We start from the raw sequence: 144179 nt of genomic DNA, 5'->3' as shown, positions 1-144179 counted from the left end.
AATCCATGTGTTTTAACTCCTCCCACTCCTATGCACCTCCATTTTATGAACAACTGCTCATCATTTTTTTAAAGTCTAGTTCAAGTGCTCTTCTTGATGAGATCTTTTCTGAGTCCTCAGATTAAATGATGCCAGTCCTGATGCCAACAACAGCTACTTTCTATAAGTCTTGAGATAAAGCGCTGTGGTAGTAACATAATCTGTTGTCCACTTGAGACTTCAGAGTGTAGGGGTGGAGTTTATCCTGTCAATCAGGTCGCAGCTTGATGACCTCATTTGGAGCCCCTAAAGGGATAAATAGCTCACTGGAGGCGGGACACTCTCTTTCTCCCTGCGAGACATTCTTGTTGACAAGCCACATGGAGACAGGCTGATGGCAACCAGAACTTTGGAGCTGGAGGAGCCACATGGAGACCCATGCCAGCACTGAGAAGCTTCTACCACCACTGGATCCACAGAACTTTCCGCCCACTGGGCTGTGATCTTCCTGCATTTGGTGTCGTTGCATGTGCTGCATGAATCCAAAGAGAAACTTATGGACTAGTATCAACATACGGGGTAATATCAAACTTATGGACTTGATCTGAACTGGGCTGGGATGTTTTTTCAATATAAAATTGTTCCTTTATATAAAACTCACTCTTAAACACATATGAGTGTCTAGGACGTTGTTTCTCTAGTCAACCCTGACTAGCACAAGTACCTTCTATGAGATAAGTCTTCCATATTCGGTCCTTTTGTGATACGATGTGCTGGCTTGCATATGGCTGTGATTTTAGAAGATAGGCCATTGGTATTTCAAATATCAGCAAGGTCACTCCTGTGGGCAGATTCCAGCAGAGCTTCCAGATGGGACCATAACCCAAGCATCGCAGCTAGAATTCACAACATATCACAACACGGAGGATACTTATATTAGATTTCAAATTGGAGGGCAATTAGATCATTATATAATTGCTAAAATGAGTAGAAATCAGAGGCCAGATAGGTTGACACATAACTTTAACAATTACAGATTCTGTCACTTATGTGCTTTATAGCAAGCTGTTCATTTCCCTCGGTAGGCCATGAGTCCCTTATTTATTCAGTCTCTACCCAATCACTGTGTCAGAAAGACTATCGCTGGAGGTGGAATGCAATTCTGCACTGCAGCAGCCAACAACAACGGAATAAGCACTAGCTGTTTTACCTAATTTTATCCAATCATTATAGTTGGATAAATTAGTTTTTAAAACAATAATTACTAAATGAATGTTGGTTAATGATGTGTGTTTATCCCCATATCATAATTATAAAAGGGTAAGTAACCTGCCCAGCTTATAGAGATATAAAATTCAAACAAGATCTGCCTCTAGCTTTTCCTCTCCATGCTGTCTCCTGAATGATGCTTGCTCTCTCCCTGTCTATAACCTTAATATGATTCTATTTAGGTCTCTGGTGCTTCATACTTACTATAAACTGGCTTGAATAATTATTTCTTTGATATTTAAAGTTCCTTTTGAGGAGCAGCCTGCTAATTTTTTAAGCCCTTACGGAACTTATTATCGCACACTAAAGGCATTTGATATGAATTGAACCATTAGCAGAGTCTCAAAAGTCCTTCTAATATCACCTTCCATTTGGTGAATCTTGAGACAGGTATGTGGTAGCTCTACCCTCAAAAGAAAATGGCATAGAATTTTGTTTTTTATGCGGTAAACAACATTAAAAATAGATCAGAGCAGAAATATTGAAAAGCACAATGGCTCTCAGTCAACATGGTTTCACAGTGATCTGAAAGATGATATTAATATGTGTAAAAAGTAAAGAACATAGGTCTTCCTCTAAAGAACATTTCTTTGAGCCATTGAGTGCTATAAATTTATTCTGAATACCTATTGCTACTTTTAAAAAAAACTACCCAAATTTGGAGTATAAAATTTGAAAAAGTGAACCAAACTCACTGCCACAGAATTGATTCCAAATCATCGTAACCCTAGAGGACAGATTGGAATTCCCCCTGTGGCTTCTGCAACTTTAATCTTTTTGAGAATAGAAACTCTCATCTTTCTTTCATGGTGCACCTTATAGCTTTGAATTACTGACCTTGTAGCAGCCCATGTGTAGCCCAACAACCCACCAGCTCATGTCTAATGATTCTCTGTGTACTAGACTCAACCTGGTGACAGACCAATATGGCATGAGCTGTAGTTAACTGAACACTGAACTGAGTAGGATGTCTTGCTCACATTTGATACTGACTACTCATTGAGAATTCTCTCAGACTGATGTCAGCAACGCCCCCATGTGGTCTTTCCACGTATCTGGGCTTCTTGCAGCAACGTGGGTAGTTATACTGAGGGATCGCCACAAAAATAAGCATCCCCAGAGACTCACGTGAGAGCCACATGGATTCTTATGATCCACGTTAAGAAGTCCTGAAGGACTACTTCTAGAAAATATACTGGTGAAGCAAGTCCCTACAGCCAGTGCAAATTCAAGAAATTGCAAAAAAACCCCAAAACACCCAAAACTCACTGGCATAGAATTGATTCCACCCTTAAGGATAGAGTAGAATTGCCCCTTTGTGTCTCCTAGACTGTAAGCCATTGCTGCAGCAGAAAGCTATTTTTATTCCATGGGGCAGCTGAGAGGTTTGAATTTCTGACCTTGTGGCTAGCGGCCCAACACAGAATAATCCATTAAATCCATCGCTTGATAGGAAAAGCAGCGTTCATGTGCAGAAATCAGAGAGCCTCCAAAAAAGGAGGCCATCTTTGAAGATGAGCTACCAGAAAGATGGCCAGGCAAAGAGAGCGCTTCATCAGAGTTCATCCAACCATCTTTTAGGAGAGGCCTTTTAATGGCTCAAGCTTATAGCTGGACATTCCATGGTAGAAAGAGGAAAAATTAAACCTATAGATTCCAAGTCAATTCAGCAGCAAAGAGAAATGTAATAAAACCCCCAAATCTACTAGACAATGATATAGATAAGAAAAACAAACAGGTTTCATTGGATACATTACACAATATCAAGTCTGACAATCGCTTCGGGCAAGTAGAATAATTTCAAAGGGCCAGCTACAAAAGTGAACTTCTTTCCTTCTGGTCACTCTGTCTTGATAGAGTTTTATGCTCTCCTGCTGTTCTGACCATTTCCCTTGATTCTCGGGGGGGTTAATTTTTTTACCCTTGTTCTGTGACTCCACCCAGACTTTGAGTTTGAACTCTAAGCTGATTTTCCTTGTAAAAAATCCATCTGATTGTTACTGTTCACCCTTTCAGCATCTCACATTATAGCAATTATTATTTTGATATCACTTCATTGAAGCAAAAAAATACCCATTTTTAATATTGGATTTCAGCACATTTTGAGAGCAATTGATGAGGGGGAAAAAGCACATTTCTGTATATAAATCTATAGGGGATGCTTCATCTCTGAGTTGATAAAGGAATGATGTTTACTAACCAGAATCTGGTGGAATTGGACAACAAAGATATGATTTGTCTAACGTAATAGAGAAAAAGATGGCAAAAAAGCATATTCTGTGTAATATCAGCTAATCACTGAAGGAGCCCTGGTGGTGTAGTGATTACGAGTTTGACTGAAATCTGAAAGGTCAGGAGTTCGAAACCATCAGTCACTTTGTGGGAGAAAGACAGCGCTTTCTACTCCCATAACAAGGCAACCCACAACGGCAGCACTAACTTGTCCAATAGGATCACTATGAGTCGGCATCGACTTCATGGCAGTGAGGGTGGTTTGATCCAAAGTTCAACAGCAGTAAATAATTAAATCGAAGAACTAATCTCCAAAGAAATTGGAAAGGAAGGAGGCATCAAATAGTAAAGCAATACTCAAGAAAAAGGAAAAAGTAGACTTCACACTTACTCTTTCTAAACCTAAAGAAACCATCAGGCTACAGTACTCAACACACCCTGGTACTATGTCAATAAGAGTCACATGTTGTTTCTGGATGTCCTCGAGTCAGTTCAGGTGCATACGGATCATCTGCACAACAGAACGAAATTCTGCCTGGCTCTGTACCACTGTCACAATTGCTCTTGCACCTGAGCCCTTTGTTGCAGCTACGCTATCAGTCCATCTTGTCGCAGGCCTACCTCTTTTTTGTTGTCCTTCTACTTCACCAAGCATGATATCTTTCTCCAGGGACTAGTCTCTCCTGACAACATGTCCAAAATAAGTCGGAGAAAGTCTGCCATCTTTGCCTCTAAGGAGCAGGCTGGCTGTATTTCTTCCAAGACGGGTCTGTTTGTTCTGTTGGCAGCCCATGGTACTTTCAATAGTCTATCCCCAAACCCAAATCCAAATGCACCGATTCTTCTGTAGTCTTTCTTGTCACTGTTCAACTTATAAGGGGATTGAAAATACCCTGACTTGGGTCAGACACACCTTGTCCTCAAAGTTATACCTTCTTTTCAAGACTTTAAAGAGACCTTGTGTATTTGCCCAATGTAATGCATCTTTGAGCACTTGACTGCTGTGTCCATGAGAATTGACTGTGGATCCAAGCAAGACAAAATCCTTGACAACTTCAATATTTTCTCCATGTATCGCAATGTTACCTACTGGCCCAATTGTGAGGATTTTTGTCCTCTTTCCATTCATTGTAATCCATAGTGAAGGCTACAATCCTTGATTTTCATTAAGTAACTGCGTCAAGTCCTCCTCACCTGACGCAATGTACCGTCTGCATATTGCAGCTTGTTAATAAGTCTTCCTCCAATCCTAATGCTACATTCTTATTCATATATCCAGCTTCTCTATTTTCTCAGCATGCATATTAAATAAATATGATGAGAGAATGCAACCCTAATGCACACCTTTCTTGATTTCAAATCATGAAGTATTTCCGTGTTCTGTTTTCACAACTGCCTCTTGATCCATGCACAAGCTCCACATGTTCTGGAATTTCCATTTTTATTAAGGCTATTCAGAATTTGTTATGATTCTCACAGTTGAATGCCTTGGCTTAGTCAATAAAGCACAAGTAAACATCTTTCTGCTTTTCTCTGCTTTGAGTCAAGATCCATCTGACATCAACAATCGTATCCTTGTTCCATGGCCTCTTCCGAATCCTCTAGCAGCTTCCTGTCAATGAACAGCTGTCGACAGATGTTGGATAATTATCACAACATTTTACTTGTATGTGATAAATAAAATGTTGTTCTATAATTTGCTCATTCTGTTGGATCGCCTTTCTTTGGAGTGGGTACAAATATGGATCTCTTCCCTTCAATTGAGCAAGTCGCTGTCTTCCAAATTTCCTGGCATAGATGAGTGGGGGCTTCCAGTAATTCATCAACTGGCTGAAACATTTCACTTGGTATTCCATCAATTCCCAGAGCTTTGTGTCTGGCTAATGCTTTCATTGCAACTTGGATATCTTCCTTCAGTACTATTGGCTCTTTCTCATATGGTGCCTCATGAAATGGTGCAATGTTGCTGACGAGCCCTTTTCTGTACCGGGACTCTGTACATTCTTGCCTCTTCTTTTGTTGCTTCCTGTATCATTTAATATTTTGCTCATAGAAACGTTCAATATTACAATTGAGGCTACCTTTTTTTTCCTTAACATCATATGCCCCAGGATCTCTACATCCTTCTCATTGTTGCTTTTAATTCCCTAGCTGTTCCCCTGTCTATGGCATTGTTTGCTCACCTCTCCCTCTCCCCAGCCCGCCTCCTCTGAAACCATCCCTCTCCCCACACAAGTCCCTCTGAAACCATCAAACAAAAAAGATACCAATTCATTCATGCAAAAATGTCAATTAAAAAGAAGAAAGAAAATGAATGTTGGTGATGTTGTGGGGAAATCAGAATTGTTATATATTGCCAATGAGGTGGTAAAATGATAAAACTCTGAAAAGTGTAAGGTACTTGCTCAAAAAGCTAGAAACAGAAATGCCTTTTGGTCCAGCTGTCCCACTCCTAGGTATATATTCCAGAGAACTAAGAATAGTACCTCGAATAGAGATATGTGCATCTATGTTCACTGCAGTATCATTTTTAAAAAAAGCACAAAATGATGGAAACAACCTAAGTCCAAAATATTATGCAACTATAAAGAATAATGGGGAGTCTGTGAGATATAATGTGGATGAATCTGGAAGAAAGTATGCTAAGTGAAATTAATCAATAACAAAATAGGCATAACTGTAAGACCCAACTATTATATAAAGTCAACAGTAGATAGATATACACACAGATAGCAAAGTTCTCACTTGATAGGGAGTAGACAGTTGTTATTTTTGATGACAGGAAAAGCCACCCCAAATATTGGTGAAGTCAGCATAACTTGACCAAGGGAAATAAAGATCTTAAATGTACATGAGAAAAAAGGACAACTTCAGTAAACATTATAAAATATACGATTCTGCGACAACAGTAGAAAGGACCACAAAACATGTGTGTAGCTACATAGAGATAGGTGGGTGCATGTGTATTATGTGTAAAAGAAGGCATGTGGAGGTGTATCTGTAAGCATAATTATGCATGTGTGCTTATGTGTGTGTATATACACACATGTGCATTTGTAAGTGTATATATGCACATTTGAGTGTTCTGTTTTATGACCACATATGGGTGTAGCCATATGTGGAGTACAGTGACAGAGGCGTGCCAAACATATCCAAACAAGCCACAGATTTGGTTTCCTGCACTAAACTGGATTAATTCTTAGGGGCTATAGTTTCACGGTACAATTTAGCCAATTAACATAGCACAGTAACATATCCAAAAACAAATGCACTGCCATTTAGTCGATTCCCATTTATAATGGCCCTATAAAACTGAGTAGAACTGCCCCTGTGGGTTCCTGAGACTGCACCTTTTTATGGGAGTAGAGAGTCTAATTTTTCTCCTTCCAAGTAGCTGGTATATTTGAACTGCTGAGCTTGAGGTTAGCAGTGCAATGCATAACCAATACACCACCAGGCTCCTCTGGCAACTAGTATCTGGAGGTCTGAAGAGCTTGTAGAAGACCATCTAACTAACATACAGCTGCTGGTCTCTACTCACATGTCACAAAAGAAAATGAAGGAAATAAAAAGCTCAAAGAAGAAAGTAGTTTACAGGACCAACAGCACACAAGAACTGCAACTTCTTCTAACCTGCACCCAGAGGACCTAGATTATGCCCAGCATCCCCTACCAACTGAGCTATGATAATAAAGTGGACCATCCTGGATAGAGTAGGAGAAAAACATAGAATAAAACCCAAATTCCCAAAACTGACAATATGTACTGGGCCTATAATAGATGGGCTTATCAATAAACAATATTAACTCCAATGTACTCCCTTAAACAATTAAATACATGAGCCCTAATGATCAACATTTACTCAAAAGCAAAGGTGAGAAGCAGGGAGGGAAAAGAAAGCTAGATCAATAGAAATAGTGCAAACAAAGTAGAAATAACTAGGATGCTGACACATTGCAAAAATTGTGACCAGTGGCATGGACAATTTGTATAAAAATTCTTAAAAGAGGACTTAATTTGCTGTGTGGATTTTCACATGGAGTAATATAATAATTTTTTTTAAAAGATAAGAGGCATGCTCAAGATATAGGCAAAGCTGTAATCACAGGAAAATGAGTAACTTTAAATAAATGAATTAAAATTTAAAAATAATATAAAGATTCAACTCAAGGTGAAAGAAAATAATTTCAAATAAGTAATTCAAATTTGAGAAGAAAAGCAATAATATATATGCCTACATTAATACATTTAAGGCAGAAAAATGTGTAAAACTGATAAATAATTGTAAGTATTGATTGCTTTGAGAACACTAAAGAGATACATATACATGTTTAGAAGTTTTAAAAAGTATAGATACATTTATAACATTAAGAATAAGAAAGCAACATTTATATGCAGAAAGGGTTAAACCATAAAAGAAATTTCTCTTTCCAATTATGCTACTAATTTCAAAAACTAGTGAAATGTGAAACTGGCAAAAGGATATAAACTTACGTGAAGAAAAACCAAAACAAAAAGACAAAGAAAATACTTGGCAAAATTGTCAAAGAAGTATTTTACCCCAAAGGGTATAGTCCTAAACAGCTTTGCCACTAAATTCTTTCCAGGACTCAATAAAAGTTCTTTGTTATTTAAATTTCTCCTGGGCAGAAAGAAAGAAGGAAATCTTCCTAATCCATTTTCAAAAGCTGGCATAATCCTAAATGCCTAACTTGATAGGGAATGCCTCTCAAAGGAAAACCACATATCAGTTTTTCTTAGAAATAAAAATTAAAATATATATGATTTCATAGTAGCAAATAAAATATAGCATCAGACTAGATAGGGTGCTATCTAGAATTGTAGAATAAGTATGCTTTAAAACATCACTTAATACATCCTAACAGAGGCTTCTCAGCGATGCAGTGCTTTAACGCTTGGCTGCTAACTGAAACGTCAGTAGCTGGCCGGTGGGAGACGGATGTATTAGTCTGCTTCTGTAAAGAGTGCAGCCTCCGAACCTGTCCAGGGAAGTTTTACTCTGAAATATAGGGCTGCTCTGATTTGGAAATGACTTGACAGCAATGGGTTTTCTGTTTTAACATATAAATAAGCCAAAAGAAAAAAGAAATAGGTAATCACTTCCATAAATTCCAAAAAGAAAGTGTTGTAGAATTCAATTCATGGAATAATCAGAACTGGATGACCCCCCACCATCCCACTGGGGTACTCCTGTTAAAGTCAGGGCCAAGAAGATCGGGATATCGTCCACTGATACAGCTTCGAAAGTGGTCTCCCCTCTGACACATGAAGTTCAGGCCAGAAATAACCCTCAGGGGTGAGGAGAAAGGGGCAACCCATCACAAGGTTGAATATATAGCCCCCCACCTCCATCAGAAAGGTGGATGAAGGGAAGCAATGGACAGTTTAAGACACCAAATAACATAATAATAGATAAATAATCAAGGATTCAGGAGGGTGGGAGGGGGATGGGGGAGGACCTGATACCAAGGGCTCAAGTAGAAATTGTTTTGGAAATTTTGATGGCAACATATGTACAAGTACGCTTGTACATATACTATGGAATGATGGATTACTTACTGTAAGATTTGTAAGAACCCCCCAATAAAGTGATTAATTGAAAAAGTAAAAAATAAATAAAAATAAAATCAGCAAAGGTGTGTGTCAGGGTTGTATTCTCTCACCCAATTTATACCATCCATATGCTGAGAAAATAATCAGGGAAGCTGGATTATATGAAGAATAATATGGCATCGTGAGTGGAGAAGCGTTAATTAACAACTAATCCTGATGACAAAACCTTGCTTGCTGAAAATGAGGCGCTCTTGAAGCACTTATTAATGAAGGTCAATGGCGGCAGCCGTTAGTATGGATTACAACTCAATATAAAAAGACCAAATTCCTCCCAACTTGACCAGTATGGAACATCATGATAAATGAAGTAAAGGTTGAAGTTGTCAAGAATGTTGTCTTGCTTGGATCCACAATCAATGCTCATGGAAGCAGCAGTCAAGAGAGCAGAAGATGTATTGTGTTACATACCCCTTCAGAGTATTGAAGAGCAAGGATGTTGCTTTGAGGACTAAAGTGCCCCTGACCCAAGCCATGGTATTTCCCATGCCTCATATATATGTGAAAGTTAGACACTGAATAAGGAAGACTGAAGAAGCAGCAATGCATCTGAATTGAGGAGCCGGAGAAGTATATTGAAAGTACCATGGACTGCTGGCTAAAAAGATAAACCAATATTTCTTGGAAGAAGTATGGCCAAAGTGTTCCTTTGAGGCAAGGATGGCAAGATGTCATCTTGCAATTTTTGAACTTATTGTCAGGAGAGACCGGTCCTGTTACTCTTCTTCATAAGATATTCTTATGATTGCATTTGTTCTTAGAATGTGAATCCTTAAGATATCTTCAATGGGCTGTAGGATATGACCCATCCCAGACTCTCCTTCCTCGCCATGTGAGTTTCTGTAAGGTAGTTGGAGCTGTGTAGGGCTCAGACACTGAGCATACTGTCATGATGCTTAGAGTGAAAAGGAAGACAGGTGCTGGAGGAAGAGGGTGACCGTGCAGTAAGAAATCAAAGAGTGGAACTAGAGGAGAAAGAAGAAGAAGACCCTATAGAGATATTGTCTTTCTTTCACTCCCTCAGTGGTGTCATGTTCCCTCTTCTCTCCTGGCACTTGCATATCTTTTTCTACTTAGGACACATCTACAGTCTTCAGCTGGGTAAGGCCCTCCAGAGCTCACCCTCCAGCTTTCTGCTCTCATTCTTCACTTCACTGATGACAGTTGTTAATTATGTATTTGGAGAATTCAAACTTCATACAGAGAAGCCCTGGTTCATACAGCCTTGTTGAGTATTTACATCTACGCCAGCTGTGTTCTGTGTTCTCCTTTGGGAAACGCTGTGGCCCTTGGGAACATCCTGCTTGCCTGTGGATGGTGGGGATCAAGAAAGGGGAAATTCGACAGGCAACTCACTACGATCAATATTTCTGAAGATGCTAAGTCATTTTAAATAAGGAAAAAAAGAAGACAGACACATAGATGCATTACTATGGGAAATTAAGATTTGAAATCTGAAAAACAAGCAAAAAGGTACTAACTTTAAAATCTGATAGAAGTATTAAGACGGTTACTTACAAAAATGAATGTGTAAACTTAGGATCTAAGATTAAAAAACAGCATGTATTTCAATCTTTCAGATCTCTTGTTCAGTCAAGAGATACTGAAAAATTAGTAGAGTCTACAAAACAGATAAACAAGAAAACAGTCCTCCCTCCTCCTTCCTTCCTTCCTTCCTTCCTTCCTTCCTTCCTTCCTTCCTTCCTTCCTTCCTTCCTCCCTTCCCTGCCTTCCATGTCCTTTTGTTCTTTCTTAGCTCAAATAATGGAGGACTTTTAAAGACAGGAAAAGAGTAGATGAGTTAAGTTCGAATAAGAAAGCTATCTCACAAAATATGTGTGACTGATCAAACGCAGAAGAGGAAAATGATTCAGCTAACATAGAAGAATAGTCTTGGGGTGTGTGAGGTCGAGTTCACTAGAGAAACTCAGTGGCACTCATGTGTAGAGAAAAGATCTTTACATTAAGAAGTAAGTATACCCCTTGGATGGGACAGAAAGCAGAGTAGCTGCCCTAGGATTGTGGAAGGGACGGGCATTGGACCTTGGGGGGAACCCCCTGCTTATTGGGTGCCCGGTAGAAGGGAACCCAGGATCACTATAGGTATTACCTCAGTGCCCATCCTGCAGTGACTTGACAGGTTGGGATCAGTTGAATGGGCATCTACACTTGGGGGAGTTGACCCAGGAAGGCCGCCACTGGCCTCAATTCCCGTATTTAGGGTGAACAGAACCCAATCCAATGAGAGATCACACTGTAGGACAAAAACTCGTGGGTACGACTCAAGGTGAAACTACTCACCTAGACTCCTCATACCAACAGGGCTTGGAGTTCTGGGTCATTGAGGGTATTGATGACGATGATAGTGCCATCAACATATGGGGTGATTGAACATGCTTTACTTATTTGTTTATATGGGGTTTTGCCTTCCTGTTTGTAGCTTGCTTGTCTGTGATTTTGATTGTTCTTTTTGTTTCTTTTTTGGTGTGTGTTTCTGGTTGTTTGGTTGCTGATTGGCTTATGGCTGTTATTGATGCAGTTGATATAGGGTTGTGATTTTGTCATATTATGGCCACTAAAGTAAACCTGAGACATGCAAACCCCATGGAAAAGTAGCCCCAATTCAAGAACACTTTGTTCTGATAACAAGGTCCTGCTCAATACTCACCTTCATGAAAGGATCCATGAGGATAAGCATGCTGCAACAAAGTGTGGTGAAGAAAATAGATGGTGCCCAGCTATCCATCAGACTAGTGTCTGGAGTCATAAAGGCTTGTATTCAAATAAGCAGCTCTCCAAGCAAGGAGTCAACTAAGTTCACATGAAGAAGCCCACCAGCTTGTGTGACTCAAAGATGACAATAACAAAACTTGAATGTGGCAAAGGGAAAAGTGTTAGAGATAAAATTATGAATGCCCAATTTGTAGAAGGTTATGGAGGACAGTGGGATCCCAAAACCTATCTATGGAGCATCTGGTCAGCCCAAAGCCCATCTATAGAGGCACTAACCTTGCTGTCAGGCAGAGACCATTGTAATCTTAAATATGCTGAATCAAACTAGGTACTTGGCCAGATGGCCTCCCTCTAGACCCGACCTGAGTTGGTTGTATGTGCAAGTAGCTCTTGTTCCAGGGCAGAAATGTCTTCCCTGGCTTTTGGAATATTGATGAGGATGTTTTCTTTCTTACTCATTATTTGTATTTTTGTCTTTATATTGTTATTATTTTATCTTTAACGCCTTATTTCAAGTTTGGTTTTTATTGTGTTTTGCTTGTTTGTTTGTTTTTTTCCCATTGTGTGACCCACAGGAGGAGTGGATGCTTAGTGATAATAAATGATACTGGCGTTGATCGGGCTTGAAGGGGTGGATAATAGGGAAGGAAGGGGGATTCTGGGAGTGGAAAATGAAGACAGGAGAGAGGAGGGAATACCAGACCTGACTGTGATTGGCCAACTTATTTTAAAGGTGATTTAAACATGGGAGGGGCTCTAAAATTGATATAGTAATGATTATATAATATAATTCTTTTTTATGTGATTGAATAATTGAACGATGGAAATGTATGCTATGTAAATTATGGGCCAATCAAACTGTTGAAAAAAGGAAATCTAGTATAAGTAAGTCTATAGAAACAATAACTAGATTAACAGTTTCTTAGATTTATGGCAGTGGAGGTTAAGGGAAAATGGGGCACTAATAATAATAAGTACAAAACTAAAGAAAATATTCTAAAATAGATTGTGGTGATGCTTGCACAACTCTTTAATGTACTAAAATCACTAAGTTATATGATATGTGAATTATGTATCAATAAAAATGTTCAAATAAAATAAAAAATAATGATCAGTGTCACAGTGAGGAAAAAAAGAAGCTTAATTGTATACCAAGAAAACATCCCAGCCCAGTCCAGATCAAGTCCATAAGTCTAATAGTACTCCATAAGTCTGATACTAGCCCATAAAGCCCTCTTCAGACTCATGCGGCCATACTCAATGGTGCAGAACACAGGAAGATCACAGGCAAGGTAGTGCACAGTCTTGTGGACCCAATGGCAGTGTAAGCATCATAGGGCTCTGGCAGGTCTCAAGTAACTCAGAGTAACTCAATAGCAGGACAGTGAAGGCAGAGAGAGAAAGAGGCTGGCTTCCAGTAAGTCATTTATCTCGGTCCCTCCTCTTTATAAAGTCAAAAAGCTGCGACCTGATTGACATGCTAAACTCCACCCCTACACTTTACTTATCAAGTTGGCATGAAATGATGTAACCATCACACGGGGTAAACTTGAAACAGACAGGTGGGATAACCCTTCAACTTCCTATACTCCATCTCAGAGAATTGTTGATCCCACCACAAGCACAACAATATCTGTCACCAGGCAGGAGTACTTAGTATGAGTAACTAAATGAGTGAGCATTCAGTTGCTGACATGGCTGAAACCACTCAGACCCCCCCCCCAGGGGTTTTAGCAGAACAGATATTGGTATCACCATTGGCTCCAGGTCTTGACACTTAAATCAGTCACACATTTAAGGAGAGTAAGATCCTGAAAGATAAGTGCCAAGTGTCACAATCTGAGAAAAGAGAATTATTGAAGATAAACTGAATAATTGTCCTCAGAGAAAATATATGATTTTCATAAAAGAAAAAGATAGTGATCTAGATATATTAAAAACACATAATAATCAAACAATCCCCAAACCAAAGATATCCACCCAATAAATGGTTGACCTATAGAAAGCAGGATTCATGAAAATAAAAGAGTCAAATGATTCTCACAGAACCAAAGCCCAAAGATATGGAACATCCAGAAAAAAAGTAAATAAGGTTAAGATAACTCCAGAAGGTCCAAAGTCAGTAAGCCTCGCAAGAGACTCAGAAGACTAAGAATAGTGAAAATATGGGCAGGCAATTCCTAAGACAAAAATAGAGAATAATTTTTTTGTAATTAACAAAAATGTCTTTGTTGTTCTTATAGGAGAGTCTTTCCTCCAGTGTCACATTCTTTACATGTGAACATGTTATGGCTGTGTCTTTGATAAGGCACACTGTGCCTTGAGATTGAACTTTCATCAAATCCACACACTCCACTCATGCATTGTTGCAATACCTGCACCACTTATGACTGTGTGTCATACTCCATATGTTTAAAATTACATTCTACTCAGTCATGCGATAACAAGGCACATAAGGACAATATTTCATTATTAATCTTTTTTCGTGAAAATTTGAGGGGTTTGTTATCTAACTTTCTTACCATATATACATGGAATGTGAGCAAACGTTAGATAATTGCTAGTGATGTAACTACCTGCTGTTTCTCCTTTACCTTCAACCTTCTGAACCTCTTTAATCGGCAACAGGCTTGAGATTGTTGACTCATCCTATCGAAATCAACAAAATGTTATCATTTACAGTGACTTATCAATGTAGTTTTGAAGTTTTTTGCATAGCCAACCAAAATGTAGAACCAAGTTGATTGTTAAGGATGTTATCTGACTGCAAGTCTGGTTTAAAATATTTCTACTCATGGAAATTGTCTCATTCTTCAGTGACTGTAACCTTCTGGGCTGCCCTCTTGGTCTTGAATTTAACTGACCTATAGTTGCTATTGTTGTTTAGGAAAGTCTACCAAGTGTTTCTATGAAGATTACTTCAAGCCAAACCATATGGGACAGTCTTACTTTGCACCATTGGGTTAATATAAGTCAAAATTAACAGCCCCAATCATAGCAACTCATTGCCTTGAATTGATTTGGAGTCATTGGGACTCTATAGGACAGAATAGAACTACCCCTTTGGGTTTTTGAGGCTTTAACTCTTTAGAGGCACAACCAACCACATCTTTCTCCCACAAAGTGAGTGATGGGTTTGAACCACTGATCTTGTGGTTAGCAGCTTAATGTGTAACCCACCACACCACCAGTGCGCCTAAAGAATAATGACAGTCTCACAATAAATGTTAATATGATTCTTTCACTTGCTCTGTCAACAAAATCATATTGTAAATCCTAAACCCTATATGTGTGTGGATATAATTACAACTGGGAATGGGGTTTCTTTATTATGCCCTGAGGCCACATCAGTGCCAAACGCACTGCATGGAGTTAATGCCAATACATGATTCAAGGGGATGCTTGATGATTTGATCTGAGACACCCCAATAAACCTTCCTTAAATGCAATATTTAGTTATATACACACCAGATGACTGTTATCTGATTATAAGATAGATTTTTTACACAAATTTTATTTCCAAAATTATAGTGACCCTTTAGGACAGAAAAATCTTTGTGCTTCCAAGACTCTACATCTTAACAGGGGCAAACTATTTCTTTTTTCTCCCTTGGTGGGTTTGAACTGCTGACCTTGTAGTTAGCATCCCAATGAGTAATCCACTGCCACCAGATGTCCTTAAATGAATCACTTTTGAAATATGGAAGAGAAGATCAGGCTTAAGAAGGAAGGCCAGAAAAGAGAAGAGAGTTGCCGTGCTACATGTCGGTCAGGGACAAGGAACTGAAGAACACAGAAAGGCGTGCCCTAAAGCTTTTGCCTGCAGATTGGAATTTGAACCTCCTAAACTGGACAAAGTAAATTTCGGATTGTTAAAACTATCCACTTATATAATTTCTCTTATTGCAGCACTACAGCGGTCCCAAACTTTAGCGCTATTCCTAACAGTTTTCTTTTTATATACGTGGTATCAAATCCATTAGCAATTTGTCAGTTCTATCTTGAGACTGTATGCTAAATGTGGCCACTTATCATCCCCATTGCTAACACATGATTCTCTCCTGAACTATTTCAACCACTTCCTAAATATTCCTTTTCTTTACAGCTTTTTCTCTCTATAGAAAGACAAGTATTAACATCTACTGTGTGGTGTCACTTCTCTGCTTGACAGACTTACCATTCTGTTTCAGTTCAATATCAACTCCCTCAGCCTTCATTAGTTTATGTGATACTGGTGCCCTTTGGGGCCACATATACTACAAATTTTTGCCTGAGTCACTCTTTTCTAGCCACACTGGTTTCATAGAATGTTCCTTGAGTTCTATAAATATTGCCCTTCCTTAAGAACATTCACTTGCTGTTTCCTTGACCTGAAATAATCCTCTAGAGGATCTGCATGGCTTGCTGAGATTGGCTGCACTGAGTCAGTCATCGTGCAGAGTAAAATGAAACACTGCCAGGTTTCAAGCCATCCCATGACCAGTTATGATCCCACTGAGATCCATGGGTTTTTTTGATTTTCACAAGTAGACCTCCAGGTGGTTCTCCCTAATCCATCGTGTCTGGAAACGACTGAAATCTGTTCAGCATCATTGAACCACTCAAGCCTCCACTGACAGATAGGTGGTGGCTGTGCATGAAATGCATTAACCAGATTTCAAATCAAGGTCTCCCATATGGGAGGCAAGAATTCCATCGTTGAACAACCACTGTGGCAGTGCACTGATCTTATTGAGTTTAGTACTATGTTTGGTGATGGTAGTAGTGGTGGAGGGGGTTGTTGGTGATACAACCAATAACAACAAATACACATTTTCAGGGAATGTTGTCTATTGTGAAGAAAAATAAAGCAAAATAATTAGGCTAGAAAATTATAAAGCTGGGCAGAGAGGTTGCTGTTTTGAAGATGACAATTAGGGAACAGCCTGTGAGAAAGTGACTTTGAATGGTGACTTTTAAGGGGGTGAGAAATAAAGTTGTTTCTATTTTGCATACCACCCAGTGGCAGATTCCGTGTATATACACATCTGTACTTGGATGGCCTAAATCAGAAGAATTGCTGGATTTTCTATCTTTTCCTTAGCCTTTTCCTTTTCATATACACTCACCAATTAATCTCAAATTACTGAAGTTTTGAGGAAATGGTACAAGATTCAAGGGGATGCTTGATGATTTGATCTGAGACACAGCAATAAACCTTCTCTTAAATGCAATATTTAGTTATATACACACCAGATGACTGTTATCTGATGATAAGATATAGATTTTTTACACAAATTTTATTTCCAAAATTATAGAACAGAGGTGAAAGAAGGCTTATCTCTTTTGCCCAGTTTATTGTCCACTGTTTTTCTGGCAAGTATAATTCTGCATAGTTTCATACATTTTAACTTAAATCAACTTTATTAGAGCTTTGTTTTGTTTCATCACACATGGATTTTTCATTTCATCAATTTCCCTTAATCATCCGTGGAGATAGAATAGCCTTTTCTTAATCTAATAATAGAATCATTTATATTATCACATCCCTCATATCCTTATATTTCTTGAGCTGGCTTAGCCAGATGTGTTAGTCTGGGTAGACTAGAGAAACAAATTTATAGACACTCATATGTGTATAAGAAAGAGCTTTATATAAAAAGTAATTATACCTTAAGAAAACATCCCAGCCCAGTCCAGATCAAGTCCATAGGTCTGATATTAGTCATATGTTTGATACCAATCTGTAAAATCCTCTTCAGACTCAAAAAACACATGCAATGATACAGAATACAGGATAACACAGGACAGTTAGTGGGAAGTCATGTGGATCCAGTGGTGGCATTGTACACACCTCAGTGCTGGCGGAAGTCTCCATGTGGCTTGTCCAGCTCAGGACACTAGCATAGATCCATGTGTATTGTCATCTGCAATGTCTCCCAGGGAGGGAGTGTGTGCCTCACCTCCAAAGAGCTATTTATCTCTTTAGTGCCTCCAAATGAGGTCATAAACTGTGACCTGATTGACAGGGAAACTCCACCCCTTCACTCTCAAGTCTCAAATTGACACCAGCTTATGTAACCACCACACCAGATTTTGATGTATATTTCCATTAGTATGTTTCTGGAATAAAATTGTTGATATTTAAATTAGAATGTCAGAGTTTATATGCACAAGTGAAATTGAGGAAAACTTTCCATTTTCTGCTTTGTCAAAATTTTGAACTAGAGCTACATTTTGCTTAAAAAATATTTAGAAACTTAAAATAATTACATATGACACAATTCAAGTAGTATATGAATGACCTGATTTTTAAAGATTTGAAAATATACTATCTAAGAAATTCTTTGAACTGGTGCAGTTCTAATGTCTTAAAACCTTTCTCATATTTACAGATATTGTTTGATTTTAAATCTCATTTTGAATTACATTTGTAGCTCATGCTTTCCTATATATTACTTAACTTCGTCCACATTTTGAAATATACTCAAAGTTGTATAAATCATGAACTATTTCATTACATTTTCTCTGTATTTGAGCCACTTCTTTCCTTAGTTTGTATACTAGTTTGTATTTTCCTTATTTATTTCTGATTGGCCAAAAATAAATGATTTATAATTTTAATTATTTTTGAAAAAATTTAATTCATTTTTCTGGTTTTCTGTCCCCCAATTTAGATCTAGGGTGTCATGATTGATATCATTGTTTGCCATACTGTGATGGCTTGCGTGTTGCTGTGATGTTGAAAGCTGGGTCATTGATATTTCAAATGCCAGCAGGGTCACTTAAACACACACACACCCACCCATCCCCTCACCCACCCATTTTGAAGTACAATGATGTCTGTGATAAGATTTTGTATGTCCATATTCAAGGAAATTCACACTTATGCACCAACCACAATAGTTAGTGGTGAATAAATTAATGAATTCTACTAACAACTTCAGTCTGCAATGGATCCAAATGCAATAAAGATGTATTGATAATTATCAGTAATTGGATTGTGACATTTGGAAACAAAGAGGAAGGAACAGTGGTTGAAACATATGGCCTTGGTGATAGAAATGGAGGTGGAGACTGTTTGTTAGCATTTTGCCAGGAAAATTAATTCTTCACCCCAAATACCTTATTTCAACAACACAAATGGTGACTATGTACGTGGACTATTACAGATGAAATAAACAGAAATCAAACTGACTGTATCTCTGAGGAGAAACAATAAAGAAATTCAATAGTAGCATCAGAAACAAACCCAGGGATCAACTGTGGAAGAGAACATCAATTGCTTATAAGTCAGTTCAGGATGAATCTAAAGAAAATTAAAACAAGTCCATGAGAGCCAAAATATGACCTTGAATCTATCCCACCAAAAGTTTGAGAACATTTCAATAACAGATTTGAAACATTGAAAACTAATGACAGAAGAACTGATGAGCTGTGGAATGACATCAGGAACATCATTCATAAAGAAAGCAAAAGGTCATATAAAAGACAGGAAATATCAAATTGAATGTTAGAAGAAACTCTGAAACGTACTCTTAATCATAGAGTAGCTAAAGCAAATGGAAGGAATGATGAAATCCAAGGGTAAATAGAAAACTTGCAAGGGGAATTCAAGAAGACAAAGTAAAACATGATAAAGAAATGTGCAAAGACCTAGAGTTAGAAACCCCAAAAGGAAGACACTCTCAGCACATCTTAAGCTGAATCAACTAAAAAAAATATTGTAGCCTAGGGTTGCAATATTAAAAGATTTTAGGGACAAAATATTGAATGATGTGGGAAGCATCAAAAGACTATGGAAAGACTATAAAGGGCCACTGTACCAAAAATAACTTGTGTAATATTCAACCATTTTAGGAGATAGATAGCCTATGAGCAAGAACCAATGGTGTTCAAGCTGTATTGAAAGCATTAGGCAAAAACAAGTCTTCAGGGATTGATAGAATATCAATTGAAATGTTTTAACAAACTGATGAAGCACTGAAAGCACTATCTCATCTATGCCAGGAAATTTGGAAGACAGCTACTTGTCCAACTGACTAGAAGAGATCCATATTTGTACCCATTCCAAAGAAAGGTGACCCAGCAGAATGCTTGAGCTATAGAACAATATCATTGATATCACATGCAAGTAAGATTTTGCTGAAGATCATTCAACAATGGTTCCCTAAATCAAGGGGAGTGCTGGAAAGTCAAGCCAAAATCAGAAGAAGATGTGGAACAAGGGATATCACTGCTGATAGCAGAAGGATATTGGCTCAGAGCAGAAAATACCAGGAACTGTCTTTTCTTAGGCAGACTAAGAAGTCGTGATGATCAAGTGTAACATAGTTTCCTGTGTTGAACTGTGGAACAGAAAAGGCATACTAGTTGCTCTATTAGCCGATACAGGTGAACTCACACGTTGTGTGGAATCCTACAGCCAATGCTATTCAGGAGCACGTTCTGTTGGGAGCCAGCCCAGAGCTATCACGGACAGAGTTTCTCTTCAGGGGAGATAGAGTTCCACCTTCCTGGCACTCAGGGAAGTCCATGTCACTTCTGTTTTGGAGGGAGCAGGAGGGGTAGCTTCTCAGCACACTGCAAATCTAGAGTGCCATGCTAAACCAGGAGAAGAATTTGGAATACAGATCCTTACAAGGTGTGATGTCCCTAAGTGGTATAAACAATTAATACACTAAGCCAACTGAAAAGTTGGAGTTTCAAGTCTACACAGAGGCCTCTTGGGAGAAAGGTCTGATAATCTACTTGAGGAAAATCAGTCAACAAGAGCCCTGTGGAATCCAGTTATACTCTGGCCCACAGGAGGTCGTCATGAGACAGAATCGGCTCAATGGCAACAACCGAATGACTGGTCTTAGAATTTAACAGCATTAAGGTACCAGATTATTAGGACATGTTTTTATTTTGGCACCGTTGACCTTTAAATACCAAACTGAAGCTGTAATTTTTTTCTGTGTCAAAAAGAAACTAACAGTTTATTGTCTCCTGTATGTAAGAAGAGAGAATTAGCATGCTGGCTAATTCAATCTTGCTAAAATGCTATTGGAAATATATTTTAAATATCTTAAAATCTTATTGTGTTTCTTGCAGGATATCTGATTCCAAAGGAACGCTAGATCCTGAGTCTTTGTCTCGTTCCCTGTGTTTTAAAATATAGCTGTGTCCTTTTTTTATTGACTGGCGACTTCTCTGCAGGCACGATGGCACCTCTTTTGTACTGGGACATAGAATGGACTCTCCAAATGTGTTTGGGTTACTTTTCAAATCTCTAAAGTCCAGAGAAAGTGAGGAACGGATAGGCGGATTGTCTACATAGTCAGGTTATAGGAGGCCAGGGCGGAAAGAGTTGTAGCTGGAAGTAGCCACGTGAGCTTAGTGACTGGGTGAAGAGAACGGAATCTCGCCCCTGTTCCTTCTTTCTTTAGCTTCCATGTCTGTGTAAACAAGATCACTGAGGCAGGATCACAGTCTCACACAGAAGTCTGATCCTCACATATTCTCAGAAGCATCCCCAGTATTCCTCTTTGGTGGTTAGCTGCCGTTGAATCAGCTGTAATGACAAATGAAATGTTGTTTGGTGTTATGCCATCTTCACAATGACTGGCATGTGTGAGCCCTTTATGGTCACGGCATATTTGGACACGTTAGCTGGAGAAACCCATGCTCGCTAAAGTAGACCGCGAGCAAAAAAGAGGAAGGTCCTCAGGGAGCTGTATTGATACAGTAGCTGCAACAATGGGCTCAAACGTAACAAAAATTGTGGGAATGTTGAAGGAGCAGACAGTGTTTGTTCTGTTGTATACAGAGCCGCTATGTGTTGACACCAACTTGATGCCACCTAACAACAAAAACAATGACTAACCAGCTAACAAGATGAGGAGACTCATCTTTCAGCACAACAATATTCTGTTGTGATTTATAGGGCTCCGATAGGCTCAGCTAAAACTTGTCCACCATGGGGGACTCTGGGGGATTTGAAATACTAGTGGCATAACAGCCGGTATAATCGCAATCAAAAAGAGTAATATGGAGCCTCCAAGGTGGAAGACTGACAGATGGGTGGTCGATTTTTTACTCTACCTTCAGCCAATTTATCTGGTCTATCTCTCTACCTATAGATTGAGCTATCTATTTATCTATCTATTTATCTATCTATCTATCTATCTATCTATCTATCTATCTATCTATCATCACCTATCTTTGTATACAAGTAGAACAATAGGCTTTTCAAAGCTGTGACGTTTATCCTGAGGTGCATGCAGGAGTCCGTCACCGTGAGCTTCCTCCGCAGGTACTGAGAGCACTCCTGCTAAGAAATGAAGAGTTTGGGAATATCACTAGATTCTGATTTAATAAGATGCCATCCCTCCATGTAGCCAAACTGTATCTCCTTCAACAAGTACCTTTTCCTTTTTGCTGGGGGATATTGAGAGTTTTTTTGAGATCTCCTTTACATAATTGCTTCAAGATAAACTAGAGGGCGAAGATAAGTAATAAATGTTAACAGTTAAAGGTTGATGGAGCATGTGGGTTCTTGAGTCTCTTCAATCCCAGAAGGAAAGAAAGAAAGAAAGAAATCTGCTAATATTTCATTTCTAGTTTTATTTTCACTCACTGGTATTTTCACAATCATGTTTTCTCTTTTCCCATGTTTAATTAATAGTCAACTCCCCTCCCTCCCGCCTTTTTTCATCTTCAATTTATTCTTTGATCCAGGAGTTATTTGGGAGCGAGCTCTTCCTTAGTTTACGGAGGCTTGACTGGTGAGAAGTGCTGCAGTGTTTGTTTCCTGTAAGTTTTTGATATTGTAGTCAAAGAATACAGTGACACACCCTAGACCAGTGTTTCCCGAAGTGGGTGGTACTGCCCCGTGGAGGCTGCTGGATCAATCCAGGAGGGCTGCACAAGCAGATACCTACACCTTATCTTGGATTATTGTACAAAAGTTTTAAATTGCCATCTTGGAAGCGGATCTTAAGAATCATCTACCTAAAACTAAAACAATCACTGCCATCAAGTCAAACGGATTCTACAGGACAGAGTAGAATTGCTTCTTTGGGTTAAACTCAAATGGTTTCACTGCCATTGACTCAATGCTGACTCATAGTGACTCTACAGGATTGGGTAGAATTGTCCCAATCTCAGAGTTTCTGAGACTGTCACTCTTCATGGGAGTAGAAAGCCACATCCTTCTCTTGCGGAGTGGCTGGTGGTTTCAGACTGACAACATTGAGGATTGCAGTCTAGCCTGTAACTACGGCTCCTTCTTCTGAGGGCTTCGGATGCGGTAAACCTTTCTCCTGGGAAGCAGCTGGTAGTTTTGAACTACTGACCTTGTGTTTGAGCATTAACCAAAATTCTAACCCAGGACATACCTAAGCCACTCCCAAATGCCTGACCTGTGAGATGATTTGTTGTTGTAAGCTGCTGAATTTGGGGGAGTGGTTTGTTACTTAGCAACAGATAACTAGCACAAAGGCCAAAACAAAACAAAACCCACCTCCACGGAGTCAAATCCGACTCAAAGCAGCCCTCTGTAGGTTTCCTGAGACTGTGAATCTTTATGCGGGCAGACAGCCTCATTGTTCTACCTTGGAGTGGCTGCCGGGTTTGAACTGTCAATCTTGTGGTTAGCAGCCTGACACCTAACCCACAGTGCCACCAGGGATGCCAACTAAGACAGAGGCACCCTTCAACGGTTTTGTACTGCTTAGTTCACGTGTTTGCTGTTACTTGTCAGGAATAGGAAATATGAAGCTGGGAGACTCTAGCTAAACGAGCAGCGCTTGTCCACTGAAGAGTGTTTGCCGGTTCAGGAGGATTAGGCATGGAGATGACCTAAACACCAAAGATCTCCTAAGTGGTAGAAAGAAGCCATGGCCTTTTTCCTGGGGTCTTTCAAAATATTCAGACTGGTTTGTGTCCTGGTTGCCAGATGTTCTATAGAGAGGGAAGGGGAAGAAGAGAGTTCACTGTGCAGATGTTTACTAAGAGGTCTCAGGAGGAAGAAGAAATACTGTTGCGTCATTTAAACCCATTGTCCCCTTGTTAACTATCACACACAGTTGTACCAGTGTTTCAGGATCTCTTACTCTGAGGGCAAGTGGGCAGCTCCTTCATCTGTGTCCCCTCCACTCTGGCTCTGCACTGCAGCTTTCTCTTCTCTGCACCATCAATCTTATTCACAAATTCACCCTTCTGCTGGGACCTGCTCATCTTTTTTCCAAGGCCCCTCTAGGTGAGCGGAAACTGCCAGCGTTTCAGTTAACAGTTGAGTATGTAACGGTTGGCCTCACCCAGGAATCTCTCTGTGGTTTCTTTTAGCATCCACTACATCCCTGTTGTCTCAATTGGATGGAATTGCTGTTTCTTTTTAGTCTATTTCTCTTAAGTATCATGACCTGACTGTGATTCGACTCTGCCTAATCTGACCTGCTTGATTTTTTTCAGATCTTCCCCAGAGCTTCTGGCAGTAACAATCATCCTTTCTCAGTGTCCAATAGTAATGAAGATTCCCTCCTAAAGCCATTGCTACATTCTTCCATCAATTTTTAAGAGGAATTTGGACCGAGGGTAGGAGCAAGTAGTTAGATTCAATGGACTTAGTTTCCCCTTTTGGGCTGCAAAATCTGCTAGGTTTTTATTTAATCCCAAGATACACCTCTTCTTCTTAGTTATTAAGCTCCTCGATGACATTTTTGTTTGGTCCATGTTGGCATTCAGTAAATATTTGCAGGACAAGTGGACTAAATTTAGTGAAAATCCAATTAATGTCACTGCAATGACCCCCCAACTTTAGACAGACTGTCTTTCAATTGTGGCTTTCACCTGGGTACACACTTTTGAAGTTATGAACTGGGTGTTAGACCACACTGACCCATGGGTTATAACGCGTCTTATCCACCTGTCTCTGAGCTGCCACGTGCTGCAGTGTGGGAATTACTGGTGGACCACGGACTTCTTCCCAGGAGGAAATCTCATAAATGAACCCCACACTTAACCCTGCAGGAAAGATACAAGAACAACATTAAGGTTGCTCAGTGGGTCCTGTACTGTGGCTAAAGAACTCTAGATGAAATGAGCAGGTTAAAGCAGTTTGGGATTAAAAAAAAAATCTTGCCTGTCTTTTGATTGCATGGAACTATATTTGAATTTTATCTGGTGGCTGTGATTCTCTTTGATCAGGTTGACTGCTTGAAGGGATTTGGAGCAGAATAGATAATCCCAACTTTGAGCATAAATCACAGGCTTCTGGCTGCCTTGCACATTTTTAAGATAATGCATGATTGGGGCCGACAGGGAAAATACCACCGTCTTATCTCAGTGCGACAGCAGCCTGGGGGCAGGATCTGGAGTCCAGAGGGAGAAGGGCTGGGGGCCATGACAGCAGTGGGTTTTTTGTTTGCTCTTTAAATTGTTGTTATTTATTAATTTGTTTCTTTTTAGAAGAAACGGTGAAACTGAACTAGAATTTTCTGGACCACCACTGCTGAAAATGTAGCACTTTGTAATTTGACAGTGGCAAAGCGTCAAAATTAACAAGCAAACGCCGATCTGACTGCCAACCCCTTTCTGATTACGTTTGCTCCCAGGAAGTAGGCTACAATTTCTGGGAACACCATCCCCTTTCTGCTGTATGGAAGGCAAAAGAAACTTTGATTCCCATGATATCACATGGGAGTTTGGTCCCGACTTGTTAAGGAAAGTCTTGTCTTTAGAGACGCATGCACCTTAGTCCAAACAAGATCATCGGTTGGTCACTGGAAGCATCCAAGGAAAATATTTACCATATTAAAATGCATTGGACTTGTAGCAGCCACTTTCTTCCTAAGCTACTTTTTCTCCTTGCTCCATGTTGCTGGAATCCTCTCCAGTCTCAGTCACAATGATGAGTGGTGAGTGCCAGGGGACGTACAGGTGGTCAGATGCTGAGGCATCCTGTCGAAGACTCAGGCTTTCAGGACTGAGAGAATATGCGGCTCTCAGAGAATGCCCGGCACGGGTCTTGGCAGTGATAGAATTCAGGCTGGTGTGTAGTCTACAGAAAGAAAGTAGGCAGCCTCTGTTTCTCAATGACTCAGTCTACCCTTCCAAAGAAGAATGGATAACATGCCAAAGGTTAAAATTAGGTCAGTGGGGTGTTTTTTTTGTTTTGTTTTTGTTTTGTAGTTTGTTATTTTTCATTTTCTTGAGATGGACATTGAACTACTAAGGGCATTATTTATTCTTGATGTAAATTAAAGTTCATAATAACTTTCAGATAAGTATTACAACTCTTCCCCAGGAGCTGAAGAAAACCAGGGATAGTCTGTGCACTAAGCATGTGCTCATGCACACTGAAATAAGTAGAGAAGTACAGACAGAATCTACAAAGTGCAGGCAGGAAAGACTCCAAATCTCCCCCCATCAGTGTCAGATCACCCTATAAGCAAAGTAATCATGGGCTTACTTTTGATTTCTTATTCATCGATAGTGAGAAATTTTATACTCTTCTTACCACATCAAAGATTCTGCTTCTAGGTCTGGCTGGTATTTGTCTCCCTCCCAATACCACAGAGCCTTCCTACAGATTCAAATCCTGTTTTCAAATGTACAGTCGCTGACAGGGATGGAGTCCCCAAGTAAGCGAAGCAAACACCAGCTTACTTGTGCTTATTTATTAACATGTAGAGCACTCTTTCACATGCCTTCCACCCTATGAAGTATTCACTGCAGATTAGTAAGTAAGCATGAGTAAGCCCATTCTTTCCGTACTTCTTAGGCAATTCACCCCTACTCACCAATTTGGGTGTCCAGTGTGCTTATGAACAAACAGCTGAAGAACAGTTTGCCTCTGTCAAGCTCTCCCTCCAGCTAAATTATTCTTTCCTGCTCTTAGTACCCAAATCCTATCATCCCTTAACTCAGAATTCCACTTCTTTCATTGAAGCCTCTTGTCTTCACAGACAGGTAATCTTCTCTCTCCTGGCTACCATGTCCTTGATTATAAACCATTTAAAAGATATTATCTAAACTCTTCCATTTCTTTAAAATCTAGAATCACTATATATGTATGTATCCGAGCTTCTTTCTAAACTATTACTTTTCATACTTTTGTGATCAAACAATACAGAAAACATTCAAAGTATTGTTGAACAGGTAAATAAATGCTTAGAACATTAATGAAGACTCCCAACATGTGACTCCCCGAAGCCTGATCCAATGGAATACTCCAATTAATAGAAATGCTACTTCATCATCTAGAAAACTTGACCATGGTGTTTGTCACCTAATTTGGTGTCAATTTAGGGATTAAGAGTGTAGGGGTAGAGTCTAGGCTGTCAATCTGGAGATAGTCAATGGGCATGGCCTTCTCCTGAGCATTCTGGGAAATCTGGGACTTCCTCCTTGGAGGTGGAAGACACCTCTCTCTGCTACTCTCTGGGGGGACATTGCAGAAGACAAGCCACATGGACACAACCAGACCTCAGAAGCTGGAGAAAGCACAGAAAGACCCCTACCAGCGCTGAGATGTTTCCAATGACATTGGATCCAAAGACTTTCTACCCCTGGGCCTGTGATCTTCTGCATTTGGCATCATTGCATTTTTTTCATGAGTCTGAAGAGGACTTTATAGATTGATATCAGAAATATGGATTTATGGACTTGGTCTGGACTGGCCTGGGATGTTTTCTCAATGTTTCCCTTGTATATAAATCTCTTTCTTATACGCATGTGTGTCCATGGATTTGTTTCTCTAGTCTACCCAGACTACTACAACCACCTATGGAAGAATGCTGACATAGGAGCAGGGGAATTCAGTGGCAGGCCTGACCTGATACTGGATGACTTCAGAAAATGATTTGACCTCTGAATTCCTTCCACGATGTTTTCAGTAAGATATAATAGACAGGCATAAAGTTCTTTAATTTAAGGTCCCTGGTTAGTGCTTGGTTGCTAACCTAAATGTTGGCAGATTGAACCAACGAAGAGGCAATGTAGGAGAGAGACATGGTGATCTTCTTCTATAAGGACTAGATCAAAGAAAACCTTTTGGACAGTTTTACTCTCTCACAAGGGGTTGCTATGACTCGAAGAAGAGTTTTCAATAGCACCCAATAACAACAAAGATCCTGTGATTCAAACTTAGCCAAGGAGGTGGCTCAGTGGAATGTCTGGTGAGTCAACACTAGGATAGACCCACCAATCAGCCCTGTCTTTACTGACCAGTAGAGAATTTGTGAGTAAGACATGCAAGAGTGAGAAACTCAAAAAACAAAGTAAATATCCTTACTCATATTGACCCTAGGGGCAGAGTAAACTTGCTCATTTGGGTTTCCTATGGTATAAATCTTGGCAGGAAAAAATATTCTGATCTTTCCCATGCTGAGTGATTGGCAGGGTCAAATTGCTGACCTCACAGTTGGCAGCCCAGTGAATAACCACCACCTCACCAGAGTTCCTTTTAGAGTGTGGAGACCATGGATATCTGACCCAAAGCAGTGGCTTCTACGAAGATGGTCGTAAAGTGTGAAAGAGTAAGCAATAATGAACTTGACACTAGTGACAATAGCTAACTTCCTTACGTTGACACTGACACACACATTACCTCACACATCCAGATTTTTCCCCCCTAAGAAGGTAATGGGACCTTCTGGGTGGTACAAATGGTTAAGCAGCTAACTATTGCCTGAGTTGGTGGTTCAAACTCATCCATAGGCTCCTTGAAAGATTGGTTTTCAAACTGCATTGAAGACCCCATGGAATAGTTCCACTTTGCCTACATGAGGTATCGTGAGTTGGAGTGGACTCCAGAGCAAATAATAATAATGAGGTGATAAATAGTAATTACAAAATATTTTGCATTTGGCATAGTTTTCACTTATTTTCTATCTAGTTAGTGTCAATACCCTCTGCGAAAGATCATAGTAACACAACTAGCTGAATAAGCTGAGCTTATTGCTTATTTCAATGAGTGGCTATACCAGGGTGTAACTCTGTTAGAAGATAGAAGGGTGGTCTTCAATGACTTGGACTTGGGTTAGGTGATTTGGACAAGTATCCAAGCAAGAGGCCTTGCTCTGGATTACATGATGTTAGGAAGCAGAAGTAATGTGAGATTGAGTACCTTAACCCATCTTAGGCAGACGGAGTGAAGGAGAGACCTAGGCTAGAACAATAATTGTGAAAACAGCAGTCACTTTTTTACCATGGAAATGGGAATATTCCTAAATTTTTATGGTTTTCAAGGTGACTTAGGCAAGATCATGAAATTATCTTGATCTTATGTTAGTCACTGAAAGCTGTTGGTGGTTGGTGTTTTGTGAAAATATTTACATTCAACAAGAGAACAGACCCTGATCACCTCCAAGGATAAGAAAATCTGGTCAGTTCCCAGATATGAGGGACTGCATGTGTTAGACAGGGTTCTCTAGAGAAACAAAACCAGGACACTTCTCATTTTATATATGTATAAATACACACACACACTCACAAGTGGTGAAGCAGGTCTCGAAGGAACCTCAAGCCTAGTGACACAGTCCACGAGTTGGGTGTCCCACAGGTAGTGTAGCTTGCAAGTAGAGGCATAAACCTAGCTAAGGCAGCCACACACTGGTCTGATCACCAGAGAGCAAGAGAGAGTTTTATATAAAGGGTAATTATATATTAAGAAAGCATCCCAACCCAGTCCAGTCCAAGCATGTAAGTCCAATATTAGCCCATATGTCTAATACCAATATATAGTCCTCTTCAGACTTAGGAAACACATGTAATGATGCTGAGTGCAGGACGATCACAGGCCAGTGGGTAGAAGGTATTTGGATCCAGTGGCATTGTAAGTATCTGAACATTGGCAGAGGTTTCCACATGGCTTCTCCTGCTTCCAGGGTTGTGTCAGGGTAGGTCCATGTGGCTTCTCTAGCTCCCCGGGTGTAGTGCCATGTGTCTTGTCAGTGGACCATCTCGAAGGGAGTCAGCCAAGAGAGAGAAGTGTCTTTTGCCTCCAAGGAGGAAATAATTCAATTCCTAGAATCCTTAGGGGAAGGTCATGCCCACACAGAAGCCTCATTGGCTATGACCTGATTGACAGAGTAGACTCCACCCCTTCACTCTTAATCCTTTTAAGTCCCAAATGGACACGTGATTATATAACTACCATACAACTTTGGTCAGTTTCACAATAAGGGCTCATTTGATACATTTATTTCCTCATCTAAGGCATGATACCAACCTTTAAATTAAGTATATGGGCTAATGGTAATAATTATGACTGGATTTTGTGGCACCACAGTCTTGGTGTACGTAATCATTTTTAGTAAATATTCCCTCCTGTATTCTCCACAGATCTCTGGGTTTTGTTAGACTCATGTTCTCTCCTGGAAGTGAAAACTGCAAGGCAGAGGGAGATGAGATGCCTATTCTGTTATTTATTTGTAGAGGCCTGAGTAATGAATTGGATTAATGAGCAATTAATCCAATAGGAAATTAAGGAGATAAATACAGAAAATAGTTGATGGCCAAGTAGGTTATTTTTGCTCTCTTAATGATTAAACCAAAGGGCAACTCTTTAATGCTTTGTTCCTTTGCCTTCATATTTAATCATAATCTCACAACGAAACAAGACACACAGGCAAAGATACTCTCTGAGTAGTGAACTCATTCTCTCCACTGTGTGCACACACCCTATTTTTATTTTTGGACTCTCTGGATGGGGCAAGCATTTAACCTACTCAGCTAACATGATTTTACATGGTTAGCAACAAAATGTTGGAAGTTAGAGTTCACTTAGAGCCCCTTCTGAAAAAACAAACAAACACAACTGTGGAAACCCCTATAGAGCAGAGTTCTACCCTCACTCTCATGTCATCTCAGAGTCCCATGCCCCCACACTAAGCTCCCGCTTTCTCTCTGAACTCCATTAAGCCCTCACTAAGCCTCAAGGTTTCTCTGACTTTTCATCACCTCCTCAAGGGCCCAGGTGATCATTATGAGTCAGAACTGAATAGATGACAACCGATGTTTGCTTGTTTTTTTCTCAGATGATAGCCTCACACTGACAGATCCACTGTGCTCGGTGCTTTGTATTTCTTAAACCTTAAAAGGAAATCCATTTCAATTTGTGACTCTAGGGTCACAATAATTTATTCATTCGAGAGAAAAATGTCATGTCTCAATCAGCTGCAAGCCCTGATAAACTGTCTGTTTGAGATGTATGTCCCCTTCCTGGCTGTCCCTAGGTCGTCCCAACGCAATGACATCCTCCCATATTACGCATTCTTTCCACCACTGTGTGATCATTTCCACAGACTCCACCTGTCCAGGGACTTCACCCCCTGGTGTTTCTAAGGAAGCTTGAAATTAACATAGCTTTTCTAATTACTTGATCCTGTCAGAGTAAACCATCCATCTTGTGTTTCCAGAAATGCACCAACATCTTCATCATCTAACTCCCCCAAGTCTTCTCTCTTCATTAATTCCATTAAATGACTTAGTTATTCTTCAGTTTAAAGAGAGACATGTCCAATTTCGGGTGCAGACAAATGAAATGTGCGATCAGCCTCCTCCCTTCACTCTCATGTATTACTGGATAGTTGCTAGCAAACAGGCTCAGTACACTTGGGAGCGAAAGACAATTCCCTTGCATCTTATGAGGCAGCGGTAAGAGTGATCTCTCCCAGCTGGTGGTCCAATGTGGGTTCTTGGGCCAAAGGCTCTGCCCTGGGTTTTCCAGAGAGACACAGTAGGATTTGCAGAAAATGCTCTGAAGCTGGAATCAGGAGACTCGAATCCATTTTTAAGTGTGTGACTTTAGTTGTGTCAATTGATGCTTCTCCTAGGTTGCCTTTGGCTGCCAGTAATGAGAGAGATTGATGCAGCAGAATATAAGATGCTATGATTTCTCATCAATACAACTACAAGCCATTTGCGAAGGGAAGCCTCTGGCGTGCCGCCTCCAGTTGCCAGACCTTCTCTGCTCTTCCCTCGATGCTGGCTGCAGTGTCCATGAATCCCATTTAGAGCCAACAACATCCAAAGGCAGTAGAGTGACCAAGTGACCGTCTCTTCACTGACAACAAAAGGGACTCACCGTTTGTTTGATTTTTCCTCCAGGGACTCTTCTGCATGATCCATTGGCCCAGTACTGGAATATCCAGCAAGCAAGGTAAACATAGGCTTGCTTGTGCTTACTTACGATCTGTAATAAATAGCTTCATATATTTTCACCAAATTCAGAGACTTTGCTTCTAGGTACGACTGGCACATGTCTCTTTCTCATCCCTGCAGCACCCTCAGACAGAACCAAAGCTTGGTTCCAAGGTTACAATCCCTGACAGGGACAGGGGGACCAGTAAGTGAGGTAAGCACAGCCTTACTTGTGCTTACTTACTAATTTCAGTTAACAGTTTCACAAATTTTTTTCACCACATCAAAGTTAAAAAAAAGTAAAGCCACGACTAAAATGGTTCACTTCCAATTAGTAAGTAAGCATAAAAATAACCATGTGCTCACCTTTCTGAGGGTGTGTCAGCCCTGCAACAGAGCCAAGGCTAACACTCCTTAACCCAGGGATTGATGAGAGGAATGGATTTGCCACGATCAGCTTAGTCCAGTGAGTAGCAACAAGGGCTGGGTATTAGAATCACCTGGGGAATATTTAACTATCACAAATCCATGACCATACAATTCTGTATCCAATCAATTTAACCTTTGGCGATGGAAACTGGCATCTGTATTATTGTTATTTTTAATTCTCACGGCAGTGCTGACAACCATTGGCTAACCACAAAAACACCTCTGAAATGGGAGCTCATCTTAGCTCTATGCACTCCCAAGGTTGATGTGACTTAGTCTAAAATTTTAATTTGATATACATCTGTTTCTGTATGTGTTTGAGCAATTGAGAATGAACAATTGTTCTGACTGTTCTTTTGCACCTAGTGGTTGTCTTAATTCCTAGAGATGCTGTAAAAAAAGGACTACAAAATCAAACAAACAAAGAAACCAAACTCTAGCTTATGTTGATTCATAATGGCCCTAGAAGACAGGTTGAACTGCCTCCATCAGTTTTGAATACCATAACAGTTTACAGGAGTAGAAAGCCCCATCATTCTCCTTTGGACTGCTGACCCTGTGGATCACAGCTCACCTTACAAGCATTATGCCACTTTAAAATAACAGAAATTTGTTCTCTCAGCATCTAAAACCAGGTGCCAAAAAGCACACTGTCTCTGAAGTGTCGTGCCTCTTCCAGAATCTGGTAGCCTCACGTTGGCAACATGACTCCAACCTCTGCCTCTATTTTCCCATGGCCCTCTCTCCTGTTTCCATTTCTTGCTTCTCTTTTGATAATGGCACCAGCCATATTGGCTTAGGGCCCACACTACTCATTATGACCTCATACTAACTTAACTAAATGCATTTACAAAGACACCATTTCCAAATATGGTCATATTCGTAGGTATCAGGGACTTGGATTTGAACATATAATGTTAGGGACACACATAAATTTAGTCAGTAAGTACTCAGTATTATCTGGGTCAGAGTTACAGTCCCTTGTCATCGAGCAAAGTAAGGCATAAAAGGAGACTACATTTGCATAGATCAAAATAAGGAGAACCAACAACATATAGAATATTTCTTCCATCCACAAGCATTTCTAATTACTATTTGGCAGCTTTAAGCGGAACACTCAGACCAGAGGTTTTCAAACATTAGCATCAGAACCACCTGAAGTGTTTGCTAAAACACAGATCTCTGGGCTCTACCTGCCCGATTTGCATTTGTTACAAGTTCACAGGTAATGAAGATGCTGCGAGTTTGGGAGCCATATTTTGTGGATGTTATAGGTGATTGATGTCATGGTCATTGATGCACTGGCCTGCTAATAGCAAAGCCAGCAGTTCAGCTACCCCACTGATCTGTGGGGGCAAAGGGAGGCTGTCTACTTCTGTAAAGATGAAAGACTTAGATGTCCAAAAGGGCATTTCTATCCCTGGTCGTGTAATGGTCATGCGTTGGGCTGCAATCTACAAGGTCAGCAGTGTCTTCCTCTTTTTTGCTGATCCGCGACTTTCCCAATCATGAAGTGCTTTTCCAGGGCCTGGGTAGGCATGCGCCCTTGTTCAGCACCACCTCAGCCCCAGTGAAGCTAAGCACTGAGGCCCAGTGTAGCAATTTGCACTTAAAAAGGTTTCCATGTGGGTTTGATACTACATGGTATCTAAACTTTGAGAACCCCACTAATCATTCCTGGCTGAACATAATAATTGTGAAGCTTTAAAAATAATAATTATTATGCCTGGGCCTCATTCCCAGAGGTACCTTAAAACACCAACAATAATAATAATATACCCTCAAACATACTGTCCAATTAGTGGCTATTTATTGGTATGCAGGGAGATGGGGAGACCTACTGGGCTAAAACTGTGCTTTTCAAACTTTAATATATATACTAATGATCAGAAATCTTATTAAAATGCGGATGCTGGTTGAAACTAGAGATTCTGCATATCCTACTAGTTCCCTGATAATGTGGCAATGATGTTAATGCTATTGGCCTTCCTAATTTTAAAAGCAAGTACATACCTAGATAACTAAAAGACAATCCCATTCTCTCCCTTTAGCACACATATAATGAAGGGCATAGCTCTACTCCAGAGATTCCTGGGAAGTAGAATGCAGTCTCTCAAGGAGTGTTGGCTTCATGTGAGCCACATTGACTGGGAATGGAACCTGGGTCTCTAGCCTGGAGGGTTTGAATTCTCCGACGGAACCAACATTGCTCCCACGAGCCACATATTGCATGTACAGTTCAGACTCCTTCCATAGAGAGAATGATACTGATGTCATGTCAGTGGGAAAGTGAAGTTCAGGATGTCGTGAGGAATTTGTGTTCTGCATATTTATGGGTCACTCCTAAGGTGGGGTTCCTGATTTACTCAACACAATGATGACACAGAAAGTGCAGAATGATTGCAGCACTTTGGGTGTGTGGCAATTTGTCGTTACCATCACATTCAACCACAATTTCTGAGCGTGTATGCAATTTGACTGAAAAGCTTCAAGGGTCATTTATACCTCAGTTGGTTGGTTGGAGTTCACATTACCAGGAAAGACTAGCTTAGGATGAATCCCAGGTGAGGGGGAATTTTGCCTTGCTCTTAGAGTGCAGTCTCAATGCTCTCTGATGACTTGCTCATTTCTAGAGACACTAGAATGAAATGTTCCAGAATTGTAAGCCTTAATCTGTGGTCACTGATCAGCCATTAGCATTACCTGGGAGCTTGTCCAGGTCTATGCTTGGAATAATATTTCTCCACCCACTGTAGTAGTAGTCACTGGTGGTATATGAGATAGGGTAGAAATATGATACACTGTAGTCAGATTTAAAAATATATCATCTCATTACCATCGACTCTAAACATATAGGGGAATACCCAACCAATCCAATGTCATCAGGAGGGTTTGGACTCAGAGGGACCCTACAAAATGCTAGCTGTGATAAGATTCTAATGACATTCAGGGAAATCCAGTCAATAGAACTATTATTCAGATTTGTACATCAACCACCAAATCTACTGATGAAGTGGAAGAATTCAAGCAATGTCTTTAGTCTGAAATTCAGTAAGCATGTATGTAATCAGGATGCCTTGATCATTATTGGCAACTGGAATGCAAAAGTTAGAAACAAAGAGGAAGGAACAGTAGTTGGGAAATACGGCCATGGTGATAGAAACTAAGCCGGACATTGCATCATAGTATTTTGCAAGACCAATAACGTTTTCATAGAAAATACCATTTTTTCAACAACAAAAGAAGGAGACTATACACGTGGACTTCTCCAGATGGAATAAATACACAGAAATCAAACTGACTATCTGGGAAGAGACAATGGATAAGTTTAATATCACCAGCTAAAAGCAGGCCATGGGTGATGGTGGAATCGACCATTAATTTCTTATATGTAAGTTCAGATTGAAGCTGAAGAAAATTAAAGCAAGTCCACCAGAGCCGAAGTATGACCTTGAGTTGATGCTACTTGAATTTCACGAACATCAGAACAGATGACTAATCCTAAATTTTACTAATACTAATACTAATGACAGAAGACCTGATGAGTTGTGGGATGACATCAAGAACATCATTCATGAAGAAAGACAAAAGGTCATAAAAAGGACAGGAAAGAAAGAAAACTCGATGCCAGGAAAATCTCAAAAACTTGCTTTTACTCAGAGTAGCCAAAGCACATGGGAGAAAAATGAAGCACAAAGGCTGAATGGAGAATTTCAAAGGGCAACTCAAGAGGACAAAAACAAACATAATAATGAACCGTGAAAAACTCTCTTGTTAGAAAACAAAAAAGGAAAAACACTCTCAGCACATTTTAAACTGAAGGGCCTTAAGAAAATATTGAAGGATTCTATGGGTAAAATGTTGAATCATGTATGTAACATCAAAAGAAGTTGGAAAGAATACCGAGTCACTGTACAAAAAGAGCTCTTTGACATTCAGCCATTTCAAGACACATCATATGATACTTATAGAAAAAGTCCAAGTTTAAACATTAGCCAAATACTAGGCTCCAGGAATTCATGGAATTCCAGTTGAAGTGTTTCAACAAGCTGATAAATCTCTGGAAGCACTCACTCCTCTATACCAGGAAATTTGGAAAATAGCTACTTGGCCAACTGACTAGAAGAAATCCATTTCAAAGAAAAGTGTACCCATTCCAAAGAAAGGTGACTCAACAGAATTCTTAAATTATAGAACACACTCATTAATATTACACACAAGTAAAATTTTGCTGAAGATCATTCAAGAACAGTTGCAGCAGTACCTTGACAGGGAACAGCCAGAGGTTCGGGCTGGATTCAGAGGAGGATCTGGAATTAGGAATAGCATTGCTGGTGTCAGATAGACCTTGGATGAAAGCAACGAATATGAGAAATGTGTTTACTTGAATATGCTAACGCATTGAAATGTGTGGACCATAACAAACTACCTTGAGAAGAATAGGAACCCCAGAACAATACATTGTGCTCCTGCAGAACCTACCTGTACACCTATCAAGAGGAAGTCGAATAATAGAACAAGGGAATACAGCAAGCCCAGTAGGGGAATTTCTGGGTCGTATGGTAACTCAATTTCCATTTGTTTGAGAAATCACCAACTCTATTTCCATAGTGGCTGTGCATACCTACGGGTCCACCAGCAGTGGATGAGAGTTCCTACCTCACCACAGCCCCTCCAACACTTGTTGCTTTCTGATTTTTTGAATTGGGCGATCTTTGAGAGTGTTAGGTGGTATCTCATGTTGCTTTGATTTGCATTTCTCTTCTGACTAATGATCGGGAACATTTTCTCATATGTTTATTGGCCATTCGGATTTCAGATTCTGTGAAACTTCTGTTCAGGTCCTTTGTCCGCCTCCTCAGTGGGCACTTAGTTTTTCTCTTATTGTAAGCTTGCAAAGTATTGTAGATTTTAGTAATAAGGCCTTTGTCTGATGTGTCATTGCTAAAGATGTTCTCCCAGTTGGTGGACACTCTTATTACTCTCTTGTGGAATTATTTAGATGTACACAGGCGTCCTATCTTCAGAATATCTCACTTGTCTATTTGTGACTCCTCTGTATTTGTATCCTTCCCTATTTCTGATAGTCTATGTATTCCCTGCGCCAAGGTTCTCAGGTCTGTCCCAATTCCCTCATTAATGGCCCTAATTGTTTGGGGTTTTATCTCAGGGTCTGTGATCTACCTTGAGTTTATTCTTGTGCATGAGGTGAGGTAAGGGTTTTGCTTCATTTTTCTTCAGGTAGAGAACCATTTTTGCAGAACCATTTATTGAAGATGGCATCTGCTTCCCATTTAATATTTTTGGGCCCTTATCAAAAATCAGTTGCCTGTATGTTGATGTTTTTATTTCTGAGTCTTCAGCTCTTACATTTTACTAATTCTGCATTTACTTCCAGTTCCTCGATATAGTATTTTCTGCTGTGAACATATTGCAGCCACAAGATAATAATATTCACTTAATAACAAAAAAAATCATCTCTCGATAACCACAGGATTTGAAATTAAAAAACAAAACAAAACTCTTGAGAGCTTTGGTAAAATGTACCACACCTCTTTTTCGTAGACACTGAAATATATCCCACATCCTTATTTCACCAATTAAAATCATCCTGCTACATTTTGTTCCTCTGATTTCATGTTGCTTGGGCTCCTCCTATTCCATTGGCAGACACTGCCAGAGCTATAAGAAGCATGCCCATATGGCTCCTATATGCTCCAACTAAACGCTATGAAATGCATCCATAGACCACATGAAACACTCCTCACAGCTTCCATATGTCCCCGCACATGGAAGTGGGCACCAGGCATGAACACCAGGCAACATTGGCCGTAGGCAGCATGTTAGCGTAGACTCTTGTCTTCAGAGGTTTCTGCCTTCATTGCTGTTCCCCATTTGTTTTTTTTTATCCTCACTTAAGTGAACCCACACTTAACCAAGCTCTTCCTCATGTTTTGAAATATTTCAGGTCTCAACTTTGAGAAAGAAGTAAGTTATTGCTGTGATGGAAAGGTAACCAAATGTTTCTGATATAATTACTGTGCTAGGCTGGGTTGTCTAGAGAAACAAATCCTGTGACACATATGTATAAGAAGAGCGTCATATCAGAAAGTAATTCTATTTCATTAAGGCAGCCCAGTTCAACTCGTGTACATAAGTCTGCTGCTAGTCCAGAAGTCCCTCTTCAGACTCACATAGCCACATGCCAAGGACACAGAAAGGTAAACCAGGAAGCAGGAAGATTAGAAAACAGATGGGTGCACAGTCACCTGGATCTAAGTGTTGCTGTTCATCTTGCTTTTATACAGAAGGCTTTTGACATCAAAGAGGTGTCGTCAGGCTGTGAATTGACAGTTTGACACCTCCCTTAGCCAGGAGTATTGAGTTGATATAATCCCTCACTACCACACCTATAGCCATGACAGTTAGAAGAAAAGCCCAGGAATAAGAGTGTGTGATTTTGTTGCTGTTGTTATGTGTCTCTGAGTTGATTCTAATTCACAGTGACTCGATGCCCAGGAGAGCAAAGCACGGAGCAGCTCTGGGCCATTTTCACAATCACTGTCATTTGTGAGCCCATGGTTGTAGCCACTGTGTTGATTCACTGTGGGAATTTCTCTCTGGTTATTTCTGGAGACATTCATTGCTCACTAACATGGGGCATCAGTTACTGTTCAGGTGTAAGTCATAAAATCCCTGGCAAAATGCTATTTAAACAACAGGGATGTGTGGGTTTCGCTTTTCATTTTGAAATAGTTTTTATTGTTTTTTCACTTTATATTTTTAAAATACATATTTAGAATATATTTTCCTTTTAAAAATTATTTTATTGGGGGCTTCTACAATTCTTATCACAATCCATGCATACATCCATTGTGTCAAGCACATTTGTACATTTGTTACCATCATCATTCTCAAAACATTTGTTTTCTGCTTGAGCCCTTAATATCAACTCCTCATTTTCCCCCTCCCTCCCCACTCCCCACTCCCTCATGAACCCTTCATGATTTATAAATTGTTATTATTTTGTCATGTCTTACACTATCCAATGTCTCCCTTCATCCACTTTTCTGTTGTCCATCCCCTAAGGAGGATGTTATATGTAGATCCTTGTAATCAGTTCACCCTTTCTACCCCACCCTCCCTCCACCCCCCAGGTATCACCACTCTCACCACTGGTCCTGAAAGGATCATCCACCCTGGATTCCCTGTGTTTCCAGTTCCTATCTGTACCAGTGTACATCCTCTGGTCTAGCCAGATTTGTAAGGTAGAATTTGGATGTGTGTTTTTATATAACTTATTTGGAGTGTTGCCTAGGGGCTCACTAATGTGCAGCCCAGGTTGACTTCCCTGTGATTCTCCCGATCCTTTTATGGTCACCAGCTAACGGGGAAGCTCCAAGGCTGGAGGCCTCATCCAGAACTTTCAAAGTGGGAAGGAAGGAGAGGCCTTCTTTTTGTGTAAGCCTCTGTGTAATCAAGGAAGAGCACGTTTCCTAGAACCTGAACACCCCAACAAACTAAATCTAAGTTCCAGCCGCACAGGAGATTGGGAGGAAGATATAATGGGAGGTAGATTATGCTGGCAACAAACCGTTATCAGACCATTTTTCTCTTCCAGATGAAAAATAAATAAATAAAAGGAAGATTTTTCATTCTCTGTAGAAGAATTTGTTTCTAGTTTTTCATAACATGGCACCCTAAATCCTAATGGTTAAAAACACTGACAATTATTTTATTATCTTTCTGATTTCTATGGGTCAATAATACAAGCCTGTTTCAGGAAGCTGGTGTGGGTGTCAAGTCCCCTGTAGAGAGACTGTCAGACGTGCCTGCAGCTGCAAGGGCCCAGGACTAAAGGAGCTTGCTCAGAGTTAATGTTCCACACATGTATAATCTTACTCAGTTTCTCACATTCCAAACCTTTGAGATCTGAAATATGCTTAAGATCATTTTACAGATGAGGACATGGACTCACAAAATAACTCACTCAACGTTAAAAACCAGTTGCCATAAAATGGATTCCAACCAATAGTGACCTCATGATGGAGCAGAGTAGAATTTTGACTCATGGAGTTTTCAGGGCCTGATTTGGGCAGAGATTTCCAGGCCTTTTCCCCAAGGAGTTTGGGGCTGTTTTCCAGCCTCCAGACTTCAGATTAGCAGCTGAGTGTATGGAAACTTTCACCCAAAGGTGAAAAGTGAATTCATAGTAGAAATGCTCAATATAGCACCCATCTCGGTCATTCAAAATTGGCACTAATGTGTATCAGTGTCTTCATAATGCCGACCAACGTGCTACGTGCTTTATCCAATGTCTGTTCGCATGGTCTAGATTTTCCATGAACTCCGTCTTTTCCTTTACTCAGGACACTTGGGTGATGAATTATTCAGTGACAGGCAATGGACAGATGGTTTAGCAGGAAATGAAGGCTCCTTACCCCCAATCTGTACTCTTAGAAAAAGCAACCATAAAAGCCTTAAAATGTACACCCAGACACACATACAAGCTAATATCACATCCCTTTTATTTCCTGATGGCCTACCCGTTGAATTTCTGCATAAGCATGGATAGGTTGGAACCAGCGGCGTGGCTCACATTAGAGGCCCTCGGGAGAGGATCCAGACATTCTGGCTCTCCCTTTGTCTAAAATGCAGAGAAATGGACCCTGGGGGTTCCTGGGGCCCTTTATGGCAACAGAGCTGAAGTCCGTGCTTGAGTTTGTCGGTGTGCGTGACACTGTCTTCTCCATAATGGCTACTTTGGACTATTACAATCAACCTCTAATCCAACCTGCACTCCCCAATGCGATGGGAAAATGTATTTCCTTTTATTTATTTTCATGATGAAATCAGGGTTCCCATTTGACTGTGTGGTATAATTCTCATGCCGCCTGTTGTCCTAGTCTGGCTTCACGTCCTAATGTAGCTTCCCCAGGGACCAGGTATTTTGTTGGAAAGGACTCGTTTCTTCTGTAGGCAGATGGAGAAGGTAATCTCCAGAGGATGTCATGGGGCATTTGTTCATCTGTCACAGAAGAGCAAGATCTTTGTGGAGGCAGTTCTTGGAGAATAAATAAATATATATATATATATATATATATATATATATATATATATATATATATATATATATATATATATATATATATATATATATATATATTTAAGGGAATCATTCAATCATTCCAGGTATCTTCATTTGCTGCGTGGATCTTCTTATTTGGTAATTACATCCCCCAGTTCAAGGAAGAATTTCACACTAAGTTTGTGAAGGAACCTGAATTCCAAAGCTTTCAGAGACATGCTAAATAGATTGTGTAAGATCCTGCAGGCAATTACATTTCATAGAATGTCTTGGGCCAGAAAAAATAGCATAAATCCGGCTGAAGCATTTCAAAATCTTTAGGCAGAACACATTCCAGACCAGGGTCATGGAACAGTAATTCTCTTCAGACAGTGTTCCTCACTAGCTAAATATACTTCCTTCATATGGGGAAAAATAGAATCCCTGGAAGATAGAGCTAGAAAGGTCTTTGAAGATCAACGGATACAGCCGCCTACTTTTCTTTATGATTTGAAGAAGCACCGTGTTTTGTATAAAATGACACGTGAATTAGTTACAAAAAACTCAAGGGCCTTGACTGTTCACTGACTGGGCCTTCAGATCTTTGAGATCACATCACATTAGGCCACAAAAGGAGAATTGGCTTTTTAGTCTTTTGGAGAACAGCTAATCTAACCTCCCAATTTGCCATTAAACAGAGACAAAGAAGTTGAACGTCACTTTTTAAAAAAACATTTTATTAGGGGCTCATACAACTCTTATCACAATCCATACATATACATATATCAATTGTATAAAGCACATCTGTACATTATTTGCCCTAATCATTTTCAAAGCATTTGCTCTCGACTTAAGCCCTTTGCATCAGGTCCTCTTTTTCCCCTCCCTCCACGCTCCCCCTTCCCTCATGATAATTTATAAATTATTATTTTGTCATATCTTGCCCTATCCGGCATCTCCCTTCACCCCCTTTTCTGTTGTCCATCCCCCAGGGAGGAGGTCACATGTAGATCCTTGTAATTTGTTCCCCCTTTCCAACCAATCACCCTCTACTCTCCCAGTATCGCCACTCACACCCCTGGTCCTGAAGGTATCATCCACCCTGGATTCCCTGTGCCTCCAGCTCCCATATGCACCAGTGTACAGCCTCTGTTTTATCCAGACTTGCAAGGTAGAATTCGGATCATGATAGCTAGGGGCCAGGGGGTGGGGGGAAGCATTTAGGAACTGGAGGAAAGCTGTATTCTTCATCGGTGCTATATCACATCCTGACTGACTCATCTCCTCCCCTAGACTCCTCTGTGAGGGGATCTCCAGTGGCCGACAAATGGGCTTTGGGTCTCTACTCTGCACTTCCCCCTTCATTCACTATGGTAAGATTTTTTTTTGATGATGTCTTATCCGTGATCCCTTTGACACCTCATGATCTCACAGGCTGGTGTGCTTCTTCCATGTGGGCTTTGTTGCTTCTGAGCTAGATGGCCACTTGTTCACCTTCAAGCCGTAAGAAGAAGATACCAGTTGTGTTGAGTGTGTCAGAGTAAATTTGTGCTTCCTAGGGCTTTCAGTCACGGACTGCTGGAAAACAGATCATCAGTTTATTTTTCTCAGTCACCTCTGGGTGGAGTCAAACCTCCCATTGAAAATTCATCAGAGTTGTATGAGTCCCTAATAAAATGTAAAAGAAGAAAAGAGAAAAAAATGATTAGGGCAAAGACTGTACAGATGTGCTTTATACAATTGATGTATGTATATGTATGAACTGTGATAAGAATTGTATGAGCCCCAATAAATTGTTAAAAAAAAGAAAATTCATCAAAGAAAACATCCTGGATAATCACAGAACTTTGCTTTGGACATGTCAGGGATCATCGCTAGAGGAGGATATCCTATTTGGTGAAACCAAAGAAGGCCAGGAACACGCTCATTAAGACGGATTAATAAAATAGTCATAGTGATGGGCTTGAACGTGCTGGCAATCATGAAGATGGTGGAGGACTGGTCGATATTTCATTCTATTATCCATAAGATTTCCATACATCAAAGCCAACTTGACAGCAACTCACAAACAATATCAAGTCAGGGCCTTCTACCTCCAGATGCATGCAAATCACAGAATTAGACTACATCCTCCTGAAGATCATCCAGCTTCTCTGATGATTTGCTCGGTGCACAGATTCAATACAAGCCTAAAGCACACCTTTCCTGAGTTTACACCAGGTAGTATCCTCTTGTTCTCTTCGCACAACTGCCTCTTGATCCATGTGCAAGTTCCACTGTAATTCCCATTTTTATGAATGCTATCTGTACTTTGTTATGATCCATACCGTTTTATACCTTTTCATAGTTAATGAAACACAGGTAACCATCTTTCTGGTATTCTATGATTTTCCTTGTTCAAAGTCCTCTTCTAAATCTGGCCTGAATTTCTGGTATCTCCCTGTCAATGTACAGTTGCAACCACTGTTGAATGATCTCCAGCAAGATTCAACTTGCTGTGACATCAGTGATATCATTCTATAATTTGAGCATTCTGTTAGCTCACCTTTTTTTGCAATTGGTACAAATATGGATCTCTTTCTGTCATTTGGTCAGGTATCTGCTTTCCGAATGTCCTGACATAAACCAGTGTGTGCTTCCAGTACATCATCTGCTTGTTGAAACTTTCCTGTTGTTATTCCATCAATTCCTGGGAACTTGCTTTTGGCTATGCCTTCAGTACAGTTTGGAGTGAAGGAGATGGTACTCCACTCTATTATTTATAAAACTGTTTGGCTCCTTCTCAGAAGAGATCATCATGGAGTTCTCTACATCATATCGTGAGAGATCCTGATCCACCCAAGTTGACATAAAACCTATTACACACTGAACACCTTCTCTTCAATCCTTCTTGCCCAAGGTTATATTTCCTTCAGAGTATGGGTCCAGCTACATCTGAAGCATGAAACCAGTCATTACGCCTATGATAAGTCACAGCAGACAATGACAGAGAAGGAGGGAGAATTTATCAGTAGACACATGACTTATTATTTGCTGTTGAGTTGACTCTGATTCATGGAGAACCCATGTACAACAGAATGAGATGTTCTCTGGTCCTTGGTCCTCTTCATGATAGTTCATAGGCTCAAGTTCACTGTTGAAGCCACTGTATATTCTCAGTGCCTTACAACTTAAGTGTGTCATCTTTCAGCATTATGTCAGATAATGTTTATTGTGATATATAGTTTTCATTGGGGAATTTTAAAAAATTGATCACCAGAACTTTCTGCCTAGTCTGTCTTAGTCTGGAAGTTTTGCTAAGATACGTGAATTACAGATGGCCTTCTTGGTATTTAAAATTTTGTAGGTATATGTTCAGCGTCATAATAATTTTTAAGTGACCACAATGTGATGAATTGACAGAACGGAAGAGACATATGCGTAGAACTTAGTTCATTTTCAAAAGCTTAATATAGTGAATGTCCAAATAGAGAAGTAGAACAAACCTTGAATTAAAGCTGGAAACAGAATCCCCACTCTCTGTCACCTGACGGGGTTCTGGAAAGGAATTCAGCCAAACATTCTTTATGCTTCGATTTTTAGAGATTGAGGATCAAGCATAGAAGTTCGCGTGCTTTTCATTCTCCAGTCTTGAATCCAGAGCATTTGGAGCTTGCAGTGATGATTCAAGATGCACAATACCGTAACATATTGCTGCAGACTACATGCTACTATTGTTAGTTGCCATGGAGTTCGACGGGGCTTGCCCACTTTCTTGATAGACAGTTCTTTCTCATGAGTGTCCTGGTTTTGTTTCTCTAGAAAACCTAGCCTGACACAATGAGTGTTGCTATATTTGCCTTCCAATCTAGGGGCTCATCTAGCACCACATCAATATTTTCATTGATTAATTTTCAGAAGTACTGGTAGGTAGTTAGGCTCTGCCCATCCCCCTTGTCTGTCTTGGTCTAGAAGCTACCCTGAAACTTTTCCACCATGAGTGACTCGGTTTGTATTTGAGTTATCAGTGGTATGTATAGCTTTCAGCATCACAGCAACACACAAACGACCATAGTAGGACAAACTGATAGATGATTGGTGGATGGATGACATAGAGACTATCAATAGAATATTGTTCTCTTCCTGTTTCCCCACCACCACCACCAAAAAAAAGATTAAAAAGGCACCTGCTGGAGATGAACTCTGAGAAACAGATGTTCTAAGGCTCTCAGGTGTATGCTACTAGCAACAGAGTTGAGTCAGATTTGATTAAGTGAACTAATTAGCAAATTTATTTTCATTACTGACACAGTAATTCAGTTCTAGCCTGCAGAAGAGGAAAAATATGTTTCAAGCTTGAGGACAATTGTGGATATTCCAGTTCGCCACAGATGAAGATTCATAGTTAATTGGGATTCTTTATGGTCCTCTGGTGGGAAATAAATCTAAACAAGAAAAAAAATGTGCGTAATAGCAGCTATTTTTAGAAGGAGTTAATTGTCCTGTGAATTGTGTATCCTACATAAAAATGATTGTGCATTCTACATGGCAATGATTATTTTATAAGAAAATAAAGCCAAAGAGAAAATAATAGTTAAGTAACCCATTTACCAAATGCTCAATGCAGAAAAAAAGCATTTTCAGATGATTTCCAGTGTTCTCATTAGTTAAGTGAGACATTGTTAAAATACTTACATTTTCTCTAACTCTAAGGCTGTTTTTTTTGGGATGCACATTGATAGACTATATTGCCTTAAGTCAAATGAGCAGCCGAATGCTAATGCAAAACTGTGATCAGAAGTTGACCATCCTAGTGTCCTGGGAAGGATCCCTGGTAGCATAATGGGTTACAAATTGGACTGCTAACCACAAGGCCAGCAGTTCGAACCCATCTGCTCCTCCCGGGGTTCCTGTGAGTTGAAATCAACTTGTTGGCAGAGATTTGGGTTTGGTTGGGTAGTGCTGTGGGATCGTCTAGCTGTGAATGGTCATGAAGATGGAGTAACACTGGACAGTATTTCACTCTGTTGTTGATAATGTTGCTATAGACTGGAGCTGACTCAGTAGCAACTGACAGCAACGAGAATCCTGGTATTATCTCTTTGCTATATCTTTTCTCCATACCCGCCTCCCCAGGGGAACTGGAAGATGTATTGTTTCCAATTCCCTTCCATGAAATGTGTAGTCTTCTTGTTGGACAATCTTGAAAATTCCAAGCTAGGAATATAGTTGTGTTAGTTAAACTGATGTACACAATAGGCAAGGACTTGAAACTTTTCATTTCTAATTTTCATTGATTGTATGCTTCTGAACTCTCTTTTAATAATAAATTATTCTCCGTGTCTTTTCTATTCCTTCTTGTGTTTTTGAATCAAGAACATTGAACTTTTGGGCTCATAGGACTTCACACAGCCGACACGTGTCACGCACAAGTGCCACCTTTTGGTCAGTGGATGCTCTCATGTCACTGAGACACTGACTATGCTTTTCAGCAAAGCTTCCAGATTATGATACACTCAAAAGAAAGGCTTGGTGATCTACTTCCAAATATCTGCCAATAAAAATTCCACAGGTCACAAAAATTGAATTTATAACAGACCTTGAGAATGGCACAAGGTCTAAATAAAGACATTTCAGACAAAGAAAAATAAAGGAATGTGTAAAAACAAGATCAATGTAACACAAACATTAATGGGAATTCTTTGGGCAGGAATCAACAATCATAACAACAGACAGCAACCTAAAAGAAGCAGACCATTATCGAGAAATCATCCCAGTTAAGGAATACACAAAGTAAAATGAAACCACAAGGTTCAAAATAGGGAACCAGAGGTAACATTTTCAAATGAAGACAACAATAAAGGGATAATAGGAAATAGAAGAAGACGAAAAAAAACAACCTCACTGGCATCGTCGCTGCAGACTCCCAGTGCTTGTCCAGGACAGGGTAGCACTCCCTCTTCGAGCTTCCAAGAATATAACTAGTTACTGGAGTAGAAAGCCTGTCTCTCTCCAGAGGAGCTACCGGTGGTTTCAAATGGCCAACCTTTCGAATGCTAGCCCAACGCACAACCACTATGCCACCCCCAGGGCACCACAGGAAATGGAGTAGATAGTAAAGAGCCAAATGGAGAGGAAGTGGTGTAGTTCACCAAAGACAATGTGGAAAGAAAATAATAAAAAGTAAACCTCAAAGGAATGACAAAATGCCAGCAGAATAAAAAGCAGCAATGCAATATGAATGTAATAAACAGTAAGATTCAACAAAGTACAGAAAAAACGAATAAGAAAATCACTCACAGCAGAAACGAGGATGGATGGTAAGACATGATCTAACCTCTGCACTTTGGGCATGTTTCAGGAGAGGGAAGTCCCTGGGAAAGGGGTGTTGGTAAAGGTGATGGGCAGCAGAAAGGGAGGAAGGCCTCCACGAGACGGCTTGGCACAGCGACCGCAGAGGTAGACTCAGATCTGAAAGGAATCATGAGGATGGCACTGGACGGTCCAGAATACCTAGGATCCCCCAGCAGCAGCAACAGAAGGGACTGGAGGTTTGAGGCCACCAAGAGCATCACCGAAGAAAGGCCCATTCCTCTGCTTCTTAAAGGCATTATGCTAAACTGTTGGGGGTCACTAACTAGAGGGAGATGAGAAATCATGGAGAGGGTGATGGGTATACTGCTGGAAGGGTTTGATTCGTAGTTCAAACGACTGAATACAGAGCTGATGGTCTGAAATGTAAACCCCCTTGACTTATACTACAAATGCATTTTACAAGTTCAAAAAAAAGCTTATGGAGCATAGATCTACTCGGACACATATGAGGTTGTCATGAGTCAGAGTTTACTCAGAATCAGCTGTTTAGTGTATAGCACTCGCTGCATAAAAAACAAACTTACCAGCGGTAATGCTCCCTTTAAAAAGTGGCCTTTTCTTTTGTTTGTTTGTTTTTTTTTTCAATTTACTTAGTCCTTTGGCTCTATGTCACCAGCATTCTCCAATTAAGTTACGGTTTTAAAATCACTTCAAGCAGTTTCCCACTGGATGGTTGTAACAACTACTGTATATATTATGAGGATCATTTAGCTCATTTTATTTATATTTAGGCATTTATTTTAAAATTTATTTGTTGTGTAATTATGTAATATATAAATATGTTCTTAAAGAAATCTCCAAAATGAGGTGTGGTAGTTACATAATCTGGTGTCAATTTGGGACTTGAGAGGATTAAGAGTGAAGGGTGGAGTCTAGTCTGTCAATCGGATCAGAGCCAACAAGGCCTCTGTGTGGGCGTGGCCTTCTCCTGAGAATTCTGGAAAATCCTGTATTTCCTGCTTGGAGGCAGGAGACAGACTCTCTGCTCACTTACTCTCTTGGAGACAACGCTCCACTGATAAGGCTGACTTCCGGCGAGACATCGCTGAGGAGAAGCCACATGGACCTACCCTGATGCAGCCCTGGGTACTGGTGAAGCCATGTAGATACCCCTGCCAGCGCTGACAGGCTTATAACACCACTGGATCCAAAGACTTTCTACCAGTGTCCTGTGATCATCCTTCATTCAGCATCATTGTGTTTCATGAGTCTGAGGACTTTATAGATTGGTATTGAACATGTGGGCTAATATCAGACTTGCGGGCTTGGACTGGACTGGTTTGGGATGCTTTATTAATATACAATTACCATGTAGATTAAACTCTGTCTTATACACATGATTTTCTATGAATCTGTTTCTCTAGTCTACCCAGACTAACACATGAGGCATATTAAAAAAAGCTTTTTCTTCTTTGTCCAGTCTCACAGATAACCATTAAAAAACAAACAAACCCCAAAACTGGTAAGGAATGTCTTTCCACTATTTTTATTTACATTAAAAATGTCCTGCTTTGAGGTTGTACACTGGTGCATATGGGAGCTGGAGGCACAGGGAATCCAGGGTGGACGATACCTTCAGGATCAGGGGTGTGAGGGGCGATACTGGGAGAGTAGAGGGTGAGTGGGTTGGAAAGGGGGAATTGATTACAAGGATCCACATGTATCCTCCTCCCTGGGAGACGGACGGCAGAGAAGGGGGTGAAGGGAGACACCGGATAGGGCAAGATATGACAAAATAACAATCTATAAATTATCAAGGGTTCATGAGAGAGGGAGGGGCCGGGAGGGAGGGGGGAAAATAGAGGACCTGATGCAAAGGGCTTAAGTGGAGAGCAAATGCTTTGAAAATGATTAGGGCAAAGAATGTACAGATGTGCTTTATACAATTGATATATATATATATATATATATATATATATATATATATATGTGATAAGAGTTGTATGAGCCCCTAATAAAATAAAAAAATGTTCTGCTTTAATGATAAACCAGAGAACACTACAAATCTTAGCTATATTTTACTCTTTTTGTTCACTTAAAAACATTTCTTTGAGATTCCATCATGGTATTACACAGAGGTAGTCTGTGCGGTCCAACCTGGACGGCTGGATCTGGAGAAGACATGGCGGGAGTCGGGGCAGGGCAGGGCTAACAGAACAAAAAGGGAAAGAGGATACAACAAATGATGACAGTCATTCTTCCAGGAAAATATTAGACGAGAACCATTCTGGCTTTCTTTTTCTTTTTTATTTCTTCTCCTTTCCATTTTCTTTCCCCTCATCCTTTGCCTTTCTTGATATCTTTTGTTGTGGTGAAGGAGATGAAGCTAGATCCTATGTCCGGGCTGACATGCAGGCACAGACAGAACGTGTGGGATCAGGAACTGGGCACCAAGGGAACTCATGGAGATGCACCTCCCCTGGAAATCAACACATTTGGAATCGTGATAGGTTTTGGTAGTCAATTACACTTGCTCCCTGAGGGATAAGGGGCTCATTTGATGTTTGAATTAGAACAATACCCCATATGAGCTCCTCTCTCCATGTCAAATCTAGCAAGTGTTCTTTGATTTCTTAATGTCTGCTTGAGGAAGAAGGCTGGAAGCCTCTTGTCACTATGCTGGTTGAAGCTTTGATATTAATGAATACATTGAGATCTGACTACCATTAACAATGAATGAACCATAACATCAAAACAGGCATAACCTTAGGACATAACCGAGTTTCAGCTAACCTCAGCCTGAACGTGCCAGGCAGTGTTCCAAGACATGATGCTTCTCTGCAATAAAGTCAGGAATGTGGGCAGTGGCAATGTCTTGGTAATCATGTTGGGCTCCCAAAGAGCAGATAGTCCAGGACAATAACTCGGTTAGCCACAAATTCTGTCGCCATCTTTTAGATGGTTAAACTAGCTCATGTGAGCTGACAACTCTATCTCTCCTCTCCTAATTTAACAGTAACATAGATTCCAAAGGATTGTCCTAGCCCTCATACTGTGCAGGCAGAAGCAGGGGTTATTTTGTTGTTCTTCACCTGGTAAACACGCATGAACTGTGTGTTAGGCTCTCATACTTAGGGGAAGACAGGATGAGGGAGAAGATACCCTGAGTGTGTTGATGCCACTTGACAGTGGTGCCACGTGTAACAGAATAAACCCGGCTGGTTCTGCACCATCTTCACAATTACTGGTATTGTCAAGTTCATTGTGTGGCCCCTATGTGCTGCGAGTGTCTTCCAAACAAGCAGTCTCATCTCCCAATACTGTTTTGGAAAATACTCTGTTATGATCCCTGAGTTTTTCAGCAGTCAATCACCAGGCATGTTTTTCTAGTCGGTCTTAGTCTGGAAGTTCCGCTGAAACTTAACCACCATGGGTGACTCTTGGAATTTTAAATACTGGTGATATATCTTCCAGCATCACAGCAACACATAAGCCACTACAGCACAACCAAATGACAGCTAGAAGGAGAGTACTAGAGTTAGTATGAAATTCTAGTCTTCACATCTTTGGCTTAGAATTTATCCAGGTGAGTAGGGTCAAGTGCTAAGCCAATTTTGCCTAGAATGTGATGTTTCCGGAAAGTTAGACTGGTAGCAGAGCAGGTGCCAGAACTGGGAGGGGCAGACTGATAGAGAGCAGAGCTGACAGCTGGACAGTTTTTCCCTTACACCACTAAAATTCCATCATCAGTGAACAAGGTCTCCGAAGTGGGGTCTAGGCATCATTAAGGAGAAATCCTCAGGGATTGGGAAGCCCCTTCACTGAAAATAAGGCCCAGAAAGGAAAGGGAAAAAAGGAGAAATAATCACTACCGTACGCTCCAGAACTAAATTTTAAGCCTGATGGTTTTGGCTTGTGTCCCTGTTAATAGCAAGTGGGTGGCTGGTTTTCCTGACAGTGGAAATTTGGCCTCATCCTCAATGATTGAACATATTGCATAATAAGCAGCCTTTCCCTTACTGCTAAGTGGTTTCAAGTACTAAAATATTAAAGAAATATTGTTGGCTTTCTTACCCACTGATGGATCTTAAACTTTCAACCATGATGCATGAAAATGCCAGGTGTTAAATCTTAACTAAATTGTGCTATTTTTAGTTTTCTGTACTTCTATATCTTCTCTTTGTATTCCATGTGTCTCTTGGCTGTTCAAGAATGATCCTTTATAAGAAACCTTTTGTGCTGAAAGAGCCCAACTCAGTGTAGATTAAACAACCTGCACACAAGATCCTGACCTTTGTGCATCTTCATTGATTCAAATAAAATATTGAAGCTCTAAAGCCACACTGGGGCTGTTAGGTCCAAACCACACCTCTTACCTAAAAATGTACGTTGACCCATGTTGACTGTATAAATGAGAGTGTGAGCATACGCATTTTTCATTGTGCATTCAAAGCTGTGCAAAGCGGAGGGTGATTTCCTCGGAGTAAACATTGTAAGCTGTAATCTTTATATGTTAATGAAATGAAAAAAAAAGAACAATTCATTCATGAAAATAGCCTGGACACTTATATTAATTCTCAACAAAGCAAATGTTCCCAGAAAAAGAATTCATCCAGATGTCTGAGTCTGCTGTTTCTAACAGTGCTTGGATTCATCAGGCTCGACAGCCAAGAAGTCCTATTGATCTTAGATTTGTGTGCTCCTGTTGCTATGCGAGTCACGAAAAGCCTCCTCTCTTATTACTGACCCATGGATTTGGAAATTGCCAGCCTGTACAACTGCGGTTTTCAACCTGTGGGTCGCGACTCCTTTGGGGGTCGAAGGACCCTTTCACAGGGGTTGCCCAATTTATAACAGTAGCAAAATGACAGTTATGAAGTAGCAATGAAAATACTTTTATTTTGAGGGGGACACCACAACATGAGGAACTGCAGTAAAGGGTCATGGCATTAGAAAGGTTGAGAACCACTGCTCTACAGGCTCATGAGCCATTTCCTTTACATCAGTCAATCGCTCTATTTCTCAACCTCTCTTTCTTCCTAGCTGGCTAGCCAATGATCTCTCTAGCTACCTAGCTATTTAACTGGTTTCGCTTCGCTAGAGAACCCAGCTTAAGACACCTACAATATATCAAATGTTAATTTTATACCAGGGATAGAGCTATGTTCTTTGTTTGAATTGATACATCATTCCTATAAGGGATCTCTTGAAGAAGTAGATAAGAAATCAAAGTTTAGGAAAGAACTCAAATGAAAAGTTAAATATGCCCCATATATATTGAAGTCATGCAAAGATGTGCTAGTAAGATTTGTGAAAGTGAATATAATGGTTAGGAGAAAGTACATATGTGGTGAGACCCAAAAAGGGCAAATTACCAAATCTGACTAAAACTTTCTTGTGTAGGCATGAGAGAGCAAGAGCTAGACACTGTCAGGGAATTCCAAGTTTCTGGGCACGAAAGAAAATATCCTTTCATAAAAATAAGAATATTTATATGAGAACAAAATAAAAATCCTGTGCAAAGGGGTGATACAGAAATGTATCAATGGATATAATAGCAGTGAGGTAAATATGAATGTGGATCAAGATGGTAGAAGCACAGTTTCTAGAGTTGCTTCATTTCTACAATGTATGTCAAGTTGTTTGGTGTTTTAAAAGATACTTAATGGTTCAGCAACATGGTAAGGAAATTTGATTATATTTTAGGCTTATACATCAGGGGAAATGACTCAACAAAATTCACTGAGAATGCAAATTCATACACACACACACACACACATACACACACATGAAGAGTGAGGTATTCAACGGTGCTCTGAGAGGAAACCGATATCATATTTTAACCAATAAGAGAAGAGTTTAAACATTGCTTCATGGAAGCTATACTCCTGAGAGTTAACGATCCAATTGTCCCTTCAGCTCACCCAACCAGAGTACCAACTCCACAGGCCGGAAGGAGATGCCATGTCCCCCAGTCTTTCTGAGATGGAAATTCTAGTCTCACCCAGAGAACATTCGAACACTGGGAAGGAGAGAAGTTTGCATAATGCATGAACAAAAAAGCAGCACATGGCTAGAGCTTTTAAAGGGCCTCACAATCCAATGACAGAGAGTCGTTTTGGGTACAGGGGAACTGGTCATTATTAGGACTGTGGACATATATGAGTATGGCTGAAAACCACCAATTCTTTGAAGAGAAAAAAAAAAAGAAAGGTCACCAATCCAAAGAAAAAGTGAGAGTTAGTTAAAAAGACCTTCATCTCCTGTGTTTGGAGGGCAGTCATATTAAGGACTAGTCTCAGGATCTATTTGTAAAACTAGCAGATCATATGAGAAGTTTGAATTCTCAGCCCACATGGAAGCCAGAGCCCTGATAATGGAAGAGTGAGACCCAGAGCGTTCGGGTGGATACACCTGGGTCACTACACTGGAGGACTTTGAACCCTGTCAAAGCAGATCATTTGCTCTTGTTACAGAATAGCATTCCCATTGTGCTTGAGAACCATAAAGGCTCCAGTGAGACAATGCTAAATGCTGAATCTCAGGTCCTGTCAACCAGATTCATAACGACGGTCAATCTCACTTTGACCCAACTGCGGAAGTGCTAATATTTATTATTATTAAGTGCCATCAAGTTGGTTCCAACTCATAGTAACTCTATGCACAACAAAGCAAACCATGGCCTGGTCCTGTCACATCCTCACCAGTGTTTCTAAACCTAAGCCTATTTTGCAGCCACTGTGTCAATCTAGCTCATATCTCATTGAGGAAGTGCCTCTTTTCATTGCCTCCTCACTTTACCAAGCGTAATGCCCTTCTCCAGGGTCTGGTCTCTCCTGATATCATGTCTAAGTATGTAAGATGAAGTAAGATGATGTTTTGCCATCCTTGCCTCTAAAGACCACTCTGGCTGTACTTCTTCCCAGACTGTTTGCCCTTTTAGCAGTCTGAGGTAGTTAGTTTATTGTGCCAACATGGCCAATGAACACATGTGGGATTAATTGAAGGGCGGAGCGATAAATGGCTTGGTGAACATTGCCTTTCTTGTCTCTCGCTCTTTCATCATCGGTCAAGTGTGAGGATGCCTTGCTTGTTCTTTGCCTCAATTTGCAAGCTACACTACCTGTGGAACACCTAACCCATGGACTGTGTCACTGTAACTTGAGGTTCCTTCAAGACCTACTTCGCCACACTATCAGAATTTACATCTCTTGAGCTGGGGACTGTCGGACCCTGTCATCTGGCTGACTGTTGGTGACCTGCCTTGCTGTTTGCTGCCTGTGCGCGGAGAGCCTGAATTGCTCTACAGAGGACTGCCCGGTGGCCCTCAAGACTTGAAGGACTGCCAGTGTCTCACAGGAGTGAGTTGCACTGAGCTATTTGTACTGCTTTATTAACTGTTTATTTCTTATGTTTATATATGTATATATCTGTATAAATATATATAACATTATTGACATTCTGGTTTTGTTTCTCTAGAGAACCCTGTCTAACACACAGTGCATGGGACTTTCAATATTCTTCACCAGCACAGCAATTCAAATACATCAATTCTTTTCTGGTTTCTTTTTTCAGTGTTCAATTTTCACATTCATATGAAGTAATTGAAAACATCATCACTTGGATCAGGCACACCTTACTCCTCAAAGCAATATCTTAGCTTTTAGACACCCTGTAAAGGTTTTTTACTACATATTTAACCAAGGCAATGCACGGGGGCATCTCTTGACTGCTGCTTCCATGAGCAAGCAAGATCCAAGCAAGACAAAATATTTGACAACTTGAATCTTTTCTCCATTTTCTTGATGCTACCTATTGGTCCCATTGTAAGGATTTTGGTCTTCTTGACATTGAGTTGAAATCATATTGGAGGCTGTAATCGTTGATCTTCAACAAGTGCTTCAAGTCCTCCACACTTTCAGCAAGCAAGGTTGCATCATCTGCATATCACAGGTGTTGACTGAGCCTGCCTCCGATCCTGATGCCACATTTTCCTTCTTGTGATTGAGCTTCTCTGATGATTTGCTTGGAATACAGATTGAATAAGTCTGATGAAAGGTTACAACCCGGCCCACACCTTTCCTGATTTTAAACCATGTGGTATTTCCTGTTCTCTTTACAGAGACTACAAGTCCGAATTCAGAACATTGCCTCCCGGGGAAGCCTATCCCTCTGTGGGCTCTGGAAAAGGACCTGTTTCTGCCCTGAGAAATCTTCATGTGGTTTAGCATTTCTCTTCCCTCTCCTTGCTTTGCTCACTTGTTTAATTTCTTTTATACCTTAAAGAAATGGACTCAAGATATCCCCTACCCTAATCCTGCTGAGGTCTTCTGTTCCTATGAAGCATTACAGTTTCAGAAACCCACAGGGGAAGTTCTACCCTGCCTTATAGGGTTTCTATGAGTCAGAAACTTAAAACATTTTGTTTTAGAATCATACTTCATTAGCATAATGATGACAACACATTCCCAAATGAGGTTATAACCACAGGCAAAGGGGTTAGGGATTGACACATATTTTGGGGCTACCCAATTCAACTCGTAACCGATATAGTTTCCTAAAGGGAAAGCATCATCTACAGGCATGTTCCGAAATTATTTACAAACTATTGCATACCTAAGGGCAAATGAGGTGATTAAAATAAGGAGATTGCTGACTATAAAGGAAGGAAAGAGTGGTCAGAAGCAGGAGGGAAAGAACAGCGGCCGTACATGTGAGACCAGAAAAGCATCACGGATAGACGAGACTAGTACCGGCCACTGGAGGAGAACGTCACAATCTCTTCCTCAGCGTGAGGAACTGAAGTCCATCTTCAGGCTGAGAAACCATCACCAAGAAGAAGTCAGATCTCGGGAGCACAGAGCATGTGATAGTAGGACACACACGCCTTGCGTGGATCCCCCCGTGTTTTCTTCTTTTCAATATGTATTTATTTTTATTAATCATCTAATTGGGGCTCTTACAGATATTATAAGAATCCACACATCAATTATATCAAGTGAATGTCTACAGATGCGACCTCATCATTGCCCAAACATTTTCTTTTTACTTGACTCCTTCGATATCAGCTCTTCTTTATTCCCTCCCTTCCCCACCTCCCACCCTCATGAACCCTTAATACATTGTATATTGTTACTATTATTTTTTATACCTTATACTTTCCAATGTATCCCTTCACCCGAACTTCTGTTATGTGTCCCCCTCGAGGGAGGTTATGCATCCAGCCTTGCTATCAGTTCCCCTTTCCCCCCTCTTCCCCCTCCCTTCCTGTACCCTCATGGAATGGTTGCTCCAATACTGTTTCTGAGGGGTTTGTCTACTCCGTGGATTCCAGGTGTTGAAAGCTCTTATCTGTACCAAGGTACATACACCAGTCTAGCAGGATTCGTGAGGTAGAACTGGGGCCATGATGGGGGGGGGGAAAGAGGGGGAGGAAGCATTAAAGAACTAGAGGAATGTTGTGTGTTTTGTCAGTACGGTACTGCACCATGGATGAATGGTCCCTACCATGTGGCCCCTTTGTGAGGAAATGACCAATTATCCACAAGTGGGCTTTGGGTCTGGACTCTGACCCCTCTCCCCCGCGCTTTTTTAAAGGGACCACTGGCTATTTCCTTTGGAACCAGCACACCTGAGAAAGGGTTTGTCTTGAGGGCTATGGTTACAAGATTCAATTGATACTGGCCCAAGGTACCCAAAGTACCATCCTGGATCCCTGTTATAATATAGGTGTAAGGGACTCAAGTCATAGATGAACTCCAACTCAGAATATTTCACACTGTCTGTTGGGTCCAGATCCACCCATTGATCCGTTAGTCAGTTCCTGAATATATATTTTAGTTGTTGACAGAGTTCCCCCGTTAGTACCTTGACCTCTGAAGTCTGATATTTTATTATAAGAAAGACCAAGCCCACAACCCCATTCAAGACATTAAATGTAAGAAATTATCACATCTTGGAAAAATGGTAATTTTTGCCTCCCCTCCGCCCCCCCAAAAAATAGCTTAAAGGATATAAGAGGCAGTGGTCACACAAAATCCTGTCTCATGCTGTTCATTTGTCAGCCCGGTTTGTCCCATGGACCAAGGTTCCTGTGCATGAGTTTGTCTTTCAATGTAAAAATGCCCTCTTTTGCTGTAGACTTGCTAGTTCAGAGTCAGGAAAGAAATGCTTTTTTTGAGTACACAATTCTCTCTCTCCTCTGCTTACATTTGTCAGTGTTTGTTAATATTAGCTGATGTTTTAAACTCCGAATTCTCTTTCATAAAATCATGAAGTTTACATGACTTTTTGGGGAACAGATTAAAAAAAAATTAGATTCCATCTTCCAAGTAGATTTACATTTATCCTGGAAAGAACTAGATACTGGTGGGCAATGCTACCTAGTTGTAGTGCAGAACCCTGTCATATTTATGATTCCTTTGTTTTGAGATTATACATTTTAGCTTTCCATAATTAGTATTGATAGTTAGCTGGAGACAGTCTTCAAATAATTATTTTTCAAGGGAAAATTTTGAGCTTTCATCCGACAAAATGGTTTTTTTAAGTGCCTTCATTCATGAAATACAACTTGCATCTCAATGTTTGCTCAAAACACAGACAATGTTAATGTCCCACGGACTTGTGGTATTCACAATACAGATGCAAAGTTTGAGGCCAGCTTTTTTTCTTGTTGGGCCAGCCACAAGGTTAGCTTGCTTTCAAAGTGCTCTGGAGTTTCACTGATCCGTGAACTTACGCATATTGTGTTGCCTAGGAAAGCACGGGGTTCAATCTGCATGTAGAAGTCATTCTCTCTCTCTCTGCAGAACTGAAGATTGGTTTGCATTTTGCTCTTTGATAATCGCTCGTGGTCCGTTTATTCCAGCTTGCTCCTTTTGCTCTCCCTTTGTGGTTTTCCATGTCTGTCCGTTTCTTTTGCCTCGTTCCCATTGCCTCTGCTTGCATGGGTTTAATTTCGGTGCTGCATCCAGTCAGCTTTTCTCTCCCTCCGTCTTTTTCTTGTAAGGACACAAGTGGCATTTCTAGCGACTCTTCATCTGGTACAGCGCCACGCTACACATCTGACATCGTTTCCTGCTGTTGCTACTCTGATCCTCAGGAGGAATAGGCCTTCCAGCCTGTGCCAGGACTCCAGTTGCTCCCATTGCCCTGTCCTCTGCTCTGCTAGTGGTTTTCTTACCAAGCCTTCCCTCCGAGGATCACTACGCCCAATGCTGGGGGAGGGTTCATCTGCAAGTGTCTTTTCCAAAGGCAGGAGGTGCGGTGGGAAATAGAAGAAGGGGTAACTGTCCTCTTGGTGCTGCAAAAGAACCTCTTGGAACCCAGCATGGCTCCTCTCCAGGTGGGTTTGCACGGATTCTGCGTGGCGTACCTTGTCCCTTACCGCAGGAAAAGGGTCCTCAGTTCATTTTTACTTGCCTTAAAAATCCCAGGTTTTCTCCAAGTTTTCAGCATGCAGTGGCCTACCAGTCAAAGGAAAGACATTTCAGGCCACCTCCCTTGGGGTCTCATGGCATTTCCTGAGGACGCAGAGAGACTCCAGCAGGCCTTTGAGACCAGACGTGCTTTTACAGGAGTGCAGTCACAATCTTTTACGGAAGAGGAAAACAAGCAATCTCAGGTGAACCGTGCACGAAATAAGTAAATAAAGGAAAGATCCTGTAGATAAATAAATAAAACGTTCATCCCAAATGAAATAAAGCTTGACAACTAAATTACTGTCAAGGCAAGGATGTCGCAGGACCTCAAGATCAGATGGAACCAGGGACTGCGGGCCAGCAAGGCCAGGACTCTGCGTTCATATCCCATCTTCCCAGCCACTCTCTCCTTCCTCTTCCTCTTCCTCTGTCTGCTTCTGCTGCTCCTCTTCTGCGCCCTTCCTTCAGACCCCCTTCCCTCCTCTTTCTCCCCTCACTCCCTCTTTCTCTCATCCCCCCTCTCTTTCAGAAATAGCACTAAGTAATTAGAGCCAGAGGGAAATATTATGTGAGAAGATCTAACCTCCCACCTGAGCCCTGTGTTTAACACAGGAATAAAATGTTCTGAGAAAACTAAGGCCAGGTTTCGAGAATAAATTTGGAGAAGAGATAGAGCGATAAATATCAACCAAACAAGCAAACGAGGGTCCCTTATGTCACCCCTATCATTTTAATTAAAAATTTTAATGAAAGAATATATGTACAATTTTTAAACATTTAAATAGCAGAAAATCAAACTGACTACCACTAAGATTATTCAGACTCACAGTGACCCTAGAACAATCCAAACCCAAACCATGGCCATCCTGTCGATGCCCACGCATCACAGCAACGCCATAGGACAGGGTCGATGTGCCTCGGGACTGCCCGAGACTGTAACTTTCTACACAGTCTCTACACAGTGGCTGCTCACAGCCCAATACGTAACCACGATGCCATCCTGACTCCCACTAGAGAGCCTACGGGACAGAATGAAGCGTGTTGTAGTGGGTGACTCACTGGGCCACCGTGGTAGATTTTCTGTCAAGTTGATGGTACCTGTGTGGAGAGGTGGAGTCCAACCTGTCAATCAGGTCACGGCCCGATGATTCCTCCTGGGGTATGTAACCCGTTTTTGGAAGGGAGAAACAGGGAACTTCTCTCTCTCTGCCACGTGGCCTTTATCCTTGTTGGGCCTTCACTGGGTCTCTGTGTCTGTCTCCAGCCCTGAGAGCGGTGGCCACCCTGTCCATGTGACTCTGCTCCCATTGGCCTGTGAGCTTGCTGAATCTCACGTCACCATTCTGCACCATTGGCCTGCAGGCATGAGATTAAACAGGGGCCAGCTAGCACTGGACTCATAAACTTGAATTGGACTGGGCTGGGGAAGCTTCTTGATGTAAAGTTGCTGCTTCATATAAAGATTCTTTCTTGTACCTCAATGAGTGTCATGGGTTTGTTTCCCTAGACAACTTAGTCCAACATGGCTGCTAACCTCACTCTCAGTGGTTCAAACCCACCAGCCACTTCGTGGGAGCATAATGAGGCTGTCTTCGGTAAAGACTTGTGGCTTCAGAAATCCGAGGGAGTAGGTTTAGGCTATCCTATGGGATCAATAGCCAAAATGGACTCAATGGCAGTTGCTATCAATTTTTGCTAGGATTTCCAAAGCTATAAATCTTTATGGGAGCAGACTGCCTCAACTTTCTCCCCGAGAGATACTGGTGGGCTCAAACCACCAATTTTTGTGTATCAGCCAAACCACTGAACCACCAAACTAAAAACCAAACTCCCTGCCAGTGAATTTATTCCGACTTGAAAGTGACTCTGGAGGATGGTGTAGAATTGCCCCTTAGGGTTTCCAAGACCGTAACTCTTTATGTATGCGGAAAGCCTCCTCTTTATCCCACACAGGACCACCAGGTGTTTTAAATGGCACCAGGGAAATCATAGTATAGTTTAGCCATGTCTGGACTTTTCCCCAAGACAACAGCTTTCATTTTTAGCTGATTTTTCTTGTCTAAAACTCTATTTCATGAAATGATCTACTGAAACCATTCTAGGTCTTGATTTCATAATTTTAGATAATACTTAACAAGTTATTATTTAAAAATACTCCACAAAGATACACTACATACTTTTCTTCCCCATATGATTATAAAATTAGTTTATTCTTTAGCGAATTATTTAGCATGTCACTGTGATATAAATAGCATACCTTTTGCATTAAGCAATATAGTATGAATAGATCTTTCTTCTTACACATTATTTTATTTGTCCTTCAGTTTAAAATTGTTCTCCTTCCATTCCTTTGAGTTTCTTTTTAAGTTACTTCTACAAACACTTCCCAGAGTCCCCCACAGAAGTATTAAATCTTCTTCTCTATTTGCTAACAATCTTATATCCTTCTTCAGGGACTGGTCTCTTCTGGGATCATGTGCAAAGTAGATGAGAAGCGGTCTCAACAACTTTTACAGAGCAGTTTCATGGTTCTTCCTCCCAAATCCCTGCTTTGTTTTGTTCTCTGCCAGTCCAGGACACTTCCAGTGTTCTTCGTCCACACCATAATTCAAATGTACCAATCCTCCTTTTATCATCCTCAGTCATTGTTCAGCTTTCACCCATATCACCGACAGCCATGGGGTCTATGCCAATGACAGCCTCCCTAGAGGACAGGGTAGAGCTGCCCGTGGGAATGGAGGAGAAAGCCAGTCTTTCTCCCAAGGAGCGGCTGGCCGTTTAGACTGGCTCCCCTGGTGGCTAGCAGCCCAGCACGCACCCACTGCGCCATCAGGCATATGAGGTGGTAAAGAACACCGCGCTCTGGACCAGGCACAGCACAGTCCTCAAAGCAACATCACTGTTCTTCAGTGCTCTCCAGAGATCTAGTGCAGCGGATTTGTCCAATGCAAAATGTAATTTGATTTCTGTACTGCTGTTTCCATGAGCCCTGATTGCGGATCCAAGCAAGATGAAGTCCTTTAGAACATGAATCTTTTCTCCGTTTATCATGCTGCTGTCCACTGGGCAGTTTGAAGGTTTTATTTGCTCTGTGCTGAGATAGAATCCACACTGAAGGCTGGAGCCTTTGATCTTTATCAGAGCACACTTCCGGTCCTCTTAGCAAGGTGGTGTCAGCGGCAGATGGAGGATTGTAAATGAGCCTTCCTGCATGCCCCATGCTCCTTCATATGGTTCTGCTTCTTGGATTATTTGTGCCGCATACAGATTGAATAAATGTGGTGAAGTAGCACAACCCTGACACAACATTGCCTGAGTTTAAAGCCTTCAGTTTTCCCTTGTTCTGTTGAAATGACTGCGTCTAGGTCTATGTACAGTTAGGTGTTCTGAAATTCCTACCCTTTGCATATTATCCACCATCCTTGTATAAGCCACACCGTCACATGGCTTTGCATCATCAATAAACCACTAAGTACAAGCAAGCATCTTTCAAGAGAAGGAGGGAGAAAAGGAGTGAGGGAGGAGGAGAGGGGGAGAGAGAGAGAGACAGAGGAGAGAGAGAGAGAGAGAGAGAGAGAGAGAGAGAGAGAGAGAGAGAGAGAGAGAGAGAGAGAGAGCCCTAATGAGAGAAAACATGCATTAAAGACAAATGAGGAACTATGTAGCTTGTCCTTTAAATTTTTTATATTTCTTCTGTTTCCTATTGGATGAATACAGTGCCTCTGAGAGAGGGCTTGATGGCTTAGTGGCTAAGCATTTGGCTGCTAACTGCAAGGTCAGTTCGAAACCACCAGTCACTCAATGGGAGAAAGATGAGGCTTTCTATTCCCATGAATAGTTAAGTCTAGGAAAATCACCTGGGTAGTTCTACCCCATCCCGTAAGGTTGCTATGAGGTGGCATCAACTAGAAAGCAGCGAGGCTTTGTTTGTTTTTTAAATTGGATGCTTCCCAGGTGGTCCGGGTGGCGTAGTGGCCATCCACTGGACTGCTAACTGGAAAGTCCGTTGTTTGAAACCACCAGCTGCCCCCTGATTGAAAATCGGGGCATTCTGCTCCAGCGAGGAGTTACGGTCTCCATCTACCATTCCCTGTATGGCTGTGAATCTGCATGCACTCAATCTCGATGAGTGTGGTTGTTTGGGATTTTGAATTGTAGCCTTGTTGGTTTTGTTTGTTTCATTGTATATTATAAGGTTGCAATCAATCAATGGGATGGCAGAGTTGAGTTTTTGCCTGTGCATTGTGCCTAACACCTAGCAGAGGACCATATGAAGGGAGGTCAGACACCAGGTCCGTGCAACTCCTTTGTCTGACGAATACACACTCTGAAATCAGAAATCCAGACCGAGGCAGGTTCCCAGCTGTCTGGGAGAAATCTGTGCAGCACAAACATAGACAGCAATCTCAATGACAACAGCTATTATTTATTGATCACTCTACATGATCTCATTTGAATCTTTAAAAAGCCTTGCCAGAGAGATCTATTTCATGGATGAGAAGGCGCATGGTGAGGGTAAGTGACAACTCTGAGAAATGGCAGAGTGGAGATCCACAGCCATGTCTGACTGTGAACCTAAGCCCTTACCGGCCTCCAGTGCCACCACCCAGCCTCCATTCCGAGTCACAAGAGAGATGGCAATCTGTGTACTACTTCTTTGTTCACTTATGACTTTTCTCATTTGCATCATGGGAATTCCAAACTTCCACCACCTGAAGTCTATGATTTGGAAAAATAAAACACTATTAAATAAGATTCCGTTTTTGAAAGAAGTTTGAATTCCATCCGAGAAGAGGGAAATTCGGACAGTTTGTAACTGCGCTGTGTGCTTACATGGGCAAGGCACTTCCATCAATAGGAAGAAAAGGAAAAGCGATTCCCTCGAGCGCTATGAGGGCTTGAGCCCATTTCTTCTGAGGTTGCATTCCATCTGGAAATAGCTGAAGAGAAACTCCTGTACTCCAGCCCACTTAAGGACCAGGCATCCCGGTGGTTTTTGGTATTTTGATGGCTCGATTTCGAGTTCACCAGCAGAGGGCGCTTAACACTTAGCAATAGTCTCAGAAAGTTTCTCCAGGTTCAGGCGGTTTGTGCCCTTTTACTTTCCTGCTGCCAATTAGCAGTAGAATGTGCACACCCATTTTCTTTTCCCTTTGCATTTGACTTGCATTGTGGAAAAGAGAATGCCCCCCTGCTGCACTTGGAGGTGGGGGGTGGAGATATAAGAGGATTGGGGGTTGGGGCGGCAGGCCGGTCCAGGAGGCGAAAACAAAGCTTTCTGAGCACACAAAGGATTGGAATGAATTACATGCAGGATGTTGTTAATGGTGGCATGATGTTTATCTGGTTCATCATGAACAGTTCCACCACTGGCACTGAAGCTGTCTCTATTTATAAGACCTTGTATGCAAGGCCATCAGATGTGTCTAGTTTTCTTTAACACATCCAGATGAGCATGGGCCAGATGTCGTCAACCCCCTATAATCTCAGACTGTGTGCAGCCACCCTGGAGATCATTTGATACACACTGCTCATTCTGCAGTCGAGAAGATGGGTGCCCACCACACGGCAAAGACCTTGGCCCAGTCCCTCCAAGTAGTTACGCCAGAGCAGGCTCTGAAACCCAGATGATGCTCACACCCTTGCCCCCATTCGAAGCCCTTTTATTTAAAAAAAAAAACAAACCAATATTTTATTGGGGGCTCATACATAAGACTTTGGAGTGTACGACCTAACCCAGATCACCCAGTAAGAGACGCCAGAGCCGGTCCTGGAGCCAGGAGATGGATGCATGGATTTGGAAAGTGAGTCAATGGGACCAGACCACTTGCTGTGGTGCCACCTTGAGGCCTGATTAAATCCAGGACTTCATTTATCCTTGGCTCTTGATCCTCTTGCACCTGTCTCTTCCTTAGGTCACCTCTCACCCACTGCCACTGGTGTCCACTCGATTTGGAAGCAGAGCAGTCCTGCAGGACCAATGCGAAGGGTGCCGTGGGGGTTCTGGGACTGCAGGCGGCCTCTCCAGTTTCCCTGGGAGAAGCTGAGGGGTTTTAGATAGCAGCCCTCAATCCATGGTATCACCAAGCCTCCTTAATGCCACCTTAGCAGAGAAATTAAAAAGAGTCTCCAAAGGCACAGTCATAGTGATGCTGACTCATCATGACCCCTAGAGGACAGGGTGCCAAGGGATAAAAAGGCAAAGAAAAGGATGGTGTAGGAAAAAGTCCGTGAGCACCTGGGACCAGACCAAATGAACCGCAGTAAGAATGGCAAGTTTGTTTTGCTTTTAATTTCTCTGCTAAGGTGGCATTATCTTTGCTTATCCCTTAAACTTCATCTTCAGATTCAGACATCCCTGACATCCAACCCCCAGCTCGTCGTGTCATTTGGGCCCATAAAGAGCATTATGATAGATAAGCTTGGGAAAGGGAGTCATGGAATCCATCTAGTCCAGGGATGAGTTGGTGCTGGGAAAGCCAGCAGATCAGACTATCCCCAGGCTGAAGGAAGAGCTGGTCCAACTCAGAACTCTCCAGGCCTTATTACTGGCACCAATTGGAACCTGAAACTTGCTCAAAGAACAGAGCACCCATTGGCTCTGAACACATGCACTGTCTTTTGTCTGAGGTGAAATGACGAGGTGACTCTGGCAGGCAAAAGAACAGGTCCCTGCAGATAATTGAGATGGACATTTGCCGAGCTGTTCCCTTCTGAGTGACTGTTAGGAGTCAGATCCTGTTCAAAGAGCTAGGAATACACTATGGAACATGGCGGGCAAGGCCCTGGCTTGCGTGGGACAGGCATTCCAGAGAGGGAGGGTGGGTAGAGAGAATAGACTGAACATAGAGAAAATTGGAAGGATGATGCCAACAGGTGATAAATGAGGAGTCACGGAGGCCAAGATTTGGATTAGAAAGCATGTCAGGCAAAGGGGCAGCCAGTGTCAACTCTCACAGAAGGGAGGGGCTTAGGCTGTTGACGGTGGCAAAGATAACTTCACCAAGGACTCTGTGATGGTTAGGGATTGTGTGAACGAGACACTCCTGGGTAATGGAAGGGGTACAGTCCATCTGATTGGTTCTCAACCTTCCTAATGCCATGTCCCTTTAATACAGTTCCTCATGTTGTGGTGACCTCCCGACCACAAAGTTATTTCTGTTGCTACTTCATAACTGTCATTTTGCTACTGTTTTGAATCGGGTGACCCCTGTGAATGGGTTGTCACGACGCACAGGTTGAGAACCACTGGCTTAGATCAAATGGGTCACAGCCTGATGGCCTCTCCCTAAGGGTGTAGCCTTTTGGATAAGAGCAAGTGACAGAGAGAGGTGAGTCCTCCTTGGCCCTTTGTCTTCTGCTGGACCTGAATCTTGCGCCTGCTTCCTCCATCTCCTGCTGAGTCTCTCGCCCATCCCAGAAGCCATCAGCTAACCACCAACCGGGGAGTCACTCAGCGACTTCCTATTCATAGTACCTCCACACTCTCCAGCTTGTGACCCTGCTGTCTCTGCTCCGTCACTCAGCTTCCTATTTGTCAGTTTACATGAGTCAGGAGAAACCTGATTTAACTGGACTGGATTTCCCTGTTTCTACAACTGTCTAAGACTTAGACGCTAAGCCACTTCTGGAAACAGCTGTCGTCTCTATTCGACATGTACAAGAGTCACTGGTTTTGCTTCTCCAGAGAACCCAACTGAACACACAGTGAAATGGGACTTTGGATTGCCTCAAGTCACATAAGGTGTGTGATGGGTGGGGGCTGCTCCTCCGGGTAAACAATTTTAATAGATCACCTTCATTCTGTTACATTAAAGCCCAAGGTTGTGTCACTTGGAAGGATGGGTTGTATCACTTGGAAGGATGGGCGATCGTCTTCTCTTGGCTTCATTCTCTAGTCCTTATGGAACTATGGATGCACCTGAACTAGAATCCTGGGGTGAATTTCTACTGCAGTTCAATATCAAAGTCATGACAACCATCTGTCCCAACTCCCTCCTGCCTTCCCCCCCCCATCATTCTACTTCAAGAAGAGAAGACTTGAACATGGAAAGGACAATAAAGATGGGGAACCTAAGTCCCCAAACAATGACAGATACAGTCGATTGACCCCTGTCTGTCCTACATGTTTCTTGTAATGTTGTGGTCAGGTGGCTATGAGTCAGCTCCTCCTCACAGCGACCCCCATGTGCAACAGAGGAAAACACTGCCTGGCCTGGCACCAGCCTCCCGCTCATTCTGAAGCTTGGACCCATCGTGGCCGCCACTGTGTCCATCCATCCTGTCAAGGGGCATTCTCTTTTTTTGCTGCTCCTCTACTTTAATAAGCATGCTGTCCTTTTCTCGGGATGGGTCTCTCTTGATAAAGCAGGTGAGAAAAAGTCTCCTGATCCTTGCCTCTCAGGACCATTCTGACGGGACTTCTAGGAGAGGTCTGTTTGTTCTCGTGGCAGTCATGGCTCTTTCAAAACCCTTTGGCAGCACCATAACCCAAATGCATCAGTTCTGCTTCCTTATTCAGTGTCTGACTGTCACGTGTATGAACTTACTATGGCTTGAGTCAGGTGCACCTTATCTTCAAAAGAATATCCTTGCTCTTCAATACTTTAAAAATACTCAATGCGTTGTTGGATTTCTCTACTGTTGCTTCCGTGAGCATTGATGGTGGACCCAAGCAAGACAAAATTAAATTTCCATCTTTTCTCCACTTATCATAATGTCCCCTATTGGTCCAGTTGGGAGAATTTTTATTTTCTTTACATTGAGCTATAATCCATACCAAAGGCTGCAATTCTTAATCTTCATCAGCAAGTGCTCCAAGTGCTCCCCACTTTCAAAAAGCACGGTGTGTGCTACATATCATAAGTTGTTGACAAGTCTCCCTGTAATGTTCATAGAACACAACTTCTCTGAAGTTCTTCCCAGCGTACAGTATGGTGAGAGGATGCAACCCTGACATATACCATTCCTGATTTTAAACCATGCAGTAGACTCCCTCGTTCGTTCACACCTGCCTCTTGATTCATGTCCCAGTTATGCCTGGGCACAATATAGTGTTCTGAAGTTCTCAAGGCTTTTCCATAATGTGTTCTGATCTACACAGTCAAATGCTTTTACATAGTCGATAAACACAAGTCAAACGTCTTTCTAGTATCTCTGCTTTCAGCCAGGATTTACCTGACATCAGCAGTGATACCTCTTTTTCCAAGTCCTCTTCCGAATTTTTCCTGAACATTTGGCAGCTCCCTGTCAATGGACTGCGGTAACTATTGTTGGTTAATCTTCAACCAAAGCTTACTTGCCTGTGATATCAAGGACATTGGTCTATAATTTGCGCATTCTGTTTGGTCACCGTTCTTTGAAGTGGGGATAAATATAGATCTTTCCAGTCAGTTGGCCAAGTAGCTGGTTTCAAATTTCCTAGCACAGATGGCTAAGTACTTCCAGTGTTTCATCAGGTCTTTCAAACATTGCGACAAGTATTCCATCAATTCCTGAAGACTTGTCCTTGGCCAATGCTTTCAGTGCAGTGTAACCGTCTCCCTTCAGTACTACTGGTTCTTGTCAGATGCTACTTCTTGAAATGGTTGAATGTAGAGGAGTTATTTTGGGTACCGTAACGATGGGTATTCATTCCATCTTCTTTGTACGCTTCCTGCACTATTCAATATTTTACCCCTAGAGTCTTTAGATATTCCAACTCAAGGCTTGGCTGTTTTCGTTAGTGCTTTTATTCTGAGGCATGCAGCGCAGCATCCTCCTTTTTGGCTTTCTCGGTCTGGTCTTTGCACATTTTATTATAGCATTTTACCTCGTTTCTCGAGCTGCTCCTTGTAAGTGGCCTCTGTAATTGGCTTCATTTACTTTTCACAAAAAATCTATCAAGGTGTTTACTATTTTGAGTTTTCTATTTTACAGAAAAGGAACGCTAAACCTGAAGACATCTAAATGATGTATCCAAGGCTACCGAGATGAGTAAGCCACGGTTTAAACTTGGACCTAGCACACTGCGGTCCTCCGTGCTCTTCCACCTTGCTTTGCGGCGGTGAACCACGGACCCTTCCTTCTGACAAGCACTGTTCCAATTTGGAACTCTTAAAAAGCCCAGGAATCTTAAGGCTCATACTGCTGCCACGCATACTTATGCAAAACGATGTGAGTCATGCAGACTAGAGGCGGAGAGCGAGGTTATATGCTGGCAATACAGCTTTTGTGGCGATAGGACACACTACACTTCGCTTTCTTTTTTCTAGCATGAAAACTCATATATGAGCTTTAAGTTTAGGACATCTTTCATTTTTTAATATATGCCATAGATCTTAATTGTTTAGACTGTGTACCAGACCCAATGCTAGATGCTGATAATAGTGTTCATAAGCACGATCAACTCTGTTCTGTTCATGTAGAAATCTTGGAGTTTAGAATGATCATTGGAGTTAAAGAGAAGGTATTTCATAACTTAAATGATCTAATCTCATTTTGACTAGCCAGAACGCTTTCTCATTCTTAGCAGAAGTCACTAATAAATTACTTCTGCTGTCAAAATGCACTGGGCCCTCAGCATGCTTGTTTGTTTTAAACTTGTTTCTGGAATCAATCACCAAAAGTGGGTTTGGTATAAATGATTTCATCCCGGACCGCCCCTGCCAGAAAAGAAGGCCCCTTGCTTCCATACTCACTAGCACTGCAAGCCACCAATTGCCGGCAATTCTATGCTAGGTGTCACCTGACGGGGGAATCACTAGCCGCTCTGCAGGAGAAAGATGCGGCTTCCCACTCTCACCAAGAGTTACAGGGTCCAGAACCCATGGGCGGTTCTCCCCTGTTCTGCGGGGTCACTAGGAGTCAGAATCGACTCGATGGGAGTGACATTTTTTGAGATCTGCTTCCTGGACTCTATTTCCTCCTCCATGCTACTCCTCCCCTTTCACCACCACCACCACCACCACCACCACCACCACCACCACCACCACCACCAGCACCACCACACAGACACACAGTCACTGCACTTGTGCAGAGTTCTGTAGTGTTTGTAAGAGAGATCATTCTACTTATTGACTTGTGTTGAGTGAGCTTATTGATAGGTGGAAAAGCCTTTTGAATGCTGTAAACTATCATTGCTCTTATGTCCGTTAAAAGGGACAACTTAACAGGCAGTGGGATAGAAAAAAATAAGTAGAAATCTACAGATTGAAGGTTGTGTTTTTCAGGGAAATCAGAAAAGTCAACATTAGACACATTTAGTTGTTGCTAATGAAATTTAGTCCCACAGTAAAATAAGTAGAGTACCTTTCGGGGAAAAAAAAATCAAGTTGCCTATGAAGGAGGGGGGTGGATTATCGTGCGTGGCACAGCTGAATTATTTGGAATGCCTTCTCCATCCGTAGAGTTTGTCATTCTCACCAAGCAGAAGCAGCACTACGGGAATGTCGAGAGCATCAGGAAAGAAGAGTCATAAGAAGAGTGTCATCCTGGAACCCACGGCACTTGCAAGGAGACCCGGTTGCAGCAGGCTTCCTTGTCCTCTGAGTGGAGCTGCATGCCTTTGGACAGTGCTAAAGGAACACTGTGACACTTCCCTAAGCGAGTCAAGAGGTCATGGGGCTACCTGGCTGAGAGACCTCGGTTAGAGTGGAGTGTGCCTAGGGGCATGGCTGAGAAGAGGTACTGTGGACCCAGGAGCTGTATCTTTAACATTTCTGTTCCTGGGTGATACCCTGAAAACTTCCCCAACAAAGCCCTATAATCATGAGTGTTGTCTGCGATTGCTGTCTGGCAATTGCGATGAATTTCCGTAGATGCTGTGGGAGAGACATTGTGCTGGCCTCAGATTTGCCACAAGCAACAGTCCACCCTGTAAGAAAATGAAGCAATGGCTATAAATCAAAATGAAGGAAGTATGATCCAAGAGTAGTATACCCAGCTAAATTGTTCAAAAATAAAGACAGCAAGTAGTCTCTCTCAAACTTAGTATGTATAAAATATGAAAAACAAAATACAAACAAAACTTACTGACATTGACTCATTTCTGACTCCTAGTGACCCTATAGGACAGAGTAGAACAACACCTGTCAGTTTCTTGGACTGTCGATCTTCAGGGGAGTAGAAAGTCTTATGTTTCTCCTTTGGAGCAGCGGGTGGATTTGAACTGCTGACCCTGTTAGCAGACCTAGGTTTAAACCACCACACTGCCATAGCTCCTTCATAAAATTTTAAAGTGTTTATATAGTAATTAACCCATGATTTCCTCTTGGTGAAAAAAAATCAATAATCAAACAAAAATCCCTACAAATCTTACTTGATGGGCTTCAGCAACCCATGATGAAGGAGGAGCTTGAAGGTTACTGATACCTCTAGTTGATTTCCAAGGTGTGGGAGTGGATAGTATTTGTGTGGACAAATGACTTGAGCCTTGTTGACCTTTATGAGAATTGTGTGGCCCAATAGAGAAAGCCTGGCTTCCAGCCCTGCTTCTCCCATCAACTCACCTGCATCAAAGCACGCATCACTTAGCCTCTGGGTCCTAGGTTCTGCCCTGGAAATATAAATGCACTGTAGCTCCCCACTTTCAGCTTGCAATCAGGTGGGGCTACTTCTCTCCATCACATTCTATTGCTGCAAGTCGGTGGGTGTATATGTTGTTTGGGTTTTTTGTTTAGTTTTGGGCTCCATGTTCACATTCTATGTCAGTGATATGGAGGTGGGGGGGCATCCACAGCTGATCAGTTTACTGCTTAGTCAAGGTTTTTGTTAAAAGCCAAGGTTTATTCAATTGAGGTCTCATCTTGCTCGCAATGACAACATTAATTATGGAGTTGGCTGGGCAGCCACTCTGGGACTTGGCTGAGCTCCAGCCACTGTATTGTTAGCAGAAGATTATCCAGCACATTACAGTGCCTTTCCCCCTGTGTTTTCAGCCAAGGCTTAGTTTGCTAGGGACATTTCAGCAACGTCGTTCGCAGCAAGGACTTGTAGATCTCTGGTCCTTTTTGCTGTCCCCTTTCTTCTGTTGGGAGTTCATGCCTGATCTACTGCTCCAAGTGCAATAGTCTCTTATTCCAGTGCTGGCAGAAAGTCATCTCCGCCATGGTGACTTTCAGTACAGTTGCAGGATGCAGAGATGAAAATTGAGAGAGGGAGATCCGGGAGAATGGTGACGAGCATTGCTAGCTAGTTCTCTCAGGCACTCCCATGGAATCTCGGATTCCTTCGATCAGAGCATTTAGCACTCTGCCTATTGTGCTCCACACGAGGAAGCCCTCATGGTATAGTGGGCTGTGCATTAGGCTGCTACCCACAAGGTCGGCAGTTGAAATCACCGGCTTCTCCTGGGAAGAAAGGAGACCCCACTTTAAAGATGTACAGTTTCTGAAACCCACATGGAGCAGTTTTACCCTGTCCTGTAGGGTTGTTGTGAGTTGGCAGCAACTTGAGATAGCAGTGACCTTGGGGGGAGGGGGAGGGGAAGGCAGAGTGGTGGAGGTTTTGGTTACAGTCCTGACTCACAGAAGTATATTAGAAGTCTGCAAAATTATTGATTACTTGATAGTTGATATCCAGAAGAGAGGATTACAGAGAGAGTTGAAAAGCAAACTGTATAAATGCTTTTGTTGTTGTTGTTAATTATCACTAAATCAGTCTGATTTTGTGGCAACTCTGTATACAACACAGTAAAATGTTGTCTGGTCCTGCCCCATCTTCTCTGTGGTTGGTATACTTGAGTCCCTTCTGTGGCTGCTTTGTATGTTAGTGACTGCTAACATAGAAAGCTTATCTTCCAGAGCCGCACTGGAAAAATAGTTTGATGTTATCCATAGGGTTTTCATTGGCTAGTTTTCAGAAGCAAATCATCAGGCCTGCTTCCTAGTCTGTCCTGGTCTGGAGGCTCCATCGAAGCCTGTTCACCGTGGATACTTGGAATACTAGTGGCACAGCTTCCAGTATCAAACACAACAGACAAGTCACCGAAGCATAGCAAATGCAGATGGGTGTAGGACATGCGATACAGTATTTACTTATTCATGCATGAAGCTAACTCATTTATTTGACTCAGCATACTAGATAGAGGTGGCAACAATGAGCACACTCAACATCAGATTTCAGCCAACCTAGATTTTAGTTGTACACCCCGATTCTCCCAACCTTGCCTCAATCTTTTTTCACCAAGAGACTGTATGCACAGATTATACCTGATTCTGGGTCCTTATTTGGCCACATGGATACCCTAACATCTTCATTTAGAAAGACTCCACAGCTTTCTCTAGCAGTGGCAGCCTGGAAGATATTGCTCCTTTTGTGCAATATCTCAATTTTATATTTCCACTTACTCATTCTAGAGTGCCTTGTGTGTGCCGTAAGGGGCCAAGTGCATCATGATTACATCTTGGGCTGCTAACCACAAGATCAGCAGTTTGAAACCACCAGCTGCTACAAGGGATAAAGACAAAGCTTTCCACTCCCATAAAAGGTTACACTGTCAGAAAAAGGTTACAGTGTCATGGTGTCATTATGAGTCAGAATTGACTCAATACTAGTGAGTTTGGCCGAGTTCTCTATGTGTGGTGTACTAAGCCAGTCTATAGAGAAATAATCATGACTCCAAATCAATTTCTGCCCTCAAAGGGCATGAAACCTATCATCCTACCTTGTCCATCTTGTATTATTTCTAATTGCCACAGCTTGGTCTTTTGGGTGGCATATCACCCACTGTGCTCTCCTGTCTAGGATTTTCTTCCATGCATAGCATCTGCTGAACCAATACGGACATATCAAAGATATGCTTATAAAAATAAATAAACCAAAATGAATTATATATATATATGTTTATTATTTACACAGATCTCAATCACTGCCAATAGAAATACAAGAGTGTGACCAAATCTCTCTCAGGAGCCCTTGAGTGGTCTGAGAAGTTCCCAGTGGGTTCAAGTCTACCCAGAGGTGCTTGGGAAATACAGTCATTGAAAATCCTACGGAGCTTTCTGGCAAGAGGGTGAAGTAGGCAGACACGCCACGCAGATCCTCAACAACAAGGACATGAAAGACCACATGACAGAGATATGCATGGTAATCCTGAGACCGAGAGCTATAGACTAAGATAAAGAAAGGGAAGAGGGGAAGAAGGTGAGCAAGAGCAGCAAGCTCAGCACCAGGTGGGTGATGGTTGATGAGGCCTGGCTCTCTGGACCTTCGGAAGGCAGCCTTCCAGTGAGAGGATGGTTTTGCAAACTTGTGAATGACAATGAGAAAGCTGGAAACATTCCTCATGCCTACACACCCACACTCACCCTCACCAGAGCACAGCCAGTCCACACCCTCCCCCTCCCCCGCTTCCTCCCACCTCCAAGACAGCTCCTGCTCTGCCTGAGGCCAGAACTTCAGTTTCAGGTGGGCCACCCGCACATCTGGAAGTACATGGACATTCCCTCATCAGCCCAGTAAAACACCGTGTCATGGTGCTGGCTACCACCAGAAGGGTGACAGCTCCTCCCATAACCACCTGCCCTGCCCTCAGCTTACCTCTAAGTCCGAACTAATTCCTTCTGGAAATATGTCTTTAACCATTATGTCCTTAGTCACCACCTGAGCTGGCACCATCTGCACAGCGATCACAGAAAACACGTCATTTGGGAAGGACTCCATCGGGGACCCGAGCATCCTACTTCCTCCCCTCAGCCCCCTACCCTTACTCTCTGAGCTCCTTGACTAGCAGAGAAAGTCGACCCACATGGGTGCCCTGCTCAATACCCTTTTCTCCTTTGTTTATTTGTTTGCTTCCTTCTCTTATCTCTTCTGGCCCCTGTTCTATAACATTTCTTCCTTTATCTTATTTCTATTTTTCTTCTATTTCTCTTTTCTTTTATCCTTCCTTGTTTCTTTTCTGTTAACTTTTCTTTACTCTTCCTTTTTTCCTATGACCTTTTTGCAATTTCTTCAGCTGTGCTTATTATATTTTTAAAATATGTCTTCCCTTGTTTTTATGCTCTTTCATTAATAAATTATTTTTCCTGATGATCTGCTTTTCTCCACTTGTTTTTTTATCATTTTAATCTTACTCTTGTTAGTTTCACCCCCCCATACACCTTTTTATTCCCCCGCCTTTTTCCTCTTGTCCCACCAGACAGGGGACAACAACCATGCCACAGGATATAGCTAAGCCCACACCTCGAGTAGACTCACTTACTAGAAGAGGATCATTTCTCCTTTCTCTACTAAGTGATCCTCAATGGGTAGCAGCCAATACCAGTCAAACTGGCCCTCAACTTGACTACATGAACAGCAAATAGAACTGTGCACACAATGACATTCTTGGCCACACCCACCAAGAGACAGGTCATGAGTGCCTATCAACACACTAATGTCCAGTCATCAATTAAATACAAGTACAATAAAACCACAGTGTCTCAGGGAGAAAAGAAAATTTCAGTCCCCATAAAGAAACAAGACAGAGTAGCTCAAACCAGTAGCCAAAGCACAGCCAGGGAGGAATAAATTACATTGAGACCATCTGCTAAAGGTTTCAAAAGAATAGTATTTAGGTATTGTCAATGGATTAGGAGATAATGCAAGAAAGCTTCAGGTGATGTCAAGGAATATATAGACCAGGACTTAGAAGATTTCAGAAAAACTACAAGAACAAGCTGACAAATAAAAATTAGAAACCATGCAAAAACAGCAAATAGCAATCCAGAAGATTAATATGAATATCTCAGAAATAAATAATACATTGAAATAGGAAAGAAGAGAATTGAATCAATAGAAAGTCAAACTAGTGAGCTTGAAGATCAGTCTTTTAATACTAGTCTTTTCTAAAACAACTAGAAAGAAATAACAGAAAATTTGAAGCTTAAGAATTATGTGGGACACCATAAAGAAGAAGAACCATGGGTGGTTGAAATTCCAGAACAAAAAGAGATAAAGAAACAAAGCAATGAGAAAATTGATGGGTTGCTGGAAGAAAAATTCTCTAGCATCAGGAATGATGAGAAGATATGCGTTTAAGAAGCTGAATGAGCCCCAAACTGAATCGATTCCAAAATAAAATCATGATGGCATATCAAAATAAAATTTTCCCAAGTCAAAGACAAGGAAAGAATCCTGGGAGCAGCTCAGGAAAACAAAAAGGTATTTACAAAGGAGACTCAATAAGACTAAACTTTGATTTCTCACCAGAAACTATGCAGGCAAGAAAACAATGAAATGGTATAGTAAGACTCTGAAAAAGATTACTTAGAGGCAAAATTGAAACAGATAAGACAATGATCTTAAGATATTTCCATATAAGCAGAAATTAAAATTTTGTCTTGCTTGGATCCACAATCAATACTCATGTTAAGACATCAAAAGACATATTGCATTAGGTAAATCCACTGCACAAAACCTCTTTAGAGTATTGAAAATAGGGATGTTACTTCAAGACAAGCGTGTGTCTGACCCAAAGCCGCTTACTTTTCCATTACTCTTGTACATGTGAAAGTTGGACATTGCAGGAGGAAGAGTGAAGAAAATTCAATGCATTTGAGTTGTGGTGCTGGAGAAGCGAGTGAAATTGAATGGGTTGCCAAAAGGACAGATCCATCTGTCTTGGAAGAAGTACAGTCAAAGTGTAGCGTGCTTGGCAAAGTGCAGGGCAGTGAGAAGGAGGAAGGCCCATAAAGAGCTGGACCGACTGAAGGACTGAAAACAGACTCAAGCACAGGCACACTTGATAGGACAGCATCGGGTCATGCAGGGTTTCGTTCCCTTGTACGTAGAGTTGCTGTTCATCTGGCCAACTTGATGGCTCCTAACACAACACAGGACTTTGTAAAAATGATCCTTTTCAGTGAATAGCCACTTAAGATGGAAAAGCTCATGAACTGCCCTCTAAGATGACACTAGAAGGGGATACCAGGAAGACCCAATGCTCGTTTGGTTTGTTTTTTTTTTAGTGTGAGGGGGATAGTGCCTTTGGAGTTCATTCCACCAGGTCAGACTGTTAATCAAGCTCTCTATTTAGCAGTTCTAAAAAGATTGCATAACAATCTGTGACCCAAAACCCCCAAACATACCCTGGTTTGTGGCAGATGTGGGACTGGTTCTGCCACTATGGCAATGCACCTGCTCATGCAGCAATGTCAGTGTGCCAGGTTTTGACAAAAAGAGAGACATGCTTCTCTTGCCCCACGCTCCTTACTCACCTAACCTTGCTCTATGCAACTTCTTTTACTTTCCATGAATGAGCAGGGACATGAGAGGACGGTGATTTGATGACATAGAAGAGGGGAAGATTAAAAAAAACAAGGTCAGTGCTGTCAGCCATCCAAACAGAATTGGTTTTTAAAATGTTTCCAAGAATGGAATAGTAGATTTGACAAATGTATTAAGTGTAATGGAGAGTACGTTAAAGTTGATAAGGTTGTTTTGTTAAAAAAATTAAATATATAGCTTTGAAAAAGTAAAGTGTGATTTTGTGGTTGTTGTTGTTAGTGTTTGGTACTCCTCGTATATTGGTCTCTCTCTATCTGAGGGAGAAAAGAGAAATAAAAATTGAAGACAGGTGGAAATAAGGAGTCCATTTGGGCTAACGTACCACATGAACATCAATCTCCTTGACCTTGAAACCAGAATTAGATGGCAACCAGCTACCACTACCAACTAATCTGAAAGGGATCACATTAGAAGGTCCTGAATAGTAGGTAAAAAATGTGGAGCAAAATTTCAAATCCTGAAAGAGACCAGGCTTGCTGGTTAGATCAAGAATGCTAGAACCCCTGAAACTGTAGTCCTTGGTTACCCTGCAGGTCTAGAACAGTGGCTCAATTTTCAGCCACAATAGACAGGTCCATAAGGCGGAAACAAATAACTTGTGTTTTTTTTATTGACTATGAAAAGGTTTTTGATTGTGTGGACCATAGCAAAATATGGATACCCCTTCCCAAAAGATTTAGCACCTGGGCTCTTAAAGGCTTGAAGATAAATAAGCAGCCATCTAGCAAGGAAGCAACAAAGTCCCTGGAAGAAGCACACCAGCATGTGTGATCATGAGATGTCGATGGGATCAGCTATCAGCTATCAAAGACACAAAACAAAACAAAATTATATCGATGTGAAAGTGGGGGAGAGCAGAGTGGAGACCCAAAGCCCATCAGTAGTCAATTGGACATGCCCTGTCAGAATGGCTATAAGGAAGAGATGAGCCAGTCCAGGTGCTGTGTAGCACTGACGAAATACACAACATTCCTCTAGTTCTTTTTTTAAAATCGTTTTAGTAGGGGCTCATACAACTCTTATCACAATCCATACATACATCAATTGTGTAAAGCACATCAGTACATTCATTGCCCTCATCAGTCTCAAAACATTTGCTCTCCACTAAAGCCCTTGGCATCAGGTCCTCATTTTTACCCCTCCCTCCCCGCTCCCCTCTCCCTCATGAGCCCTTGATAATTTATAAATTATTATTTTGTCATATCTTGCCCTGTCCAATGTCTCTCTTCACACACTTTTCTGTTGGCCGTCCCCCAGGGAGGAGGTCACATGTAGATCCTTGTAGTCAGTTTCCCTCTTTCCAACCCACTCTCCCTCTACCTTCCCAGTATGGCCACTCACACCGCTGGCCCTGAAGGTAACATCTGCCCTGGATTCCCTGTGTTTCCAGTTCCTATCTGTACCAGTGTACATCCTCTGGTCTAGCCAGACTTGCAAGGTAGAATTCGGATCATGATAGTGCGGGTGGGGGGTAGGGGTAGCATTTAGGAACTAGAGGAAAGTTGTATTTTTCATCAGTGCTACATCACGCCTTGACTGACTCGTCTCCTCCCCTAGACCCCTCTGCAAGGGGATCTCCAGTGGCCGACAAATGGGCATTGGGTCTTCACTCTGCACTCCCCACCTCATTCACTATAGTAAGATTTTTTTGTTCTGATGATGCCTGATACTTGATCCCTTTGACATCTTGTGATCACACAGGCTGGTGTGCTTCTTCCAAGTGGGCTTTGTTGCTTCTGAGCTAGATGGTCGCTTGTTTATCTTCAAGCCTTTAAGACCCCAGATGCTATTCCTTTTGATAGCTGGGCAACATCAGCTTTCTTAGCCACATTCGCTTATGCACCCATTTGTCTTCAGCGATCGTATCATGGAGGTGTGCACCCAATGATATGATTTTTTTTTCTTTGATGCCTGATAACTGATCCCTTCAGCACCTTGTGATCACACGGGCTGGTGTGTTCTCCCATGTGAGCTTTGTTTCTTCTGAGCTAGATGGCCATTTGTTTACCCTCAAGCTTTTAAGACCCCAGAGGCTACATCTTTTGATAGCAGGGCACCATCAGCTTTCTTCACCACATTTGCTTATTCACCCACTTCAGTGGTTGTGTCAGGAAGGTGAGCATCATAAAATGCCAATTTAATAGAAGAAAGTATTCTTGCATTGAGGGAGTACTTGAGTGGAGGCCCAAGGTCCTACAGGCACATAGATCTATTTCCCCATCATCATATATAAATATATTTGCATATGTACATGTCTTTATCTAGACCTCTATAAATTCCCTTTGCATCCCAGCTCTTTCCTCTGTTGACTTTTCTCCTATCCCACTATCATGCTCCATTCCCCACCTGGGTTTCAGTAATACCTCTTCATTACATTACCCTTGATCATGCCCTACCAGGCCTTCCACACGCACCTCACCACCAATTTGGATCACTTGTTCCCTTGTCCCTGGGTTTGTTAACACCACTTCCTTCCCCCCCACCTCCCCCTCTCCCATGTCCCCCTGGAACTGTTTGTCCTGTTGTTTTCTCCTCCAGATTGTTCATCTAGCCTATCATTTAGACAGACCTGTGGAGATAATAACATGCACAAAAACAAGACAGAGCAAATCCAAGCCACAATATACAACAAAACAACAACAACAATTAACCACTGACCAAGAACAAAACAAGAAAGAAAGGCTTGTAGTTAGTTCAAGGAGCTTCCTCCCCACTTCCCACTCTCATGACCCCGATTCTTTGGGATTTTTACATCATATTATTGGGGGCTCATACAACTCTAATCACAATCCATACAAACATCAAGCACATTTGTGTCAAGCACACTTTTACATTCACTGCCCTCATCATTCTCAAAACATTTGCTCCCCTCTTAAGCCCTTGCCTTTCACTCCTCATTTTTCCACTTCATGCCCACTCCCCCTCCCTCATGAACACTTGATAATTTATAAATTATTATTTTGTCATATCTTGCACTGTCTGACATCTCCCTTCACCCACTTTTCTGTTTTCCATCCCCTAGGGAGGAGCTTATATGTAGATACCTGTAATTGGTTCCCCCTTTCCACCCCAGCCTCCCTCCACCTTCCCGGTATTGACACTCTCACCAATAGTCCTGAAGGGATCATCCATCCTGGATTCCCTGTGTTTCCAGTTCCTATCTGTACCAGTTTATGTCCTCTGGTCTGGCCAAATTTGAATTTGTAGGGTAGAATTGGGATCATGATAGTGGGAGGGGGGTGGGGAAGCATTTAGGAACTAGAAGAAGGCTGTATGTTTCATCATTGCTACATTGCAACCTGACTGCCGTGTCTCCTCCCCACGACCCTTCATCAAAGGGGATGTCCAGTTGCCTACAGATAGGCTTTGGATCCCCACCCCACACTCCCCCTCATTCACAATGATATGATATTTTGTTCTGATGATGCTTGATACCGGATCCCTTTGAAACCTCATGTTCTCACAGGCTGGTGTGCTTCTTCCATGTGGGCTTTGTTGCTTCTGAGCTAGATGGCCGCTTATTTACCTTCAAGCCTTTAAGACCCAAGATGCTATATCTTTTGAGAGCCGGACACTGTTAGCTTTCTTCACCACATTTGCTTATGAACCCATTTGTCTCCAGAGATCAGATCGGGGAAGTGAGTACACAATGATATGATTTTTTGTTCTTTGATGCCTGATAACTGATCTCTTCGGCACATCATGATCATGTAGGCTGGTGTGCTTCTTCCATGTGGGCTTTGTTGCTTCTGAGCTAGATGGCCGCTTGTTTACCTTCAAGTCTTTAAGACCCTAGATGCTATATCATTTGATAGCCAGGCACCATCAGTTTCTTCACCACATTTTCTTATGCACCCACTTTGTCTTCAGCGATTGTGTTGGGAAGATGAGCATCATAGAACACCAGTTTAATAGAACAAAGTATTCTTGCATCATGACCCCAATTCTACCTTACAAATCTGGCTAGACCAGAACATGTACACTGGTATAGATAAGAGCTCACATCAGAGGGAATCCAGGACAGATAAACCCCTCAGGACCAATAACGGGAGTAGCTAAACTAGGAGGGTAAGGGAAGTGGGGAGGAGTAAGGGGGAACCGATCACAATGATTGACATATGGCCCCTTTCCCAGGGGACAGACAAGGGAAAAGTGGGTTAAGGGAGCCAGCAGTTGGTATAAGCTATGGAAAAAATTTTATAAATTATCAAGGGTTCATGGAGGAGGGAAGGTGGGGGGGTAGGTAATAAAATAAATGAAGATCTGATACCAAGGCCTTAAGTAGAAAGAACATGTTTTGAAAAGAATGATGGCAATATATGTACAGGTGTGCTTGACACAATGGATATATATAGATGGTTTGTGATAAGAGCTGTCAGAGTCCCCAATAAAATAAAATTAAAAACAACAGCAGCAAAAGAAATATGGATAGTCCAGAGAAGAATGATAATTCCAGAATATTTATTGTGCTCATGTACAACTTGTACATGGATCACGAGGCAGTTGTAGACATAGAACAATGGTGTACAGCATGGTTTAAAATCAGGAAAGGTGTACATCAGGATTGCATCCTTTCACTGGCTTATTCAATCTCTATGAGGGGAAAATAACCAGAGACACTGGAATACATGCAGAAGAATGTGGCATCAGGATTGGAGGAAGGCTGGTGGTTAGACAGGTTCTCTAGAGAAGTAAAACCAGGAAACTTAGGAGTATATATGAGCAGATAAGTTCATAGAGTGAAAAGCTAACCAGCGCACACAGCAGTACAGAGAGTTCAGTTGGACTCACTTTTGCGGGTTAATTCATATACTGCAGGTCTTTCCAAATCACATGGCCACTGGGCCCTCAAGACAAAGCAGCAAAGAGAAAGAAGGCAAGGTGGAAGAGTGTTAGAGGAGGCCAGTAGTGCAGTGTGGTGCAGCCAGTGACCGGCTGGTGTGTGTGTGTACGGGGGCGGGGGAGGATGTTGAGGCGTGCCTGGGGAGGTGAGTGCAGTTGACCCACAGGCAGGCCTGGAAGCTGAAGTGGGGAGGAGTGGTGGCAGAATGGCACTGAACCCAGAATGAGGCCAAGCAGCTGAGTCAAGCAGCACACCAGTGTGATGAACACAGAGGAGAGAGTGGACAGCCTTCACAGAGTCACGATAGAGCTAGGGCACACCTCCAAGGGAAGCCACCAGGCTGTAACCCAATTGACGCCAAACTCCACCCATATCTTCTTACAGGTGCCGTGTGGCACATCAAACCTATCTCAGCTCTTCACGGCCTGGGATATGCGATGACATCAACATGAACACTCAATGTAAAGAAAACAAAAATTCTCACAACTGGACTAATATTTAACATCATGATAAATAGAGAAAAGATTAAAGTTGTCAAGAATTTCATCTTGTTTCGATCCATAATCAATGCTCATGGAAGCAGCAGTCAAGACATCCAACCATGCAGTGCAGTGCTTAAATCTGCAGCACAAGACCTCGTCACAGTACTGAAAAACAAGGACGTTACTGTGAGGACTAAGGTGCACATGACCCAAGTCATGGTATTTTCAATTGCCTCGTATGGATGTGAAAGTTCAACACTGAATAAAAAAGACGAAAGAAGAATAAATGCATCTGAATTATGGTGCTGGTAAAGAATATTGGAACTACCATTGAGTGCCTAAAGAACAAGCAAATCTGTCTTGGACAAAGTACAGCCAGAATGCTCCTTATATAAAAGAATGGAAAGATTTTATATCACGTACTCTGGACGTGTTATCAGGAGAACCATCATTGTGAGCATGCTGCAGGACTGGGGGGTGTTTTGTTCCCTTGTACATAGACTAGTAGAACCAACTAACCACACTATCCCACAAGGGAGAATAATCACAGTCTTGGTGTATGCACAATTTAGAATAATCAACCACTTGGGACCAAGAGGGCAACATTTCCTTAAGGACAAATTTCCAAAGGATTCGGAAAGAAGGTGGGCTAAGGACAGGAAGCACAAAGAGGAGATGGGACGGCAGGTGTATGTTGAAGGGGCTCCAGTGAATGAGGTGAAGCAGAAGTGTGTGAGTCTTTGTAAGACTGCTGATCCACTCTGTAAACCTTTACACAATGTACCGTAAAAAATCACACAAAAAACACAAAGGTCATCACTGAGTTCATGGTTCCTTGGGGTATGGTGGGAAGGCTGGGGGACATGGGGAGCTAGTAATGATGAGTACAATGGTGAAGAGAATGTTTTAAAATGATTGTGGTGGTGGTTGTACAACTCTTCTCGATGCGATTGGACTCTTGAATTGTATATGCGAATTATATGCCAATAAAACTGTTGGGGGAAAACATCTAGAAATGAAAAAGAAGAAAAAGGAATAAAATTATTTAATGATAATCAAAAACACTCTCTGGATCAGAAAACAAAAAATTACCCCCAAAAGCCCTCTGGAACTCAGTTCTACTTTCAGACACAAATGGTTGTCATATGTCAAACTACCCTTGATGGCAACTGCCTTAGCAAACAGGAAGGTTTTATGACCCTTTTATGCACTAAAGTCAAATTTGTTCCTATTTGTTTGTGACTCAAAGGTCTCCCATTTACTTCAAAGCCTTCTAATATGTGGAGCAAGCTAGATTCTGATTGTTCCAATGATGACTTCATTTGCTTTTCACGCTTCTCATTATCATAATGATGGGCCATCTTCAAAGGGGAGTCCAGAAGGATTAGGGGGTTCTCCTGGTAGATTCTCAAGGCTGAGAGCTCATATTTCCAGTCTCTTCTCAGCTCATCTCACAAGATCACAAGAATGGAAACCGTTTTCAGTTTTCTCTTTTTTATTTCGTCCTTTCCTAGAGGCATCATTAGCAACTCGGATTTTTCCCCTTAAGTTTACTAATTTTATTTCCATTACCTAAACTTTATATTTCCCCTCTTCAATGTAATGGGTTCTTGTTCTGTGCAATAGCGCCCATCCAATCTTTATGACTTCTAGTTGCGTACATTAAATTAGAATTGTCCCACCTCTCAAACCAGTCATTTTTCACCAATTTCCTATTTTTCCCAGCATTGCCACCGTACTCTCATTTCCTACGACAGAAAATGTAGTGTTGTGTTCTCTCTTCTTTCTTTTCTGTGCATCACTTCTAGTCAGGCCTCTTCCTCCAACTCTATGGTAGGCTCTCAAGTCCTCAAATACATACACACAGGCATGCCCACAGAGACACACACAGACTACCACCACATCACCATAGACGGCCGTAGGTTCTTAGCTGATCTCCCGGTCGCTTTTCATTTACCAACCCGCTCTGTACCTTGCCTTCTCAAACTCAAAGTCAGCAATAGATGTCTATCATGTTCTAATTCTCTTCTTCCTCCCCACCCGGTTACAACCAATGATCTCCCTCTTGAGCTACCTTCTCTCTGGTGCTACTTCCTGGCCACTTTCATCAACACTAATTTCTCCTTTTGTTAAATCTCTACTGAAATGACGCCTTTGCTTCACGTTTACTTGTTTCGAAATGATCGTCATGTGTTTGTCTCATCCACAGATATCCTCAAATTCTCACCTTTTGTAAAGCCTACGTCAATCCTCTTTTAGTCCTTGCACTAAGACAGATCTAGACAAGTTCACATGGCTGTTAACAAATTCACAAGGGGAGATCCTGTGGGTAAATATATTCCTTAGTGTTCTCATTTCTGAGCTGCCATTTCATTCTGGCTTTGGAAATGCCCCTCTCCACAGGGTTTGGTCCTCACCAGGCATCTCAGCGACACTGGCTCCATCTCCTTGCCTTCTCTCTAATCAGATTTCTCCCTCAGCTCAGATGGCCTTGGCTCGCATTCTCCCCTCTGCCTTCTGGACTGAGTGACATCACAGTCATACCTACCAACAGCAACTAATACCGATGTAGCGCTAACGATGTGCTCAAACGGTGCTCAGTGCATTCCCTCACTGAATCCTCAGAAAAGAAGCAATTTTTCTCTCTCAGAGGTAGGCAAATGTTTTCTGGAAGGAAAACACAGAGGGCCTGTGCTACTTCCATGGAGACAAAGGACTGTTTTCAAACACTGGGAAGAAACTGTTTCTATCTTAGGATTTCAATGACCTGGATTGTCCATGTGTGGAAGGCGAAAAGTAAGAGAGGGGGGAAGAAAGAAAAAATTGCTAGGGGAGGCTCTGTGTTTTAATGCATTGGTTAATTAATCAATTAATTTTGGGTTATGCACAGGCACTTGCTTCTGTGGGGTTGGAACAAAAGCAGGTCTTTGTCTTCCTCGGGAATGTTCCGATACTGGAAGGTACAGGCCTATGCTGCTGAAGTTTCCCTTCTCTCCCCAAGACCCGCCTTAGATATTTTAGTGTTGAATAAACAGGCCTGCAAGTTGTGTGCCCAGCTCAGGACACCCTGCTGAGAGCATGTCCTTAATACCAACAATGCCACACATTTATTCTAAGCTGACCCCACTGACCCCCAAAGGTTTGTTCCCTCAACTGGGTCTCCTTGGCCCTTTCATTCGCCTCAATTCCCTACACAAAGCCCTTGTCAGATCCACAGTCCTCTTGAAACCAAACTGGAATGGGAAGAGAGGGGGAGTGGAAAAGAAGTTGAAAATAGCCCAACCTTGATCCTCCACCCGAAAGAAAGTGAAGACATTTGCATGTTAAACCATAAGCACACATTTCAGCTTCCTCTAGCCATTTCCACACATTCCTTTCTCAAATCCTGAGAACTGGGGCCCATGTCTCCATCTGAAGGAACTCATGTTTCAGTACACATAAGAAACCCTACTGTGAAGAAAGCAATTTTCTTTACATTTGTAATTCTTCAAAGTTAAAAAAGAAGAAGAAAAGAAACAAAAACATTTATAGCCCAAATGGAAAGCTTCTTCTTTCAAGAGAGGGGGAAAGGAGACTTTGGGCTCGCTGCACTGTTTTCTGAGTGTGTCCCCCTGCTCCCTCCTTGTCCTCCATGTTGGTTTGTTTTCGGTCTGCTGAGGCAGCGTTTGAAGAAATGACTTCACTCCCTGGGGGAGGGGAGCACTTATATTTGGGTTGGATGCTTCTCTCCATATTTTAGTTATCAGATTCTTAACTGACACTCAGCCAATAGGAGTGAAAATTGCCTAAGAACTTGGGCTGGGTGGATTTATTAAAAAACAAAAAAGAGCTACCAATCCTAATTAGTCTCTTCTTTTTCTTTCTGTTACTAGTTTTATCTCTTTAAATTCAATGTCCTGAGAGTTTGCCTAGAGGACAAATGAAGCATGTATAGAACGATGAGTGTATGTTTTTATTTTTGCTTGGGTCTCAGTGCAGGAAAAATTGATGTTCCTGAAAGCTTGGCTGTATTAGCACTTGTATTTGAACCACTCTCCTCTGTCCTCAAGAATGAGCGTCTTTAGTCCGATGCCACTGGAAGTCAACTTTTGAAGATATGTAACAACAATAGTGGGGACTATGGTGTTTGGGGTAATTTGTAGATCACATAGAATTCTAGGCTCAAGAAGCCCTGATTGGCTGATGTAGCTGCTAGATGCCCTCGTGTCAGTTTGGAGTCATGGCGACCCTATGTCCAGCAGAGCCACTCGGTGTTCCTGCACCATCCTCAAAACCATAGCTGGGCTTGAGTCATCATTGTAGCCACTCTGTCAGTCCATCGCATCGAGGAGCTTCCTTTCGCTGCCCCTCTACCTTATCAAGTACAATGTCCTTGTCCAGGGACTCAGCCTCCTGATAACATGTCCAAAGTACTGGAAATAAAAGCTCACCATCCTTGCCTCTAAAGAACATCCTGGCTGCACTTCTTCCAAGACACACTTGCTTGTTTGTTCGGCAGTCCACGGGACTTTCAACCGTGGTTGCCAGCACCACGCTTCAAGTGAATTGATGGGAGAGTCAGCTGGGTTATATCAGGGTGCAGTCATAGCATCCTTATATGTGGAAGAGGGGCACAGAACACAGAGAAAAAGACAGCATGTGGGAAGAACTTGCTTTGAAGTAACTATCATGGAGGTGAAGTAATGGGACCATAAACCAAGGAATCCAGGCAGCTACTGAAAGCTGGAAAAGCAAGGAAACAAATTCTCCCCTGGCGCATCTACAAGAACTGCTCCCTGGTGACATCTTGATCTTAGCCCCGTGGGACACATTTTAGACATCCGACCACCAGAAATGTAAGATAATTTGTTACAGCCGCAGTAAGAAACTAATACATCCCTTTCAAAGGCAAGCACTCTGGAACTACAACAATGAAATTAATCTCACAAACCATAGATTGAGAGAACTAAGACCAACACCAACACATATATTGCACGACATAAGCTTTACTCTTTCTAAACTCAGGCCAAATCATTTGGGGGTAGAATTATAGTTATTCTGGGTGTTGAATAATCATGATTCTTGTCATGGTCAGTGATTAGAAAGGGAACTGAGGGTGGCTTCTGAGGTGCTGGTAGTGTGCTGGTGTTATTCTGGGTATTTGTTACATGTAAACATGACAAACACATCAGTTTACATCAGCCATATACTTGAATATAGATCAAAATACACCAACTATATACTTGTATATAGATCAAAATACTTCAACTATATACATGTAGCTAGATCAAAGTACATCAACTATACACTTGGAATGGGTGCACTTATAAAAACATATTGAGCATACAATACTGCATCTATTTCAAGTATACAATTTGGCAGAACCTGACATATGTATATATGATTGAAATCATCACCCTCATCAAGATACTGAAATATGCATACCCCCCAAAGTTTTCTTATCTCCTTTAAGAATTCCTCTCCTCCCTCCTCCTCTCCCTGTCCCCAGACAACCACAGGTCTGCTTCCTTTCACTATAATGTTAGTTTACAATTCCTAGAATGTGTGTATCCAATTATGCTGGTTGTTTCATACAGTATAATTTTTTGAGATCCATGTTGTGTGTACCAATGATTCACTCTTTTATTCCTGAGCACTGTCCTATTAACTGGTCATAGCTCTCACTATTTTACTAGGTATCTATTCATGTTTTCAATTTGAACTGCTACAAATAAGTTGCTACTCATGTATAAGCCTTTGTGTGAATGATACTTTATTTCCTTTGGGAATGTGCCTCCAGGTGCAATAGCTAGGTCATATGGAAAGTAGACATTAAACTGCTCAAAAACCAACCAATTTGATTTCCAAAGCGGTTTGACCATATTACATTGTCTCCAAAAATTGTCTGGAAGTTTCCTTATAGCACATTTTCACAAAATGCTCCGTGGTGAATCTTATAATGCTGACCACTCAGATGGATGTGCAAGGGAGTCTCACGGTAGTTTTAGCTCATATTTACCTTGCATCATCTTATGTGCTTATTAGCTATCCTTATATCACCTTTGGTGAAGTATCAGATTGTTTTGTATATATATTTTTTCTCACCCTTTCGCTCTCTCCTCGCTTCCCTCACGCTGTTTTGTATATTTTTAATTGAGCTATATATTTTCTTATGATTTAATCTTAAATGTGCTTTATGTACATTGCTCATAAGTCCTTCATGAGATATATGGCTCACAAATAGTTTCTCCCAAACTATGGCTTGCCTTTTATTCTCTTAACTGTCTCATCCTAAGAGCAGACGTTCTTGATTCTGATGATGTTCAGTTTATCAGTTTTTCATGGGTTGTTCTTTTGTGCTCTATCTCTCTTTGCTGCAACGAGGTATGCTGTCATCAAGCTGACTCTGACACAAAATACAACTGAGGGAAGCACTGCCCAGTGCTGCACCATCCTCATAATCGTTGGTATATTTTACCCCATTGTTGCAGCCACTGGATCAATCCATCTCCTTGACAGTCTTTCTTTTCTTTGCTGACTCTTGACTTTATCAGGCATGAAGTCCTTCTCCAGGGACTAGTCTCTCCTGAGAACGTGCCTTTCTCACAATTGTTCTTATGTCCGAGTCCATTGACTCAGCCACGGTGCCAATCCAGCTCCTTGAGGCCTTCCTCTTTGTCACTGCCCGTCTACTTTACCAAGATGAGATATTTTTACAGGGACTGATCTCTCCTGACAGCATGTCCAAAGTACATGGGGTGATAGCGAGCAATGCATGCCTCTAACGAGCGTTCTCTCTGTACTTCAATACAGATTTGTTTGTCCTTTTGATCATGCCTGGTGCTCTTAATATTCTTCACTTGTACCTTAATTTAAAGCATCGATTCTTCTTGTCTTATGTATCTGTTTATCAATGGATGAGCATTTAGTTGGGTTCCAGCTCTTTCCTTTTGTGAATATTGCTGCACTGAAATGGGTGTGCGGGATAGCTGGGGAAAAAAAGAAAGAAAAGAATTGCTGGATCAAATGATATATTTATTGTCAACTTTTAAAGGCAGTGCCACATTGTTTTCCAGTGTGATTTTGCTGCCCTCCAGTTCCTCCATCAGGTCCAGGCGCGCCACACCCTCATCAGCACGTGCGGTTTTCTGCCTGATTGAGCTTTGCTGTGAGTACTGAGGTGAGTCGATGGATCATTGCTGCTTCGATTTGCAGCACTCTTACTGCTCAGGGTTGTGAGTGCCCCATCGTGTATGTGCTCACTGGCTGACTGAATGCCTTCTTTGGCGAAGTGTCTGTTGCTCATGCCCTCTGTCCATTTTAGAATTAGATTGTCTTTTGGTTGTTGAGGAGGTGAGGTTTTCCATACATTTCTGAGATTATGCCGCCCTTGAGATATGTCACTGTCAAGTCTCTTTTCCCAGTGTGTGGGCTTTCCTTTTACTCTTCTGAAGGATTATTTTGATGGTCATTGCATTTAATTTTCAGAAAGTCTCAATCACCTAGTTCATCTTCTGCTGCCCATGCATTTTTAATTACATCTGATAGTCTGTTATGTCACAGTATATGACCTCTAGTTTTGTCTCTTGGAGCCCTAGTCACACATTGCACTTCTAACTACAGGGTCGGCAGTTCAAACCATCAGTCACTAAAGGGAGACTGCCGCCATAAGAATCAAAAGCCTCAGGAAGCTTACCATGGTGACTATGAGTGGGAATCAACCCTGTGTCAGTAGATTTGATGTTTGGTTTCAGTTAACATTAATTCATATTGAGTTACTTTTTGCATATAGTATGAGTAGGAGTTTTATTTATTTTTTCTGCTTAGAGATATTCATTTTGCCAGCATCATTTGTTAAATAGACTGACTTGCACCCATTTAGTGGATACTAGCTCTTTCCTCAGGTGCTCATTGGGTGACGTCAATTCAGCTCCAATTCATAGGACCCTATGTACAACAGAGCAAACACTATCCAGTCCTGTCCATCGACACAATTGCCATTAGTCTTGAACCCATTGTTGCAGCCACTGTGTCAATCCATGTACCAAACATGATGTACTTTGCCAGGGGCTGATTTCACTGAAAAAGCGTTTCAAAGTATGTGAGATGCTTCTAAGGAGTGTTTTGGCTGTAGTTCCTTGAAGATGTATTTACTCGTTCTTTTGGAAGTCCATGGCACTTTCTGTGTTCTTCAGCAGCATCGTAATTCAAATGCACCAATTCTTCCCTTGGCCTCTCTATTCGTTGTCCAGCTTTCATATGAAGGGACGGATGCAATATGCCACTTGATTACTAGACTACTGCTTTCATGAATGCAGATTGTAGCTCCAAGAAAAATCAAATTCTTGACAATTTTATTCTTTTCTCACTTTACCATGTTGTTGTCTATTAGTCCAGCTTCCATAGTTGGATGGATTTACTTCTGGATTTACAATTCTGTTCCATTGGTGGATGTGTCTTTTATTATACTAGTACCAGGTTGTTCTGACTACTGGAGCTTCATAGTAGGATTTGATAGGGAAGTGTGAGACTCCCTATTGTTTTCCTCTTCTTTAGTAGTATTTTACTTATCAGGGGTCTTTTACTTTTTCATATAAAGTTAGTAGTTGAGTTTTCTGTCTTCTTAAAGATCATTAAAGCCGCATGAATCAGGATTTTATTATATCTATAGAGCTCTTTGAGTAATATTGATGGTTCAGAATATCTTCCTATCCATGAGCTGGGTATGTTCTTCCATTTATGTAGTTCTCCTTTAGTTTCTTGCAGTACTGTTTTGTAGTTTTCTTTGTATAGACCTTTTATAATAAAACATATTATAATATATTACATAAAAATATACTATGTATGATATCTATTTCGCAATTCATAGCTAATCTATGGTGTAGTTGCACAACTTAAGCATCTCAGTAAGTTTTAATTTTTATTTCGTAAGTTTTATTTCTTCCTCAAGCAAAGGTTGGTGACACGATTCTCTTTGCAGCAAAGATTTGGCTACCACAAATTGCTCCTATGCTGTGGTTCTGCTATCTGAACTTGTGACTTGCATGGTATTAGCAGAGGGTGACATGAGAATGCAGATAACTTTTCTAGCTAGTTAGTACTTGCAGACATTGCTTCTATCCACTGACCAGAACCAGCGACAGCACCAACCTGTCTGCCAGAGGAAGTCCCTGTGTGGGGCAGGCACTTAGGCAGTTAGCATGCTCAGCTGTCAATCGAAAGGAGGAAAGATTGAACTTTCCTAGAGGCACCTCAAGAGGAAGGGCTGGGGATTTGCTTACAAAAACACGAGTCATTGAAAACCCTTTAGAGCACTGGTCAATTCTGATGGGGTTTTCAGGTTGACCTTAGTCAGAATCAAGTTGCGCTAAATAAGGCAGGGGAGGGGTAATAGAGCTGGAAACAATTATTTTTTAAATTTACTTAAAAATAGCTTTATTGGCGTCTAAATCACATGTCATACAATTCAATGGGTCAATGATATGGAGAAGAGTTACAATCATCACCACCATCAGTTTTAGAACATTTTCTTCATTTTTAAAAATAAATCATTTTATTGGGGGCTCTTACAGCTCTTATAACAATCCATACATCAATTATATTGAGACGTTTACTATTTTTAAAGATACATAGGTAGAAAAAAGGCTAAAACTGGAAGGAATATTTGATGAAAATCACATCAAGTTATTCCTATATCAAAATTATTCATTTTTCTATATCAAGAGATATTTTTATTTCAGAGATGTAATTTCCTCTTGATGAATTAGAGGTAAATTAGAGATTGCTGTTGTTATTAGGTGCCATCGAGTCAGCTCCAACCCATAACCACCATATATACATCCGAATAAAACACTGCATGGTCCTGAGCCATCCTCACAATTGCTCATTTGCTGGAGCCCATTGGTGCAACCACTGAATCCACTCATCTTGCCCACAGCATAATTAGAGATTGCCTCAAGAGAACTTTGAGCAGATGTCTACATCTGTCCGACTCTCAGTTGCTTCCTATGTCTGCTGATTTTCCAAAGCTGTGCTTGGTCAGTATTGGGAGCTACAGTGGGTTCTACCACAGGTTGCATGGACCCCTGTTGAGTGTTTCAGTGTTGGCTGAAGAGAAAAGTAAAATATCTAGGTTTATTCTGATTTTCTTTGATTAGCTCAGAGACCTAGCAGCAACTTTGGGGAAATGGGAAGAGAGCCAGTCCAAGTAAGAAAGATGCCCATATCCAAACCAATTGTGATAGAGAGATTTAATTTTCTGTAGACAACTCACAGAAGAAATAGAAATGACCAGCCAACCCGTCAAAAGGCATTTTACCTCACTAACCATGGGAATCGTTACTTCCTTGCCATCAATCGTGTTGACCAGTACAACTGTTTGGACTCCCACCCGATGATGTTTATTAGCATAGTCCCACGTCCCTTTCCTAGCTCACCATTCATCACTCACTACCTGATGTCCCCACGGGTTTCGTTACAAGTCACTGCTCTGATCATGGAGAAATGCTTACAGGCATATTCAATTTCTCTCCCTTTTCTTCCTAGGAGAGCTTTTCCTTCAGATGTAGTGAGATATCAATGGCTACATTCACTTTTCTGAATAAAATGCAAGATGGTTGTTGGGAGAAGTCCAAACATTCCCAGAATATGTAACCTAGAAAATTAATGTGGAGATGGAATGTAAAGGGATACATTCATGTTTGCTTTTATGATTTACATTATTTGAGGGGTTTTTTTGGCCTGTGTGTGCTTAGAATTTTGAAAACCATCTATGCTGCTACCTATTTCTATTATTATCTGTTCACTTATGTATCTTTCTATGTAGCTATGTATATTATTATCTATGTATTTTTTGAAAATAAATATTACTGATTCATTTTGTTACATTTTCTTCACTTTTCCTCCCTCCTCCCCCTGGATTCTTTATAACCATCAAAGTCTGCTTCTTCTGGTGTGCAAGCATTTTTCTTATTTTTTCTTTTATAATAGTGGTCCCATAGAATATTTGTCTTTATAGGGTTGACTGATTTTGCTCAGCATATATTTATTTGAACTTTGTAAAAATGACACTTGGGAAGCTGAAAATCTACATATATAGGAAAAACATTTTAGCAAAGTCTCTATTACCAATACCTGTTAACCACTATTAAATTTTGTGTTTTCTATAAATATGCACATGTGTATATAAGTGGAGTTTGAGGATGGTACAAATGATAATTGGGCTTAGTTGTAACTGAAAGGTGGCTGAGTCCATCTAGAGGTACCTTTAAAGCAAGATTTGGTGATCTACTTTCAAAAACTCAGCCACTGTGAGCCCGGTGGAGCATAGTTCTACTCTGGCACACATAGGATTTCTGAGTCAGAGTCAACTAATGACAAGTGGTTATTGTTTTCAATGCGTATCATAAATGCACATACTTATTAAATGATTGCTTACCTTATATACATATACCTGTTTTAATTTGCACACACATTTACATATTTATTATACTAGCATACTTATTAGCCTTATTTTATACTGTTAGGTACCATTGAGTAGGCTCCCAGTCATCAGAACCCTTTGCACGACAGAAGCAAACACTGCACCATTCTGTGCCATCCTAACAATTGTTCCTAAGCCGGGGCCCATTGATGAAGCCACTGTGTCAGTCCATGTCATTGAAAGCCTTCCCCTATTTCTCTGCTCCTCCACTTTAGCAAGCATGATGTCCTTCTCTAAAGACTGGTCTCTCCTGACACTATGTCCAAAGTGTGTCTAAGGAGTCTTACTTCTTCCAACACTGATCAGTATGTCCTTTTAACCAACCTCGGTACTTTCAATGTTCCTCTCCAGCACCACAATTCAAATGCATTCTCTCTTCTTTGGTCTTCTTTATTCAATGTCCAACTTGCATATTGATACGAGGCCATGGAGAACACCATGGCTTGAACCAGGTGCATCAGAGTCCTCAAAGTAACATCCATACTTTTCAATATTCTAAAGAGGTCTTATGTAACAGATTGCACTGTGTCTTTGATCAGACTGCTGTTACCATGAGCATTGATTGTGGATCCAAGCAAGATAAAATCTTTCAGAATGTCAACCTATTTTACATTTAACGTGATGTTGCCTATTGACCCAGTTTGAGGATTTGGGTCTCTTTACATTGAGTTTTAATCGATACTGATGGCTGCAAACCTTGATCTTCATCGGCAAGTGCTTCCAGTCCTCCTCACTGCCAGCAATCAAGGTGTGTCATATCACAGGTTGTTAATAAGCTTTTCTCCAAGGCCGATGCCACATTCTTTTTCATACAATCCAGCTTCTCTGATTAATTTGCTCAGCATAAAGACTGAACAAGTATGGTGAGAGGATACAACCCTGTCACACACTTTTTCCTGGTTTTAAACCAGGCACTCTTCCCTCGTTATATTTGCACAACTGCTTCTTCTCAAAGCTATCCCCAGTTTATTATGGTCCACACAGTCGAATGCCTTTGCATAGTCAATGAAACACAAGTTCAACATCTTTCTAAGATTCTCTTCTTGGGGCAAGATCCATCTGACATACGCAATGATATCCCTTGTTCCATGTCCTCTTCTAAATCCAGCCTGAACTTCTGAGAGTTCCCTGATGTGGTAGTTACATATCTGGTGTCAATTTGGGACTTGAGAGGATTAAGAGTGAAGGGGTGGAGTCTAGTCTATCAATTGGGTCATAGCCAATGAGGCCTCTGTCTGAGCAGAATTCCTGAGAATTCTGGGAACTCCTGCATTTTCCTCCTTGGAGGCGGTAGACACCTCTCTCTCTCTCTCTGCTCACTCTTTTGGAGCTACTTTACTGACAAGACACATGACTCTATGCCCTGGGAGCTGGAGAAGCCATATGGACCCACCCCGATGCAACCAGACCTCTCAAGCCAGAGAAACCACGTAGAGACCCCTGCCAGTGCTGAGATGCTCACAATGCCACTGGGCCCAGGACACTTCCAACTGACTGGCCTGTGATCCTCCTGCACTTGGCATCATTGCATGTATTTCATGTGTCTGAAGAGGACTTTATAGATTGGTATCGGACATATGGGCTAATATTGTACTTATGTACTTGATCTGAATTGGGCTGGGATGTTTTCTCAATATTCAATTGCTCTTGTCTATAAACCCCTTTCTTATATACATATGAGTGTGTATGAATTTGTTTCTCTAGTCTACCCAGAGTAACACATTTATCAATGTACTGCTTCAACCATTGTTGGATGATCTTAAGCAAAATTTTACTTCTGTGCAATATCAATGATATTTTTCTATATTTTATAGAATACTGTTTTATTTAATATAAAGGAGGTTATTATGTAGCTTGTTTTACTTATTATAACCTGTATATTTTTCTGTCTTGGGTAGTGTTTTCAGATACGTATACCTGTGTTAGACAGGGTTCTATAGAGAGACAAAACCAGATTGCTAGTAATTTTATATAAATATTTATACAGCTAGATAGATATATAATACAAGAAATGAACAGTTAAATTATAAAGCAGTACAAATGGCTTATTGCAACTCAGTCCCATGAGAGAGTTGTGAGACACTGGTAGTCCTTTAAGCCTTGAGGGCTGCCAGTCTGTCCTCTGTAGAGAGAGCTAGGCTATATATACACAGGCAGAAAACAGCAATGCAGGTCACCAACTGTCAGCCAGATCACCAATGATCGGCACCCAGCTCCAGAGATGTACATTCCAATCATGCAGACTTAAAGGGACCTCAACTTACAGCAACACAATCCACTGGCTAGGCGTCCCACAGGTAGCGTAGCCTCTAAATTGCGGCACAGAACAAGCAAGGCAGCCGCACACTGGTCCGATGATCAAAGAGCAGAGACAAGAAGGACGAGACTCACCGAGCCATTTATCCCTCTGCCCTTCAATTAATCCCACTTGTGTTTATCGGTCAGGCTGGCACAATAAACCAACTATCTCAATACCCTTCTCAATATTTTTCAAGGCAGTAGACTATTCCCTGTGAGCATTTGAACCAGAATCCGAGTTAGGGAGAGGATTGAATAAATGCTCCATTGTCTTCTCTACCACCACCACCCCCAGAAACCTGCCACATAACTCTTTGATCCGTAGTAAATTTCCCATTATCTTTAACGATGGAAGTTGATGAATTGCAAATTTCACGAGGGAATGGTTTCTATTGCCTCTGTTACGATAAGCACGGAACACCTTTGTTTGGTTTAATGAGGTCTCACCTCTCCCGAAGTGGGCGTTTTCCCAGATTTGTTTGAGGAATCGAATTTGATTGAGGATTCACAGGAAATCGTATTTGGATAGGAAGGAAATAAATATCATCTTCCATGAGGTACTTTCATTGTACTGGCTATTGAAGCCATATCGAGGAACCCACGGCAGTGATCCTGAAAACTGAAGAGGAGCAGTGAAATGTCAAGGAGCAGTGGAATATCAAGGAGCAGTGAAATATCAGGGCAGCAGCATTATCCAGAGGGCGCTGTGACAGAACTCACGGGAACCGTCTTGTTCTGCCAGACCTTATCCACCATTGACCAGGTGCAGTCTTCACCATTTTTCTATCACTTCTATGTATAGAAAACATCTGAGTTTTCCTTCTCTGGCAGATATCCGCTCACAAAGATTCTTGTTTGAGCAGGTTTACTGGAACTGCCTCTTCAGGAATCCCTGCTCCCATATTTCATCCATAAAGAGCAAATAGGCTTCTGCAAAGCCTCTGAGATATAGAATTTTGTGATAGACTCCTCTCTAGTTCAGCCTGTCTTGTAATTTCTATAGTTTCTTAACAGAGGTCACCTCAGTATAGATATCTCCAGTGACTCTAAAAGCAGCGAGGAGAGTGCAGTTTACCACTTTTAGTTAATGCCAAAGGTGAAATTCAGTTCACAGCCTATTAAGGAACCCACACACAATGGACATGCTGTTGCTGGGAGGTGAAGCATACATTTGGAAATGTTTCTGGTGAGTTTCCTTTTACTTTCCTTTGGCTCTGCATTTGGCAGAGAGCTGAGTTTGTCCTCTCAAAAATGTGCCACCAATGAGAAGTATTGCCTTCATGAAACTAAATCAGACAGCTCATGTATTTGTAATCAGAATGAACCATGCTTCTTTAATGCAAGTCACAAGTGTGTTTTACATGGTGTATATGTGTGCTATGTGAGTCGCATGTGACAAATATGGTAGCTCATGACAGAGACTTCTTGGATGTTTTTCATGAGGCCATCCTCCCTTGAACTTGAGGAATTCATGTCAATCACAATTGTTCAGCCTGTGGCCAATCAAGACCTGCCTGACCTTGTTTGCCTAGCTCATTTATGTGTCTGGTTTTATTATCCAAGTCTTTAGTACATGTCACAATATCCCCGTTCCTTGCTATTGGTTTTCAAGGGAAAAGTTGCTAACCTACACAATTAATCCATGTTGATCAGCAGGATTACTGTAACTATCATTACCAAACCCAAGACATGAAATATCCTGGACATTATGTGACTTGGCATCTGATATTCTTGAAAACTTTCTCTTCCATCTCTTTGATACTTTGCTTATTTGGTGCACAAATGAAGTTATTATAAATGTAGTATCTTAGCGAGGTATTGGTGGCTGGGTAATAGAATTCTCCATGTTGAATCAGGAGACCTGTGTTCTATTACAACCAATATTTTCATATGTAGCCAACCAGCTATCTATCAATAGATACATGCATGTTGCTATGATAATGAACAGATTGGAGCAGAACTTCCACACTAAAATGAACTAGGAAGAAAGGCCTGTTATCATCTTTTGAACATTAGCCATCTAAAATCCTATCGCCCATAACAGTCCAATTGTCAACCAATCATCGGGATGTCAAAGGGACAGGGCAGTATTTTATTCCACAATAGAGTGTCATCATGAATTGGGGGCCAACATGATGGAAGGTAAAAATAAACACTAATAGCATAATGTTTCAACTCAAGTTACAACCCCTATCAAGGTAAAGAAATCAGATACCATGCCTAGTGACAGAACATATGTTTAATACAAGATTATTTTTCTAGTCAAAAGCTCTTTCATACTTTAATTGTTGGATAGTCTGGTATGATTCTGTCAGCTCTTGGTCACTGAAGGTAAAAAATATTAGAACCTTCGTGGATGAATGCCACGTAGACCGGATTTAAATTTATCACAGATTATTTCAAGTTTCAAGTCATCATATAATTTTCTCTGTCTGTTTGGTTTTCTCCTCTGGGATTTTTTTACCCTTGTTGGGTGCTTGGCCCTACCAAGTACTACCTCAAAAATCAAATGGGCTCTTGCCTTAACCTCTTCTCTCCTACAATCCCCTTCCCTTCCAGCTCAGATTTAAGCCCCTCTCTCTTTAGGGTCCTCCTTTCTCTCCTTATTTGGACCCCTCTTTTGGAGTCTTTTTTGTTCTGCCCTTGTCTATTCATTCGCCTCACACATTCGCACATCCACTTTACCCTGAACCGAATCCAGTGTATCCATTATTACTTCTGTCTAGAGGATGACCCACTCTACATCTGTATTTAGGATAACATAACTTTTCTCAATTGCCCACAGTAATATGCAGATTATGCGGATCTTGATAATGGTTGGTAAGTAAATGGTAGAAGACCCGTTGCTGGACTTTGTTTCACAGCATTGTGGGAGTGGTTCATGGAAGCAAGTCTTAGAGAAAAACAGAATCATAGACGAATAGAAGGGAAGACAGAATACATGAAGACCATTTCTGGAGCCCCTCCCATTGCATTCTGTAAGCAGCAATCTAAACATTTTGTGACAGAGGGGTTTTAAGTCAGCATGCAGAAAAGGATATTTGTTTGTTGTTGTTTTCTTTCCTATTACAGTCAACTAGGTCCTGCATCTTTGGAGGCAGCTAGACTAAACCGGTAATAAAGGAATCCACTGCCCCAACTAACCATTAAGCAAACATCAATATCACCATCTACCATATAAGAAATACTGTGCTAGAGATAAAGGTATACAGAAAGTTGCACAAGACATGCTATTTCAATTGAGGAGATAATTATGGAGAATTATGGAATGTTTAGACAGCCAATCCTATGAAGATAATTATCTAGCATTTGGGATTTATAGGACTATGTAGGTAAGGTATGTTTTCAGATATAATGGGAGCAACCAAAAGAAAATGTAAATATTTAAATCCTTTAAAAGGGGAAAAAAGATCATGCGAATGCATACTGACAGAATCAAGGCAGAAGAGGAACAGGCCGACCTTTAGAAGCAGCTCAAGAAGACCGCTGGAGAGTTCATAGAAGACATCAAGCACTTGCATTTAGCTCCTCAACAATGGGGCGCCAAGGAAAATGTGGTACTGTGTGACTTCACAGGTCATGGATTGCATACATTTGGTTCTCCACTTGCTTATTAATAGGGTGGAGTTGGTGAAGTTCATTTCTAGCTGGACTAGAATAGCGAAACTGTGGGATTAGATGAATTCATAATATCAACAATTAAATCAGAGAAAGGTTTTTAGTTATAAGCATGGTCGACATTATTAAAGGTTTCAGTGTTCTACTTACTGGGCATGTGCAGCTGCTCCTGGCAGGTACTAGATATTAAGGACCTATATCAGTCAAGAGATAGCAGTCTTGGAGCAGATAGCACGTCTGTATCTCACACTGCAGGAGCAGTGCATGATGGAATGGGGCTCTTCTAGCCACAGTCTCTCTAACTCCCACCAAATGACCTTATCTTGTATGGGTGTGGTAAGAAGGTGAGGGAATATGTTGATAGGATTCACCTGTGAGGATTTGTAAACAGGATTACTTGGATGCCATCCTCTACATAAATTCTGCCCTCTGAGAAGCTGAATGAGGGATCTTCTTACCAGCAAGAGCTGGAGTGGAGTGTATCCTCTGGACCCAAGATCCCTATGCAGTGAACCCCCTGGATTCAGGGGTTCATGCTATGATCTCAAAGCATGGCAGCAGCAGAATCAAGAACCAGAACAAACAGAGCAGTGAACTTCCCAGCCCATGAGCCAAGTAAAGCTGAGTGCTTTGGATCAGGAAGCTGGCTTGTGGAGTGAGGTGCCTCTGAGCACTTAAATGGGGGAGATGGCGTGCTGGCCCATGGAGGTGGAACTGAGTGCCATCCTGCTAATGCTGATGGAAATGGGTTGCCTCTGTGCATCAAGTGATCAAATTTTATCAAATAGAAAAGAAACTGGCATGCTATCTTAAGCAAAATACTAATAATAAATTAAAATGGAAGGAAGGAAAAAATCAATCTGCCAAACTATTGTTCCCTTTATTGTTGGCTCCTTGGTTTCTTTCTAAATCTGAGTCTCACAATTAAATAGTTCTCTAATAGTTGGTGATTATATACATCATAAGCTTATACTATATTAATTTGGTTACTATAGCTGCATTCAGGGGACCTCTTAGCACAATGGTTAAGCTAGTTTTATAAAGGCTGCTAACTGAAAGGTTTCTGGTTTGAACCCAGCCAGTAGGTCCTTGGGGAAACCCCCATTGATCTTCTCCCTTAAAGATCACAGCCCAGGAAAGTCTATGGGGCAGTTCTACTCTGCATTATGGGGTTGAAAATCTAACAACAACGAACAATAGCTGCATTCAGAGAACTTCTTTTTTTCCTTTTGAAAATCTTCTGCTTCAACATGATCCTTTACATTGAAAACCCTAAAAGCTCCACAACAGCAGTACTTACAGTGATAGAGGAATATGGAAGACTGGCAGGATACAAGATCAACAAACAGAAGTCAGTAGGTTTTCTATACACATCGGACAGGACCATGGAAGAGGAGATCAAGAAGGAAGTACCCTTCACAGTAGCTAAGAACAAACTGAAATACCTAGGAATATATTTAACTAAAAAAACTAAAAATCTATATAAGGAAAACTACAAGACTCTACTACAGTAAACCAAAAGCAACCTTCACAAATGGAAGAACATCCCATGCTCTTGGATTGGAAGGCTTAACATAGTAAAGATGACAATCTTACCCAAAGCACTTTACCAGTTCAATGCTATTCTGATTCAAATACCAACAACTTTCTTCAAAGAATTGAAAAGACTGATCATCAATTTTATATTGAGAGGGAAGAAGCCCAGAATTAGGAGAGAACTCCTCAAGAAGAAGGACAAATTTGGAAGTCTCGCCTTACCTGACTTTAGTACTTATTACACAGCTACACTGGTCAAAACAGCGTGGTACTGGCACAATGTCGGATACGCAGACCAGGGGAAAAGAATAGAAAGCCCAGGAATAAAACCATCAGCATATAGACAACTGATCTTCGACAAGGGTCCCCAAACCATCAAGTGGGAAGTAGATGCTCTTTTTAACAAGTGATGCTGGAAACAATGGATATCCACATGTAGAAAAATGAAACAAGACATTTACCTCACCCTATGCACAAGAATAAACTCAAGGTGGATCACAGACCTAGAAGTTAAACCCCAAACCATGAGGACCATCAAGGAGGGAATAAGGACAAACCTAAGAGCATTGACCCAGGGAATTAATAGGCTCACTGCAATAGGGAAGGGTATACACACAGGTGAACTGGAAATCGACAAATGGGATTTACTAAGAATAAAACACCTGTGCACCTTGAAAGACTTCACCAGGAGGATGACAAGACAACCCACAGACTGAGAGAGGATTTTTAGTAATGACACATTGGACAAAGGGTTCATTACTAAAATCTATAACACCCTCATGGTCTGCAAAAAAGAGGAAAACAGTTAACCCCCTGAGGAAGTGGGCAAAGGAACTGAAAAGAATTTCCTAGGAAGGAGACCCATATGGCCAACAAGCATATGAGAAAGAGTTCCCAGCCATTAGCCATAAGATAAATGTAAATTAAAACAACTATGAGATACCTGAGATACCACCTAACACCCCTGAGGCTTGCCCAAATCAACAAATCCGAGAGCAACAAGTGTTGGAGGGGCTGTGGTGAAGTAGGAACCCTCCTCCACTGCTGGTGGTCATGTAGATTTGTACAACCACTGTGGAAAGCAATCTGGCGATACTTAAAGAAAATTGAAATTGATCTACCGTATGACCCAGCCATCCCTCTACTGGCATATACCCAGAGGAGGCAACAAATAAAACATGACCAGTCATCTGCGCTCCAATGTTTATTGCAGCACAATTCACAATCGCAAAGACTTGGAAATAGCCTAAGTTTCCATCGATAGATGAGTGGATTAGGAAACTCTGGCACATACACACAATGGAGTACTAAGCAGCACTGAAAAGCATGGACGATCACATGAAACACGTCATTTCATGGGAAGAGTTGAAAGGAATCATGTTAAGCGAGGTAAGCCACTCTCAAAAGGACAGGTATAACATGAGTCCCCTGAGGTAAGTACGATCAGCACAGCAGTAATAGAAGAATAGACACTTAACTCACAATAAACTGGTGGAAGCATAGGTAGTCGGGGGGAGGTCAGATTGCACCCAGGGAGGTACATGAGAGTCCAACATAAAGAAGGGGAAAGGGGGAAAGAGAATTGGGGTGGGGAGAAACTGAGATGAGGATATGGGGGAACAGGGCACTAATCCACCCAAGGAGAGAGTATTGGTTGTGTCCCCACAGAACTGGAATGTGCACACAGACCCCACCAAGATGTGCCAAACTAGGAAGGCAATGTACCATGCAGAGGAATCCATAAAAAGCTGGCCGGCCCCAACCGGAATATGCCTGACCCCCACCATGGAAGGGTTTGCCACAGAGAATGACAATAGACCTTCTGGTGAGGGAAAGGAACCAATCTACCATACCCAGATGGAAGCAGAAACAAATGAAGGGGGAGGAAGGGAGTGGCGCGCACCATGGCCCACCAAGCCCTGAGGACAATAGTTCCACTCAGAGCAGCCAATGCATAGAGAGGACCATATGGCTGGCCCAACTACAAGATGCGACATCCTGCACTGACCCATTGCCCTACATGGGACAACACTGGAGACACAATGTAGGATGTGTGACCGAGCTGACCCCACCACACCAAGGTAAAACGCTAAGGTCGTGCAATAGAACATCAAGGGGAGCAGAACAAGGAAGTCCCAAGGGAGTATCAAAAATAGACTTTGTGGCCAGGGCTCAACTGGAAAACAGACTCAACTGGAAAACACTCCTAAAGGTCAACAAACAAACCTTGAACTATTTACAGGCTTTTATTTCTTTTCTTTTTTTTTTTTGCTTCTTTTAGATTTTGTATGTCATTGGCTTTTTGTGGTTGCTGTCGTCACTTTGTTTTTCTGTCACTTTGTTTGGCACTGCCAATTTTTATGTGCATATTATTATCTCTGCAGGTCTATCTCAATAAGATAGGCTGGGTAAACAAAGTGGAGAAGCAAACAACGAGACCGATGGTTCCGGAGGGATATGGGAGAAGGGGAAGTGGGGAAAGGGAAGTGGTGTTAACCAACCCAGGGACAAGGGAACAAGTGATTCATAACCAGTGGCAAGAAGGGGGTGGGAGGCCTGGTAGGGAGTGATCAAGGCCAATGTAACCAAGAGGAATTACGGAAATACAAATGAAGGCTGAGCATGATGGTGGGACAGGAGGAAAGTAAAAGGAAATAGAGGAAAGAAGTAGAAGGCAAAGGGCATACATAGGCCTAAATACAGGTAGGTACATATGTAAATATACTTATATATGATGAAGGGGGAATAGATCTATGTGAATATATTTATAGGTTTAGTAGTAAGGTAGCAGATGGACATGGACCTCCACTCAAGTACTCTGTCAATACAAGAACACTTTGCTTGACTAAACGGACATTCCATGATACCCACCTTCACGACACGATCGCTGAAGACAAACATGTGCATAAGCAAATGTGAAGAAAGCTGATGGTGCCCGGCTATCAAAAGATATAGCACCTGGAGTCTTAAAGGCTTGAAGGTAAATAAGTGGCCATCTAGATGAGAAGCAACAAAACCCACATGGAAAAAGCACACCAGCCTGTGTGATCATAAGGTGTTGAAGGAATCAGGTAGCAGACACCAATGAACAAAAATCATTGTATGCTCACCTTTCGCCTACAAATGCTGAAGACGAATGTGTGCATAAGTAAGTGTGGTGAAGAAGGCTGATGGTGCTTGCCTATTGAGAGATATAGCATCTGGACCTTTAAAGGCTTGAAGGTAAAGAAGTGGCCATCTAACCCAGAAGCAAAAAAATCTCACATGGAATAAGCACACCAGCTTGTGTGATCACTAGGGGTCGAAGGGACCAGGTATCAAGCACCAAAGAGCAAAAAAATCATATAATCATAAATGAGGGGGAGTCGGGGGGCGGGTGGAGACCCAAGGCCCATCTGCAGAGGGAGAAGGGTAGAGGGGAGAAGATGAGTTAGTCAGGGTGCAGTGTAGCATCGATGAAACACACAAATTTCCTCTAGTTCTTGAATGCTTCCCACCCTCACCCCCCCCCCCCACTATCATGATCCCAATTCTAACTTACAAACCTAGTTAGACCGGAGGATGTACATTGGTACAGATAGGAACTGGAAACACAGGGAATCCAGGACCGATCCCCTCAAGACCAGTGGTGATACCAGGAGGGTGGAAGGAAGGTGGGGTAGAAAGGGGGAACCGATTGCAAGAATCTACATATGGCCTCCTCCCTGGGGGAAGGACAACAGTAAAGGGGGGAAAGGAGACATCGGGCAGTGTAAGATATGATAAAATAATAATTTATAAATTATCAAGGGTTCATGAGGGAAGGAGGAGCGGGGAGGGAAGGGAAAAAATGAGGACCTGATTCTAGGGGCTTATGTGGAGATCAAATGTTATGAGAATGATGGGGCAACAAATGTACAAATGTGCTTGATGCAATGGATGTATATGTGGATTGAGATAAGAGTTGTACGAGCCCCAATAAAATGATTTAAAAAAGAGAATATTCCACACATTATACAACAACAACAAAAATGAAGCAGCTAACTTAGTTGTGTCAGCAACCCTGGTAATATTTTACTGATCTCCCAAACAGAAAATTGACTGTCAACATTTTCCTTTAAATGGCTTGTGTCTTAGTTTTGATATTTGTAATGAATGCTGTAGTCATTAATGAATAAACAAGTATTAGTAAAAAATAAACCAAACCAAACAAAAGAAAATATGATGAAATCTTGTTTCCTCTTCTACTTAAAACAACAAAATCTAGTTTCCCATTTTCTTTCATTGTTTAGAATTAAAGTTCTCTGGTGATTGGATCAGGCAAACTTCTTTAACCCATAATACGGCTTTTCTCTGAAGAAACAAAAACAAAGAAAAGTAACCTTTAAAATGTTACATTTAAGACGTTGGAAATTCTATTCCCCCCCCCCCCTTTCTCTTTAAAGAAGAAAAGATCTGGGGTAAGCAGAGCACAATTCCTCCATGGACCATTTGCCTCATGAAATGTAATTCATCAGCCATTACATCTGCATGGCTTTCCACCTGATGGACACTGATGGCACCAACCAGGGAACTTTGCTATTCATGGAGCGGAATGAGCAAGTCTCTGTGGCATCCTGCCAGCCACGGGTCAGACAGGGCCGGCACTTCAGAGAGCGCAGACACCTGGACAACAACACAAACAACCATGATGCCAATGCCTCTGAAAAGAGGCAAAACCCCATTCCTTGATCCCTACTTTTATTCAAATGTAGAGAAAGTTGTCTAGCCACTCAGTGTGTCTCATATAGAATATATCATAAGAGTTCAGAACTTCTTTCTGAATACTGAAAGGGGTGGAATCATAGAAACTTTAAAAAAAAAAAAAGATCGCTAAACCCTGGGAAGCTTAGAGGAATGTGCTTAAGTACTAAATCGCTTGGAAAAATTCAACCCGCAATCATTTATATAGGTTGTTTCCAAGGGTCCCAAGTTGGTGTAAATGATTAAACACATCCTTAATAGCCCCCAAATGGACAGTTCAAGTCCACACGGAGTTGTCTGGGAACTCAATCTGCTTCTGAAAGGCTACGGCTATGGAGCACAGCTCAGCTCTGCATGCACTGGACCCCCTCAGTGGGCATCCCGCCCACAGCGGCGCAACAGCAGCACCGCTTCACTGTGCAGGGAGCAGACACCGTCCTCTCTTTGCTCTCCCAATGCCTTCTTGATGTAGCGGTCTAAAAACTTAGAGCGAAGATATATATATATATGTATATTTGTGTGTGTGTATATCCACACACACATACATATATACATACATACATGCATAGAGACAGACAGACTGACTGACTGACTCTAGAATTTTGCAGTACTAAAGGCTTGAAATTTGTACACCTGTTTACCTCGTTCGAGTTTTGCTCAGTGAGGACTAAGCAAACATACACAATATTTTCTGTAGCTGTTGTCTTTTTTTTAACTTACATTAAAATTTCAACCCTTTAACCTTATTATAAAATGTTGAATTTTTAGCATAGGACTGAATATTAAGGAGCAAAGACCACCCAGACTGACTTTCTTCCCAGGAGGAGTCCAAGGGTTCCTCCCAGTTTCTGGTGAACTAGCTACCATCAGTAAAGGAGAGCATTTTTCAAAAGGCAGAGATTTATTTCCATTGGTGAAGAAATTCTCTGTATTTATTTTCTAAGGCAAAATGCTAATGTGGATGAAATGAGTATGTCCCTACATGACCTCTAAACTAAAGAAAACCTTACTTGATGTTTTAAAGGGATTTCATAAACTTTTCATGATCATGCACAACCATCTTCAGACTTGTTCTGTAATCCCGCATTCACAGACATCAGGTAGGTGACTGGCTAAATTATGTGGCCATGGCAGTTAGACCTATCTTTTCAAATTCATTGACCTTTTATTTATTTGATTGAAAAGTGTTAAATTCACTCTTTTTGGAGGAAAAAATATATGAGTATTCATGTGCTGTTGGGAGTTACAATGTCTCCGTATGGAGTTGTGGTTCCTTGATAACTTCTCTATCAACCTTTGTTTTTTCTCTGTCAAACTTCTCAGATTTTTAAGTCAGTGGGATTTTCTTTCTTTGACTCTCACTGTGTCTGATTTTTAAAAGGAAAGTTGTTTCCTTTTCATGACAAGAAGTGTGGAGGAAAAACGAAAGTTTGATGAAGGTAGTGTTTGAGAAGACGTTAAAAGACGGGCTCCCAATGCCCCTAGATTTGTTTTGGCGTTATGCAAAGTGAAGCAGAAAAGGGATGAGAGAGTGGCCGGTGCTTTGGGACACTTACGGATCTGAAAAAGCCTTGCTGGAGGATGAGAATCACAAGCCTTCCTCTGAGGGTACACACTTTGCCAGGACCAGACGCTTTTGAACATGTGAATCAATCCTGCGTTATCGCATGGATGATTGATGTTTTCGCTCTGAAAGCCGTGGCGCCCCTGTGAAATTTCCAAGGTCCAAGAGCACTTAAGACAATGGCAACCTTGGAATGAGGGGTTTTACTGCGAATTTGAGGTGCCATGTCAAAGATGCATGTTCTAATGACACCCTGTGAAGTTTGAGAAAAATCAGCAAGATTCCCAGCCTCTTACACAATAAAACCTCTGGAAAATGCTCCAATGTTCAGTGTGTGTGTGTGTGTGTGTGTGTGTGTGTGTGCGCTTCACAGCACAGCTACAGTGCTAACCTTCATTGTTGAAAGGTGATTTGACTAAGTTGATGTCTATATTACTCAGGACTCTGGGCTAGAGTGAAGTCCAAAGAAAGCTGTTATAAGCAAATGAAGGAAACACGATTCACTGGTGCTGAGTGGTTAAGTTCTCAGATGATAGCCGAAAGAGCTGCAGTTTGAACCCACGAGCCACTTCATGGCAGAAAGATGTAGCAGTCTGAGTCCATAAAGATTTCTGTCTTGAAAATCCTTTGGTAGAAGTTCTACTTTGTCCTATATATAAGAGAGTACCCCCCCAAAAAAAACCCCCAAATTTTTTCAAATCTAAATACTTAAAAAATTTATTTTGCAAAACAACCTTACCAAAGTACTCTTCAATACACTAATATATTGGTCAAATCTGTGATTCCATTCATGGAAACATTTTTCAAACTCATTTGTTTCTATAGCTGACAGCGCCTCCCCTCATCGTTTCCTTTACCTTTTCAACATCCACAAATCACTGTCCTTTCATGTCCCTGTTCATTTGTGAAACAAAAAAGAAGTCACATGGAGCAGGGTCAGGTGAGTCGGGTGTGTGGAGCAAGAGAGGCATGCTGTGTTTTGCCAAAAACTGGCGCACTGAGATGGCTGCGTGAGCAGGTGCATTGTCGGGGTAGCAAAACCAGTCCCCCATCTGCCACATATCAGGTCTTTTTTTGTTGCACATGGTTACACAATCTTTAAAGAACCTCTAAGTAGAAAGCTTGATTAACAGTGTGACTTGGTGGAACCAACTCCAAAGGCACTACAAGTGGACATTTTTATCTGTTTGAGGAGTTGACTGACGTCCAGAATGAGATTTGTCGTCACTCAACATTTCACCTTTCTTGAAATGAGAAAAACCACTCGTACACTTGAGTTTTTCCCATAGCGCTGTCCTTTTATTCAAGCTGTCTTCAACATCGCAAGTTGCTGCAGCATTTTTACTGAGCAGGAAACAAAACTTCATAACAATACGCTGTTCTCTTAAATCAGCCATCACAATAATGAGGTTTGAGCAAAACTGCTTTTATGAAGAAATTCACTGTGACTAGAGAGAACCTTCCCAGGCTATGCCACTGAGTGCACCAATTCAGAGTGAGTTCTCTAGTGGGGAAACATGTGTACTGCGAACGTTCCACCAGTGGAATTTTTTCCTTTTGGGGGAGGGGGGGGTTCGAGTGGGGAGTGGTAAAGGTTTACCCCTTGAACTTCGTCCTACTCTGTCTAGCTTCCTGTGAAGCTGAAAGCAGGGCTTGTGTTACCATCTCTCCATTCTGCACTGGTTGAAAACCTTTTCTTCGGCAAATTCCTACACGGCGGCCACAGAGAGGAGCACAGGCACTTTGCTTACATGTTACCTGCTTGGCAACTCTAGTGGGAATAGAAAGCGTATCCTGGTCCCAGACATCCACCAAGAAGAGCTCCATGAATAATGGTCTCGGGTTAGACCTCTGTTGCCTTGGGGGTGGGGGGAGAGAGGGATAAATAGAAGGAAATATGGGGGCGGGGCATGCCTAACCTCAAAGCTATGTACAAAGAGTATCTCCCCAGATGGATGCCACATAAAAAGGAAAGAAAAAAAACCCAAACAAAATGAACCACGGTAGTGAATTTTCTATGACATTCGAAAGTATTTTTTCAGTATTTTTATGAAACATTTTAAAATTTAAGTGTATATTTATTAATATACTTCATAAAGAATCAAATTTAGCTAGGCTACATTTTCTGGGAAAGTATTATTCAATAGTGAAATATTTTGCTACTCTTTAAGAGTGTGTATACATTTGTTTTTAAATTTCAAACTGCTGAGAACCCAAATCTTCCAAATTAATCATGGCTAAAAATAAGTCAAATGAGAGATGTTGAACTACATAGAAAGTAGCAGCAATGAGAACAACTTTACAAATTGTGTGGCAATATAACCAAATATTTAGTCAGGAAATCCCAACGCCTTTTATTGTGCTCCTGCAGAGTGATGAAATGGAACAACATGATGAATTTAGTCAGTGATACTCCGGTGAACATGTGCAGGTTATCAAAGTAGCCACTGCTTTGTTACATGTCTACTTATCACCAGAAAGAGAACAAAAGCAAATTTACTTATTAAAAATCGATAAATACAAAACCCAGTGTAAAGAAAGAGAAAGAAAAGAAGAAAGCATTGAATTAGAACACAATGATTGAAAATCCAAGAACTGAAATGCTGAAAAATATGTAAAAAAGATAAACCTGTGTTAAAATTAATCAAAGGAAGGAAAAATAAATGTGTGTGTGTGTGTGTGTGTGTGTGTACAAAATCATGAGTAAAATTCTTGAGAACTACGTATTCATAGAATAAAATGTACTTTTGAAATAGATGTTTGGAAGCAAATGATAAAAAATGACTCAGAAGTGGCAAGCAAAACAGATTATTGGATAGGATGGCTCAGCAGCTTACGGCAGCTGTTTTGGGAGATTTTAAAAGGGTAATCTTGAAAGATTTTTTTGAGGGGCACAAGATCAAAATGAAAACTGTATTGGTGGGGAAAAGGCCAGTCACTTTGAAAGAAGGAATTTTTATTTCCATCACAACCAGGGCTGTCCCAGGAGCATTTTGTTAGGAATTCTTACCGTATCCACATCACTGTCCCGGTCTTGCCCCTCTGATCTCTTCTATTGCCCAAACTCAAAGAATAGTTCAAAGGCACGCTCTTCCAGTCCCTTGATGTCAAAATTGCCATTTTAATGTGGAGTGAATTGAAGAGCACAGAATTCTTTGAGGAAGGGCTAAAGAGATGGAAAAACTGTCCCCAGAAGTGGGTAATCACAGATGGGGGATAAGTATATTGAGAAACAATCGCTTCACAGTTTGATGTTTTTTTATTTAATAAAAGTTTCTATGATTTTGCTGCAATATTTTTAGTAAATTTTGTATATATGATATGTATGTGTGTTAGCTATCCATGATGTTACTCTTAAAAAATGTGACTGTAATATTACCAATGGATCTGGAAAGCAGTGTGTGCAATTTTAGCAGAATAAGATGATATGAATAGAAAAAATTTAGTAGATATAGGGCACTAAGATTTTTCCTGTGAACCATCTTTTCTACCAAGAGAATATTCTACATATTCTACACCAAAAGGAATCAGTGGACTTACTTGTTTCAAAACTCAATGTAAAATTCTGCTGATATTTCACAACCAAAAAATCAACTTGTATCAATTTTGCTTTTAACAACTCATACTTGAATTTTGATGCTTGCTTCATAGGTTCACTAATTTTAAATAAGAAAATAAAAGATGTCATAAAAGAGAATTTAATGATCAGAAAAAATCCTTGCAAAACAAATTCCTATATTTAATATTTAAATAGATCTTTCATCTTTGCCATGATAATAAAAATATTTCTATTCTTTGCTCTTAGCTATTTTCCAACAATGTCATCACAATTATACCACAAACCAATATCTTCTTCTATACATAATTAGGATACTGAGTTGGGTCTTCCTTGAATCATTTTTGTACACTAAAGCATTTTAAATTTCATTAGATATGAAAATCAGAGTTCTGTTGTGCCGTTTGTAGTATTGATGTAAGGAATATGAGAAAAACAACCTCAGTTTGGGGAAACATGCATTGTATTTAGTCTTCCATTATACAATGACACATCCTAACCTGAGTAAAATTTGCCTTTTCTTGAATCTGTAAACTTAGGTCTTATGTAGAAATGACATCATTACACTTCTTCATAAGGCTCGTCTGTACATCATAAAAATATACCTGCACTAATTTATTGGTTGTGTTAGGTATTCTTAATCAAGCGTCTCCAGATTATTTAAGAAAGAACATTTATTTGAAATCATTTGGTACACCTTTGGGCTTTTCGTTTAAGTGTAATAAGGTGGTAAAGAGTGTATTTATGTAAAGTTGATCTCTGGCACGCAATGGCATTTCCAAAGTTCTAAGACAGTGAAATATTGCCAATCAATATTTGGTAGTATTTGTTTAGTTACATTTTCAAGATTTTCCTCTTGAATTATGTAAATACCCTGTTAATGATGGCTAGAGATCCATGTCTTTAAATTGAGGTCTGATTCATTTGCGGAAAATGTTGCATTATATGACTCTTATTTAAGTTTTATCGGCACTTAACCCAATTCAATAGTTCAATAATATCAAGAAGAGTTGTACAATCGGCTTCAGCTTTGGACCCTGTGTGTCCATGCTGTAGCCCAAATCCAGATTTGTCTTTTTGTCTCTCTGTAATAAAGTTTTGCTTTGTTACTTTGCAAAAAAAAACCAAACAGTTGTACAATCCTTAGCACTTCAATTTTAGAACATCCCTGCCCCAAACCTGGCCCGCATGGATAAATCACTTAAAATGAGTTGTGGAATCACCATCAGGTCTAGTGAGCGTTCCCTCCCCCTCCCACATACACTGTTTACTCCCCCAACCCCCTCACCCTCTCTATCCCCTATCCCCACACCCTAATTTCTCTATAAACCCTGCATCAGCTCTTTTTAACAATTATTATTAATTGGGATTTACTACATATATAATGGCATTCCCTATTTCAATCATGTCAAGTAGAACTGTATAATTACTACCACAATCAGTTTCGTCTTTTTTTCTACATGGCTTCATTGACATCATCTCCCTTTTACCCACCACCGCCACTGTCCTCACCTCCCGCTGACACCATTATGCTGTCCCTAAAGGTTCATCAATCCTGGGTTTCATGTTCCAAAAAATGGAACAGCTTATAACACAGGTTCTGCAAACTGGATTCTCACAATTTAGGCTCTGATACTGGTCCCTTCTTCGACTTTCGGTTATATGGATTCCAACCCTTCAGTGACAGATGAGGGTGAGCTTCTTCCATGTGGACTTAGTTGACATCTCACTTAGATGGCTGCTTGTTTGGAGACAAGCCTTTAAATCCCCAGGTGTGATTTTATCTGGTAGGGGTCCACTATCCAAATTCTTTGTCATATTTTACTTTAGTGCCCATGCCTTCTGTATACCCTTCCTCAGAGCGAGTATCAAGCAAGGACATGATGTAAGAACTAATTGTTCTTAAGTTGGAGCTTGGATTCAGTGTGAGCTCAAAATGCATTACTCAGCCTCTGCTACCCCCCTCATCCACCACCCTGCTTTGAATTGACTGTAACTTGGGCATTAATACATTTGTCATATCATTCCATAGTTCAATCACGCCAAACAGAATCTCTATGCCTCTATTTCTTCTGTGCTTAGCAAACTGGAAAACTCATCAATATATCATTCCACAGAGCAACATAAGTACTTACTCTTGTGTTTGCATCTTATTGTTGATATTTTCAGTTTCTTTTTTAGTATTTCCCTTTGGAGCCTAGTAGTCAGCAATATTTTTGGAACCATCTAATCTCTGAGTTAAGATTCCACAATTGCTCCTGTTGCTACAGTGTGTACTTCACAGTGTGTATTAGGACAAAAAAATTAATGCTTGATTATTGCCAAAATGGTTTAGGAGCTACCTATTAGTGAGTGGAGGCAACAAATAAGGTGTAGAGTAATTAAACACTAGAAAGAAAAAACTGCTTCCAGACAATAGTCTACTGTGCTGTATTCTACAGGAATGAGTGAACCAGCACATGGTATGAAAATGGCATGCTCATTATGTTCTACAATTTCCCGTTCTATGTATTTATATACATGATATATTGACAGTGTTGCCATAGGACTGGCTTCTGCACTTAGAAAATTAAATTTGCAAACTTCACATAATTAAATGCTTGGTTTTTTATTCTTTCACTGGATTGTTAACCTAGTAAATATGATGACTCATGCATGTGTATATATATAAACAATTTATATGTATGCATATATATACACAGTTGTTAGTGGAATGTACAGACGAACTAAAATATCAAGCTATACTTATTTCCTGAAAATGGTTGATTGCACTTTATCACTTAATTGATTCTTCCCACATGTAGGGGGGATTTCCCTCTTCTGTGCTACCATATTTTGAGGTGGATCAACTGAGGGACAGGTTCAGGAACCATCCTGAAAATTCCGTTTTGTGGAGACCCATGGACTTCCTCAAAAAGATCGTTATGTTCAGCTATGGTTATAGCAATGTGTTGCGAAATAGTTTTCCAAAGATAATGTTCTTCAGTGATGTGTTTCCAGTTCATGAGTCATAATTGTTATTGTATGCAAAATGTCTTGTATAAAGTCATGCAATTTCTGATCATTGAACTGCTTTTATCCATTATATTTGAGTTTATTAATCACTAAAATCGGTGGCAAAATGAGAATTAAATAATAGAGGACCAAATAGTTTGCTAACAAACACTATACAGAGTCAATTGATATAGATTATAGTAGCTACTCATCATAATTTTTTTAAAGATTTTTTTTTACAAAGTCATTTTATAGTAAACAATGTCTAAAGGAAGGAACAGGAGTCTTACTTTGAGCTTGATTTATAATAGAAGTCAAAAAACAAAAACATATAGTACAAGTTAGTGTGGGGTAGCGTGGCGTCTTGGATAAGAGCCTCAAAAGCTTCCGAGTAAGATAGTTTGAATCGCCCTCCCTGCTAGCCAGGTGCCTGGCCAAGACAGACCATCACACTGGTCTGGGGCACTCTGGGCCTGTTAACATCAGGGGACAGTCCTCCACTGAGTCAGGTTGACTCTAGGAACCATCAGCGCTGGACTGTGGCCAGCCAGTTGGCCTCCAACGGGAACATCTGACAATTCAGCCAGAGGCGAGTTTCCTGTCCACCACGCAGTCACCTCCCACACCATTGGAGCTTCACATTCTTGTTTGTACCATTTACTGAGCACGCACTGTACCACAGCAGAGGTGAGGACACCACCAGAGAGGGTCGTGTCTCCCATTTCATAAGTCTTCTGACTTGCTCCCCTCATCATACTTTTTATTAGCTTTACAGTCTATCTTCTGGCTACAGAACCTTGTTTATTTACAATCCAGGAATTATCATCGCAAAAAATGCTCAAATCTGGCTGACTGTGTGTTGACAATCACAGAGCAGGATCTGTATTTATCCAGATGGGACAACATCAAAATTGCCAGATTCTAAAAGAGTTTCAATTTCTATAATATTATTTTTTACTAAAACTCGGAATGGATACAGAATGGGAAATATGGCCTGTTATTTCCGTATAGCTGTAAGTAATAAATTTTAGCACTAGTAGTATTATGGATTTGCACTCATTAAACTCAAGCATTAAATGAAAGAAATCTCTTCCGATTCATTATATATTTTAAAATATGTTAATTTTGGAATTTTCTTGAGCAATTCATAAACCTTCTGGTTTTCATCTTTCATTTCTGAGCCCCACTCAGCTGCTGACATTTTGCGTTGTCTTTTCCTGTCATTTTTTAAACTTGCTTCACCATAACAGACAGATGTCAGTAAGAGAAAATAAATAAAATTTATAAAGTAAGGTTTTTCATTGAAGATTCATGAAATAAAATTTTCATTTGGAGAATGGGTTTTATATTTCAAGTCTGAGAGAGTAAGGAAAGAGTAGGAGCAAGGCAGAGGAGGTTGCTGGCGAATGGGGAACTTAACAAGGGCTAGAACAAAGGAGAAGAAATGGCCTGAAAGTGATAGCGGTGATGATGACACAATGCCTTTGAATATGACTGAGCTCCTGAAATGTATTACGTGAATTATATGTCAACAGAACGGTTACGAACAAGATACAACAACAAGGAATTGTACTTATAAAGCAGTTAGAAATCATTTTGCTTGTTTGTCACATGGTGTTTGCTGGCAGGCTCTTCATACATCTCCACAGTGATTTTCATCTTGAAATCCCACTTTGGCACTCCCCTTGTGTCCTTGGACACTGCGTCTTCACAGTTCACATGCCTACTGCTGATACTCAAGGGCGCAAGAGTGATGACAAAGAGCATGCTCCTCTTGCATGGGTGTGCCCAACTTGAAGACTTGGCTTTGTGCACTGTTGTGCAGGGCAAGACCTGATAACACACGTGTCCTGTGACTTTAGTGCTGCTGGTTTGCTCTTACGTGGTCAAAGAGAGCGAACTAAACGTGAATTTATAAACTAAAGGGAAAATGTAATTGTTATGGTATACAGCATTTATAAAACATTTATTTATTTATTTTTCAGTCATTTTATTGGAGGCTGTTATATCTATTGGAGGCTATTGTATCTAACATATTTTTACATATGCTGCCATCATACTTTTCTAAACATTTCCTTTCTCTTTGAGCCCTTGGTATCAGCTCCTCTTTTTTCCCTTTCTTCCCCCTGTCTTTACCCCTTGATAAATTATAAATTACTATTGTTTTCATTTCTTACACCGACCGGTCTCCCTTCACCTACATTTCTGTTGCTCATCCCTCTGGGTGGGGGAGGAGGTTAATGCATCGATCATTGTGATCAGTTTCCACTTCATCCCTCATCCCTTACCCTCCTTCTCCCTACCCTCCTGATATTGCTACTCCCATTTCTGTTCCTGAGGGCTTCTGTTCTGACCTGGAGGTTGCGTGTTGTGAGCTCTTATCTGTACCAGTGTACATGCTCCGGTCTAGCCAGAACTGAAAGGTAGGGCTGGGGTCATGATAGTGGTGGGGTGAGGAAGCCTCAAAGAACCAGAGGAATATTGTGTTCCATCGGTGTTATACTGAGCCCTGCTTGACTCATCCCTTCCTTCTGACCCTTCTGTGAGGGAATGTCCTATTGTCTACAGATGGGTTTGGGGTCTCTGCACTGATGCCCCTCTTTCTCAACAATATGCTTTTTGTTTGGTTGTTTGGGGTCCTCTGGTGCCTGTTACCTGATTCTGTCCACAGCTCATGATCGCACAGGCTGGTGTGCTTCTTCCATGTGGGTTTGTTGCTTCTCTGTTAGATGGCCGCTTGTTTAACTTCACGCATTTAATATCCCAGATGCTGTATCTGTTGATAGCTGGGCACCATCAGCTTTCTTCCCAACATTTGCTTATGCATCCACTTTGTCTTCAGCATTCATGTAGGGAGGATGAGCATCACAGAATGCTAGGTTGTTAAAACAAAGTGTTCTTGCATTGAGGGAGGGCTTGAGCAGAGTCCCAAGTCCGTCCATTTCCTCAATGTATTACCATATAGATATATGCACATAGGCCAATACCTCTATTTTTATGAATGGATACATTGACCTAAGTGCACAACTATGTTTATACCTGTATCCATAACTTTGCTTCCTAGATCTTTTCTCTGTTTCTTTTTATCTTCCTCCTGCCCCACCATCCTGCTCGCCCTTCTTCTGCCTGTTAGTATTTCCTCTCAGTTAGCTTGCTGTGACTCTAACACCACCAGAATCTATCTCTACATCCTCCTCCTTGTTGTTTTTAATTACCTCGTTGTTACCCGTCTGTGGTGTTAATATCATACACATACATCAATTGTGTAAAGCACAATTGTACATTCATTGCCCTCATCATTCTCAAAACATTTGCTCTCCACCTAAGCCCCTGGCATCAGCTCCTCATTTTCCCCTCCCTCCCTGCACCCCACACCCCCATGAACCCTTGATAATTTATTATTTTGTCATATCTTGCCCTGTCCAATGTCTCCCTTTACCCACTTTTCTGTTGTCTGTCCCCCAGGGAGGAGGTCACAGGTAGATCCTTGTAATTGGTTGCCCCTTTCCAACACACCCTCCCTCTACCCTCCCGGTATCTGCCCTGGATTCCCTGTGTTTCCAGTTTCTATCTGTACCAGTGTACATCCTCTGGTCTAGCCATATTTGTAAGGAAGAATTGGGATCATGATAGTGGGGGAGGAGGAAGCATTTAGGAACTAGAGGAAAGTTGTATGTTTCATCGTTACTACATCGCACCCTGACTGGCTCATCTCCTCCCTGAAACCCTTCTGTAAGGAGATGCCCAGTGGCCTACAATGGGCTTGGGTCTCCACTCTGCACTCCATGCCTCACTCACTATGATATGATTTTTTGTTCTGATGATGCCTGATACCTGATTTACACAATTGAAGTATGTATGGGTTGTGATAAGAGTTGTATGAGCCCCTAATAAAACGATTAAAAAATAAAACAAAACAAGATTTACAACACATATATTGGCGAGACACAATCTTAGGATTAATCCCAAACACCTTGGATTTTGAACTGCAAACATAAATCAAGAGGGAATCACATTGTTTATAAAGTTAGTGTGACTTTAGCTTCCTCAGTTACATGCAATCATTCTTATGTGAACCTGACTCCGAGGAGTTGAAAACCAGAGAGTGGGAGATGAGTGAACTTGCAGCAGAACAGAGAAGACTGACAGAGTTTAAGATGGTAGGGAGTTGAGCTAAGGAAGTTTCCTTTGTGGGAGAACTGATCACAAGGATCTACATATACCCCCACAGTAGCCCCTTACACATTGGACAGTGTAAGACATGACAAAATAATAGTAATTTATAAATTATCAAGGGTTCATGAAGGAGGGGGGAGCAGGGAGGGAAGAAAAAAAGTAAGGAACTGATACCAAGGGCTCAAGTAGAAAGAAAATGTCTTGAGAATGATGATGGCAACAAATGTACAAATGTGCTTGACACAATGGATGGATGGGTGGATTGTGATAAGAATAGTACAAGCTCCCAATATAATGATTATAAAATATGTCATTTGCAAGTGAAGTTTTGCTGAAGGCAATTCAAAATTGGAAGTCAGTAGTTTAAACCAGATTCAGAAGAGGGCAATAAATTATATATATATCATTGCTAATATAAGATAGAACTCAGGAAAAAAAAACCCCACAAGATTCTAAGAGATGCTTACCTGTGTTTCAATGACTATGTAAAGGCATTTGACTGTGTGGAACACAATAAGTCATGGAAAAGTTTGCAATGAATGGGAACTTCAAAACACTTTATTGTGCTTTTGTGGAAAGTGTAACAAGAAGCAGCAGCTGTTCAAACAGAGCACGTGGGCCCCGACTCATTCAAAATCTGGAAAAGTGACATCCTGCCCTGGGGAAAAATGCTGCAAATGATTTAACAAAAGTTAAAAGTCAAAGACACCACTTTAAAGGCGAAGATGTCCATGACCCCTGGGTATTTCAATTCTCATACACGTACATGAACACTGGCAATGAATAAGGGAGATTAAAGAAGAATTGGTGCCTTTTGAGCATCATTTGGACAAATAATATTAAATATATCATGGACTGCCAGAGAACAAACAAATCTTTCTTAGAAGGTGTACAATTAAAATGATCCTTGGAAGTGAAGATGGCTATATTTTTAAAATTTGTTATTAAATACATTTATTGGGGGTTTCTTACATCTCTCATCAAAATCCATACATCCACCCATTGTGTCAAGCACATTTGTACATATGTTGCCATCATCATTTTCAAAGCATTTTCTTTCGACTTGAGTCCTTGATATAAGTTCCTCATTTTCCCCTTCCTTCTCCTTCCCTCTTGCCCTCATGAACCCTTGATAAGTTATAGATTAATGTTTTCATATCTCACATCATCTTCTGTCACCCTTCACCCACTTTTCTGTTTCTTGTCCCCCTGAGAAGGGTTTATTTGTTGATTCTTGTGATCAATTCCCCCTTCGTCCCCCGACTTTCCCCTTATCCTTCTGGTTTCTCTATTCTCATTGTTGGTTCTGAAGGGTTTATCTATCCTGGATTCCCTGTGTTTGGGGCTCTTATCTGTAACAGTGTACATGTTCTGGTCTAGTCCAATATGTGAGGTAGAATTGCAGTCATGATAGTGGTGGGAAAGAAGCATTGAGGAACTAGAGGAAAGTTGTATGTTTCATCGGTGCTATACTGCACCCTGACTAGCTCATCTCTTCCTGTGACCCTTCTGTAAAGGGATGTCTGATTGTCTACAGATGGGCTTTGGGTCTCCACTCTGTGCCGCTCCCCCCATCCACATTGGTATGATTTGTTCTGGGTCTTAGATGCCTGATACCTGATCCCATTGACACTTCTTGATCACACAGGTTAGTGTGCTTCTTCCATGTGGGCTTTGTTGCTTCTCAGCTAGATGGCTACTTGTTTATCTTCAAGCCTTTAAGACCCAGATGCTACATTTTTTGACAGTCGGGCACAGTCAGCTTTTTTTCACCACATTTTCTTATGCACCCATTTTGTCTTCAGCGATTGTGTTGGGAAGGTGAGCATTACAGAATGCCAGATTATTAGAACAAAGTGGTCTTGTGGATGAGGGAGTGGTTGCGTTGAGGTCCAATGTCCATCTGCTACTTTAATTCTTAACATATAGATATAAGTATATTGATCTCTTTCCCTATTGTTATATAAAATATATTAACATATATACATGGAAAATGGCTAGATTTTGTTCTACACACCGGAGGTCATCTGGAGAATCATATATTATTCTTGATAAAGTAGGGGTCAGCAAAAAAGAGGAAGATTCTTAACGAGATGGAATGACACTGTGGCTGCAGCAATTGGCTCAAACATTGGAACAAGTGTGGGTATAGTGCTGGACCAGGCAGTGTTTTACTCTGTTGTACATATGACTGCTATAAGTTGGAATGGATTTGATGACACCTAACAACAACAAGCCTATTGAAGAATGTTTATACAGCTTTGAAGGAAAAATCTTCCAGTGATATTAATTTGAAATTTAAAGGAAGAACACTCTCAGTATATAAAGCTGAATGAACTGAAGAAAGAGATTCAAGCCTAGAGTTTAAATAAGGAAGGATTCAATGGATAAATTATTGAGTAATTCAGGAAGTAACAAAAATGATGATGTACAAAGTCATTGTATCAAAAATAATTGGTTGCCATTCAACCATTTCAAGGGGTAGGATGTGATCAAGAATGACTGATATTGAAAGAAGAATTTCAAGATGCTCTGAGGACATTAGTGAAAACCAAGGCCCCAGGAACTAATGGAATCCCAATGGAAAAAATTCACTGGAAGTACTCCCTCATCTATAACAAGAAATTTGGAAGATACGTAGTCGATTGACAGGAATGAAAAATATTTGTGCTCATTCTAAAGAAATGTGGTCCAACAGAATGTGGACATTATCAAACAATATTATTAATATCTTATGCAAGTAAAATTTTGCTGAATATAATTTTGAAATGTTCACAGCAGTATATTGCCAGAGAGCTGCTCAAAATTCAAGCTGGATTGAGAAGAGGTTGTGCCATTAGACATATTATTGCTGATTTTAGATGGATATCGGTTGAAAGCAGAGAATTCCAGAACAATGTTTTGTTGTGTTTTAATTTATTTTTGTCTGATGTATTGTTTTTCAGGTACTGTCATGTAGGTTCTGAGTCATAGTGACCATCTCTGCAACATAACAAAAGACCTCCCGGCCCTGTGGCATCCTCCAGGTCTTACGTTTGAGCCCATTGTTGCAGACACTGTGCCAATCCATCTTAGCGAGAATCTTCCTCTTTTCTTGCTGACTTTCCGCTTTTCCAATCATAATGCCCTTCTCCAGGGACTGATCTCTTCTGCCAACAAATCCAAAATACATGAGACTAAGTCTCACCACCTGCGCCACTAGTGTGCGGGCTGCACTTCACCCAAGGCAGATCTCTGTGTTCTTTCGGCAGTTCATGATGTTTTCAATATTCTTTGCCAACCTCATAGTTCGAATGTATCGATTTTTCTTCAGCCTTCCTTATTCAGTGTCCAAATTTAACATCCGTGTGAGGCAGTTGAAGATTCCCTGGACTAGGTCAGGCACACTTCAGTCCTCCGAGTCACATGCTTGCTTTTGAACACTGTAAAGAGGCTTTGTGAAGAGGATGACGTAATGCAGTGGCCCTGAAATCTAAGGGCGTGTACTCAAGCTTGTGTTTTGGCTCTCTTGGAATTGTTTTAATTTTCCTCCACTTCAACATCAGCTTACATATGAGCAATTGGTGGTCTGTTCCACAGTGGGCCATGGCCTGGTTTTAACTGCGGATATTGAGCTTCTCCATTTGGTTTCTTTCTACAGATGTAGTCAATTTTATGTCTGTGTATTCTACCAGAAGTCCATAGGTATAGTCATCTTTGCTTTGTTGGGGGAAAAAAAACTATTTTCAATGAAGAAATTGTTTGCCTTGTAATTTTTTCCCTTATGATCTCCAGCTTCCTTTCTATCACCAAAACCATATTTTTCAACTACCGATCCTTCCTCCTTGTTGCCAACCTTTGCCTTTCAATTGTCAATGATTATCAATGCATCTTAATTGCATGTTTGATTAATTTCAGACTGAAGACATAGATAGAAATTTTCAATTTCTGCAGTCCTAGCTGAATGGTTGGTGTATAAATTTGAGTAACATGTGCACACTAAACATTGTACTTCAAGATAGATCGTGAAATGTCCTTTTGACAATGAATGCAATACCTTTTCCCCTGAATATGTAATTCCTGACATAGTAAATCAGATGATTTCCAACTCAAAAGAGCCAATACCTGTCCATTTTATATTTAACATCCAGAATATAAATGTTATGCATTTCTTTTTTGTTTTGACAGCTTCTAATTCTCCTAGATTCATATTTGTGCATTGAGCATTCCAACTATTCATTGATGTTTTCAGTCATGTCCCATCAGCAAATGGAGGTCCCAAAAGTTTTATTCTCATGGGCTTTACTTAATCCACACCATTATGGTTGAGTCTACTTTGAGAAGGCATGTTATATTTTGAGTTCCTTCTAGTCTGAGCGTTTTCATCATCTGGCATTATCTCTGATACTACTCTTCTCCTTTTCATGAGGATTTCCGTAGTTAATGAGGTTTCTATGTTGTCCATAAGGTTCCAGTGGCTAATTCCTTAGAATCGGACAGCCTATTCCTTCTTTGTGATCTGTTCTTAGTGTGAAAGTTTCAATAAAACCTGTTTACTTTGGGTGACACAGATGGAATTTGAAATGGCAGTGACATATGTTCCAGCATCACAGCATCACACCCAAGCCACTACAGAACAACAAATTGACAAACCAGTGGGAGATGACCACATCATATATGCCAAACCATTCAGTCAAAGCCAAATTGACAGACAAATATAGCTACCACAGTCCACCCTGGATAATATGCCACTTAGAAACATATTTTCTGAAAATGTGAATAGGCTTTTTTGAGGCATACAATTCACCATGGTGGTTACATAACTTCATGTCAATCTGATAAATATGTTTAGGGTTGGAGTCTAGCCTTTAAATCAGGTCACAGGCTGATGGTGATTCCTTGTGGGCGTGGCCTTCTCATGAGGATTCTGGCAACTGCCTCTCCTTCAACCTGGAGGTGGGCTATACTCTCTCTGCTTCACCTTTCTGGTGTTGAGTCACTCAGAGAGCTAGGCGAGCCATGTGAAGACCCACATCAGCCCTGAGATGCTTCCACTGCCACTGGATCCACAACACTTTCCAGCCTGTGACCTTCCTGCATTTGGCATCATTGCATGTTCTGCATGAGTCTGAAAAAGGATTTATGGACTAATATTGGACCAATGGTCAAATATTGGTCTTACAGACTTGATCTGGACTGGACTGGGATGTTTTCTTAATATACAACAGCTGTTTGATGTAAAGGTCTCTCTTACACACGGATGAGTGTACTTGGATTTGTTTCTCTAGTCAACTGGGACTAACATGATCACATAGCATACAGTTCAATAGTTTAATCATATTAAGATGATGTATGCGATCATTTCTAAAAACAATAACAGAACTCTTTTCTCTTTCTTGGACTCTTTGTTATTAGTCCCTCATTTTGATCTAGCCTCCCCTGGCATGCCCCAAGGTAATTAATAATCCATTTTCTATCTCCACATGTTTACCTACCCAGGATTTTATATACAGTCTATCATACAAAGCAACAAGAAACAACAACAATAATCCAACGATGACAAAAATGAAACAGAAAAACCTCAAATGAAAAGAAAGGAGACAATATTGAAAGCTGAAACAATTTTAAAATGAGTCAAAAGGGAAATCAAATAATAAACTGCTAATTTTTAACCTAACTACTTCTTTCATAATTGACTTTCTCTATAATGGTGAAAAGTGTTACTTGGGTACTGAGAATACCATTACCAAGCTGCCCACACTGTCTGCTATCTATCTAGGACCCCTGGAAGCCAGCCATGTAAGAAGTTTGCCTGCTGGGTTGACTCAGGACCTGGGAAGGTTTGGCTTGTCCTGGGAAGGTTGGCGTACACAAAAGCAGGTTGTGCCTCTGGTCAATGGTAAAAGGGAGTTCATCAGCAGGCATTTTCGATCTCCCACTCTATGAACTCTTGGTATACTTACTTTTGTTTCCCCCTCAATTCCAGGGAATGCAGAATTTCCCTCCTGATGAAACCTCTCCAGGAGGTAATGAGGAGATCTTCCATGCTTGTTACCTGACAGACAGACACATCCCTGTACACACCTTTTGAACCGTACATAATCTCCAACTAAAGTCGATGATAGAGTCCTGCTTGCATGTAGCACGCAGACAACTGAACACAAAAAAACCCACATTCCCTTCTATTTCATAAGCGAGGAAAACCAAAACAGTTCATGGGAAAGGTAGAGGCTTGAAGAGAGATATTCATCAAAGGAAAGCTAAGCAGCACAATACCTAAATCAGCACTAAACCCGGCGAGGTGTGTCATAGCGGTGCCTCAAACTTTGAGGGATTTCTTATAAAACACAGTGTTGATAAGAGCAGATCTAATGAAATCACAAAAGCTAAGTCATAATTCTTTTGCATAAGGAAGCAGTGTAATACCTTGAGAAATAAGTAGGGGGAATGGTGCCAAAAGATCTTCTAATTTACAGGTACCCATCCTGGCAGCAGGGGGGAGAGTGGGAATAACTGTTGAGGGAGCCTCTCCTACTGCAGATCAACACATTTAGAGACAGCTGCCTGAGAGTACAGAGTCAAAGCCTCCTCCACCCTTGAACACTTCATGATTTCTTCAAACGGGGGCTTTGGATTTCAACAGGAAGAAGTACAAAAGAAGAATACATTCACCTAAGAACGTAAAATAACCCAAAGAAAAACTCTGCAGTCACAGCAACCCTTGGGACAGGGTAGAACTGCCTCTGGGGGTTTCCAAGACTCGTTCTTTACAGAGCAGAAAGTCTTGTCTGTCTTCCACCAAGAACCTGGTGGTTTCCAGCTACCAACTTTGCGCTTAGCCGTCCAGTGTACAATTACGAGGCCACCAGGGTTCCTTGACAGTATAAAATACAACCTGTAAATAAAATAAAAACCAAAACACATCCTGAACACATTTGTAGCATAATTACATGCAAGGCTAATATAAACGTGTGGGGAGGTTTTCCAGAGTTAGGAAAAAGTTATTCATGCAGAACAAGAATGCTGAGAAGTATCAACATAAAACATTTTCTAGTATTGTCTTCTATGAATTAGAGGCGAAGAACCTTAAGATGTTTGAGGCCTGGTGGCATAGTATCACTGGTTTTGTTTCTCTGGACAACCAAGCCTAACACAGACTGTGATTTGGAAAACACAACTTGCAAACCACTTTTATTTACAGTAAGAGAGGTGTAACCGTGCAAACTCTATAGTGCAGAACTCTGAAACTAACAGGAGAGACCTTCCTGGGGATCAGTTTAGGTCTGTCTGCTTCCCCTTCCAGACAACACCGAGGACAACTCTGCTCCAAGAAGCAGGCATCGTGTGTGGATGCGCCATCTCATCCACTGGTGCCATAGTATAAGGTAGGGACACCTGGGGCACCTCTCACTCAACCAGTAGCTGTGGTGTGCTTGACTGACACAGCTCCTCCAGCGGGATTCCTGTAGCGGAGTCCGGAGGCGGAGCACTGAAGTGGAAATTGCTCCTCAACACCACAGTTCCTACCACGGAAGATAGGAAAGCCACAAGATCTCTCTTGGAGTTTCTTCTGGGGACTACAGTGCCCCTGCTCCAAAATGAAAAAAAAAAGAAAGAAAAATTGATGTGTGCTTCTCCCAGAATGCCAGCTGAGATATGAGCAGCCTCCTATGAGCGGGGCAGCAACCATCATCAAAAGCGTGAGATAGACGTCACCCTTGCAGGGGGATGGCCGGGTCTGGAAGACTGCAGGGTTACTACGCAAACCTGCTGAGTGCGAGTGTCCACTTGAGGACAGATTGGCCATAGCATGTTCTCTGAGTGTTTTGGAGAAAGTGAGTTGAAAAACAAGATTTGGAACTTTAGAATCCCAATTAAACCAGGAACAGAGGACTTATCAGAGAGGAGGTGAAACAGTAAGCAAAGATCAAAGGCTCTACCAGCCTAAGACTTTCTTGCAGAAAGCAATGCAGGCAAATGTCACATATGGGGACAAACGGAGAAAGTTAACACTCTGGAAATTCCCCACGCACCACCCCTCAAGTTACAGCAACCCCCCCCTCAATTAAGGCACACACAAAGGACAGAGAAACATGGCCCATCCCACTGACCATAGCCAAATAATTTTTTTTAAAAAGGAAGATGCTAAGAACACACAATATAATTAAATAACTAAGGGAAAACATAGACAAAGGACTAAAGAAAAAAAAACGAAGGGGAAAAATGCAAGAACCAAGTAAGGATAGAAAAGACATCACGAAGAAAGAGGTAACAATTGAAATGAGAAGCCCAACAAAAGGGCTGAGAAGCAAATTTAATCAGATAAAAGAGAAACTCGGTTAACTAGAGGATGCGATTCTTAAAAGTGTATATGTTTAAGCCCAGTAAGAAAATCTCCTGAAGCAGGCTAGGCGTGGAATAATAGAGCTATGGGCAACAGATTGTGGTCCACAGTTATTCTTACCCAGATTGTGGGAATTCCAGAAGGAGACGAACGAGGAAGAAGAGTATTTGAAAAATTAACTACAGAAAAAATTTCTCAATGTAACCATGGAAGTGAATCTATAAATCCAGGAAGCTCAAAGAGCACCTAGCAGGATAAACCCAAAGAGGTTTGTAGCAAGACACATCCTGGTTAGATTCTCAAAAATTCAGGATAAAGAGAGAATCCTGAAAGCAGTGAGATAGGAGTAAGCTATTACCTACACAAGATCTCGAAAAGCTTTAGTACTAGTTTTTCCTTATACGAGAAGGTAATGGAATCATATTTTTAAGTTACTGAAAGCAAACATCAATAGATAATATTTGAATACTTCAATATACCATTGTAAATATGGGACAGGACATTTTAAAAGAGACTCAGACAAGCATATTACTGAGATAACTTGTTCTATGGCCATGTACTGCTCACAGAGGCATGTTCAAACATGTTTTATTTGGAATAAACCTACACATGTATGAACTAAAACCCTAGTAGCAGTATTATTTGACTCATCAGTATTAAATGTATGCTAGATTGTATTTGCGTGAATGCCAAATGCATTTTAAAGGTAAAATTATAGGCAATCTTATTTGTGAATCTTATAACATAACTCTGTATTAATACTATATTTTTAAAAACTAGATTGAAATCATTGCAATGGTCTACTTATTATATATCCTCAAATTATATGGGACTAAAATTTACTAGGATGTGTGCAAAAACATACCAGGTATTTATATTATAACAAAGAGCATTGCTGGCCCTCCTGGCTTTGGCTGCTGGATCAGCAGCCCCAAACTATTCTGTACAAGAACTATTGAAATAGATGCAGCAGTTGTCAACCTGTGGGTCACGGCCCCTTTGGAGGTCAAACGATTCTTAACAGTAGCACCATTGCAGTTATGAAACAGCAACAAAAATAATTTTATGGTTGGGGAGTCACAGAACTCTATGAAAGGGTCATGACATTAGGTAGGCTGAGAACCACCAGATTAAAGACTTGCTATCTAGTAATACTATCTGTCTTTGCCCAGTAACTGCTCATGTTGCATTCAGTCTTATCCTGGGCGAATATAGCAAAAGTTCGACTTGACAACGCATCTGTCTTCAGGTTTATTAGAAAGAATATACTCCCTGAAGACTTGCTGAGTTAGGGAGTTTCAATTACACGGATGTCCAAGCGAGATTGTCATGAAGGTGTTGAAGCGGTCGGATCCGGAATGCTTTCAAAACCTCGTGTGTGGGTCTTCGTGTGGCACTGCAGGAACTTTATTTCAGGCGGGCACATTTTCACCCACTGGAGCCAACATCACCTTTATTCCATACCTTGCAGTTTCGTCTGCTGCTCCATTTTCCTGATGCCTTGTCTGTGTTTCCTTTAGATAATAGTGGCCCTAAGCACAAATCCTGATTGGTCCAGCAGTCAGGACTTTTGTCTTGATGGAGAAGGATTAATCTGCTTTGAAGGTGTAGTCTGATTTTCATCGGCAAGTCCTTCAATTCCTCTTTATTTATCTCAAGCAAGATTTTGTCACCTGCATAGCACAAATTGTTCTTCCAGCCCTGATGCCGCCTTCTTTACTTAATCCATCTTCTGAGATGATTTGCTCAGTGTACAGACTAAATAAATACATGTAAGATTCACACGGACACACGCCTTCCCTGATTGTGAACCATGCAGTACCCCTTTGTTTAATTTGAGAAAAAGTGCCTTTTGATTTATGTCCAGGTTGCACACGAGCACAGATCAATTTCCTTCTTCAAAAAGTCATGCACAATTTGTTATGATCCACACAATCAAAAGCTTTCTGATGTCCTCGGCTTTCAGTCCAGACCCACCGGCTACCAATAGTGATATCTCTCACTGTAAGGTCTGAATTCCTGACAGTTCCCTGTGGACATGCTGCTGAAACCATTTCTTAAATTATCCTGAACAAAATTGCACTGTGCTGTTAATGACAGCAGTCATGAGACGATGCAAAAACGTCCTCATTCTGTGAGTTTGCTTTCTTTGGATCGGGCATCCGCAGAGATATCTCCCGTTGGCTGGCCACGTTCACGGTCTTTAAAATCGCTTGACTTCGATGAGGCAGCACCTCTAGGGCTGCATCTGTCTGTTGGAACCTTTTATTTGGTGGTCCACCCATGTCTGGAGCCTGGTTTTATACCAATGTCACTAGGGCAGCTTGGACTTCTTTCTTTAAAACCATAGATTCTTGATCCGATGCCACCTCCTGATATGGTTGAAGCTGGATCGATTCTTTCTAATAGAGTGCTTCTGTGTAATCCTTTTACCTTCTTTTCCATCCTTCCTGCATTGTCCAATATTTTGACCTGTGGTGCAGTGAATTATTTAAAATATAGCTCTTTGCCTTGAGAATGATTGGGGCAGGGAATGTATGGATGTGCTTTATACAATTGATGTATGTATATGTATGGATTGTGATAAGAGTTGTATGAGTCCCTAATAAAATGTAAAAAAGAAAAGAGGAGAAAAAAAATGATTAGGGCAAAGACTGTACAGATGTGCTTTATACAATTGATGTATTTATATGTATGAACTGCGATAAGAATTGTATGAGCCCCAATAAATTGTTAAAAATATATATATATATATATAGCTCTTTTAACCATCATCATAATAACTCCCACCAAATTAGTTTTTTCTTGGTGTGTCTCGGTAAGAAAAAGTAAGGAAAGATGTTTACAGGATTATATGATTCGATAATGATTATAAAATTATGGTTGTAAAACTTGTAACGCTAATGTGACAGTAGGTCAGCAGAACCAGGAGCCAGATCATGAGATGAGACATGGGCTTCTGATCCCACAAAACACGTAAAACTGAGTGCCTTTGAGTAAGAAGCTCACTTCCAGAGTGGGGGTGCTTCCATACATTTAATTGGGGGAGCTAGGTTTGCTGACGCATGGAGCTAGAACTGAGTGCCTTTGAGCTGAAGCTGATGGGGCAGTGCATGTCCTTTGCCAAGCAGGGCAGCGCCCAGGCCAAAGGGCTGAGGACCAGAGAGAGGCGCCCTGTGGGTGTGCCAAAGAAAAAGCTGTCCTGTCCAGTGGACTGTATCCTGAACATATCTAGTCCTTAATTGTAACTCGGTAACTTCCCTACTAAACTCCCTAATCAGGAGTATGGTTTGCAAGTTCTGTATGGCCGTTGTAATGAAGTACTGGCAGAAAAGAAGTACTGTAGGAAGGATGGCCAGTGTAAGAAGGCTGGAGGGTTGAGGCATATCTTACCGCTGACTCATGTGGATCAACTATGGGCTGGTGAGTTTGAGTTTCCTTTCCCCTTGTGGAGTCAGAGGAGGCCGGATGCCTTACTCACATCTTTCTGGCATGTATGAAGTAGCTGTTCAAAACAAATAAAGACAACTATATGAATAGAAGATGATTCCAAAGGTTAAGAGAATTCTCATAGAACTACAAAACCTAAAAATGTATGGCTGCCAAGTTGATTCCATCTCATAGTGACCATATCGGACAAAGTCGAATTGACACGCAGGGTTTCCAAGGATGTACGTCTTTGTGGAAGCAGACCTGCACCTCCGTATCCTGCAGACTGGCTCGTAGGTTCAATTCACTAAAATGTGATCAACAGGTGATCACTTTAACCACTGCAACACTAGTGTTCCATATAACCAATAGGTAACCCTCAAAATTTTGTAGGTGATATTTGTTAGTCAAAGGACCTTCACAATAACTTTAAAATCTATATTAAAATTTCATTTTATACACACAGACACATGCACTCACATGCATAGATATACACCGGCTAGCAGGGTTAATAGAGTTCATCTTTCATAGTGATTTTTAATTTGTGTTATTTTTTTGTGGAGAACAAAGGAAAGAAAAGCTTGTAAGGCAGTCGAAAACGACCAGATGGCAGTTAAGAATGGGTGGTCTCAGTCAAAAGGAAGACAGTTGTATTTGCAAGGCCACCCATAGGGGGCCTCCTCTTGCTTACCTTGTCAAAGAAGTGTCAGTCTTGCAACCTCCTTGAATGAGGATTTGTTTGGTTTGGAGTGCATTCAGTGATGCACCAAGAGAGCTCACTTACGTGTGGAGTGGCCCTTCATGTTCACACCAAAGTAGGAAAGGCAGTTTGTTGGCTAATGTCCTGCTTGTTCAAATCCTTAGTGATTGAGTCTGTTGGTTTTTACTGTGATGTTACTGTTTGCATAACAAACAAATTAACACTTAGCAGTGCCACTGACCAAACCAAACAAGACAATTAGAGCTCGGGACAAAGGGAGTTTTCCTGAGTGACAGACTTTCCATCAGCTGCCTTTGAGGTGTGGAAGTTGTATTAGTTGTCCTCGGATTGGCTCCAGTGAGTTGGCATGGAACAGGACAAAAATATGGCTTGGTCCTGTGAGATCTTCGTGATTGTTTGCATATTTGAGTTCATTGTTGTAACGATTTTATCATTCCATCTCCTGGGAGGTTTTCTCATTGTCACCAGTGCTCTACATCATATATCATGATGTCCTTTTCTAGAGACTGATCTTTCCTAGTGAAATATCAAAGGAAGTGCGCTGAAGTCTTGTCCCCTGTAGGTCTAAGGAGTACCTTGGTTTGTATTTCTTCTAATACTGATTTGTTGATTGTTATGTCACTCCAGGGTATATTTAATATTTTTCACCAAAATCACAATTTGAGTACCTCAATTCTTCTATTTTCCTTTTATTTAACTCCTCACCTTTCACATACATAGGAAGCAACTGAAAAGACAATGGCTTTGGTCAAGCGTACTCAATCCTAAACGTGACATCCCAGATTCTTAAAACTTTAAAGAAAACATCTGTCGAGGGAAGGGGAACGCATGTTGGTGTCAACACCAATGAATCTTATTTTGAGCGACAGATTTCAGAAGCTCTATACATCGAAGCACTCATCTCTTATAAAGAATATATAGAATATGACACACATTCCTCAAGATAAGAAAATTGCCGATGTTTTATAGCATGAAGCATTTCACTTGTGTCATCTTACATCCTCATAAGACTATGGTGAGGAAGAAAAGGGCAAAATTATTTTTATTCTTCCAATGTAGAGCTTGAAGTGCAAAAAATTTAATGACTTTTATTTGTTCAAAATCACAGAAGTGTTTTTAAGTGTCCAAGTGAACTATTCTAAAGTCCCAGGTGGGATTATTTCTACCTGTGGTTTTAAATTTGCTCATTCAAAATGAGAGGGAAAGTTTATGATTAAGGGAAATGGGGGAAATAGTTTAATATAATATATATATATTAAAACATAGCATTCTATTTAAGGTGTCATACCTTTTCAGTGTGTCATGAAATTCCCTGACATCATTCTCATATTTCAAATCCAGTCCATCAGCAATATCTTGTGGGATCTTCCTTTACAATATATTCAGGAAGCAGCTATCTCCCATTCTTTAATCACAGGCATCTTGCTTCAAGACCCTGTATCTTGAGCCCATCATTCCAGTGACTTCTAAGTTGACTCACTGACTCTGTTTCCCCTTAAGGTCTAGTCTCCATAGCGCAGTCAGAGTCACGCAACCATTCATTGAGTCAATTCAGACTTGGTGACCTACTGGGCTACTGCAAGGTCAACAGTTGGAAATCCTCGGCAGGATAGTATTTTTAAAATGTCAGTTAGATCAAGTCCTGCTCTTGCTCAAACCCTTCCTGCACTATTTCTTTGAACTGCTGTAAAAAAAAAACCAAAAAAAAACCAAGAATCAGGTGATTTATAAGAACAGACAGGTAGATGTCCTTGTGTTTTGGGAGGTTGTGAGTCTGAATTCAATGCCAGTCTTGTTGATTCCTTCTGATTACTCAGGGAATTCCTATTTCATGCCTCTCTCCAAGCTTTGAATACCCAGTGATGAACCCCACTGTTCTGTGACTTGCAGATTTATTACTCCAATCTTTGTCTCTATTATCACATGATCATCTTCGATCAATGTTCTCTCTCTTTTTATAAAGATGCCAGTCATATTTGATTTAGAACACCCGATTCCAGTAAGATATCCTGTTAACCTAACTGAAACTTCCTTCAAAGATCCTATGTCTTAGCAAGGTCACATTCATAGGTTCTGGGGGTTAGGACTTAAATGTCTTTGGGAAGGACATTAATCAATCTGTTACATCTCTCAGGACTCATGTTTCAGTCAAAAAAAAATATCCAGCGTGTCCTTTCTGGTTTTGCCTTACTAGCATCTCCTACCACACTGTCACCTCATTTTCACCGACAAACTTACCTAGCACAGTTTCACTCCAGGGCCTTCAGACTCAGAGTGCCCTCTTTGTGGACCGTGCCATGTCCAGTGTCTGCACAAATAACTCTTCATTCCCTTCAGTTCTATCCATCCTTATCCGAGAGGCTAGCATCTATGTGTAGGAGAAGAAAACAACAACAAAACAGCACAGACACAGGCACGTACATCTGCACTAACCTGGCATAGGAGGGGGTACCCCAAAAAACCTGGAAGTATTTAAAATGTTTTACAAAACCACCTTATCACCTTCAAAGTACTCTCCATTACGCTTAACATATTGTCAAATCTGTGATTCCATCTCGGGAACTGTCCGTTCATGTTCCTCTGCATTCGTGGAAACAAAAAGAAATTGCATGGAGCACGGTCAGGGGAGTAAGGTGTGTGGGCAAGAAAGGTATGCCGTTTGTATTGCCCCAAACTGGCACACTGAGATGGCTGCGTGAACAGGTTCATTGTGGTGGGAAAACCAGTTCCCTGTCTGCCACAAATCAGGCCATTGTTGTCACACACTGTTACACAGTCTTTTCAGACGCTCTACATAGAACGCTTGACGAACAGTCTGACCTGGTGGAATGAACTCCAAATGCACTTTGAGATGACATTTTTGTCTGTTTGAAAAGGTGCCGGACGTCCAGAATGAGGTTTGTCATCAATTGACATGTCACCGTTTTGAAATGCGAAAACCACTCGCACACTTGAGTTTTTCCCATAGCGCTGTCCTTGTGAGCTGTGTTCAACATCACAACAGTTTCTGTGGCAGTTTTCTCAAGCAGGAAACAAAATTTTGTAGCCACACGCTGTTCCCTTAAATCAGACATCACAAAAAAACAAGCTTTGAGCAAAACTGCCTTGATGAAAAAATCCACTGTGGCCAGAGAGAGCCTTCTCAGGAGGCCCACTGGGTGCAGTGACTCAGAGCGATGTGCTCGATGCTCACCATCAGGAAACACGCATACTATGACAGCTCCTCCCAGAGCAATGCAATTTCTTTTTGGGGGGTGGGGTACCCCTTGTATTTTCCTTATTCCCTTCATATCTCTTCTGTCTTATTGTTGTTGTCATATGCTATCGAGGAAGCTCTTACTCATAGCAAACCGACTTGAGCCCATTGCTACAATCACTAGGTCAATCCACCTCAGTGAGGGTCATCTTCAACAACTCAATTCTTCTGTGCTCCTTCATTTCTTTTTCACTGCCCCGTTAGCTTACTAAGCATGAAGTCCTTTCAGGGGTTGGTCCCTCATAATAACGTGCCAAAGAAAGTGAGGGGAAGGATCACCATTCTCTTTTAAGGACAGTCCACAACTTGTTCAGTATTTTTGTTAACAAGACAATCCAAACAATTCGGTTAATCTATGGTCTTCTCTTTTCATTGTCCAGCTTTTCAAAATCATTTATTGGGAGCTCTTACGACTCTTGTTACCATCCAAACATCAATTGTATCTGACACATTTGTACATATATTCAATCATTCTTTTCTAGACATTTACTTTCCACTGAGCCCTTGGCATCAGCTCCTCTATTTTCCCCTCCCTCCCACCCTAACTCTCGTAGTTCCTTGATAGATTGTATAATTTAAAATATTTTAAAATCTCACACTGACCACTGTCTCCCCTCCCCTCTGGTTTCTGTTGTTCTTCCCCCTGGCTGGGGGTGTGTGGTCATGTGCCATTCATTGCAATCGGTGCCCCTCTCCCTTCCCACTCTTCTCCCCACCCCCCCATCCACCTACCATTTTGGTATCTCTATTCCAATTCCTGTTCCTGGGTTCCATGTGTCATGAGTTTTATCTCTTGCACTAGATGGGAGCATGTACATATGTACTTTTCACCATTTTAAAGACATCTTTTGCTGAAGATTCTGCCCAGTGTAATAGAATATTTAACTTCTTGATTGTCACTCCCATAGAATTTAAGTTTTATGAAATCCTTGACAAATTCAATGTGTGTTCCGCTTATGATGTTGAGTTTATTAAATAAAACTGAGCCATAAATGAATGGCACATATCAAAATTCCTTTTTGAAGATTAATTTATGATTTATTCATTTATTTTTTTGGTAGACTATAGTTTCAACAAATATATACTATCCCTATGTGCTATAATTTGGAAAACTCTATTTTAATAATCCTAAATAATAGCTCTTTAAAGTTGTCACTAAAAAGGGCCTTCCTTCTAACCCTGAAGCAAAGTTTTAAATATTAAAAATCATATTCCTAACTATAAATTAAAAATCAACCCTAATCACAAGGAATGATAGGAACCAAAATATGTACGAATGGCTGAATGGAAAACTGCTGAAGCGCTCTGTGAACTTTCATCCAATTCAAAATAATAAGTTAAAAACATTTAAAAATTTTATTGGAGATATATCTGCTGAAAAAGATTTCACTTACGTTATACTTTTTTTTAAATCCCAAATGTTGGTTTTAGGTACAGTGACTCATCTAGTATGCCTTACTGGTGAATTTGGGTTCCTATATATTTACGTGACCGTGTTTCTGTAACACCAAACATGGTTCATATAAGCAAGGGTTTCCTAATGATGCTGTTACCTTGTTAAATGATCTTCATATTCATATTATGTCCTTACTTCATAAGTTGTCATAGCAATTGCCATAGAAATTTCTTCAGATGTTGACACATTAAATTCCACTTATCTTTTTAATAGCACATCTTATGTTAGTGCACAAGAGGTAATTATTTTTTGCTTAGCTGCGTTGTACCATAAGGATAGATGGCTGAAGGCAAGGAAAGCTAAACATTAAATAATAAATTGTAAATTATGCATACGGCTATTATGAATAGTTAGAACATATAACTCTCTAAAGTAAACTTTCTTAATGAAAACTGTCTGTTAAAGTTATGGCTATCAAAAGATATAGCATCTGGGGTCTTAGAGGCTTGAAGGTGAACAAGCGGCCATCTAGGTCAGAAGCAACAAAGCCCACATGGAAGAAGCACACCAGGCTGTGTGATCACGAGGTGTCAAAGGGATCAGGTATAAGACATCATCATCAAAAACAACAACAACAAAATCTTACCATAGAGAATGAAGGGGGAAGTGCAGAGTGGAGACCCAAAGCCCATTTGTCGGCCACTGGAGATCGCCTCACATAGGGGTCTAGAGGAGGAAACGAGTCACTCAGGGTACAATGTAGCACCGATGAAGAATACAGCTTTCCTCCAGTTCCTAAATGCTTCCTCCCCCACCACCCCCACTACCATGATCCGAATTCTACCTTGCAAGTCTGGATAGAGCAGAGGTTGTACACTGGTGCAAATAAGAGCTGGAGGCACAGAGAATCCAGGGTGGATGATACCTTCAGGACCAGGGGTGTGAGGGGCGATACGGGGAGAGTAGAGAATGAGCGGGTTGGAAAGGGGGAACCGATTACAAGGATCTACATGTGACCTCCTCCCTGGGGGATGGACAACAGAAAAGGGGGTGAAGGGAGACGCTGGATAGGTCAAGATATGACAAAATAATAATTTATAAATTATTATTTATAAATTATATAATGACGTGGGTGGAATAAAGTCGATGGGAATAAAATCTTTGGGGACTTCATTTTTTTACGAGGCAAGACTAAAATAAGAAGAAAGAGCTATAAACATATATTAATAATTAGAATTTAGAGTATGAAGTTTGATTGTAAGAAATTGGAAGTGGTCAACAATGAGATGGAACACAAGAAGATGGATTCTAGGCATTAGTGGAATAGACTAGTTTGGGCCATTTTGAATCAGAAAATCATTTGGTTTACTGTGCTGGAATGGACAGATTCAAGAGGAGTGGAATTGCATTCATCTTCTAAAGGGGCATTTCAAGATCTTAAAGTACAGTATATTGCCGGTGATAGAATAATGTCTATTTATACACAAGGAAATCCAGTCAGTATAACCAAAATAAAAAGTGTGTACCAACCACTAAATCTAGCAATGTCTAGTCTCAGACTGAAATGGATCACACATGTAAACAAGATGCACTGATAAGCATTTGAGATGAAAAGTCAGAAAGAAAAAGGAAAGAAGAATAGTTGGATCATTTGGCTTTGGTGATATAAATGAAGGTGGTGCTTGTTTGATAGAATTGTGCCAAGTGAATGAACTTTTCCTCATAAACACATGTGTTCATCAAGAGCACAAATGGTGACTCTACATGTGGACTGCTTCAGAAGCACTACACAGACATTAAACTGATGACATCTTTGAGAAGAGAGAATGGAGAAGCTCACTATCAGGGCAAAAACAAGCCCAGGGACCAACCGTGGAATACAGAGTTCAAGTTCAAGTTCAAGTTGAAGAAAATGAAAACAAGTCAACAAGAGCCAGAATACAACCTTGAGTCTATCTCACAACTTAAAGAACATCTCAAGACCAGGTTTGACACATTGAATACTAATAGATTTGATGAACTATGTGATGACATCAAGAACACCACACATGAAGAAAGCAAAAGGGCATTCAAGGAGGAAAGAAAGAAAAGATCCAAATGGCTATTAGAAGAGACTCTGAAACTGGCTCTTGGTTTTAGAGTGGCTAAGTCAAATGGAAGACATGATGAAGTCAAAGAGCCGCACAAAACATTTCACAGGGCAGGTTGAGAAGGAAAGCAATATTTTATAATGAAATATGTAAAAACCTAGAGTTAGACAACCTAAAGGAAGTATATGCTCAGCATCTCTCACACTGAAAGAATAAAGAAAACCTTCAAGCCTCAAGTTGCAGTATTGAAAGTGTCTATGGGCAACATATTGAATGATGCAGGAAGCATCACAAGAAGATGGGAGGAATCCACAGCAGCACTGTACCAAAAATCTAGTCAACATTCAACCAGGTCAAGGGGTAGCATATGATCAAGAACCAATAGTACGGAGAAAAGGAACTCTAAGTTCACCGACAGAATTAGGCAAAAGCCAAGGTTCCAGGAATTAATGAAATAGCATTTGAAATGCTTCATCAAGCTGGAAATACCAGAATAGTGTCTACTTGTGTTTTATTGACTATTCAAAGGCATTAGACTACGTGGATCATAACGAACTATGGATAGCTTGGAGAAAAATGGGAATCCAGAACCCTTTGCTGTGCTCATGTGGAATCTGCATATGGATCAAAAGGCCATCGCACAAACAGAACGAGGGAATATTGCATGGTTTCAAATCAGGAAAGGTGTGAGCCGGGTTGCAGTCTTGAAAACCTACAGGGAAAGTTATACCCTATCCTGTAAGTTTGCTGTGGAATGACATTGACTCAATGACAGTGAGGGTTTTTTTGGCGGGGGAAGTTGCTCTGTTTTTGTTGGTGAACCACTTACTGATGAAGATTGAGAATTGCAGCTTGGAGTATGGATTACAACTCAATATAAAGAAAACCCAAATCCTCACAATTGAACCAATAGATAACATCCTGATAAGTGGAGAAAAGCTGAAGTTGTCAAGGATTTAATCTTCCTTGGTGTGTTAGCTTGGATAGACTACAGAAACAAATTCAAGGACATGCATATGTGTATAAGAAAACACTTTATATACAAGAACAGTTGAATATTGAGACAACATTTAAACCCATATGTCCAATATGAATCTATAAAGTCCTCTACAGACTCACAAAATACATACAATGACACCAAATGCAGGAAGATCACAGATCAATGGGTGGGAAGTCTTGTGGATCCAGTGCCGTTGTAAGCATTTCAGCACTGACAGGGCTCTCCACATGGCTTCTCCAGTTCCACAGGTCTGGATCCCTCAGCCTCTCTCTTCTCCCCAGGGATATCTCCCAGGGAGTGAGCTGAGAGAGAGAGAGAGAGAGAGAGAGAGAGAGAGAGAGAGAGAGAGAGAGAGAGAGAGAGAGAGGAGTCTCCCACATCCAGGGAGGAACACAGGAGTTCCCAGAGTCCTCAGAAGAAGGCCATGCCTACACCAAGATCTCATTGACTATGGCCTGTTTGACAGGCTAGACTCTACCCCCTTGAATCTGAATCATCAAATTGACACTAGATTATGTAACTACTACACTTGGGTTCACAGCCAATGAATGTTTATGGAGGTAGCAGTCAAGAGATCAAATGATGCATTACATTGGGCAAATCTATTGCACAAACTCAGTTTCTGAGACTGTAACTGCTTTACAGAAGTTGAAAGCCTTGTCTTTCTCCTGTGGAGTGGCTGGTAGTTTTGAACCAACCTTGTGGGAAAGCAAGGATGTCACTTTGACAACTAAGGTGCACCTGACTCAAGTCATAGAATTTTCAATTGCCTCATATGCATATGCAAGTTGAACATTAAGGAAGACTAAAATGAATGGATGTACTTGAATTATGGTGCTGGTGGAGATATTGAAAGGACCCTGGGCTGCCAAAATAACAAACAAATATGTCTTGGAAGAAGTACAACTGGAAGGCTTCTTAGAGGAAAGAATGCTTAGACTTCATCTCATGCACTTTGGACATGCTACCAAAAGATACCAGTCCCTAGAGAAGGACATCATGCTAGGTAAAGCTGAGGGCAGTGTAAAGAGGCAGGCCATCCATAAGATGGACTGATAGCGTGGTTGCAACGATGCGCTCAAACTTAAGAATAATTGGGAGAATGGTGCAGGACTGGGCAGTGCTTTGTTCTGTTGTATCCAGGGTCATGGTAAATCAAAACTCATTCCATGACACCTATCAACAACAGAAAAATTATATATGTGTATGCATATATATGCGCCTATAGTGGCATATATTACCAGTTCTTCTGCAGAAATATGATATTGTATATTCCCAATAGCAGTGCATATGAGAATTCATACTTGCCAAAATCTCAGCCTAAAATCAACTTTTCAAATCTTCGGCTCACCTAATAGACCAAAATTATTTCCTTCATGTACTTATTTTCAGATCTCTGATAAATGGCCAAATGACCTGTTAACATCATTTGTATAATTAATGTTGTGCCTTCTTTATATGTTGGTACGTATCAGCTCTCTATACAAGAAATAATTGCCACATGCAGCAAATATATTTCCACGTCTGACAATGCCTATTGTTGCTTGCATCTTTGTGTCAGCCTTTTCTCTCTTAACGATCATCTGTTCTGTTTCTCTGAATGGTGACCTTTCTATGCTTTGAAATGTAACATATGTCTTCTTCAGAGTCATCAGTTGCTTTAAACCTTCTGGGTGGCATTTTTTTCATTGTCTGTAGTGCTCTTTCCTCATCTTTGTACAAACTATCAACAAGTCTCTGTTGGCCAGTTGGGATGAGCCGCTACACCTGGCCAGGTAACCATCCATTCCTCCACTTGCCCAATGGTTTTATCAGCTCCTACAAACCACAACAGGACGGGGGAAGGTTAGTTTACAAGCTTCAAATCCAGTTACCCACCTATAATGCCCTCTAGTAGGAGTCGCAGTGGGGTCAATGACAGTAGGTTTGAATTTTTGGAGCATATTTCTGCTCCTCTAACGGGATGTGCCTTTTTCCTCCTTCACGACTTGCCCCCCTTGTTCTTTGTGCCAAAAGGTTCATCACCAGTATCCTTCCTAGCCCCTCTCCCATTTCTGTCTTCTCTACCTAGAAAAACCAAACAAACCAAAAACCAAATAAAACTTCACTGTCTTGGAATCAATGTCCACTCATAGCGACCTGATAGGCACTGAGAAATGCCTATTCCGGTGCCTCTGGTGTCTTTCCAAATGCTTCTCAGGGTTCAGTCACTTCCTGGAAGTAGAAATATGTCAGGGCTGGAAGGTAGGGCTACTATGGAGAGGCGGTAGAACATCCATGTGTGTATGGTAGTTCCAGAGACAGATGGGTGCAGAGCCCTGTGTTCTGATCAATTTTCATTCTGCTGTGCCAGACCCAGCACTTTGTTTTCTGCATGATAAAACTTTAGGTATACCATGAGCTGGAGGCTGAGTAGTATTTCTCTTAATCCACATCTTTCTGTCTTATGACTAGCACTCATTCTTCAAAGCTTTGGGTCACTCGGTGGAGGATTTTATGTTCTTCACAGATATTTTTGAAAAAAAAATGAGGGAAATGATGAAGTGTTAGTTACCATGAATATCCATCTTTGATACCCAAATAAGCCTTGGTCATTTTCCAAGTAAGATTCACATTTTTAGAATATTGTCACTGTGAAAATGAGAAAGTATGTCTTGGCCCTGTGACCTGTCAAAAGCATAGGTAATCACAGAAGTGATGCCTGTGTGTGTTCTTTGAAAGAATCTCAGAGACTGTAAGAGAGACTGTGTAACATGTAGTGACGGCACCTGCCTTACCACAGGGAGAGGGCGGTGACTTTGAAAAGTAGCATGCTTTGTAGGAGGATAAAACTAAGGATTGAGCACTTATTACACACGTATTAGTGACCCATACATACACATGCACCCACATTACATATGCATTAGTCATTCATTTCAAAACAATTGACTTCCAAACTTATTGGCTTAAAGTAATAACATGTAATTTTTATCTTGCAAATTCTTGTGGATCAGGAATTCAGCTGGACAGAGGCCCGGAAATGTAGTGGGTTATGCTCTGGGCTGCTAACTGCAAGGTTGGCAGTTTGAAACCATCAGCTGCTGTGTGGGAGAAAGATGAGACTTTCTACTCTCATGAAAACTACTATCTCAGAAACCCAACGGTGAAGTTCTACTCCAGGGGGCCCTCAAACTTTTTAAACAGGGGGCCCGTTCACTGTCCCTCAGACCGTTGGAGGGCCGGACTATAGTTTTTCTAAAAAAAAAAAACCATGAACAAATTCCTACGCACACTGCACACATCTTATTTTGAAGTAAAATAAACAAAACGGGAACAAATACAATATTTAAAATGAAGAACAAGTAAAGTTAAATCAAGAAACTTACCAGTATTGCAATGGGAACTATGGGGCTGCTTTTTGCTAATGAGATGGTCCATGTCGGGTTCCATATTGGTCACTGCTAGTCACAAGCAATGCAAATGTGCATCAGTTAGTCTAGATTTGGTGGGAGATTTCAGATGTTTCATGCTGGAAAGAGTCTCTTCACAGACATCAGTGCTGCCAAAGATGGTGCCATTTTGAGAGCATGGTTCCCGAGACGAGGATGTGTCTCAGAGGGGAGAGGTGCACAGCAATTAGGAAGGCTGCTTGCCATGAATGCGTCCTTCAGAGAGTCAGTCGCAGTTCTGCAGCTCAGCCAGTTCCATTTGGGTAAATTGTATCCACATTTTCAATGTCAATAGAAAATGGGTTACGGAAAAGCTGTGTGTCCTGTTCATGGAGATGAAGCTCGTTAAATCTAAATTAGAACTCCTTTTGCAACTTTTCCAGTGAATCCACACTTTTTGTTTGGGAATGCAACCAATGAATGGTTTTTCCGCTAACAGATTTTGAGTTGTGGGAGATGGCAGAAATGTTCCTCCTTTACGTGTTTGATGAGGAGCCTAATTTTACTTCAAATGCTTTCACATGTGATTGCCTCTCACAGATGAGCTTCCCCTTTCCTTGAAGTTGCACATTGAGACTGTTGAGAAGTTCTGTTACACACCCGACACTGAGAGGAGGAAGGGAGTCTGACGGTGCGGTGCTCATTCCACACATGCGCACTGCTAAGCAGGACAGGCAGCTGCGGCAAAACCACCCTGTGGGCCAGATAAATGTCCTCGGTGGGCCATGTGGCCCACGGGCCGTACTTTGAGGAGCCCTGTTCTACTATACATTACAGTGCCACTACTCAGAATCAGCTTGATGGCAGTGAGTCTGGCTTGGATTTTTTGGGACATACCTGACTCACAATCTCTCTTGAAGGTGTAGTCAAAAGCCAGTTGGGCCTGCAGCATTCTGAAGGCTTGATTGGAACAAGTGGGTTGTTGTTTTTTAATGGGGGCGGGGAGGGGGGCGCAACATGATACCGGATGTTGCTGGGAGCCTACAAGTCCCTCTTCATTCAGTCTTGTCACAGGACTGATTGAGTTTTCCCATGATGGTTTTAATCTCAGAAAACAAAGAAAAACTTGTAATACCCATTTCTATACTTACTTCATCAACCAAGACTACCTCTTATTCAATGTGGGAGAAGACCACACAAGTACATAAACACCATGAGGTAAAGGTCATTGGAAGTCATCTTGGAGATTGGCTACCACAATACACCAGAGCCTCTGAATTATTTATTTTTAATTCTCATCTACTTTGCAAGACATTGGAAAAAATGAAGCACAGAACATGCTAAACACTTAACATTTAATGTCAGAACCATCTGTCACAACGTCCATTTTATTATGACTCTTGCACAGTGAGGTTCAGGGGAGGTATCTGTCTTTATATCACTAGAACTTTGGAGAAGGAGAATGAGGCGGTCATAATCCCAGTGAAGCACTGCTTCCTGGGAATAGTCAAATGTCTAGGAAGGTTTTACTAACAAGAAAGTTACAATCAGGTTACCTTTGTAGCTTGAGCCACAATATGGACGATGGGAATGGAAATGGGGAGACTGACTTTGGGATCAGCTCCATGTTGGATAAGCAGGGATAGGATAGCTGGCTACTGTCTAGCCAGCTAAGAATATAAATGAATAAATGTGTTTGAAGAAAAGATTGGGCAGTCTGCTTTGGTTGGTGGTCACTTTATGGTTTTGTGGTGATGAGGGGATGGTGAGGGTATATCAGTAAGGACAACGATGGTTTCCATGAAATTATGTATACGATTAGCAACTGAATCCAGATATGTCGATGTTGACTGACTTACCTGGAATGAATGTGGAGAACTAATTAAAGGAACAGGTCCAGGGTGCCTGAGGTGGGATGGCACACATTGACCAGG

This window comes from Tenrec ecaudatus, chromosome 10 (genome assembly GCF_050624435.1).
Source record: "Tenrec ecaudatus isolate mTenEca1 chromosome 10, mTenEca1.hap1, whole genome shotgun sequence".
NCBI lineage: Eukaryota > Metazoa > Chordata > Mammalia > Afrosoricida > Tenrecidae > Tenrec > Tenrec ecaudatus.
This window is presented reverse-complemented; position numbering follows the sequence as displayed.